The sequence below is a fragment of the Azolla caroliniana genome, unplaced genomic scaffold, assembly GCF_043228905.1.
Source record: "Azolla caroliniana isolate FFs.n. ecotype wild unplaced genomic scaffold, voAzoCaro1.0.p SCAF_2, whole genome shotgun sequence".
Lineage (NCBI taxonomy): Eukaryota > Viridiplantae > Streptophyta > Polypodiopsida > Salviniales > Salviniaceae > Azolla > Azolla caroliniana.
Window position 1 is genome coordinate 26,184,007 of NW_028230437.1, and position 142,736 is coordinate 26,326,742.

Sequence of the window (142,736 nt, forward strand, 5' to 3'; positions counted from 1 at the left end):
CTATACTTTTACATCCAGTATTGGGATCTAATTAAGGATGACATGCTGGCAGGGATGCAACACATTATGGTAGAAGGACTAATGCCCACAACAATGTGTAGAGGCATGATTTATTTAATACCCAAGGCTGGTAAAGACCTAGCAACGCTTGATAATTGGCGACCACTGACGATCCTCACCAATGCATATAAGATAATGGCCAAAGTCGTAAGTAAGAGATTGAAAATGGTACTTGGGGACATTATACATACAACGCAAACTGGTTTCTTGGAAAACCGGAGTATTGTGGACAATGTGATAACATTCTGGGAATACTCAGCATGGGCTGAGGAGCAAGAAGTGAACCTAGCAGTAATGCTACTTGACTTCGAAAAAGCATATGACAGGATTTCATGGGATTTCCTAGAAGCAGTGATGGCAGCCCTAGGTTTTGAACAACAATGGATCCGTTGAATGGGTGCCTTCTACAGAGGTGCATCCAGCCAAGTGTTAATGGCTGGAAGTATGGGGAAGAGCTTTAAGATGCTACGTTCGGTACGCCAAGGATGCCCATTAGCCCCGTATTTATACATAATTGCAGCAGAAGCTTTGCATTATCAAATTGCTGATAGATCTTGGCAAATACAAGGCCTTACCTTACCCGATGCTGAAGTTATGGTGCTTGATACGACATATGCTGATGACACAATGACCTATGTCAAAGGTGATGCACACAACTTGGGCAGATTGCAAAATGCAATTGATGAGTTTTGTAGGGGATCCGATGCTAAAATAAATTGGAATAAATCTGTGGGCATTTGGATCAGTAATAAACCCATGTTAAACTGGGTCCCCGACCCCAATTTTAGATGGTTGAGGAAAGGAGAAGCTACTAGATACTTGGGCTTCAAAATTGGTATGGACATTGATCGGGCAGAACACTACAATCTACTAGTGGATAAAATAAAAATGAAGCTAATATGGTGGAATGCAAGAAAACTATCCTTTGCGGGAAAGATTGTGATTGCAAATCAGATTCTAATGGCCACTATATGGCACACTGCTGCATGCTGGATAATCGTGCCCAAGTCAATGAAATTGATAAAAAAGATCATTAGAAATTTCTTATGGGGGGGCACAGAGGAAAAACAAGCCGTTGCAAAGATTGCTTGAACCACACTTATAAAAAGGAAAAGTGAAGGGGGGGTGGGATTGATAGATCCCGTGATGCAAACGAAGGCCTTGCTAGGCAAACTAGTGGTCCGGAGCCTACAACCTCCTGAGGCACCTTGGAAAGTTCTATGGCGGCGTAGATGGAAGATGTGGCTGCCAAGACAAGGTGGATGTTGGCCTAGCAGCCCATTTTGGGGCTTTGTGCCAGAAATGAGGCCCAAATACTGGGGAAGTATGCAGAGTCTTTGTGCTATCGGAATTATGAAAGCATGGCAAGAAATCAGAAAGGGGATCATATGTAGGTGGAGAAATGATGCATATGTGCGGATATACATGCCAATTGTGTGGAATCCATTGATTAGAGATGTGGATGGGCTGATGATAGGCCAAAAAACAGGTTTCAAATGGGCTGAGTTAATCAATGCCCAAGGGAATGCATTAGTGGAGTGGGAGAGGTTTTTGTCCAATGAGGTGGGCACTCAAAAGGCTAGAATATGGAGAATAAGCAGGGGTAAAGGCATGCTCAAGAGAATTACAGATGCCATTGCATGCTACAAGAATACATTGGAAGAGGAAGAAGTAACAACCTCTGAAATTGCGTGGACAGGTCTTATAGATGCTGAAAACTGTTTAATTGGCATTAAGGGAATGAAAGTAGAATCGAACGAGGTATGCTACTACAAACTAGAGCACGGAAGGGCAAGAGGTGAGCAACCAGTCTTTCAAAGAGAAAAGCCGATTAGGCTGATCGTAAAAACTGGCAAGAATATGATTATTGACCCTAAGCCAAGGGAGATCACACCGGCGACAGTGTGCTGGCCTATAGAAGGGCATTTGGATCAGTTATCATGGGACCCAGCCAGGTATTTTTGGAGAACTCAAGGACAAACTGATGGGGAAAAGCTGGTTCAATTTTTCAGGTATAACACGAAGATTGGGAGGCAAATTCTTCTAAAACAAAAACATGACAAGGTTGCGGCAAGGAAATTTTGGATGTAGGAGGGCATAAGTGAAAGGAGACTAGATAAATTCTGGAAAATGATATGGCATGACAAATATGACCGCAAGATAATGATGTGTTTATGGCTTATTGCACATAGAGCCTTGCCGATAGGGACGTGGGGTAAAGGCCCCAATGTAGACCCTCGATGTACTGCATGTGGACAGATAGAAAGCATCTCCCATTGTCTATGGGAATGTCGTGATGCAATGGCTGTATGGGGAAGGGCACTTCGTTTGCTTTGCCATGCCTCTAGTTCGTTCACCCTCAACTGGGGACATGCTTGTTGGATGTCTCTTGACGTTGATGTGGCGACATACGATAGCACATGCAATGTTAAGTACAGAGGGGAGAATGGCATTGTTCGGCTGATCCCTGACAACGAGGTACCTACAACTTGTGTACAGAATCAAAAACTTGAAGATCTTTGGATGTTGCTTGCCCCCATTACTATATGGCATATATGGACAACAAGGTGTACCAAGGTATTTTCCGCACACAAATGCCCTCCAGCTGAATCGATTAAGCTAATTTGGCACACACTCATAACTACACTAAGAGCTCAATATGAGCGGATTAATGGTACTAATGATGCTGCAGACCTAATGAGGCTGAATTTTCGAAAAAGATGGTGTACGACATCGATGGCCGCAACAAATGGAATGGATATACTATGGAAGTATGATGTACCCAGATGGTTGTTTCCCCCTCCCATTAGTTGAACGAGGGGCGTGAAAGACATGGCAAGTGGGATAGTGAAGGTAGGTGATGTATCTGTAAGGATGGCTTGAGTCATATGTAAAAGTGTAAGATAAATAAGTGAGATCTCTCGTATGTAGGCTAGGATAATCTTGGCACGGCCTACCTGAGAAAGGGATCGTGTTCATGTATATTTTAACTAATGGAGTATATTCTTTTTTGGAAAAATAATAAAAAAATAAAAAATAAAAAAATCATGTTACAATTGCTCCATACTTTAATGGCATTCTAATATATATCATTGTTTTCCAAAGCTCCATACTCAACTGCTCCATACACTAATGTAATTCTAATATATATCCATACACTAGTGCCAAAGACTTTCTTGTCCATAAAATAACTAGCTAACATTTTGCATTGAAGTCTACTTTATTTCATAATTACTTTTAGTAGAACAAAATTATCCAAAGTGAAATATTTTGGTTTAAAGCTTGCTTGACAAAGTGTTCGTTTGTGATGATGATCAGTCCATGAGGTAATCATTTGTTCCATGGTAGTGCTATATAATTTGGCCATGACCAAACTAACTATGATAGTGGATAGTTGGATACTAATTTTTTATCTCTTCCTTTAGGGATTGGTTTAATCCAATTCATGAGCCAATTTTCCATAAAAGCCTGGTTGATAGCTTGGTCCATGATAGTCGTTATCCAAAATACATTTTACGTGGATATTCCTTATTCTATGTAGTACATATTAGTAATCATTATATAGGTCTGATATTAATTCTATGGGATAAGTATTGTCCTATAGATGTATATAATGATCCTTATGGTTGGTTTTTGGTTGCAGATAACAATCGGCAACGTTTCGGTTTGGTTTGAGAGGGTCCAAATGGAACCGTTTAAATTTTTTGAAACCTAAACCGAACCGAACCATGAAATTGTTAAACCGAATCGTTAAATCGTAAAAACCACGGTTCGTGGTTCGGTTTCGGTTCAACTTAGTTCAAATTTTAAAATTTAAAATTTATAATATTTCATTTTTAAAATTTTTAAAATTTTAAAGACGTTCCTAAAATGTGAGAATTGTCGTGACTTGAGAATAGGAGAGAGAAAAATAAGATAACAGTTGAAGGTAGAGGGAGAGAGAGAGAGAAAGAACACTAGAAACGGAAAGAGAGTTTATATTATAAGAGAGCAAGGATTACAAAGAGTAGGCTAATGGGCTACAAACTGGTGTTGAACCGAATGAGTTGTGATAAATGAATAGACACCTATTTATAGGTCCTTATGGAGTATTCTAGAATGTTCTAGAATATTTTAGATATTTATGATATTTAATATAATCATGGAATATCCTAGAATGTTCTAGAATACTCTAGATTGTTCTGGAATACTCTAAATGTCTTGTAATAACTAATAATACATTTATTATAACTATACATCATATATGTTCGTATAATGGTTAAAGGTCCAACATATAGACCAAGACGTCTTGGGCTTGAATCCTTGTAAGGCCAAAATGTATGTCATCATGACAAGAATAAGGTCTAAAAATAAAAAGATTGTTTTAAAAAAAAATTTAAATTTTAAAAATAAATAAATAAATAACTCTTAAACCGTTTAAACCGCGGTTTTTTACTGTTGAAACCAAACCGACCCGGTTTTAAAAACCTAAACCTAAACCGAACCCTTGAAACCATTAAGCCGTGGTTTCGCGGTTCAGTTTGGTTCAAACCGAACCGTTGCCAATTGTTAGTTGCAGAATCATGCATTTTGGTGAGGTTGTTTGGCTAGTGAGCATTTATGCTCCAAACCACACTACTTAATGTATTGCATTACAAGGCTCACCACTTTGGACTCTACCTATGGGTTTCCCACTAATACATATGGGTGATTCTAACAATTGTTGATGTGTCACAATCTAATCAACAACATTCAATCATGAATGACCTTGAGCAAACTAGTAGGATTTCATTAGTTGTTTTAAGTTGGATGTATGGACTCAATTTTACTCTCCACCATAGAAAGACAAGGAGTCTGCTAGATAGAATGTATGTGATGCAAGATGATTCCTTTAACATCACTTTGTAAGATAATGTTAGGAGATGTGGGGTCATTACTCTACAAAACATTAAGATAATTCATCAAAGGTATGGGTTAACTATTTAAAACAACCTTATCAGAAGATAGATTTTTGAATGGAATTCTCACAATCGCGTTGTTACGCGCGTGCGTGTAGAACAAGGCGGGACCACCGGGGCCTTGGACCGAGAAATAACTGAGAAGGAGGAGAATGGAAAGGCAATAGATGCACTTGCACACGCACTGACACGGGAGCACACAGGAATCACAATCCAACAACACATCAAACGAGACGACTCGAAGTCCGAGTATATGATCACGTATGTATATAAATGTATGTATATATCAAGACGGTTACAACTAACAGGCCGGCAAGGCGAACACCGATGCCTGCTCACACACCCACACAAAAGAGCGAGATGGAGTCTCTGCCGGAAGCACACAGGCGTTCCGCGGAGCAGAGTCAGCCTCCCGACAGCCTGTGCAAAAATGGCTATGGAGAGTGGTAGAGAAGAAGGGCTCGGTCCCAATCCGGCAACACCTCGTCCTCTCTGACGCGCGATATCTTTTTCCATTCCTCTCCCTCTCTTTTATAGCCCAAGGAGGGAGGCCGTTATCACCCGTTACATCATATTACTTCTCTGTCCTTTCGGACAGATATACAATTCGATTCTCTCCCTATTGAATGCGTGCTACCTAGGATTTCACCTCAGCCGACTTGTACCTACCTACTTACTATACAACGAAAAGTGCGCTCGCGTGCAAGGGCCGGTTTACACATGCTAAACTCGGTTTCCGCTTAGAGACGGTTTTCTTTGCGACATCCGCCCCCACCTAACCGCGCATCCACCGGTATGCGCCAAAATTTGGCTCTTGCTGGAGAAAACCGGCCCATGCTTTACCCCTCGTCTCCCGGTTCGTCATCCTCCTCGAATCGCCCGTCGTCACCGTCCATGCTTTCCAGATCCGGCTCGCACTCGTGTCGTTTCTTAAACGCTTTGACCCTCTTCCCCGCTACTGGTATTGCCATCCTCGTACCGTCGAGCTCCGCAAGATGGTAGGTCCTGTTGTCGTTGGCGCCTGTCACCACGTAAGGCCCGAACCACCTCCTTGCAAACTTCCACATTGCCCTGTGCTGGTTGTCGAGGCTGCTGTCATACACTAGGACCCAGTCGCCTTCCTCGATCTTCTTTGGTCGCAACCGGTGCATCCGGTCGAACCGGGTCTTGTTACGCTCCCTTGCCGCCCGCAACTTTTCCTTCGCCCGTTTCACATCCTCCGGCCTCCGCTCGAGTTGCCGAATCTGTGCCGCCAGCAACTCCTCCGGGCTCATCTCGTCCTTCCAATCTACCGCCGCCCATGAAGGAACCGTCTGTTCCATCGACATAATCGGCTTCTGTAGGTACATCTGCTCTGCCGGCATGAACGTTGTCACCGAACTGTGCGTAGTTCGGTCCGCCCATAGTGCGTAAGGAAGGAGCCGTGGCCAATTCCCGACTTGCCCTCTGCATGCATGCACCAACGCCTTTACGATCGGTCCGTGTCCATGTTCTACCTTCCCGTTCGCCTCCGGGTTGTACGTCGTAGTGAGGGAGAGTTTACCCCTAGCCGGTCGAACAATTCCTCAGTTTCCTGCGCATCCAGCTCTCCCCGGTCCGCCACGATCCTCCCGACGCACCCGTACCGACACACCACCTCTTCGATCAGGAACCGGCATACCGCTGCGGTTGTCTTGTTATGCAGTGCACGGCCTTCCACCTGGTTCGTTAAGTCTTCCCGCGCAAGCACCAGGTATCACATCTGTCCTACTCCCATCAGCATCGTCACCAAGTCCACCATCCACTTGAAATTGACCGCAGGCGGGTAAGTCGGGTGTAGCTCGTCCCGATGTCGAACTACGGAGTGCATCTGATAGCTTTCGCAAGTCGTTACGAACCGATGCACGTCTTGGTACAGCCCCGGCCACCAGTACTTCTCCTTCACCTTCTCGAACGTGGCCCACGTTCCGCGGTGCCCGGCCCAGGGACTCTCGTGAAATGCCGCCAGCAGTTCCTCCTGTTCTCCTTTCTTTGCCACTACCCGAAGCGGAACGTCGTTTCTCTTCTTCGGGTGCTTCCATATGTACCCGTCCCGAAGGAAGAATCAGTACGCTTTCTTCCGGATCCGGTTGGTCTCTTCCTATGTCCACGCCGCGTCCGGTGTCATTGTTTTCAGGAGCCCGCCGATTTGGAGCCACTCCCCGTCGTACTTGCTCTCGTCAAATTCATTAAACGCCGAAGTGCTCCCCTTTCTGGTTGCCACGTATGCCGCCTCGAAGAAATCTACGCCGACTTCCTCGTCCTCCGAAACCATGCTGTCCTCGTTTCCGAACCTCGCCCTTGAGAGTATGTTGGCCATGGCATTGTCTTTTCCGGAAATATGTCGTATCTCTGGATTCAGGGACTTGATGTACGCTATCCACCTGAGCATTGCCAGGTCCGACGTCGCGCATCTGGAAACCATGCCGAGAATCGGCAGGCAGTTCGTCTCGATTATTACCTCTGTCCTGATCAAGTAGTCTTTATCGACCTTCACCGCTGAAACAATACCCCAGAATTCGCGTTTAACCTAGGCGTATCCTCGTTGTCGCTCACTGAGGACCTTCACGCCGAACCGGATGGGGAACCTCATGCCAACGTCATCCTCTTGGTTGATCACCCATTCGATCAGTCTACAGCACTCATGTCTACGGTTACATAAATCGAAGTGTCTTTGCCGTAGACCGCCTTTCGGAGCGCCGGTGCCGTGGCAAGTGCTTCCTTCATCTTTTGGACTAACTCCGTATGCTCGTCTCCCCACTCAAATTTACGCCCTTTCTTCAGCAACCCATATAGCGGCTCCGCGACGTGGGCGTAATGCGGGATCCTGATATGGTAGAACGCGCATGCTCCCAAGAATCTCCGAACCTCTGTAACCGAATTGCAATCATGCTTTATCGCGGAGATGGCTTCCACCTTGGCCGAAGAAAGTTTCCGACCGTATGGTTCGCATAGGTGCCCGACGACCATGATCTCTAATTGCCCGAAGGCTGATTTTTCCCCGAAGAAGGTGAGCCTCGCGCCTTCTAGTCTCTGCAACACCTTCTCGTAGTCATCGATGTGAGTCGCCACGAAACTCCGACATCCGTCCGGTCCGATTGGCTCGTCCCTTTCCTCCACCGGGCATCCCCTAATCGGGATGTCGTCTAAGAATGGCATGGTGATATCCGGGATACAATCCCTGAGCACCTTCTTCATCGCGTTCACCATGTGGGCCACTGAGTTCGTCCCTCCTTGTGGTAGGGTGCACATTCGCACTAGGCCGAGAGGAGTCCGCATCGTCGTAATGTCTCTGCTCTCCACGACTAGTTGGAACTGATCGTACCCCGAGTACAGATCACCGACAGAGTAAATCGACCTTCCGACGAAGGCCTCCACGAACTCGTCTATGGTCGGTCCGATTCCTGCGTTACAGATGGTCACCTTGTTGACCGATTGCAGGTCCTGAATGAAGCGCAGCGTGCCGTTCTTCTTCGGCACTATAAACCACCGATTCGAATACGGGGCACTCGACGGTTCGAGGATGCCCATCTCCACCTTTTGTTTCAGAAGCTCCATCAACTTCGGGATGTGAGCTCTTGGCACCGGAATCGGTTTGAGATTCCACGGTACATGCGGCACCGTGAAGATCACCATCGGTTCAACGATCGTCGGGTCCACGCACCCGATCTCCTCCGGTGAGAACGCGAAGGCCTTCCTATGCCTTTCGAGCATTCTCCGAAACCTGTTCTCCTCCGTCGGCAGTAGAAAGCCACCCCCACCGACCATGAGCTCCCGTACCGTTATGTCGTTGAACCCGTGCCCTATGCCAGCCGGATTGCGTAAACTTGGGTCCGACGTAACCCCGTTTATCCGCTCCTCGCTGCCCTCCGGCAAGGGTGCCACGACTGGCCTTACCTTCCGGTCCACAGTCTTTGTACTTTCTACTCGCACGGGCCGTCCGATCCGACCTGATCCTTTCCCCGAAGTCCATGATGACTTCGTACATTCCCATCGATCCTACCGGAACGGTCCGGTCTTCTCTAAGGTCTTCACCGATCACCTTTCGCAACTCGCCCAAGGTATCGTCAAAAGAGACCGCCTCCACGGCTCCGCTGATCTCTTCGTCAAGGGAGAGGACTCCACATCTCCTGAGCCGCTCCTCCGCTCGCTTCCTTTCCCAGCCGTTGACGCCGGCCATACTACAACCTCCGTTGTCGGAGAACCAAAATTTCCTACCTATGGTACAGGTCTTCTTCCGTACTATACATTTGTGGGGTTTTTCCGGGGTGTCCGGACTATCGCGGCCCCACGCCTTCATAGCCCTCTCTAAAAATCCCCTCGGGTTTCGCCACCGAGGGTCTCGCGGTTACGCTCATGGTTTGGTCGCACCGTCAGGAACTGGACCGAGTGACGCCCATCCTGGCTCTTGACTCTTGCGTAGGCCGAACCGTTGTCCAGCACCTTGGTTTCCATCCGTGCCGCCGTGATGTATGGTTCTCCTAGTATAACCGGATGTGAGGACGTCTCCTGCACGAAGAAGTGCTGGTCGATCTTGACATCGTCGATCTTCACCCGTACATTCGGGCAGGCTCCATGTAGTTCTTCCGTGGCTCGCATCGCTGCCCGTATTTTCCAGCCGTGTTTGGTGTTGATCGGCCATTTCCCCTTTTTGTAGAAGTCCATGGACATTAAGTTGATTTCTGAACCGTGGTCCACCAACGCCACCACCGACTCCTGGACATCCCCGACCTTAACAAGGGTCTCCGTGGTCGCTCTGGCCCCAGTGCGGCCTCGAATAGTGGCTCTCCACCAACTCGTCTTCCAGCGCCATGTCCTCTATGTGCGTTGTTCGCACTTCCACCAGCTTCTCTGGCTCTGGCTCTGTCGACAGCCTCTTCCTCTTCACCAACTCCTTGGCGATTCCGAGCACTTCCCTCAATGACAGCTCCACTTTAATGTCGAGGATACGTTCCTCTAGGACCTTTCACAGGTCCGTGGTCCTTTCGATTTGCATACTCAACCGGTACCCGGTCTTCTTGGCTTTATCCGGTGCGTTGGTCGCACCGGCCTCATTCTGCCTTTGACCGAATCGGGTCTCGTACCGTTGCGAGGGCCCGGCCCCTTCGGTTTTACCTACTCGCTTGTCTTCCACAAGAGCCTCGTAATTTTGGCATGCGGCTTCAACAAAGCCCGTCTTCTCTTCGACCGGGTCACTCCACCCAGTTACCTCCCGGATCTGTTTCTCTGCGCGGTGCGCTTCTTCTTTCCTTAGCCGTGCGCCGGCGAGGCCTTCCGGCATCAGCGGCAAGAATCCGGCTTCGTCCGTCTTTTGGGCCTCACCACCTCCGACCCGGATCCCAGCTGACGCCGAGTAGTGGACGGTCTCCCTGTGGCAAGCTGCTGCTTCTTCCATCAGCCGTTTCATACCCCCTCATCCGACATTCAGGTCCAGGTCCCTTCGGGTCTCGCTAGCGTGCACCCGACCGTTCCATAGGTACACCACGTTGGTTCTCATTGCCTCGGCGAAGTCCCCGCAGTCCTCCGGACCTGGCCGACCACGTTGCACCACAAACACCGGGTTCGAGCCAGAGGCCTTCGGTCACGAGCCTGTTCGCCGCCGTCCCTTCGTGCTTGTGCAATCTGGAGGTCCTTTACCATCCTAGTCAGCTCCTCTAGAGCTGCTCCTTCGGACGAGCCTTTGACCATGCTGGTCGAAGTCGATCCGGTCTCGAGCCAGTCTCGGGTCTCTTCCCTTCGCGCTGGCGGGGTTGGCTCGAGCTTCCTTGCTACTACGGAGCCCACCCCTGTTGATCCTTTATCGACCCACTCTTGCCGTTTGTCGAAACGGCCACAGACTCTCTTCACCACGGCCCAGTCGGCCGTCAGCCCGTCATCAGTCTACAGCAGGAGTCCCACTTGCTCCCAATCCCTCGCATCCACCAATTTAATGAACAGCAGGACGCAACTGGTGTCTAGTACGGTCCGGTCGAGCGCCGAAAGACGCGCGAAGCGTTCTTCAAACTCCCGGAGGAGCACCGACGCGTTTCTCCCCTTTTCGGGGGTCTCTACCCATTCCATGAAGTTCCGTTTCAAGAGCCAAAGCACGTCATCAAGCCCGTATTTTTCGAGGAGTCGACCTTCAAACTCTTCCCAGGTCCAGCTCTCAGCCCGTACCTCGAAAACCTCCGCATGGATGCCTGGCATCGCCACCCGAGGGAATCCAGTAAATCGCCTTTCTTCCAGAATGTCTCTCATTACCATCTCGGCCCGGTAGGCCTCCAAATAGCTCGTGGCATCCTTCCCACCGAACCGGCCTATCGCGCCGACGACCGCTTCAATTGCCCTGTCGAGGCGCCTGCGCCTTCGCGCGCACTCACTATCCGATCCACAGCCGAAGCCATGGCTTCCGCGAGATCCGACCCCCTCATCTTTCTATTCCTCTGCCGCCTGTTCACGTCGGGTTCACCAAATATATCGCATTGTTACGCACGTGCGTGGAGAACGAGGCAGGACCACCGGGGCCTTGGACCGAGAAATAGCTGAGAAGGAGGAGAATGGAAAGGCAATAGACGCACTTGCAAACGCACTGACACGGGAGCACACAGGAATCACAGTCCAACAACACAGCAAACGAGACGACTTAAAGTCCGAGTATATGATCACGTATGTATATAAATGTATGTATATATCAAGACGCGTTACAACTAACAGGCCGGCAAGGCGGACACCGACGCCTGCTCACACACCCACATAGAAGAGCGAGATGGAGTCTCTGCCGGAAGCACACGGGCGTTCCGCGGAGCAGAGTCAGCCTCCCGACAGCCTGTGCAAAAATGGCTATGGAGAGTGGTAGAGAAGAAGGGCTCGGTCCCATTCCGGCAGCACCTCGTCCTCTCTAACGCGCGATATCTTTTTCCATTCCTCTCCCTCTCTTTTATAGCCCAAGGAGGGAGGCCGTTATCACCCGTTACATCATATTACTTCTCTGTCCTTTCGGACAGAGATACAATTTGATTCTCTCCCTATTGAATGCGTGCTACCTAGGATTTCACCTCAACCGACTTGTACCTACCTACTTACTATACAACGAAAAGTGCGCTCGCGTGCAAGGGCCGGTTTACACATGCTAAACTCGGTTTCCGCCTAGGGACGGTTTTCTTCGCGATAACGCATTTTGGTGAGGTTGTTTGGCTAGTGAGCATTTATGCTCCAAACCACACTACTTAATGTATTGCATTACAAGGCTCACCACTTTGGATTCTACCTATGGGTTTCCCACTAATACATATGGGTGATTCTAACAATTGTTAATGCGTCACAATCTAATCAACAACATTCAATCATGAATGACCTTGAGCAAACTAGTAGGATTTCATTAGTTGTTTTAAGTTGGATGTATGGACTCAATTTTACTCTCCACCATAGAAAGACAAGGAGTCTGCTAGATAGAATGTATGTGATGCAAGATGATTCCTTTAACATCACTTTGTAAGATAATGTTAGGAGATGTGGGGTCATTACTCTACAAAACATTAAGATAATTCATCAAAGGTATGGGTTAACTATTTAAAACAACCTTATCAGAAGATAGATTTTTGAATGGAATTCTCACAAGTTGGTCAGTTGTTAAAAAGTTTCTAGTTCGGTAAATGCCTTTGACAACGGATGACTTGTTGGGACAAGCTTTGACTTGGAATTTTCTCTTATTTGATGCAAGGGGTTTTCTGCTTGGTAGCCGTCCTCAACTGAATTGGGCTTCTTTGGATGCATCAATTGCAGGTAATCTTCTATCCTGAGGATGCTATGTTATGAATCAACGGTCAACCGTTACAATCTTTGTCAATGCTTTGGGTTCGAAGAGGTGCTATTATGTGCAATGATATGCAAGTGGCATTGGGACAATTTATGGCCTCATGGTCCCCCTCTAACAATCAGATTTGGTTTGGTTATTTCTCTCCTTTAAAACTTATTTTAGGAGTTAAAGTAAATAACACTACGGGTGATGCTATATACTTTGATGTGGATGATGATGGTAGGTCGTGGCATATCTTTTCTGCATCGTGTCAGGAACTCTATTAAGGCAGAGAAGGAATTAGTACTAAAAGAAGGATTAGTACTATTGTTGGGGAATAGTACTAAGACAGAGAAGGATTAGTACTATGAGAGGTGTCGAACTTTGAGAGAAGGAATGAGTGAGTGAGAGAGAGAGAGAGAGAGAGAGAGAGAGAGAGAGAGAGAATGATGATGCGAAAGATATATGTATTATATGACGGAAGATATACAACAGTAGTTAGAAGGCTTAAGACTGGCGTTGAACCGATTTGGTTCGAACTAATGCCTTGCGCCTCCTTTTATAGTGTCTTCAGGAATACTCCTGAAGTTTCTAGAATGTTCCAGAGAAATCTGGAATATACATCAATTTCCTAATAAAACCTAAATGAAAATAATATCCTTCAAATTACAACTCATAACCTAATGGTAAAGTCTCGACCCGTGTAACAAAAGGTTATGGGTTCGAGTCTAGTTATGACACTATCCCCCCTTTAAAACGACGAGTTTCACGAGTCGTTTTGGATTGAGGACCCGGTTTCTCGGGATATCGTCGATGGAAGTCTTCTAGAAGAGCACGAGCATTGGTCACATTCTCGATCGGTTCCCAAGTACGCTCGCTGGGACTATATCCTAGCCAATCGACTAGATAGTAGAGCTTGTTGCGAACAATCTTGGAATCGAGGATGGCAGCGACCTCATACTCAGGTCCATCTTCGAGCTCGATAGGAGGTGGAGGTTGTATAGTACGTCCTGGGATAGTGCTCTCGTGATAGGGTTCGAGGAGAGAACTATGAAACACCGGGTGTATCCGAAGTTGCGGAGGTAGCTCGAGACGAAAAGCGACATCATTAATCTTCCCGATAATACGGAAAGGACCTAATCGTCGATAATCCAACTTCTCACATGGGCGAGTAGTCTTGATGTGTCGTCGTAGCAGCCACACCCGATCTCCAATGTTAAAACTGGATGGAAGTCGATGACGATCTGCGTAGTCCTTGTGTGATTGTTGAGCTTGCTGGAGTTGAGTAGATAAATCCGCTTGTATCTTGCGTAACCGCTCCAAACGATCCTCCGCGCAAGGATTTGTGGACACTTCTGGGGTTTCAAGGACACACCACCGGGGATGATATCCCGTATAAGCGTAGAATGGCGTGACTTTAGTCGATGCGTGGATAGCGTTATTATAGGCAAATTCGGCGAACGGAAGAATATCTGCCCAGTCATTCTGATGATAGTTGAGAAAGCACCGCAGATACTGCTCCAGTGTTTGATTTGTTCGTTCGGCTTGACCGTCAGTTTGTGGGTGGTAGCCGGAGGAGAGGTTACAAGTGACCTTCAGCATTTTAAAAAGGTGCTTCCAGAATTTTGACACAAACTGGGGTCCACGATCGCTGATGATATTATCAGGGAGTCCATGATGCCGACATACTTCCCGCATGACAATTTCGGCGGTGTCTTCACTAGATATTTCTTTAGTACATGGTAAGAAATGAGCCATCTTCGTATATCGATCCACCACTGTGAGAATCGCATTGAATCCCTTAGAGACTGGAAGATCTGTAATGAAGTCAAGAGCAATGGATTGCCATGGCTTGCTTGGAATTGGTAATGGTTCTAATAAACCATATGGATGATGTCTTGGCATTTTCGCTCTGCAGCATGTATCGCAAGTCCGAACAAAATCTTCGACAAATTGTCGCATACGGGGCCACCAGAATGATCGTTGTACTAAATCTAATGTTTTAGTACTACCAAAATGTCCTGCTGTATATGTGTCATGGCAGTTTTGTACTACTCGAAGGCGGCAAGAACCATTAGGAACATACAAAAGTTCTTTAAAGAAGAGTAATCCATCACAGTATTTGAATTGCCGATAATCCGTACCTGGTGATTGTGATTGTGAACATGACGCTCGAGAGGGGTCAATTGGTGCTAGTATAGCTTGGGCGAAAGCGTCAGTCTTCAAGTCCTCACGTATAGTATTGGTAATGTCGGAATCCACGGGCATGTCAAAGATCTGTGCTGCTTGCAGTCGTGCTGGACCCAAGATTACTTGCTTCTGGTTATCGAAAGCTGGCTCACCGGGACGTGGTGTTAGATACGAACGCCGTGATAATGCATCTGCCTTCCCTTGGTGCTTCCCCGGACGATATGTAATTTTGAAGTCGAAGCGTGTGAGGAAATGGGCCCACCGAGCTTGACGTCGATTCAGTACACGAGCATCTTGAAAGTAGGCAAGGTTCTTGTGGTCACTGAATACAGTGACCTGATGAGGAGATCCCTCCAGGAAATGCCTCCATTGCATAAAAGAATCAACTATTGCTAATAGCTCTTTATCATGAATTTCGTAGTTGATTTCGGCGGCGTCAAACTTACGGGAGTGGAAAGCCACAGGATGTAGCTTCTCGTCGTTACCCTGTTGTGACAGAATGCTCCCCAATGCGAAATCCGATGCATCAGCTTCGATAATGAATGGTTTTTCCGGATCCACATGACCTAAAATTGGAGCTGATGTAAACGCCTTCTTAAGACTCTCGAAAGCCATGTCCGTCTCTTTAGACCAAATGAATGATTGTCCCTTCCTGGTGAGCTGTGTGAGAGGCAGCACAATTTTTGAGTAATTTTGTATGAACTTCCGGTAGAAATTTGCAAAGCCTAGGAAGCATTGCACATCCCGCACCGAACGCGGAGTGTGCCATTCTATCACCGTTTTGACCTTGGCTGGGTCCATAGATATGCCTTCTGAGGAGATGACATAGCCGAGAAACTCCACTTGGTTGCACCCGAAACTACATTTCTCTAACTTTGCATACAGACCATGTTCTCGAAGTCGTTTTAGTACTAATAGTACATGAGAATCATGTTCTTCTTGGGTCTTTGAATAAACCAGTAGATCATCCAAATAGATGATCAAAAAATCATCCAAGAGGTCTCGAAATATATCATTCGCCATGTGCTGGAAGACTGCCGGCGCATTAGTGAGTCCGAACGGCATGACCGTATACTCGAAGTGCCCATATCTGGTGCGAAACGCGGTCTTCCATTCATCTCCTGGTCGGATCCGTACGAGGTTATAGGCTCCTCGTAAGTCGATCTTCGTGAAGAACCTGGCACCGTTGATCCGTTCTAAAAGACTTGAGATAAGGGGAAGAGCATACCTATTTCTTACTGTGACCTTATTCAAGCCACGGTAATCTACAACGAGTCGAAGCGAGCCATCTTTTTTCTTGACGAAGAAAATGGGTGCGCCGGCTGGAGATTTCGAATGCCGAATGAAACCGTTCTCCAAATTCTCCTCTATATAGGCTCGAAGGACTTCTAGCTCGGTTGGTGACAAATTGTAGATCGGCCCCCATGGCGGCTCTTTTCCCGGTTGTAAGTCGATGGCGCAGTCGTACGGCCGATGATGAGGAAGTGTGTTGGCTTGTACTTTATCGAACACATCAGCATACTGACGATACTTCTCGGGAAGTTGAACGGTGGACTCCTCTTTGGTGGTGCTGGAGGGTTGTACTGATATTGCAAAGAGAAACATTTCCTCCTTGCGCCCTTCCTCACGCAACTGACGTAGCGAAATGGTTGCAACCTTCTGGGTAGATCCTTGGGTTTGTCGCAACCGGATTTCCCTTGTCCTCCAATCTATGTCTGGGTCATGTAACTCGAACCATGGTAATCCTAAAACTATGGGATGTTCTGGAATACTAATAATATTAAATGATACTACACATGTTAAGTTATCTAGGACAATATTAACGGGTTCCGACTCTTCTATGATATTACCAAAAGCAATGGGACGACCATCAATGACTACTACTGAGGCTGGACATGGGAGCTTTCTGAGAGATATCTGATGAGCTCGGGCAAAATTCCTATCCATGAAGCAAGAATTAGCTCCGGAATCTAGAAGGGCTAAGGTATGTACTGGAGGGGTACTTTTAGTACTAACTGCTACTTGGACTACGAACACATCACTAACTTGCTTAGAGGGAATGGAACCACTAATGGGCTGCACAGATCTAGGGCTGTCCAACCAAACGGCTCCTATTTTGGCTGGACTTAGTCGTTTAACTCTTCTTCTAATTGGCTAAGGACATCAAATTTGTTTGCGAGATTCGGACTATTAGTACTATTAGGACTATTATGACTATGAGGATTATCAGAGATTCCTACTAACATAGACTCGGGTTTAGTATAGTCAAAACTAACAATGACTTGGTTTACCTGCCTTCTTGGTCTATGGGGACAGTTTATCGTGATATGCCCTGGTCCACCGCAATAAAGGCATAATCGGTTTGTTCGGCGTCGTTGCTTTTCCTCCTCCGATAGCGGCCCACGACGACGTGTAGTGTCAATTTCCATTGGAGTTGGAGTACTTACTGGAGGCGCATTATGTGACTCCCTTTGAAAAGGTTTCGCTACCATTGAGGCATAGGTAGGCTCGGATCTTGCCCTCGGCATCTGAAATTGTCGTTCCGAACGTCGCTCGAAGAGGCGGTTGTCACATCTGACCGCTCGACTGATTGCTTCTGTTAATGATTTTGGCTCTTCAGGGAAAGTCAAGAGTAAATCCTTGACATCGTTGCGTAGACCATAGCGGAACTGCTCCATCAATGCTTGATCATCCCAGGGGATATCGGCGGCGAGTAGGCGGAAATCTGCAGCATATGCGGAGGCTGGACGGTCACCTTGGCGTAATCGCCGGATTTTGTTGATTGCAGTCCTTATGCTGTCAGTATCTCCAAAACATGCTTTAAACTCACTTATGAATTCTTCAAAATTATTTAGTACTGGAGATTCCTTTTCTAGTAGCGGAGCGAACCATGCTAATGCTGAGCCATTTAACAACGTGCCTACTAAACCCACTCGTGATGCATCGGTGGGATATCGGGACGGATGCATTTGAATAACTAACCGTACCTGGTTAAGAAACCCTCTAAACTGCGATCGCGTTCCATCGAACTTCGTGGGAAGGCCAATCTTGGGTTCTTTATGAATCCCTTGTGCTCCGTGCCCTTGTTGTTGCATTGCTACGATGGTTGCTTCGAGTTGTTGCACGCGTAACGCAAGTTCCCCATGCTGTTGTTGCGTTTGCTGCTTTTCTAAGGAAATTTGCTGAAGATCCCCCAACAAGCGTTGATTTTCTTGTTCCAAAGCATGAAACTTCTCTTTCAAGCATTGAAATTCCGAGAAAACGGATTGATACTCTTCAGCGCTAACGGTGGCCATGGGATGAAGGAAAAGGGAAATAAGAGACTAGTAGGAAAGGAGAGAGACAGAAGGAAGAGGGAGACTAGTAGGGAAAATCGGTTCAAACTGTCAGGAACTCTATTAAGGCAGAGAAGGAATTAGTACTAAAAGAAGGATTAGTACTATTGTTGGGGAATAGTACTAAGACAGAGAAGGATTAGTACTATGAGAGGTGTCGAACTTTGAGAGAAGGAATGAGTGAGTGAGAGAGAGAGAGAGAGAGAGAGAGAGAGAGAGAGAATGATGATGCGAAAGATATATGTATTATATGACGGAAGATATACAACAGTAGTTAGAAGGCTTAAGACTGGCGTTGAACCGATTTGGTTCGAACTAATGCCTTGCGCCTCCTTTTATAGTGTCTTCAGGAATACTCCTGAAGTTTCTAGAATGTTCCAGAGAAATCTGGAATATACATCAATTTCCTAATAAAACCTAAATGAAAATAATATCCTTCAAATTACAACTCATAACCTAATGGTAAAGTCTCGACCCGTGTAACAAAAGGTTATGGGTTCGAGTCTAGTTATGACACATCGGATGTGTGGATGTTTGCCAATGTTTTAGCTACTCGAGTAGTTGCAAGTTCTAGAAAAAAATGGTTCTTGGATCCACCCTTCCTAGAATGCTTGTTGTGTTGCTCACTGTGGGTTTTTCAAAAAAAGCCTCTTTACAATTTGGACTGGTATCTAGCTAATTACTAATGGAAAAAGGCGAGTGTTGGTGGAAATGGTAAACATTTGGAGTTTTTTCAATATTCAGTTAAGCTAGGTAGAAATTTGTTGTTGCAATCAAAGTATAAATGCCTTGTTGCCATGAAGCATTGGATTGCAAATAATGTACATGCATTGCAACTTACCAAATTTTTGGAAATGGTTGTGGAGTATGCAATTGCCGAAAAAAGTGATTTGTTTTCGTTAGTTGTTGATGCATTATGTTCTTCCTGTTGGTGATTGGTTGAGACAAATTAGCAATATGCTTGTGGAATGCATAATTTTTGGTGCATCAATGGAATCTATTTTGCACGGTGTTCTGGTTATGTTCCAAGATCAAACAATTTTGGAGTAAGCTGTTTTTATTGCTGAGACAACATTATTCTTGTTCTATTTTCTCGTAGGGTGCAATATTATGGGGTGTCCTTCATGGAGATGTTATGAAGTATGAAAGTAGGCATGCTTCTCATCTCTTTCACTTTTCCCATGGACACCTCTATCTAACCTCGTTTCTATCTTCTATTCGACGGTTTATGTCATTGGCGTACTATTATGTCATTGGCTCTTTGGATAATATGGAAAGCGAGATTTGATGTCGTCTTTAATAATACGAACATACATCTCAACACCATGCTTATTGAATTATGGTTGTTATTTGTCCATACACTACGTGGTCAATATGATTATCGGCAGGGTTCAGCTGATGTTCTAGGGCAACGTTGTCGCAGAAATCCGCGCGTGTGTGTCGGATAGGACAGGACCACTGGGGTCTTGGACTAGGGAGTAAGAGGAGGGAGATAAGCTTGGGAGTTCAACCGAGAAGGAAGAGAAAGATTAACATTCAAGAGATTAAGATTCAAGAGAATATGATCTAAACAAGACAAGATACATTATCACCTCTGGAAACATGCCAGAGGAATTGGACAGGGGATGATACATCTCATTCCTAAAAGTGGTGGAAGTGCCAATGACATTAGTAAGTGGCGGCCCATAACTCTCCTCAATACTGTCTATAAGTTGCTCGCAAAAATCATGGCACGCCGCTTACCACCACTTCTCCCTTAGCTCATTCATCCGTCCCATATAGGTTTTGTTAGAAATTGGAGCATCCTAGACAATCAACACTCTCTAGCTTTCTCAACTCGCGACATCTAAGCCTACGTGGTCTTCGTGTGACGCATTCTTACCAAAGCCTCCTAGATATAGAATTTGCAAATGACACCGTGGTCTACTTGCAAGGCGACTGGGAAAATTTACAAAAGCTAGAAAGTGGTCTAGACGTATTTTGCAAGCGATCCAATGCCATGATCAATTGGCACAAATCCTGTGCAATATGGCTCTCTCATGATGCACATCCTGTGTGGCACCCAGATCCCGCTTTCAAGTGGATCAATAAAGGTGAGAGCACCAAATATTTGGGTTTCCAAATTGGGTTCAACATACCTCCCGAGACTATGATTACACCAATTATTCACTCCATACGACAAAAGTTAACACATTGGAGTTCGAAAAAACTCTCGATAGCGGGGCGCATCATAGTGGCCAACCAGGTATTACTCGCGACAACATGGTACAACCTATCATGTTGGACAATCTCCAAGGAAAGTATACACTAGATTTAGCGACTCGTATGCAACTACATTTGGTCTTGTAAGGAAGATCATGCAACTCGGGCCAAGGTGGTGTGGCCTATACTCACATCACCTAAGTCAAGTGGAGGATTGGGTCTTATTGATCCCCTCTAACAATCAAAAGCCCTACTCGCCAAATTTGTGGTGCGAGGACTCCAACCAGGGAATGACTGCTGGAAAATGTTCTTGCGATTACGCTTCACTTACTTTAGGCCATGAAAAGGGACCAATTGGGCCCCCCAAACTAGATGGATTCTAAACATGGATCTCAAACCTAGTTTCTCCCGCCAACTGGAGGATAGATTTAGTGCATCCATGTGGAAGGCATGGTGTGACATTAGACGAGGACTCAAGTGCGATCAACCCAATTTCGAACCTGCCTGGCTCAGTCAACGTATCCTTTGGAACCCATGTATTAGGGATGAATCTAATCAACTAATTGGATCAAGTAAGGGGTTGTGATGGGGATACATGTCGGAAGGTCTAGGAAAAAGTATAGAATGTTGGAGACGGTTTATGTCATTGCCAATGCAAGACCAAGCCAACATCCTCCATGGAATCAGGGGCGGATGGGCTATGAGATTTGAAATCATTAACGCTCTACTGATTAGGGAAGTTGCTCGTCAAAGGACGACAACGGAGAAATGGATAGGCTACAAGGAGGAGAGCTCTTTGCTCTCAAGAGGTAGGAACACCTTTGCGTTCACAAGTGGAAGCATTGCGCATTCCACTTATAGATTCCTTTTATAATCTTGCGATTTTAGACAATTTCCAAAAACTTGATACACTAGTATCACTTGTTTGAAATAGCATGTAAAATTTGCTAATTTTTTGAGATTTAACAAGTTTCAAAATGATAATTTCTAAAATTGAATAGTTTTTCAATAAATGTTTAAATGTTGATGGTTTGTAGATATGAAATGTAGTTAACTTAAAGAAAATCACAATGGTCAACTCAAGGCACAAGTTAAGATTAATGGTTTCACCATCTTGAGCAGATTAAGATTACATCTATTGTTAGACTTGAAAATGTTTTAAGTATAAAAGGTAATATTGCAATCCTTAATGTCATCATCTATAAATTAGTGCTCATTAACATCCATAAATTCACAACTCAAGAAATGTAGACAATATTCATAAACAATTTTGATACAATTTGATACAATGTATCGAATTCATGTTTAAAGTATTTTTTTTCAATTTTTTTTCAATGTTTTTCAATTTTTTTGATTTATTTTTATTTTTTATGGAAAAAATAATAATTTTAAACATGAATTTGATACATTGTATCGACTTGTGGTAAAAACTTTGGTTTTTTCATCACTTATTAAAGCACAAAAAAATATTCTAAAAAAAAACACAAAATACCAAAATAAATAGACAAAAACGCAATTTATTTTTTTAAAACCCGATAAAAAACTTTAAACATGAACTCGATACAATGTATCGAGTTCATGTCAAAAAGTTGAGTTTTCAACATGAACTCGATATATTGTATCGAGTTTGTGTTAAAAAATTGACTTTTCTACACGAACTCAATATAATGTATCGAGTTCATGTTGAAAACTCGATGCAATGTATCGAGTTCGTGTCGAAACATTTTCAACACAAACTCGATACGATGTCTCGAGTTCATGTTGAAAAAACAGAGTTTTAAACATGAACTCGATACGACGTATTGAGTTCATGTTTAAAGTTTTATTTTGGATTTTTTTTTTTTTTAATAATTACATTTTTTCTATTTTATTTTGGTATTTTGTTTATTTTTATTTTTATTTGAGCTTTAATAAGTGATGAAAAAAGCAGAGTTTTTATCACAAGTCGATACAATGTATCGAATTAATGTTTAAAATTATTATTTTTTCCATAAAAAATAAAAATAAATCAAAAAAATTGAAAAATAATAATAATAAATTGAAAAAAATAAAAAAAAATTAAACATGAACTCGATACATTGTATCGAATTGTGATGAAAATTTTGGTTTTTCTATCATCTCAAGCTTAATTTATTATTATTATTATTATTATTTAAATCCGGTAAAAAAAACTTTGAGCAAGAATTCAATACATTGTATGGAATTATGATGAAAACTCTATTTTTTACATCAACTGATACAACATATCGAGTTAATGTTTAAAATCTTATTGTTTTTCAAATAAAAGAGGTTCTTTAAACATGAACTTGAATCGTACTAAAATCTTTGTTTTTACAAGAGAAAAAGATGCATATCGATAGTGCAAACAAGTATGTTGTACAATAAGATACTTTATGGTGAATATGTGCATCATTGATTAACAAAAAACTATTAATAATTGTGTTGATGGTAATTGAACCTTGCAAATGTCATTTACACAGTCCATAAAGTGTTTGTGTGGTTCTCAATCACTACTTAATGTTGATCTTTATAGTTAGAACGAAGGATGACAACACAAGCATAACTCAGGTGACAAGGAAACTTGCAAGAAGTCAAGGTGGGGATATTAATAGCTGCACATGTAGATGGCCATGACCTAGGGTACCAATTCTGCATTGGTAAAGTTTTGGACATGATGATGCATTAAACATCTATCATTGACATTAATGAGGTGGATATCATTATGTATGACTTTACACTGACAAAAGTTGGATGTTTAAGGACAACAACAATATACATAATAAAAGAGATATTAGCAAGTCTAGAAGATATCTCAGATTGAAGGCGAAGAAGATTTATTGCACACAATTTGGAGATACCATTTGGTGAAGACAATGATTTGATTGGTACATTGGAAGATGAGGAGAAAGAGTCACAATTGTAAATTATCGAGTCATGCAAATAACTCCCAAATGTATTTGTTGTGCAACTATTGTAACAAATTTAGACAATTTTATCGAATGGAATAAAAACATTCATTGTTTTGAAATCTTCTACTTTCGATTTCTTTAAGATCTAAAAACTTATTAGTTGTCATTTTTCTTTAAAAATCCACAAAGTTACTTTTCGTATTTGACCCAAATTTGGCATTTTTCAATTTTACCAAATGGTGAAATTTTTAACTTTTTCATCAAGTTTTGGAGAACATGTGATACTAGTATCAAGATGTTTTGTGAAATGGCAAAAAAAACCCAAAATCAAATGGAATCTTCCTTATCCTTCCACTTGTGTGCGATCCTTCCACTTGTGAACGCGAATGTGTTTAAGGACACATCGGACAAGATCGAAGGCTCTGAACTGCAGGACAACGAGGCATCAACACAACGTAAGGCAATTCAAGTACTAGCATATACTGGGCATAAATGGATTGTAGATCCTGATCCGATCAAAGTACAACTAGATTGGCATATATTCTTTAAGATCTAAAAACTTATTAGTTGTCATTTTTCTTTAAAAATCCACAAAGTTACTTTTCGTATTTGACCCAAATTTGGCATTTTTCAATTTTACCAAATGGTGAAATTTTTAACTTTTTCATCAAGTTTTGGAGAACATGTGATACTAGTATCAAGATGTTTTGTGAAATGGCAAAAAAAACCCAAAATCAAATGGAATCTTCCTTATCCTTCCACTTGTGTGCGATCCTTCCACTTGTGAACGCGAATGTGTTTAAGGACACATCGGACAAGATCGAAGGCTCTGAACTGCAGGACAACGAGGCATCAACACAACGTAAGGCAATTCAAGTACTAGCATATACTGGGCATAAATGGATTGTAGATCCTGATCCGATCAAAGTACAACTAGATTGGCATATATTCTTTAAGATCTAAAAACTTATTAGTTGTCATTTTTCTTTAAAAATCCACAAAGTTACTTTTCGTATTTGACCCAAATTTGGCATTTTTCAATTTTACCAAATGGTGAAATTTTTAACTTTTTCATCAAGTTTTGGAGAACATGTGATACTAGTATCAAGATGTTTTGTGAAATGGCAAAAAAAACCCAAAATCAAATGGAATCTTCCTTATCCTTCCACTTGTGTGCGATCCTTCCACTTGTGAACGCGAATGTGTTTAAGGACACATCGGACAAGATCGAAGGCTCTGAACTGCAGGACAACGAGGCATCAACACAACGTAAGGCAATTCAAGTACTAGCATATACTGGGCATAAATGGATTGTAGATCCTGATCCGATCAAAGTACAACTAGATTGGCACATATGTACTCATGAAAACACATGGCTACGTAAGGTCAGTTGGGACCCTTTGCAATGGACATGGTGTGATCCCTACGCGGGGCAAGGAAGCAAACCTATCCCTTTCTTTCAATTCACAACTAGATTGGGTCGCCATATTATAGCCGCTCAATCTACCCAAGATCCAGCTACTGCAAAGGTCTAGAAAACATATCATGTTCCTAACACAATTATCACCAAATTTTGGCAGAAAATCTGGAAACAACAACACGTGAGGCGAATCACCACTTTCCAATGGAAAATCTGGAAACAACAACACGTGAGGCGAATCACCACTTTCCAATGGCTATTAATACATAAGTCACTACCGGTTGGTGCATGGCAGTGTGGGAACCTCGGCTCTCCTAATTGTGTAGTGTGTCCAATTGTAGTAGAATCAATATGACACGCTCTCTGGGACTACCTAGAGTCGCATCAAATATGGCAGGGGGTTGGCCGCTTATTGCAATTATGCTAGGTGCAAGGCTCAATCAAGTGGGGGAATGTATGTTGGCTATCATGGCAGGCCGCAGTTGACAGATATGAGCATCAGGAAGCGGGGGTGACTTTGGTTATAAAAGCACAAGAGTTTTTTTTCTCCATCGTCGACAATTTCCACTCAACTCCTATCAATGCCAAATCTCAAGTAGTTTTAGAATTGGTTAGCCCAATAACTCTTTGGATTCTATGGAAACAACGGTGTAGACGGCTCTTCTTCAACCAAACCGTGCAACCAATAGTGTTAATGCAAGAGATATGGAGTGAAGTGGTAGCCACTCTAAAGAGCTAATATGATGGCCTCAAGGGTGACTCTGATGGAGTTGAAAGACAACGACTACTAGCCTTCATCCAACAATGGCCGTTCTCCCCTTTTATTGAGTCGGTGGGCATCCACATAAGATGGACCTATCGTGTCCCTACAGAGATTTGTATATACTAATCTCATATGTAAAATTTTATAACTAATGGAAGGAGTTTTTTTTTGGAAAAAAGAAAAAAGAAAAAAGACAAGATACATTATGGGAAGCACCACACCAATTACAATTGTGGTTGTGTAGGCTGAATGTAAACCCTCTAGATGAAACTCTAACTGGATAGGGGAAAAGAAGAAGAAGAAGAAGAAGAAGAAGACGAATGGAACCCCTAAAACGAGATCCTAAAACCCAAAATTTCGAAACCCAAAAAGTGGAAGCCCCTCCTCACTCAAAATAGGCAACCACTTCACAAGAGACCCCTCACTCCCTTTTATAGTAGTAAGGGGTGAGGCACATTACAAAAGGAGAGGTTAAATCCCCTTCTTTCAATGGGGAATATTTGGCCTTCATCTTAAATCGGTGGGCCTTTAACTCTCTCTCCTCTCACAATCACACTCAATGCCCACTACTCCCTACACCCATTCTTCCTGTACTTTCCTCTATTCTACAAAGTGCACATCACTTTTACACCCCACACCTTACTTTTCCTTCTTACATTGTCTATTTACTCCTATGTCACAATTTTCCTAAGTATATGTGCAATGTTGCACATCTCGCTTTATTCGTTCCGCTCGGGTTTTCTCACCATGGCCGAAAATCCTCACGACAACGTTAACTGGCCTTTAAGAAATGATGGCAAGGGCTTCACTTATTTTCAGAGACAACTTCTGGCCTGAGATGGAATTATGCCATACCTTCTTTTTTGTTGCATAGCTCGTAGTTTTTGCTCCACTTATTTCTTATATGATATCATCTGTTTAATCAAATGTTGGTACTAGCCTTTGTATCACAATAGAAGTGTATCTTCTTCTTCTTTTTAAAGGATATTTGGAGATGGTTCGTTTTTTGCACTTATTTTGTTTTCGCAACATATAGTATAATATGACTTAAAGCGTTGTGAAATGAATGTAGGAGTTTTTGGTGAATGTGGAATAAGAAAGAATTGGTTGGCAGAGGTTACAACTTGGGTGAAGAGGGAGAAATGGGCTCATGGTTAGTTTTCCTGAGCAAAACAAAATTTTTCTTTGATTATTATCGCAAAAAAATGCTAGGTAATAATACATTCATATTTTCAAATTCCCCCAAGGATAGAAGTACATCTATCCTAAATAGGGATTATGAAAGGATCGTGGATATCGTGATACTAACATTGAATGTTGGATATCTTACACGTCACATTTAAGGGGTTTTAATAGGGAATGATAAGAGTAGGCCAAAACGCTTCTTAACATCCGTTGAAGTGAGAGGAATTGTGATCCTAACAAAGCTAACATTCTACCTATCCAAGATATGACACTCGTACTCAAAAGGGTATCTCGGTTTGTATCTTGTTTCAGCACAATAAAGAACCCTTGATAATGGCAAAATAATAGATTAAATAGCATTTAGAACCAAAAGTAATGTAGTTTCTACCCAACCAACCATTCTTAACATGTAGATTATTGTGAAGAACTCAACCAGATATACAGCTTTTTGTGGGTGAGAGAAACAAGGAACGAATAGTCTTGAACATAAATCTAGCCTACTCGGACAAACCTCTTAACCCCACCCCTAACTCTCAAATAGTTATCCACCAATTAAGAAAGATTCTCACAGAAGACTTGCATCACAGACAATTAATAAGTTACTCCTTAACTAGCAAAGGAAATGTGGTATTTGACTAGTGCAAAACAATGCAACTTACCAATACCCAGCAGCCACATTTCTATTTATGCACAGCTTATGGTGGCAGAAGAAATGCATTTTTCCTAAGGTTTATAAATTGATACTTGATCTTTTGTTCCTGCTATTGAATTCTTTTTTCAGTCTTCATAAGATCAATATTGATTTCGGTTAACATACATAGATAGATAGTCCGAGGAAGAAAAATACTCTATATAGCTATTGAAATTAAGTTCCATCTTCATACATCAAATATTAAATCTTTGGTTAAGAATAAGAATCTACAAAGTTGATTGACCAAGAAAGCTAATGAAATTTTCTTCCATCTTATATATACAAGTTTGCTTAACTATTTGAAAAGAAATCAAGGAAAAAGAAAGGAGAAGGGGCTCAGAAAATAAGAATTCGTTGTAAAAATGAAAAATAAAATATTATAGTATATAGTATGGAAATTTTGTGCATATATATAATAATATAATAAACATGAAAGCTATTTGAGTGTGCAATCCCTTGACACCTTGGAATGCCGAGCCCTAGAGATGCTGCACGACTATTATACCAAACACTCAATCAACTGTAGGGCAAGAACCAAACGAAAGAAAATGGTGTATCACAATGCTGTACGAGAATGATCTGATGGCATCCACCGTGTCAAATAATGCGCTTCGCCGGTGAAAACATTGCTAAATTCACCTACACGCCACGGATGACCTTCGAATCCCGATTGTCCAATCGGAATATACTCACTGCCATCTTTATGGCAAAACTCCTTTAAGCATGTGCTCACAGTGTTCACGTCGCATCTGAGTTGTGCCCAGTTGTGGTCAAGTTGCTCCCAGCTAGGTTGCACTGGCCAACCACCAACTAACAACCTTGGTCCATCACCAAAGTCATGCAAAACAGACTCCACCAAGCAAGGACCATTTAATACCTTGGTCAATTCTCCGTGTGAATCGCCCCAACCAGTCGGCTCAATGGCTGCATCCATCCTTAAGGCCATCCCTGCAAGTGAAGATAACACCGGGTCTCCCTGGCATGGTGGTGGATTGGCAAAGATGAAAGCATCTCCATCACATCCTGATGCTGGCAGTGGCTCTAAATCACCCCAGCCACTTGGCTCAATTGGCTGTCCAGCCACCACGAGCCTCCGCCCATCCACGCAATCCTCCAGCACTGCATCTACCATAAAGGGCACACTCGACGTGATAGCCAATGTTTCTTCATTCCAAACAGTACCAGGTAGCTTCTCACTCTCTCCTTCATGTGGACATATACCTATATAATTTTGCTCACTTTTCTCGTATGCTAATTTCTCCTCTTCATCAGTTAGACCTACTGGAGATCTCGGGATGTCGATAGCTTCTTCAACAACATCTTGCTCCTCCCAATCTACAGTGTTAACATAAAGATCATTCTTTAATTTTGGCACCCAACATGGCTTTCTTTCATTCTTCGCTTTTTGCCGCTGTTGAGAGGCCAAGAGTGCTTCAGCTGCACCAGAATCATTCCATTGCATAACACGATCATATAGGGCCTTGCCTATAGTATCTCGAAGGTACTCCGCATCTAGAACCTCTTCCATCCACGGCACATTCCTACCTGAATGTACAAACCATCTTCAGAGATAATAAGTTGTAAATTTAAGTCTCTCCATCTTATTTTGGATATCTCATTAAGCATAATTGAAGTCTACCACACTCTGACCATATGAGCAACATTTTCCTAAATATTTATTTGTAGAAATACGTACATATCTAGGCATATATTTATATAGATATACATATCGATGTTTAAAATTTACACAACTAACCTGCATACACACACACATATATGTGTGTGTGTGTGTGTGTGTGTGTGTGTGTGTGTGTATATATATATTTCGTACTTCAATAGATAGATGTGGAATCTAAACAAAGTATATGGTAGGACAACATTTTTACGACTTGGGTTTATTATTCTTATAGAGCACATATGATATACACTAGGGTATTTATTGTTTCCTTCCAGATGTATCCATGCTTTTCTTCTATGGTACTACTACCACAACTCAAGTACTACAAGACGTTTGGCCTAAATTTTTGCATTGATTGCAAAATAGCTCATTGATTCATTACATAATTCTACAAAATCATACATAATTCTACAAGTTCCTACCTGAAATCCTTTGTATTTCTGGTGTTTCACTAACATGCACAAAAGCTTAAAACAAGACCAAATCTACCTTCCAAAAAAGGAGATCTTAAGTCCTTAATCAAATGTAACCAACCATATGCATGATTTTACAAAGATAAAAAATAAATCAATAATGCTTTGTTGCTCAAAAGGAAAATAACATCTACCAGTACAATGTCGGGGCCTTCCAGACAAAATTTTCTCTTCTCTCCTGCAAGAACAACATTGCATGTATTATTATAAAGTTCAATTTTCAAAATTTTCACAGAAAAGGAGGCCACCAGAACGTACAGAACGGAGCATTAACATATGCATGTATATATATATACAGATAAGCATGCATATACTCAAATAAATTAACATGTGAATATGCACATTCATACATATATAGGTACCCTATACCACAGGTGTGCACGGATAAATGTACATATATGTACATACACGGAGACATTCCCCGGGCACACAGACATGCATACATATATCATGCTCACAGGCATGTCCACATATACATATACCACACATATGCATACATGTAGATATATACATATACATGTAGATATATACATATACATGTATATGCACATATAGACATATGCTCGGCTATTTATGTAACATATATACACATATCAGGCCTGTGTGTATGTACGCGCATGTAAAGAAATGCAATCTAGGATCTAATTCAGGGGGGATTTCAAAGGGAAACAAAGGAATTCTTTTCTTTATGGTGAGTTTGTGTTATACTATACATGCGCACATACATGTGTACATGAAGATATATACACATACGCTCGTCTATGTATGTAAAATCTATGCACATATCAGGCCTGTGTGTATGTACGTGCATGAAAAGAAATGAAATTTAGGTGCCAATTAAGGGAGATTCCAAGGGAAACAAAGAAATTCTCTTCTTTAATGTCTGATTTTGTTTGTGTTTTCCGTTCGCGTTTTCTTTCAGGGCCATACCTGATCGTCTGCTTCTAGCCCTGGTTCAGCTTCACAGTCCGTGAGAGAGAAGATCTAAAGCATATGCAGAGGAAGGAAGAAGGATTAATAGAAACAGAGAAGAGAGAGAGAGAGAGAGAGAGAGAGAACAGAGCAAAATTTGGTTTCACACCTGGGACGCGGTCATTAGAAATTAGAGAGCTCAAAGACTTTTTTTCAGCCCAATGCTCCATTTTCTTGGCTGAAATCTCAAATTCAATTGAGGACTCGCATTTGTTTTTCTTTACCTCTCATCTCAGCTGGCACATCTACATACACGATCCAACCAAATAATGCTACGTACGATAGCAATCCTAACCCTGAATTGGTACTTTTCTGTAATGGTGTGTGGCATATGCAATAGGGGCTGCTTTCCGGAGGGGAAATGGGAAATCTTGACCATGAACTGATACTTTTTCATAATAGTGTGCGGCATATGCAATAGGGGTTGCTTTGAAGGGAAATGGGTACTCAAAAAGGTTCATAATAACTCATCGGCTTGTAAGGATGTCACTTCCTATTGTTATGTTTGTTTGGTTCACTTCTTGCTTTGTTGGTGTGTTATTAGAACCGAGATTGTAATTCTACCACTTCGACGAATTGTAGATGTCGTGAATGCGGTGCCTTGATGTGCTCTCAAATCCCTTCAGGAAACAAGCAGATGAAACCTTTCTCTATGTACATTGACGTAGGCCCCATATGGTGTTGTTCTTGCAACAAATTGTAGGTCAAGTTTGTTGGCTTTTCAATATTGGGCTTTATGGATATGGTGGTCTATTCTTCGAGAAGTAAATTTTTGGCAACCACATTCTAATATATATTGTTTTTCTAGTTTTTCCCTTTGGATATCATACTTTATGTTTCTGAAGACATCAATGGGCATATTGTAAGCCCCACTTTTTTTAACATTTCCGAGCTCATGTGTCAATATTTTTTGTGGATTCTCCTTCCCTTCCAAGTTTCCCAGTCATAATACAATGCATAGATTCCAAAAGTATTTAACAAAGTGAGTTTATGTTTGATATAGTGAATGTGGTTATGCTTGTACGTGTTGCAAGCCATTCAAGTAGCTAAATATAGGTTTGTTGGAGACATGAAAGAGAGAGAGAGAGAGAGAGAGAGAGAGAGATGGAGATCATTTTTCTATTTCTGAGATATTGGGGATTGTGTCATAATTGGAATATGCACAACGCTTTTGTATTTGATGGTAGACATGGAGTGAAAGCATATCTACGAAATTTGAAGGGAGTACTAAGGTGGCAATTTTCTTTATTGGAACAAGTGGCTATTCTTTCCTCGGTGGCATGTTCGTCTTGCCTATTGGCAATTCAACATGTTCCACTACCCATGTAGTGTAGTTAGTGGGTGACCATAATCCATTGTCACACCCATTGTAAGTAGTGTTTTTTACACACATTTATTAATATACATAATTGTGTGTTTTCACCAAAGAGAGAGAGAGAGAGAGAGAGAGAGATTTGCTCCACGATAATTAACAAAGATTTTCCAATGATAAATAGTTCAATTTGTGTCTAATCCTACGTTTATAACCACCATCAACTCTAAGAAGGTTTGCATGCGCTATATGTGAGTTTGTATCCTATGCATGTATCTCATGTTTGCTTTCCTTGTCTTTTTTCCGCTTTCTGTTCACACAATTGTTTCTCCATTCCCTTTTTATGTTATTCATATGTTTGTGTGGGCAAGTGCATGCGCAAAAATACATCATTTTAATGCACAACTAGTTCAAAAGACATAACAAAACATATTTCGATTAAAAAGAATACCACATGTGTTACATCCTCCTCATAAACACGATGTTAACATGGCACAATAATTTTCTCTCTCATAACGATTGGTTAACAATTGTTATACTTTAGAACTGAAACATGATAGAAAAGCTAAGTCATACTTGTTCATCCATTACATATGTCCATTGTTAACTATTCTTAAAAGGGTTATGTTTGAACATCATATCTCAATATCATGTTAGGTGTCAACTGTTTTAAACACTAAAAACATTTGATAAATCTTATGTTTTGGCAAAAATACACACTTGTTTCAAACTTTGCTCTTGTGTGTGTGTGTGTGTGTGTGTGTGTGTGTGTGTGTGTGTGTGTGTGTGTGTGTTCAAGAGTTAAGACTCAAGCATCATATTGTGAGTCTTGACCCTTGACCGAGTAATAATGTGCCCATCCATATCTTACGTGCTTCCTCCAAAATACATGACTTAAAAGTCTAAGTCGATATAATTATAGTTTTAAAACCTCATTCTTCATACATTTTGGATAACGATAATTTCGCATTCACGACACTTTAAACTAAAAGATCTCCACACCTAGATCCCCAATTTTGTATTGTGATAATCTCTTTAATGAAATCTTTTCCTTTTCTATTGCTTTAAGGAATGTTTTTATGTTCAATTCAGATAGAATTTATTAGACCCATACAATTGAACACTTTTCTCTTTTGAGAAATGGGAGTAGCTTTTTAGCATCACATTAACAAGGCTAGGCTTTAATCAAGGGTTGGAATCCATCCAAAAATATGTAGATGGAAACTTAATGTCACATACATCAATCAAATGACAAAACACATATTTTATTGACAATAATTTCTTGATTGTGAACCTAACTCCCGCTCACTCAAGGAAAAAAAACCATTCTGATTCAAAGCCTGTGTATAGACAAGGTGGTGCATGTAATCAAAGATAAATAGTCACATCTCTAACGATTCCATGGAGATATTTTCACATGCTTAGTATGGGTCATCCTCATTAAAATAACTATAGGGAGGGACTAATTTGGACCATAATTGCATGGTGACAAGGTTTATTTTTATAGCTATGACTCATGAATCACAATACAACAACATAAAATAAACATTTAAGATTATTTTATTACTTGCAAGAAGAAGACAAACGAATGTTTGGTTTTCAAATGGAAGACTATTGATTGTGTGTAAAGTTTTCACAAATGTTTAAACAATATTAAGTTGACAATGACTGTGAGCATACAAAAGCATTAGCTTATGATAAGATGGAAGAGTATAACTTATTTTGTAGAATCTACAGATACTTGTAATGAAGTCAAATTGATGTATTGTAGGATCAATTCAATTGTAAAATTCACACAGTACATCAACATAATAGTGTATGCATTCACACCTCAATATTGGTGGAGTTATCACATTGTGTAATTAATAAACTACAACATCAATGCTTTAACAGTTTTTTTAAAAAGAAAAATATATAATAGACTTAGTTTAAGATTAATTTATGGCCATTGTCTCACGCTTTGTCTGAATGTTCACACTAAATGAAAATGAATAGAATCCAAGAGATAAGGATGTAAAATAAAAAAGAACTTGTATTCATTTATATGCTTATATATTTTGATCATCAGCATACTCCTTCGAGGAGTGCAAACCTTCCCTTCTTTTCTCTCATTTTGCTTTTTTCCACATAATATGTGATGCTCCAAGTTTGGCCACTAACTCTACTAACTCAACTCTTGCTTCTTCTAATCCATGTCAGCCCATTCTTTTTATTTGAAACAAGTTGGCACAAATGCTACTTGTCACAATTGAGCTCACGTGGAATTCCAAGACAGTCGCTACAAACAGTAAACTTTCTTTAGTATGGAAAATAGGCATTTGTTGAGGCCACCAATACCACACAACATGTTCCAAATTAACATAGGATGCTATATATCAAGCCAAACCACCCTCCTATTACCCATTGCTCACCAATTCTACACATAGGATCAACGAGAGAGATAGAGACAGAGAGAGTAGTACGAATGCATTTCTACACCATGCAATGACATTATATGGACATGACATGCATGGGAATTAGGGCTCCCTAAAGAGACGAAATTAATTTCCATGCATCGGTTTTTTACTCTCTCGTACATCTTTCTTTAAATTAACCGATCACTAAAAATCATCACCCTAAATATTGGATAGAGGAAATGAGAACACACGTAAAAACCAAAAAGTTGTGTGGTCAAAATATCATTAAACCAACATAGGAACGTCTGCACGAGTACCACAAAACATCATTCATTACTTGTAACTTGTAATAAACTATCATGCTACAGTTTGTATACAGTATCTTCATTTCTATGTTCAATCCTAGTGTTATACTTTCCCAAAAGGGAAGACTTCATGGCAATTGGAATCTCCTTCTCGACTTTACTACTGACAAATAAAAAAGATAACTCGTTGTTGTAAAATTGTATTTTAACATTGATGAAATAACGTTTTTTCATTTGCAAACATTTTAATCACAACAAAGGAAACTTGAACGTTACAATTTCATACTTACAAAGTGCATCAAGCATCAGGCATCAAGCAATTTTGTGAAAGCTTCCCATATAAATTTAATTCAACAAAACTGAACATGCTTTGTGTTGATCAAGCAATGTAGGTTTTGGCATTGATTTTGAGAAGTTTGCATTCATCACATGTTGGACAATGTGTTCAGATATGCATGGGTTGCACGTATTATCCAAATGGTTCCATAAACTAGGTTGCCTCATTTATTCTACCAATTCCTTCAAACTTTTCTTGCTCCCGGTAGTTAGATGTCTTATATATTAGGCCCAAATTGCAATGTCATCATTGTGAAAAGTCAAGTTGCAATCCCATGCTTTAAAGAGAAAATAATTAGTGAATTACATACACTATTGCATGGACCTTGGAAGAGGAGGTCAATTCTAAACATGTCATAAAGCTGTAGAAATCAACAGAAAGGCGCAATTCACTAGAGTTGTAGTAAGAGAAGATAAGAGAAGCCATTAACAAACATCATATGTTACAACAAGTGAGCGCATCGCATCGATATATTCGTGACCCATGAATGTAGAATTTAGAAATCCTAAATTTCTCATGTCAATATAATGGTGTAGCAAAGTCCATTTTGCAATATTAAAGTTATCGATTAAAAGACACTACATATTGTGCCCAATGGGTACCTACTACATTACTTCTCTATTCATTTTAAATGATAACCCATTGTGATTTGGTGAGTCATTCATAATATTCAAGGGTTTAAATGATGACCCCAGAAATGCTACTATGACAAAAAGAAATGTGTAGCATAATTACCAAATAAAATGTACAACAATTGGCTACAGTAAAATTACATCTCGGAACCAAAAAATGAACTGCTCAAATGTCCACTTCAACTACACATGATTAACATAACCGCAGAATACTCTGAAATGGCAAAGCTTGGGAAAGGAGCCATTCAAACACTATCAAATCTATAGAATGAACCATACGTATCATACGAGCATTCTCATTCGCGTTTGATTCAATAAAACGTGAATGGTAAATCAACTAAAAGTTAGATTGGTTTGACACGTTTGATTGGATTAACTATGGTCTATATTATGGGCTAAATTTGCAATGTAAACAAATGAAAAAAAGAAAAAAAAAGAGCACGTATTTTTCCCCTTTCTAACGTGTACGTTTTCAAACGTTTGAATGCCTCCATGAACACGAATATTACGTTCTATGATCAAATCTTAACAGCTATTCATCAAAAATGTTAAAGTGAAACACTCTAGTGCCAACCCTTCTTTTCATACATCTGCCCTCCAGACTATGCTCGTAAATTACCTTGCGGATCACTCTCTATATCTATTAACAGTTGAAAAATCTTTTGTTGCTAGGTTCTTCTCAAAGGAACCTTTTAGGGATAAACTTCATAATCTTCTGGATCTTATTACCAAATGAGGGTATGTAATTGCATTGTGATACTCATCCTTGAGAATTTACATACACAAAACATGCATCGTCGATTAGTATGTTAATTCAACATGTAAAGCATGCGTAGTTGATTAGTGTGTGCAATATGGGCCTCAGCTTGGGATTGGGTGGGGTAGACAGAAAAAATATGTTGACAAACAAAGGCCAAAAATATCATGTGAAACAAGTCCAGATTACAAACACAAAAGAATTCATTTATTTCATACTAAAACAAAAAAACTCTGAATTTGGTCTAGAATACCTTGAAATTTCTATCATTTGGGATGGGAGTAACACGAAGAAAGAAGACAAATGAAATCCAAAAGTAAAACAAAGAATTATTCTAAAAAATAGGAAGACAAAGAAACCCTAAAAACAAAGTGCAACTAAACACCAGGATAGCTTAGAAAATAAAACAAGTTAGAAGACTGGCAAGATGTCATTATCATAACCAAATTGTCTCATCTCACATGATAGGTACAGACTTTACACCATAAACCTTTTGCTCTAACTATCAAACTAGCTCAAATCATACACAATGTCTTACAAGTCTCCTCACTTAAGAAACCTACATATAATTTCGCTACAAAGAGTATGACCTAAGTCAACACATCACTGACTAAAATGCTTGCATAAATTATTCGAAGTATTACAGCAATCCTATCTATCATCGTTATGGGACATAAAAGAGTCATTGCAGCAATGTTAAAGATCACCATAGCCCGAACTGCTTAGAAACCTAGACAACAAAGTTCACTTCCTATTACCGCATCCTCTGAGGATCTTCATATAATAAACCATAAACACACCCGAACATATGTAACATATGCTAACCAGGTACAATTCAGGTTTGATAATTAGGCTCTTGTTTTACACTAATAATTATGCTAACCAGATTCATGGATAGGTATCACAACATCAGATGAAGATAACTCAAGCAACATGGTTCAATGATGGCAGAAGTATATATAATAAATAAAGACTTTAAAATTCACTGAGAATGAATGGATCAGAAGTATATCTCATCAATGATCATATAGTTTAAAAGGTAAGAGGACATAATAAATAAACACAACATTTACTCAAATCGCATCAAAACATGGACCATGTTACAATTAAAACCTAGTTTCCCACTTTTCTATGAAATGATCAACTCTGCCAAAAGCATTAAAAAAATTGGACTGAAAAAAGGAATGCCTTTTGACTCACAAGTTCAGTTCAAAACTTGATGAAAATATCACTTTTTATGCTCCAACCAGTTCAGTCTCAACCTTGACCTCAGCATCTTCTGCAGGCCTGTCTACTTTCACACCAACATCTTCGCTATAATCTCCATGTACCTAGTAAAATACACAACACTATTTTATAGCCATCATTCATTAAAGATGCCACACCTATCACAAGAAATGACTCTGAATACTTCATAGGCAGAAAAAGGAAAGAGGGAAAACGGCAAGAGAGCAATACAAGTGAGTACATATAAGAAAAGAAAACACAATTTAGAATATCCTAAAACACACTCTTGAGATTAAACTGCTTCAAATTCTACTGCAAATTTCTCCTTCAACACTCTTCACAAAGGAGAGAAAGACAAGCAAATATTTAATGACATATATGATTATTTATCTTTCTCCAAACAGATTTTTCAAGAAATTTTAAATAATATCTGCTAATTTTATAAGTATTTCTACTGATTTAAAGGCATAAACACTTAAGAATCACTAACCTCCATCAGCTTTCCTAAATCAAACTTTGGTGCTTTCAGAATCTTCACTTTCCTGATAAGGGTGTTCTGCAATGGATAAATCCCTGCAGTAGCCTTCTCGATCTCCTTTCCAATACTTTCTGGAATGAACTTTGCCACTAGCTCCTTCAAATCACAGGACTGAGACTCTTTAATCATAATTTCCGTCATTTTCTTACGAATCTGCATTTAGTAAGTGGAGAAGATTACATCAGATAAATAACAACTAGAAACTTGACACTACACAGCCTTTTGACACATTGCCTTAAATATAAACCCTCTAAATCTCAAGCACTGTTTGTCAAATATTGACTTGCACACAAGGTCTAAAGCATTTTCATCTCAAACGAAAATCTTGTGGTGAAGCACTTTGCACACATGCAATCCTCTTATTTCATGCAAAACATTAACAAACAAACATCTTACCTGGCGAATTTGACTACTTTGAGCATAACATGTTTTCTTGATCTGATTAGGCCGTTTCTTGGTAAAAGCAATGCAAAACAGCCTCAGTGTGTAATTATCAGTTGTTTTTACATCAACATGAGCCTCTATCAGTGACTGCCATTTTCGAACAAGAGATCGCAGACGATCAGTTGTGAAGTCCATGCCCTGAATGCACAAAATAGATTTATTAATTGTAAACAACTACAAATAAATAAAAACCAAACAATAACCACCAAAAACAAGTTCACTCATTGCCTACACTTCCCAAAATAACAAATCTAAATTCAGTGACAGCAACCCACAAAGCAACTTCAATCATAAAAATCAGAGGTATTTCAGGGATTTTATCTAGATCCTTAGCTGTAAATCATCACACAAGAAAGTAAATTTCATAACATATTAATGCCTACAAAGTCTCACCCAAAAATTTGTGAGCACATTCCTTCCCTGTACATCTTCAGCACGAAGCTTAATCTTGCGGGCAGCCTGATCTTCATCTTGTTGAAGATCAGCAAGTGAGCATTCAAAAACCCTTCCTTTCAAACCATCCGCAGCAATCTGGGAGAGATTTAAAATAAAGAATCAGTGATGCGTGAATACCAAGACCACACAAATGAACTGTTTGCCTCGTTCCACAGGGACTAAAAAGCACAAATATAAAAAACCTACCCTACCTCATTCTACCAAACTTCTATTAGGTCATGCCATGATAGTAATTTAATATGCCTTAACAATCCATTGTATATATCTGCCTGACCATGACAGAAGTTGGTAAATGTCGCAGTGTCATCAATTCCATGCCAACTAGAGGGAGAAATGAGTGGTATTTACAATTTCAGGTTCCGGTCTTAACAATTTAGGTGATGACATAATCCAAAGTAAACAAATGTCTATTAAAAAACTTTATAAGGCAATGTCAATCTAAGGGACTTGTTTTTGTCGGTTTCTTCTTAGTTGTTTCATAAAAATATACTATATCTACAACTCAAAATGTCCTATCTCCAATTGGATGTTTCAGCATGTTGAAAGTTGTACAGAAAAACTGGGAATTGAAAGCAAATTCATATGATTTAATTTGCAGGCAAAACGAGAAAAAACCTACTAACCTTGGTACCCTGTGTTCTGGTCACAAGAGTCTTGCCAACAGACCTCTGATTGAAAATAGAAGGTGCCTTGATATCATACCAATCCTTCTTCGAGAAAGGATCGACACTATACCAAATCATTGACCGAGACATGAGATAAAGCAAATATATTATCGGTTTTATAAATTAAGAAAGAAAATGCAGTAAATCGAACTAAACTTAGCAACGATTATGTAGTGCAATATCAGGAACTGGAAGTAATTTATTCAACAAGGAATCGAGCTCAGAATTTAGAGTATCTGATAATAGGATGTTGCAAGTATCTAATATTTACGAGCTAAAAAAGAAGAAAATGTAGGAAGTCGAACTAAAGTACAGTAGAGAGATAATAATACAATACGGAAATAAATCCTCATTACCAAAGGTAAAGTGTTAGCTTCATACGAGGTAAATGCGACAATTTAAGCTCTCGATGGAAAGGATTTCATGATTATGAAAATTCAACGAAAACGACATAAATGTAGGATTTTTAACAGCTTACGGAAGAAGAAAGAACGAAATAACGAGATAGTATTGATTTCATATAACACCGTGAAAAGATAAACGAATGCATCTATGGTCAAGTAGATATTTCAAGCAACATTCCAAAAGAACAGAACATGCAGTGAAAACATCCATGGAAATAAATAAAGTGCACAATCAACGAGCGAGCTATGAAAAGAAAATGCTTTATGAAAGAACTCTTAGGAAGCGAAAAAGAGATGTGACAAACTGCTTACATTTTTTTCTTGCCTCCTTTCTTTCCCTTCGAAATTCTCTTGTTCTTCCTGCAACAAATGGACAGCAGCCAGAAGTCATTTCAGTGGCCCAGACAAAAGAGAGTGCATGGATCAGATGATCTATTTCCAATTAAGAAGCGAATACAGGTACAAAAACAGAGAATCAGGGAACGAAAACCGGAGGAGAAACTGAATGCGCGTGTGTGTGTGAGAGAGAGAGAGAGAGAGAGAGAGTGTGTGTGTGTGTGTGTGTGTGTGGTTGAGTGCTGTGACCAGCTTGCAATGAAGGAGGAAGGCAACAAAGAGAGAGCGAGAGAGAGAGAGAGAATGAGAGTGAGATCTTACCCGACCGCCATGACTACTGTCAACGAAGAAGCAGAAGAAAAAACAGTGACGACGACGACAGCGGCGACGACGAAGATCTTCGCGAAAGGAGGTACAGAAGCTCTCCTTCTGCATATTTTAGGGCAACATCAAAACCCTAGATTTCGAGGGAAAGAGAGGCCGTTTCACACTTGGGCTCTACACTTTTGTCCGGACATAACTTTAGAGCACCCCCCCCCCCCCCCCCCCCAATGCTAATGCTATTTGTGTGTGTGTCTCTCTCTCTTCTTCTATTTTCTCTTTCAGTCTTTACCCTGGTGGTAAGTTAATACACTATTAGCATTGTGTCTTGGGTTCGAAACCTAATTATCCCGTATCTCTATTCCCTTTCTCTATACAAATGAATATGCGCTCTTCTCGTGATGAAAATGATCCCGACCAATTTGGGAAGTTACTCCTATGAATGTGCAATATTACCGAATTCTTGATTGCAAATGGTGTTTCCTTATGACCCAACACTAATGGTTTTACATGTAGAAAACACGATGGAAATAGTGTAATTGACTATGTGCTACTTTCCGAAGGTATTTTGGATCGTATACATAAGTTCTGACTTGGTGAATGGACACAGAAATTCGATTATAGGGCTTTATGTACTGACCTCAAATGTATGCATAGGTTGGATTGTAAGAATGTCATTGAAGATAATACACGGCCCCACTTAAGGATGAACCTTAAGCGAGCGCACCCATGTATTCCAAAATAGTTGAGGATATGTTACAAATGACAAAGACACAACATGGTGTCACACATATAATGCAAATGGGAAACTTTTAAGAAAGGCATTCTCTCATGCATAGATGAATGTTTTTCAACCAAGCACACATCTTGGAAATGCATCAAGAAATGTAGTTCAAAGAAAAAATGGTTTGATAAAGAATGTCGTGAAGCTTGAAAGCGCCTTATGATTTTGGATATAGTTAAGGATAACGAAAATTACCAAAAGCATTTGCAAGAGTACAAAAAGGTTTGTTCACAGAAATATAAGAATCTGAGAAGTTACTCGACAATTTCTCTAAACACGAGAGAAAGTGCATCCATGTGCTAAATTTTGGGAAAATCTAAAAGGGAAATGTGTTGAGAGTTATGGTTACTTAACTATGCGTTGTAAGAACCTATATGAGCCATGTCTTTGCCGGAAAGGTGATGTGTTATGGTACTCCTTCACATATGTCTCCCTTCTTTACAATCGAAGATATTCATAGGACTTAAGATTTTGGCCTCTCGAAAGGCAAGCGATCTTCAATGTATAAAGGCGAAAAGCCTCAAATGGACGGGAAAGGAAGCACATGTATGGATAAACGATATGTTTAATCATGCATTGCAACATGGTATGTCGTACGATTGGACTACAAATTGGATCAAACCTTTACATAAAGGTGGAGATGTAAATAATGTAAACAACTATTGAACCATCATGGTTGGCTTGCTAATGACAAAACTATTTGGATGTATAATGGAATCAAAGATAACTGTATGGGCTAGAAAAAATGGTAAGAGAGCTTATGGACAAGCTGGCTTTCGAAAACACCATAGCATTATTGATCACCTTGTCACCCTTCGAGTATTAATGGAGGAAAGTTGCCTTAGAGTTAAAGGTTTATATTGTTGCTTTGTAGACTTTAAGAAAGCTTTTGATATGGTTCCTCGTGAACATCTTTGGATGTGAATGGAAGAACTCAACATGCTAAGTGAATATATGTTTGCAATCTCTCGAATATATGAGAAGGTTATATGTTGTGTGCGTATGAGTGATACACTTTTAGTTTTTTTCAATAGCACTATTGGTGTTAAGCAATGATGCCCACTCTCACCAACACTATTTGGTCTATGCATTGATGAATTGGAAGAAATGAATGCTAAGTGTAAAGAATGAGAGTGGCATGAGTGATGTTGTGCAGCGGAAGTAAAGTGTGTGTGCGTGTGAGAGAGAGAGAAGCAAAGAGGAGAGGGAGAGAGAGCTGTTAACAAGAAGCTATATTAGTGAAAAAATAAATTACATCCAACAATATCTAGATTACAAAGAGTTGGTTTAAATACCAGCTAATCCAGGACAAGTGCCCTTTTTACTAATTACAAAACTAGCCTAGTATGATGTCCACTAGCTAGTGTGAACACTATCTCTAAGGGAAGTTGAGTTCGATTCTCAACACCAAGTTTGTAAAGGAAGAAGGTGTTGACGAAGTTACAATTGGGAATGTTGTGATTATGTTTTTGCTATATGCAGGTGATGTAGTGCTTTTTGCAAATACTCTAGGAGATGCACAAAAGCTTACGGAGGCATTGGAATTTTTTTGTATGCATACTAAATTAAGTGTCAATGGCTCTAAAACAAAGATTATGCATGTGAAGAGCCAAAAGAAGAAGAAGACATGCATTGTGTACAATAATGAGCCACTTGAATGTGTGGAGAGCTTCAAATATCTTGGCCTTGAAGTTCCTTCCAATCATGGATGGAATGAATGTGCTACACGCCGCTTAGAGGTGGGAAAGCGAGCATATTATGCATTTGAGAACGCATGTAATCGTGGAGATATTAAGTGTTGGGTCCTCAAGAAATACCTTTTCGACACTTTTGGTCACAACAGTGCTTCTCTATAGGGTGGAAGTATGGGGTTGTAGCATCCCTAAATCTACTAGAAAGAGTTTGAAAATGTCCAAAAACATTTTCTTACAAAGTTTCTACAAGTTAAGAAACAAACACCATACATCCTCCTCCTTGAGACAGGACCACTTCCCATTGAGATCATGGCCATGGAAAGGGGTGTTGAATACATGCTTAAGGTTCAAAAAAGTTCCTTGCATCGACTTCCCATAACCACATGGGAAGCAAGCAAAAAGATCTAAAAGACGCATAAAAGCAATTTTTTGTGTTCTGGTTGGATGCAATATGAAAAGGTGGTTTGGTAGATGGGATGCAACACATTTGCTTCATGATGCATCATTGGATTTCTCTGAGGCATTTTTGCAATGCTAATGTATCATGACATGGGAAAAATGTGGAGGCTCATGCTTCACAAATTATACTAGAAATTTTGCACCTAACTACAAAACCATATTCTTCGATGAACAAGGAAACCGTACACATCGATAAATGTTAGAGCCCATTTGATTGGTTTCCATTCAAACCATTGCTTCCATATGACTTAGCTCACATGCATTGCGATGTGAGACGAGGCTTTGGGGCACAAGTGATGAGAGCGGTTGACTATGCACACTTTGCCCTAAATAAGTTCAAGAGTCTGAGTATCACACTTTGATACAATGTTCCGCCTTTGATAATATTCGAGCATGCTTTCCACACGTCTTCAACCAAGCCCAATCTTTGCATGAATTTTTCTCACAAGCATAATGTGCACTTTTGATTGCAACATTGATTGGTAAAGTTCTGGAACATTGAGGGTTGCTACTCACTTTCACACGTATCACGTGAAATGTAATATTTTTGGTCTCATAGGTCATATTTGACGTCCGAAGACGATAATATAATCTATCTATCTCTCTTGTGACATGGCATTCCTCATTTATATGGTCTATTTTGTGGGCTTTTGTTTTTTCATCTCCTCCTACACATGCGTTCGCGCCATTCCACTTTCATGGGACATGATCTCTAATCTCCTTCTCATTCCATCTATTTTGGTGTTTTCGACATACTCATCGTCCCACCCAATTCTCCCCTTTGATTAGTTGTGCTTTTTGACGTTACCAATCAATGACACTTAGGTCTAAGCCAAAATAAACCCTTCAATTATGGTTTAGTTGCTTCATGGGGTTGAAACGGTTTTGCGTAGTTTGGTTTAAGTTCCAAAATTGGAATGTATTTTGTCTATAAGGTTTGACAATCAGGTTTGAACTAGGATTGGTTATAGTTTATCGAGCTCAAAACCATGGCATACACAACTTATAAAGTCATTTTTTATACTTTACATAAATATATTAATCTTATCTCCTATGTCCTCTCCCATTATATGCTAAACGGTTTAAGCATTTTATGTAGTTTAAACAATTAGGATGATATGGTATTAAATTGTTTTAAGTTTGAGGATGTTTTGACTGTTAAGTTTAGGTTCGAGGATATCTTGCATGGTTTTGGTTAAAAGTATTTTAGTTTGTTTTAGTGTCATAATAGGTTGGTTCGAACCAAAGCAAATCATACTTTATTATTGTTTTAACATATATATCTTAGCAGCAACGTTTTGTCAATACCCAAAGAAAACAACATAGATATATCTTGGCACGTCTAACATTTCATGTTGTTAGAGACGTGTGCCATAACTTGATCTTGTTTGACATTCTCACATCCTTTAGTGTTTCGTTTATTTTTGAACCAATTTTTCATATAGACTAGCCAGGGGGCAATTTGTGGTTGACTGTAAAGACCTTAATTATGTGTGGTTTGGCTTTATCATTTTGCCCATAAATATAATTATTTAGAGAAAATGAAATCAACATTCCCAATCTCTCACCATGCAGACTTTTGTTCTCTAAAGGAAACATTGACATTTCATTTCAGACGTTCTATGACTAAAGCCCATGACATCCACAATTGCAAACTTTAATGTTAGGTAGCTTTTTTCTTTGTAGAGATGACCCTACATATGATAACTTCTCATTACCAAAACTCATTGGGATCTTACCTTGAAATCCAAGGTGCCAAGAACAACTGATAAAAGCAAATCGGTAAATGCATGTATTCCTCAAATACCGTTACCACTCTTCCACACTTCAAATTTAGGGGACTTGCACTTGTGTTTTTTGTGGTTTGTATAAGAGGTATCCAATGGTGGTGGTGATTTTGATGGTTGATGTTCTACTAGGAGACGTGGAATTACTCCGATGTCTACTCTTAGTTTGAGGTACCCTTGAATGACATGCAATCTAGGTAACTATAAAATCTATCATGCAAAAAGCCACATATTACACTCCAATAGACACTTAAATTAACATTAAATCTTAAAATTTGTTACAAACCATGTCGTACTAGTAATGTCACATTGATCTGCCTTTTATAGGATTTGTTACAATATTTATCGTAGTTCATCTATATTTGTTTCTACTTGAACACCCAAGGCTTGTCTAGGAGTCAAATCTTTTAACATGTTCATGCTTGTAGATTGAAGATTATACAAGATCACAAAGTGAATTGCTAAAAACTATACTCTCGTTACTAGTTAGTGTCAATATCTTACAATCCTTTTCATGTTTGTGAATATTCCCATAAAAGTTGAACCAAAACTATACTTATTACTAAGGGACGACACAACCATCTAGAAACATGCACAACCCATTTTTTACCAAACATTGCTATAATCAAGGCATATGAAGTAAGGACCATAATCACGTTTGCAGTCTCTTAATCAGTGGTTAATCACAAAGGAGACAACAGGCGGTAGGTCACCCAATAAGGAACAGATATAGGGCAATACTTTTTTCCCTTTTTTCCTGAGCACATTAATCAGCATACAGAAATAATTAATGCCAACCAATGAAGATTTTTTGTGAACACCATTGAATGGGTGAGACGTAATGTTAAGGTGCTAGTTGCAACAGAAACAATTCACTGTTGAATGCAACTCCAGCTGAACTAGTGGGCATGAGCTCTCCATCAACCATACCACCAAATACTAACACACCATGACCAGAAGGCAACGAGCTTGCCCCATGAAACGACCTCCTACATGGCACTTGACCCCATTGTTTCAACTTCTTCCAAAACTTCCTATCCTTGTTGCCAGGAACAACATTCTTCTTGAGATTCAGCTCAATGCGGCCTGACGATATATTATTATGTCCAACAGGTATCCCTGCACTCGGATCAAGCACCCAAACATCCCCTTTCCGACCTCTTTTAGCATCTTCCCCTCCGTATATAAGCACCCTTCCACCAAAGATTAGTGTTGCCGAATGTCCTGCCCTTGGTAATGGGACCTCGTGTTTTGGATGTAGTTCACATGCCCTCAACTCAACCCATTCGCCTGTTTCTCCTTGTATCTCAAGCATCCACACATCATTGAGAACCTCAAACCTCGTTCCTCGCCCACCAAATAGAATCATCCTTTGCTCACCAATCCAATTTAAAGTATGACCCGAACGTGCAGGTGGTGAAACAGTCGTATTTATCTTATGCCATGCTGGTAAGGGTTTCTGAGAGAGATCAAGCACCCATGTGTCATCAAGCCTGATACCATCAGATCCGATACCTCCAAAAATGGCAACTTTTCCATTTCCAGCATAACTGCCAGCGTGAGCGCCACGTGCACATGGCGAAGTCTCAACTTCTAAAGGTTGCCAGGATGAGATATTTCCATTGCTTTCCTTATTGATCCAGGTATCATTTTGCCGTATGCCGTTATCATTGATGCCTCCGAAGAGCACGAGTGTGTCTTCAAAAACAGTGCAACTTTGTCCGAAACGCCCCCCGGGAATGCCCACACTGATTTGCTGCCATGAAACATTCTTGGAAACATCGATTGGTAACAGTGCAGCCCACGTATCGTCTAAGTGACGACCTGGCATGTAAATGTCGATATCAGTAAACAATTGATTGGATATATTTCAATTGATACAAGATGACATATCCAAATATTTCACTTTAACAGTATCCTATCCAACAATTAAACATGAAACATGCTACAGATTCCAATAAAATACACACAAATATAAACAAAAACTTTCTGCTTGCTCCAGAGAGCCTTGACAATCAAAAAGTATGACAAGCAATTGGCATTAAAATTGAAGATTTCCCCAAAAACAGAATTCATGAAGTGAAAAGATAAAAAAGAGTCAATAAAAAAGCAAAACTTGCTTCTCTTCGTATATGTGACATTGTCCCTTATCTATTTATGCTAAGATGTAGATGAACGCATTAAACTGAAAATGATTTCTTCTCTGAACAAATGAAAAAAAGAACAAATCAAGCAAAGATTCCACACTTGCCATCAACACCCGTTGCCTGATTTTCAAAGGTATGACATTTATCAAAAAGTTTGTTTATGTATTGGTCAACAGATGCTAGGGCCATACACCAGAGAGACAATGACTGCAGACGGCAAAGATAGCAGGGCGAAGTATAAAGGGCAATCTAGTAGCTTATCAATTTCTGATTTGAATAATGTCACGCTAATATTACATATATGCCTATTGAAGCACCCATAGCTTACATATCTTGAAAATAAATGTTATAACTCATGAGCCTACAGTATAAAGGTCGGTGTTGACTAAATCATAAAATGGAGCAAATGTGATACAGGTGTCTGATACACGTGTAAAATATGTTCAAAACAGTGCATGATCTGATACAGCGTTCACCCAAATAAAGAAAGCAAGAGTAGAGTACTATCAGTTCGGATGCCATAATCACATGAATGTGATATTCTCTATGCTTCATTACTCATGATTCACCAAACTGATTCAAGTATCACAAATGCATAAATGTGGTTCTGCCATTGTTTCATGATTCAAAACAAGCTTCAATAAACACGTAAGGATAGTCAACGTAAACGAAGCATGTTGTTCTTGCATTACCATTTACAATTCAAGCACCACAATTTATTAAATGAGTACAAGTTAATTCAAGCATCTATGGGTTATAATTTCTATTACGAATTGATTTCTATTTATGCTCAATGATTCAACAAATAAGTGAAAAGGGAAAAAAGAACAGCATAAAAAATGATGAACTCACCTCCATCCTGTCCACCTCCAAAGATCAGAAAGTTATTGGAGAGCGTAGCCATAGAGTGAGAAGCTCGGGCTGAAGGAAGAATATCACCTTGATGAAGCCGATGCCATGTGATTGATCCAAGAGCTAACATCTTCCTGTAGAGTTCTTTCCATCCGAGTCCAGTTTTAACTCCTAGGCAAGGCCAAGAATCAACAGTTTTGCTCCCCCACTCTCTCCTACAGATGAGAGACCACATGGCATCTGAATCTGCGATCCCTTGGAACCTTTTAGATGTCATGCTGAATGCAATAACCGAACGAATAGGCAAATACTCCAATATTGCAAGAATCTGATCTGAACCAAGCCCACATATTCCTTCTTTCTCTTCATGCTTATCTATATTTCCGTCCCTACCCTCATCCATTTGTATGCATATTTTTTCACAATTCTCACCTTGTTCTATGCTACTATACGATAGCCAGTCAATGGATGAACTCTTCTTTGCCTCCTTCCGATCACCTTCCATGTGTAAATCTTCGGAGTTTGCCCTATTTCCTTGTTCTGGTCTACAATAAAATGACCAATCCATGAAGGATTTCCTTCCTTAACCTGCCTTGTTGCGTGTATTCAATAATGTTTTCTGCAGTATTAGGGCTTTTCCTTTTCTTTACTCTCTTTTTTTCTCCCCTCTATTTAGAGCTTGAAAGATGTGCAGGAATTTGAGGGTTAATTTCTGCATACGGTGAGCGTAGAGACAAGAAGAAGATGGTGATGATGATAAAGAGAGGGAAAAAAAACTTCTTATCTGGAAAAATACATAGGATCAGAAGAAGAATATCTCTTCGTTGAACTTCTTCAGAGCTTGGTTATGGCGGGTTTGAAGAGTTTTGTTCTGTTTTCTTTCATCGTCTTCTTCTTCTTCTTCTTCTTCTTCTTCTTCTGCTGCTGCTGCTGCTTCTCGCTCTGTGTGGAATAATAAAAATAATAGTAAATTTAATAATAATAATAACTCAAAGAGTGAGTGGGTTTAGTAAAATTACACAACTACCCCTCCCTACCCTTTCTGGATATTTTTATGGGAAAAGTACCAAGATACTCCTGGAAGTTCGTCTATTTACCAGAATGCCCCTGAAAGTTCCAAATTTACCAAACTACCCTTATGTCCAAAAAATTACACTTTATAAAGTAATTATGTATACACTCAAATCTACAAGACCTATTTACCAAAGATGGAAGAAATGGAACCGAACTAGCCCTATTTACCAAATATTTGTGTGTATAATTACTTTATAAAGTGTAATTTTTTGGACATAGGGGTAGTTTGGTAAATTTGGAACTTCTAGGGGCATTCTAGTAAATAGACGAACTTCTAGGGGTATCCTGGTACTTTTCCCTATTTTTATCTCCAATTCATTCATTCAGACATTACCCCCACACCAAGTAAAAAGGCTCTCAAAACCTCAAAAGAGGCCTTATGTCGACCAACCAACAACTAGCACTATTTTGTGTACAAGAACCTTATGTAGTTATTCTTGAAAAACCCGATGACAAAACACAAGCTTAATTGTTCAGGGAGCATTATCTAAAACTGTCGTTCACTGGCTTATCCCTGATATACCACACATGTTCACGCACGTGATAGAATAACTTCCCGCCAAGGATAATGGTAAAAGGAAGGGTAATATTGACCCTAAGGCCTCAACGTCTACCAATGTCATTCTTGCTCGTAATCGATCAACAATGCTAGAAATTGTAATTTTCACATTTGACCAAGAATAGTTTATGCACGTATCGAAGTATTGACCTCAAGTAAGGTTCCTTCGTATAACTTGGGTAACATTAAGTGAAGGCTCTACATTTATCTCAATGAATCACTAATGATTATAACTCATCAATATAACTTTAAATCATGATTTTCATTGGTTACCCAAAAGTATTGCTTCAATTTTGAAGTGTGGATATGAATTAATTATGGTAATTAGGGGTGCAAAACATTTGCCTGTGACTTCTAGCTACATTAGATGTGGTTAATCAATTGGTTTTAAATGGTTGAGTGTGTAATCAAGTAAGATATTTTGAATTCTTGCTTATTTGAATTGTATTAAGCCCAATAATTAATTGCTTCTTTTTGTTTCGTGCTTGAACCATTGCAAATTCATGTCAACCTAGTTTGAGCCTCTGGTAAATTGATTTTAATTCCACATAATAAGTAACATTTATCCTCTTTTGCTCACTTTTGAACCATTATGAATTCTATATAAATTAGAGTAAGATTTGATATTGAAAGCTAAATATTTAATAGTGGTCATAATAATTGTCAAGCTTTTCCAATAACAATAACTCAAAATGTTCAAAAGATACACGGAGTATAGTTGATGTTATATGTCCTTCATACTTATTCCTTGGTGTAGGATTGCCCAATAGAACAATCAAATGTTCAAAAGCTATGGGAGTATAGTTGATGTCCTATGCCCTTCATCTTTAGTCCTTGGTTTGAGTAACTAAATGATTCTCAATTAGCTTTATTGAAGGTTCCATGCTTGGTAGCTTTGCCCATGAATAAACGTTTCTATGAGCTCCCCTTACATCAATGTGCCCATCAATGTCATGACCATCTAGTGCATTTGGGTAAAACTTTTTTTGATGCTACTTCTTGATCATTATGAAGGGGAGCTCTAGAATATTAACATCCTCAAAATGAATAACAATTTGATCTTCCAAAAGATCCAATGACTCACTTCCATCAAAAGGTTTGCAAGAACAATCCTTCCTAGTAGGAACACAGAGATCAATATGAAGTTTGGAAATGCCAAATATGACCCCCAATTGTGTGATAGCTTGGAGAAACGAACACTTCCATGGCTGTTCATCGATGAATACAAAATTTTGAACGCATACAGCACTTTCTCAAATCCTCATACACTCATCTCACTTAATCAGCAAGCACTTCTAATCTTCTATATGCATCAACAACCACAAACACCTTGAAAAAGTTGGCATATCAATCACGGACCCAATATCTTTGTTGGTAGTTGACTCTATAAAGTTGATTGTAAAGTAAAGCCCATCAAACTGTACAAAGAAATATTTTATTTTCAAAAACAATGTGCAAGATGTTACACCAGATTGTGTATTATTTAGTGAACTAAATCATCTAATGTAACTTGTACAAAATGACGTTGTTTTAAATGAAGACGAAAAAATATAAAAATTAGCATTTTCAAAATAATTTCAATACATGAAGACTGCCATTTCTATACATTGATAGAAGTTTTACTCGCCATTTTATGCCGTGATATATTAGTGTGTTCCTTTTGCAACGCATTCTTAACTCTATTCAAAGAGAATAGACCAAGAAAACATCAAATTGTTGTAAGCAAAAAAGAAAACACCCACATTTTTACCTTAATATATGATTTTTACCTTACATTACATACCAAATGACTACTTTTGATTCTTGAAGCTCCTATATATATGATTTTTACCTTAAGACACATCTTAGATGGATGTGATCTCTTTAAAGGAGGTACTGTGAGAATGCACATATACACTCATAGACAACAGCATCTGTACATACCATCATCAAAATTCTACTGTTCTTATGAAGTTAGCATTAGTCTCAACAAATTATCTTATGCCACAAAATTTGTTTCTAATACTCGGAGATTACATGATATCGCATCATATATTGGATGCTTTGGTCATCTATGATATTGTTGGATGTTCAGTTCAGCGTAGTTGTCTGCAAAAATAAGTGAAACATGCTACTTACTCAGGAAGAATGGTATATATAAATCAGTACAACAATACCAAATGAAATGTGTTATGCACTTCAGAATACTGCTATAAGATTTTACTTCCTGAAGCATAAAATCCATAAACAATGGTACAATGCAATGGTTGTAAAAGTGACCACAAAATATTATGAGGAACCATGATAAAAGAAAGATTTCTGTACCTTCCACAACCCATCATTGAGATAATGCAAGTTTTCGATGCCTATTCCTTTATTAATAGACTTTCTGCATAACCAAGCAAGAAAATACTGTTATACATTAGCATGCTTTTCACATGAACAAACTTCTGTAAGTTCTCTAAATAGTAGGTTATGCACTGTTTTCTGTTATGGCTGGTAAATGGCAGATCCATATTGTTGCTCATGTTCAATACACACAATGACTTTACATACATGTGCACCAAGCAGTGGTGCATCTACTGTATGTGAAATAGAGACATATAAGAAACTTCATGTTTCAAACTACGAAGTACAAAAGAATTTGATGACAAATTCTAAGATCTATTCAATACTTCTGTTATTTTCTTACATGTCCTTGGCAGAGAGTTTTGTGAACCCAATTGCCACAGCATGTTGCTTGCCTTCTGCCATGATACACTATATGCATGCAAAAAATTAGAATTAATATCTTTTTTCAGTGTAATAGAGCAATTTGGCCCATTAAAAGATATCAATATATCTTTCTTTCTAGTAAAAGGTGTTTTATGATACAAATACAAGAAGACAAGATACAGAAATAGATTGCATGGTTACACAATCACTACAAGATTCTCCATGGAAAATCAAGCAAAGAAAAAACAGTGAAATGTTATACAAGCAACAGCATGTGCCTTATGTAGCAAAACACAAGATTGCATACTACTTTCCTTGGGTGGAAGATATCTGGAAGACCATAATGATATACAAATGGCCATAGGAGAACCCCTTTCAACTTGTGTTACCTCTGTTGCGCTCTTGCCTGCACCACCTCCTCAGTTTTCCTCCACTTTTTGATTAGACAATAAGATTCTTTTTAACGTTCTTTCTTGTTGTATTGATGACCTCTCTCTCCTCCCAGTCTATGCCCTAATGCTAAACCATGTTTTTAATAAATGCACACCTAAGTTCAAATCTCACTGCTCTCACTCATTTACTAGATGGCCTTATGAAATGTAGGGGGTTGAACACATGACATTATGGTTTCCCCAATGTTGATTACTTGTAGACAAAAAAGCTAATCTTAATGGTTTAAGGGTAGGATTAGAGGGTGTGGTGACACGTGGTGATCTGGGAGCCTAATGTGTTGGTGAGGCAAAGTTCATCTCGTCCTTTGGGTCTGGGGTGGTCAGTGTGCTTAAGAACCCTTAAACCATTCTTTTCTTAATCTAAATATTCAGTGCTTACCATTAATATTTTGACTCATAATATTTGGTATCAAAGATTGATATTGATGAGCTTGTTCATTAATGATTGTTTATCAATAATTTATTTGATATTCGTTGATTATTAGTCGATTCGGTTAATCATGTGAGTCCCGTGCATTACACAGGTTTGCTGCTTCACACACATCCATTGGTGACATGGATGTCAAAACCACCAAGGTGGGTTGCTCAAGTATGTGTTATGTTGGACATGGTCAAACATGACAAGCAAGGCCAGGAAACAATGAACTTCCTTTGTTGTAAAGCCATTTATTCAAGGGGAAGAAAGAGAGAACAGAGGTAGCAATTTACAATTGGATGGATAAGTTTTGAAAAACATAAATAAGAACTTTCATTTTTTTGACCTCATTGTAAAACGAACATCTGGTTTTTTCCTAACAAAAGAGAACATTTCATATTACAGGAAACAGCTTTCGGGAACCTCTGTAAAAAGAATTGTGGTTTTTTCCTATTGAAAGAGAATATTTCATTTAGTCCAATAATTTATATTTCAAGAAACCTATTCTTAATCAATAGATGAATAAACCAGGAATTTTATACGAGGGCCTGATGTATCTTGAAGGTTTAAGAACAGATGACAAAAGCAGCAAACCATATAAGACTGACTATTAGATATAAAAGAATTAGTCATAAATGCAGCAAAATTCTACAAAATCTGAGCGATAAAACTAAGGGAAAAAAGTGAGATGGGGTTATCTGGAGTACAATCTTACCACAGGGGACTCGGCTTCTACACTTTCATCCAGTGAGCCACCAGGGGATGTCAAGCCAGGGCACATAATATTTGCTCCAGAAAGTACAAATTTGATAGCTCCTCTATCAACTCTAAATATCTTCATTATTGATGGATCTACAAAACATGAACAATCATAAATATATCAAGGGCGGGAGCTGAGGATTCTTCAGCTGATAGACTTGGATCAAAATTCTTCATTTAGACTTACATTGGTGCAAGAGTCGTAATGTTGGCATGTAGGGTCCATCTCGAATATTGAAAAACAGTGGTACATTGTTCACTACCACCAGGTTTACATGGTTCTGACTGTGCAAAAGAATGAATAAGATTTCATTTAACTCTCAAGAAAAATCGTACGCACATGCTTCAATTATGTCGAACGAACTAAAACACAAAAAACAATGGTTACTACCATTTCGCAACGATGAGTGGTGACTTCTTGGGCAGTATGTCATCAAGTATCGGTTCCAATTCTGGATACTAGCATTAAATTATTCCAGAAGTTAATATAGATCAAATACACATGAATAACAAAAACTTAAAGAAATCGACCTCGCAAAGTATCATAAGTAATCAATCCCTCGCAAAGAGGGAAAAGCAACAGGTCAAAAGGGTGAACTGCAATTGTAACCTATTAATTGCCTGGCTAGTCTTTGGAATCACCAAGAAACTAAAAACTTTTGACCTTAAAAGTATCATAAGTAATACCTAGCAATTAGTTAAGAGCAATAGGACAAAAGGATGAAGTGTAATCGTAACCTATTAATTGCCAGGCCAGTTCATGGAATCACCAAAACATTCCTATTATCATGGAAATTAACTTTCTTTATCATTTTGAAACTAGGTTTACCTGCTAAGATAATGGCTTTATTAATAGTGCACTATATGAAAGTGTAATAAAGCCCACCATTTACCACGATGCAACAAATTAGCAAATTCAAAGCAGGTTCGCGCAATGCCTGAACATAGGCTTCTGTTATTTTGCATGATACAGATTAAATATCTCTAGTAGATCAAAATATTCCTCATATCTCCAAATCAAAGACACATACTCTATTTGCAAAACATATATATATATATACCTCCCCAGCAATACTCTGACGAATTCTCCTTTGTACAGATGCCTTCACTTGATTTTGACCCGAGACTTCCTCATGACTAAACCTGTGAATGCATTATTAATATTCAAATTCCAAACCAGACTTCTGGGAGCTTTTGTGAACAACAATGAATGATGCATTCATAAAACACAAGTAGAATTGAACACATTCAAAAACCCAAAGCCACTATCATCCTCTTTATTCTAAGCAATAATAATGCCAAAGATACACGGATGTACAGGAGCCTCAAGGTTCATTTCAGATCTTTCTCTCTCTGAGACAACATAAGACAGAACATAGAGAGAGAGAGAGAGAGAGAGAGAGAGAGAGAAAGACTTACTTCTTGAACATCGTGTGCACGTGTCTGTGTGTCTTCCGCAGGGAATGAGTAGTGAGAATCAGAGATTTGGTGTAAAAAATAGGTCCTAACAAAACCCAACAAAAAGAAGAAGAAGAAAAAGGATGGAGAAGGGGAAGTGTGTCTTTATGTATGTATGTAGATGAGTAGTGAGAATTAGAGATTTGGTGTAAAAAAATAGATCTCGGACTCAGGGATCGTGAAATAATAATGCATATAGATAGCGTGATGGCCGTCAATGCTTCACACCGTAGTGTGAAACGTAAACTCGCCCTTTGACAGAGTTACAGAGGGAGGCTATGCCCAAAGTGTGCAATTGCGGAAGGCGTCTTCGATTTGTATACATACATACATACATACATACATACATACATGAGTGCCAAGAAGTAGTGTTGCATTTTTTTCAATTTTCCACTCCTTTGCCATCCTCATTCAACCTCATCTTGACCCTGAATGCATCTGCACATCATATCATCCTTGGGTAACTCGAGTAGTGTCGGCACATTCCATCTATTGGAGCATTGTGTGCATGTTGGGTGCCCACGTAGAAGTAAGGATTTTGATTTTTCTTTTTATTTGCCTTTTTACATTTTCTTGCTAAGGTCATGCACTTGGATTCTCTTTACTTTAGCCATGTTCCTATGAAGTGTGATTGAATCCTCGAGTTTTATGGGTTTCACCCGAACTTTGAGGAACATCGCCATGTATTATGTGAATGTCAATGTGAGAATAACTTTACTTAGTTTCTTGATTCATTCCATCAAGAAAGGTGTAAAATCATTCTCTAAACCTCGCCCACCCTATGTCTCTTATCCCTTAAGTTTGTTGAGATTGCAGTAAGATTTGAAAGTATGATAGCTTGCTCGCTTAGGTTTTAAAGGACTCTTTATTGGCATGTACATTGGTGTGTAATGATGTGAAGGAATTCACAAATATCGCCTTTTGTAAATGAGTGTAAATGAGGTATGGGTACACATATGGGTCATTATATTTTGTCTACCATGTATTGGTTTTCCCTAGTTGTGGACAAATAGCTTGCTCTCTTTATAGACAAACTCAACATTGCTAAGTAAATGTTGAAGATCGTTGAAACTTTGACATCTTGAACTAAAATCATAACATTGTTTGTGGGATGAGCAACATAACAAATATTTGCATGAGGTTTTACTCCAATTGTTGTTCAATTTGTGTACGTATCAAAAAATCTATTGAATGGTCTACGTATAAGCCGTCTTAAATTAGAGTTTGCCATTTAATCATACCTCATGATACCACATAAAGTTGCATTGCCATGTAGGTAATATTTCACACATATTATTAGGGTAATTATAAATGCTTAATATGACCAATCTTCACTTGCCTAATTTCCAAACGCTTCTTCCCATAAAGGGAGATGGTTTTCTTGGTTAAGCTCCATAGGAGGTTTAGGGTTTGTCACCTAAACCCATACTCTTCTTCTAGGGGGAGATGCATTTCAGCTCAAGTTGTGTGTCTCCTATTTATGAATTATGTTCTAAAGGGAGAGATGATGATGATATCACTACTAAAACCACACCACGTGGGATACATAAGACAAATCAATCAATATACAACTCTCCCCCAAGTTGTATAAGGATACAAATATATAGCAAAAGAGATGTGGATCCACCAATGACAAAAAACCTTGATTCTATGCAACACTGAATGTGATATAGCATTACATATTAAGAGTGTGCGAGGAGCTCAAGGCTAGCTAGAGCTTACACAAAATGTTCACTCAAAAGTGTTTTAGCAATATCTTTTGTCCCTCGTCATACAAAATTTGGGTTTAAATAGCTAACAATTTCGCAGATGATGAGCTCTTGGCAATCAAGGGGATATCCACTACTTTCATATAAAATTTAAACACCCAAAAGGAAAATTTTGACAAAAATATGCTACGTGTAGCATATGAACAAATTTGAATTTAGACCAATTGAATTAAGCCCATACCACTAAACTACCAATAATTGGTAGGCAACCTATGAACCAACAAAGATGATAAAAAAAACTGTGATTCAAAGGTGTAAACCTTGACACTTTTCCCTTGACCCGGTTAATATCAACCAGGTTACAATAATACACAATAACAATCTACCAATCGAACACATTTCTTTTTACTATATGTAGTTCTAAGGTTACAATTACAAATAGATTTATTTTCCTTGACCCCTTTATGTACAACCACGTTAGTGGTAAAACAATAATGTATCCTAGCATATGCAAGAGTACTTTTCTTATCTATATCATATGTTCATCTTTTACTAGTACTGCGCAATGCTTGATAATTTTGGCCAATGACAAGCCATGGATAGAGCCCACTAAGAATGCATATTTATCTCAATTATGCCTTTTTCGATAGGGTTTTTAGCATTCCCTTCGAAACTTTGTAGAACCAACCAAGATTCAGAACTGCCAAACAGGGGGGTATCGTCATTATACAACAGAATGCAGCTGACGACATTAATTTGACCTGTCATCAGAATCAAAATCAAAACCAGATACAATCAAAGATGAGCATTATGAAATTTGTCTATTTATTTCAATTGACGGTTTTTTAAAAAACGACTTGCTTTTTATCCAAAACAAAACATTTTATATGAAACATTTGATTTTATCAAACAATAGTATAATTAAGAAACTACCTAGATAGAGTTTTTTCTTTTTAGCGAAAGTTTTTATCTTCCTTTTTTCTCTAAAGAAAGCTTTTTGTTTGTTTGGTATACCTGATCATAATGGACATAAAGATGGATGAAGAAGTATATAAAGAGAACAACTCTTGCCATCTGGTTCATCCAAATTTGTTAGATAACCATTAAACTTCCGTGTAGCAATATTTGTAGCAAACTTTCGTGTAGCAAACTTCGTGTATTAGCTAGAAACAGGGAATCTAAGTGTTGTAAAAGGCCATACCATCCATCCAAAGAATAAGAAAACTCCATTGATCACATAGGAACTTGTGTCTTTCATTCCAGCAACACTCAGATACCTGCATCATTCTCATCAAAAAAAGTAAATCCTTTATTTTGTTTTTCTACCCTAAGTATTGAAAAAGCAAAATGCAAAAATAAAAACAGTAAAAAATAATTAAAAAAAGGAGCCGAACCATCTTAAGTTGACAAATGGGGTAGTAATCTCTGAGAGCAGCACCATATAAATATAGTAGTTTCCATGGCCACTATACAGAGCCACAGATAAAGACACCATAGATAGCAAATGATGTATAACCTGTGCCCAAGGTCCAATATAGAAACCGCTTTTTAGGATTTGAAGGAAAAAAATCAATTTGACTATTTGGTGAAAAAAAATTAAATTGTTCCCTTAAAACATACGTATTCATTACCACCCAATGTTGGATAGAACCATAAGATCATTGCCAAGTCAGAAATGAAGTAGCCAAAGGATATCTGGAATCAGTTCAAATAATGTGTAAAACTAATGCATACAACCTTCTTAATGCATGAACTTACATTTAAGGAAAAAATTGTGGAAGCATTGTGAAACTTTCAAAATCCACCATAATTTACCTTTAAGATTCCAAAAATTACTAGACTACCTTGTTATTATAATATATTTGCCCCCAACATCTTGTGATATTTACCAGGACACCCAACTACAGTGGAAACATTTACTGCTGAGGCATATTCTTGGAACTTTAAAATTATTTATGGGTATTGTGGTAAATATCCAAATTTTAATAAGGGCAAAGGGGTTATTCCAATAAATTTTGTAATATTTGGGATATTGTGGTTTAAATTCTAATGAAGAATAACAGTCTTACCCCTAAAACCATTTGCGATGATGTTGAGTTACGAAAGCTCACAGGACCATATGGGGCTTCGTCTTTGAAAAGTTCGCTGAAAAAGAGAAAATATATTGCAGCTGCAGAAATCATTATAGCATGCGCTGTAGAGAATCCCCTGCAGAGCATTTGGCAGATCATTTTACAATCTAACATTTATTTCCATGTGTGGCTGGTAACATGGGGAAATTTCCAAAAATGTTCTTAATTTTGGGCCTAATATGAAAAGTAGCCACAAAAGGTTTTGGAAATATAAATCTATACTCTTTGGTAAAAAAGGATGGGCATTAAACAACTTAATAGAGAGAACAGAGACCAGAAACAGTAATCCAGGTATTATCCAATTTTCCAGTCCATCTAAATATAAAAAATCAATCTTCTGTGATTTTCCGTAAGATGCAATTCGAAGTATTTATGAAGTACATCAACCAGTAATATGCCTCTATACTAATACTGCGCATACATTAACAAGGAAGGCCCCTTTCGAGATAATCGCGAGAGAGAGAGAGAGAGAGAGAGAGAGAGAGAGAGAGAGAGAGAGAGAGAGAGAGAGAGAGAGAGAGAGAGAGAGAGAGAGAGAGAGAGAGAGAGAAGAGAGTTTCATTCATTTTTCATACAAAGGATGTTTTCGGCAGACATCAATAATACCGTGCATATATCAAGCAGCAAAGCTACTTTGAGATATAAAGAGAAGAAAGTCTCTCTCATTTTCCATACAAAGAATGTTTTAGGCAGAAAAGTATAAAAAAGATGCTGCACAAGCATATACAAGGTTAACTTTACACTTAAAAAGAAACTAAACGAAAGAATGCAGTAGATTCTCAGCATTATGAGCTTCTTTGGGTACTCGTGCTCTTTGAATATCCAAGCCTAAGGAAAACAAAAGGCAAGGAAGATTTATTTTCAGAAGACACATGATGTAGCTATACTAGTTAAGATTACTTGGATACAAAATATATTCTATATGGCCTTCGTATGCCCTTTATGGTTGATGCACCAGAGGTTATGCTATTTTGAAGAACAAAATGAAGTTATAGAATCGGATGAAATTCTTGATTTGGAACAGATTTTGGCACATGAAGAAAGAAAAGTAAATTGGTGAATATACTAGATATTTACCGATTTCAATTCAATGGATGCAAAGAGGATGGAGTTAGAGCCCTTTCAATTAGCACCAAACGTCACTAAAGTAAGCTTAGTAAAGTTAACTTCATGAGCATTCGGCTATTCGGTTTTGTCCATACAATGCTATTGAGGTTGGTATTGTTTAGCTTTAGTTAAGAACACTTTGCAGACTTCTTTAAATACATGTCAGCCATCCTCATTATCGTCCAGTTCTCCAAAAACATGCAAATACTTTAGCTCAAACTAGAGATATGTTTTTGTCGATTTGTGCTTGATAACAATTCATGTAAAGAGATGAGTTAAACACTATAGTCCAATGCCATCCATTCACATGTATCGTAGATATACAATTGAGAGGTCACTTGCATCGTTTCATGAGGAAGGATATGTCACCCTGAGGTGTTATGATAGTTCTTTTATGACATTCTTTGATTAATTCCGTTTTTATTACTTGCCCCAACAAGAAGACATTGCATCATAGCTAGTGTCAAACAGTGGAGGGCCAATGGTCTCTAGAGCAGAGGAGCAAACTTGGAAGATTGGGGATCAAACATGTAGTTAGTCTAGTTAGGATTGGGTTCAATGTGTGCACCTAATAAAAACGCCTGATGCCTTCTGAGGTGACATTTAGTTAGGCCCTATGTAAAGTCCTTTAAAGGTTATACATGAGTGGTTGGGTTAAGATATGTTTTTGATAATGTGCCAATAGATGGCATGAGCAAGATTTGCCTTATTCAAACAAACTTCTTCTGATATGGAACTAGAAATTAACAAGCTTTATAATTGAAAGACATGTTAGGACCTAGATCCATGAGCTTTATAATTTTCTTTCTTTCTTTTCAATCATGCTCGGTGGAGAGTATCTTAGAGGCTTACATGTGGGTTACGGTGGCTTAAATAGGCTTACATGTGGGTTATAGGTTTTGGGCTCTACAATATTGTATCTTCTTTTATTGACCATCAAGAAAATAAAATACCAAAAGAGGCATCAATCTTTGGGGGTCAATAGGGTGTCAACTTCCTTTATTCAAGACCAGTCTAGCTTTTTGGATGTGACACTAAGTTGTATGTGTTTATCAATGATATAAGACTTCTCCAGTGCTCAAATCTTTGGATGTTCCATTGACCAGACTCACTTGCCATCAGACTTCTATACCTACATATACCCCTATCACATGATTTTCAATGGAACTCTTTTATTATAGAATATCCTTCAAAGGAAAGCTCAACTTGCAATCCACATACCACGATTTCTAGTCTGTCTCTGTCGTATCTAATATATTTCTCTCTATAGAAGTTTAAAATCCAAAATTAGACATTTGAGTTGTTATAAGTTCTATTTGTATTACATACGTAATATATACAACATATGTATGTATGCCTCCATGTATAAAGGGTGTGTCATACGTTGGAGTGTGTTTCCACTTCGTTTCCTAGGTTGGAGTGTTTTTCCTTCATGATCATTCCCTAATTTGAGGAGCAAACCTGATATGATAATTTTGAACCTTGACTAATTATGTTAAGAATGATTGAGATTCAAGGACAACACTAGTTGTAAGGAAAGTTGAATCAGAAAAAACTCTTGAATGATTGAAATATTCATCTTGTACAAAAACAGTCTTGAAAACCTGCCAAGCGTAATTCCTAAAATTTGGCTTTCATTAAGAGTGAAGAATGCATGGAAATGTTGGTTTCTCCTTCTCTTACTGGATTGTGAACAAATTGTGATGTAATTGTGTAAAGTACTGTGAATCAAGTTAGTGAAGTTACATTTTTTACGTATTACAAAGATATGAGAATTTAGGTAGTACAAAATTTTGGTCTTGGCTAAACCTTAAACAAGTTTTGGATAATAAGACCCCTTTCTGACTAGAATATTTGGCACATTTCCAAGACAGTTTACATGAATATTGAAGATGCTTTTCTACCATAGCATGGTGTCTAAGCAATTATCAGCCAATGAATTCATGGAAGCTGTGCAAAAGGATCCACAAACCAATGCCAAAAGAAGCCTAGACATGAAAGAGTATCAGGAACTCAGGATAACGAAGTAATCAAAGCACGAGGGAAGAAAAGAAACAAGAAAAGAGGGTATTAAATGGTCCGAGGAAGAATAATACATTGGATCAAGAATTTGGACTTCGACAAGTTGAGACAGCCTGGTGGATGCCAAAGCAAGCCTTGCTAAATGCTTAGTACCTCAGCTACAGAGTGCAAAAAGATGAAAAGAAAGAAGATAAAAAAAGTGAAGCAAGCACAACAGGGATTTGGTTCGACAAAGAGAAACCAGCTGAATCAATAATTCAAATTTTTACAAGCTTGGATGGTCCAGTTGATGCCACAATGAGCAAATAGGTCTTGTATCAAAATTACGGCTTCAAATTAAGTTCTTGCATTGGGTTTTGTCTTGTAATCATTCCTTATGAGATATATTTGTGTTATTTTTGAGTTCTCTTATACACACAACACCTCCATCACTTTCATGATAATGTAGTAAGGGAGAATATGCCTCAGAAAGGCGGATATCCCACATACATGGATACATATATATATATGGAAATATCACATGAATATGACTGACCTGTTGTCCCATTCGATCTTTTCAGTTTTTGAGAGCTTGATATACTGCGGAAAAAGGGGGCTGACAACTCTCATTGCCTTGTAAATCTATAATCCAAGAAGAAGCACGGAATATTAAGGAAATCAAGAGAGAACTAAGCAGAATGTAAGAAAAGAAAAGAAAAGAAACCAAACAACACGTTTAAGGAAAGCAATAGAATTTATTTATTTTTAAAGTAAGCAGAGAATGGAGGGGAATAATAATTGAAATACAAATTAGGATACATAAAAAGAATAGACCAATCGGATATACTGCTAAAAATATCAAAGAAGAAAGGTGTTTTTGCTTCTTCTTTTTTCCACTTACAGTTCTACAAGCAAGGATGCCAAGAAGAGCAGAACAGAACCAGAGCATGGGCTGAGCCCATGGAAGTTCTTCAACGAAGGAGATGAAAAGAGCCTGCAAGGTCATTCTTACGGAAAACCCTAATCTATCTAATCTTTGTTGTTGTTTTTTTTTATCTCTCTTTCTGGTGGTATCTCTTGCTCAGTCTTTCTCCTTCTAAAAAAAAAAAAGTGCTATGGGGGAGACAGATGATTGATTATAAGCTTTAATTCCAAAACTAGCTCTATAGTTTTTTAGAATAAACATGAAGGCATATAATATGTATATGTGATAGTTTTGTTGGTGTATGTCACATGGCCCTGGCCCTCCTGTTGGAACCATCTTTTGTTGTGATATATAAATAAATAAATTATATATATATATATATATATACACACACACACACATAGATAGATAGATAGGGTGGGGGCTCGAAAGGGCCCCAGGTCGTCAACTCACACACTCGTTGTTTCGTCCGTTTCACACTGGCCGGTAGGTCGCCCCCATCACAGCAATCAAAATATCTGTATCGAGCCTGTTCTTGTTGGTCCGTTGGGAGCTCCGCGTGTGCTGATTGTTCGGCCCTTTGTGATTAGCTTTTGAAAAAAAACCATGCACTCTCGATCTTCGCTCCTGTACCACTTTATGAATAAGTCGATACTTTAAAAAACAAATATCATCTGCCTCAAAGAGTGACGATTTGTGCTTTTGCATGCTTGCTTGTTTTTGCGGCTCATGTGCATGCTAATACAATACGTTTCTTGTTGTTTTGGTTAGAGATTATGTTGTGTACTACTTTGCCTAAATATAGTCATTGATTTGTTATGCGTAGTGGAAAGTAGAAATAACAAATCTCTTGAAGACATTGCCTCAATTAGTTTTTTTATGGGGTTTTCATGGCTTGTTCTATTCTTTGTGCTCAAACTTTGATGTCACGCTAAAGCATTGGATGTGAAAACAAAGAAAGTGGGACTAAAAAACATCCTTCCCACATTGATGTGGTGGCATGTATATATAAAGCACATAATTCGTGAACCTTTTTCAGTTTCTTGTATGCGGCGTTGGTAGTTCAACATTATGATGGATAGTTGAGATTGAGTACCCACATGAAAATCCATTGGACCCATGCCAAGAGATTTGACACTAAACAAACAATGAGGAAGAGTGTATAATCTAGGACAAGCATGAAACCTTTTTAGGTAGCGAACATGGTGTGCGTTTATTTCGTGAGAATGCTCGTATTACTTTTATAAACATAATTCATCTTGTAAAGAGCATTTTCAACAATGCTAGGATCGCCAATTTCCCTATTAACTACATGTGACTATTCTCCTTCTTTGACCATTCAAATGATGTGACTTTTCAAATATTTAGATATTAACTTTGTAGGATTACCGTGATTAGGGACTAATTAGGATTCCACGATAATATTTGCTCGCATATATTAACATCTGATAGTATACATTGTGATCAATTACATTTATTTTATTAGTGAGTGACATTGATGCACATCCAAAGTTGTAGTTTGTGGCAACATCAACATGGACACTATTTCATGTCATCTGAGATTTTTTCAAAAGTCACGTAGAGTCATAACAATCATGAAAGTGGAACCATGGGTTTTACCCTTGTTTCCAACTTATTGTTGACACCACATACATGCATACAGATAGTGTCTTGTAGTTTTTGGATGATCACTTATCCTAAACTACAAGATACATCCTTACATTGTTCAATGACCATGTATTTGCCAAACAACTAGCAATGCAACCTTGACTATTGTTCGCATTGGACAAATTCTTTGCCTTTCTGTCTCGTTCTACAAATCGAGGAGTATGTTAGGAGGTAAGAAACACGAGGACTCTCTCATTTTTGGAGTTTTGTGAAAACATAGGGTTATGTTTTTCATCGAACGTCCATAAATTGTACTGAATTGTAAAAAATGTAGTTTACCAAGAACTTCAACATCTAGGAGTAGTTCGAAGAACAAGGAGGGGGTGTTTTAGGAGATCGAGAATGAAAAGGGTATCCATGGGGTTTTGTGAAAATTGAGGAGGTTTGCTCTCTTCAAATGTCCCCTAAAGAAATACATAGCAAAAGGTGGGAATTGACTAACAAAAAGAGTGAGCAAAAGGCAGGTCAGGTGCCTTCTTCTTCTTCTTCTTCTTCTTCTTTTTGCTTCTCAAGAAACATCGAAGGAAGAGGGGTATATTTAGAGAATCTGAAACGTTACGGGTGTTTTCTTTCGAGATGCTTTGAGAATTGTTGGTTTGGGAGGGGGAACTCCATCCATTGATTAACACATCCAGACCCCCCCTCCCCCCCACCTCTTAAAAAAAAAAAACAAAAGAAGAAGGCTTCACATTCTTTTATTATTATTATTATCGTAATTAGCTAACTTTCTTACCTCTTCTCTATTACAATGTATATATATATATATCTTATTTCACTAGATGCCATTGTGGAATAGGGGGTTGAACCCATGACCACTTGGTCTCCATTGGGCAACCTTACCAACTGAGCTACATCCATCTAGGCAGGCTTCGCGTTCTTCTACTTACTCTCAATTGCGTCTTCTTCTGCTTCTGTTTCTTCTTCGAGTTGAGTCTCGAGAAGAGAGGAGTGGTAGGATTGAGAGTTGGGGGGGGGGGGGGGGGTATATATGAAGAATTTGGGAAAACTGACACGAGGGGCATGTTTATAAATAAGTTAAATTGCAGGGTTATCTCTGGTAAAAATATCTACACATTTTACGTCTAAATACATTCTGAAGATAGAAGAAGAAGAAGAAAATGATGATGATGCCATACACTACTGTATACAGTACACACATTTTCCTTTTCACCTGGCTTTCTTCTCTGCACACAGTTTGCTACGTTTGCAGGCTCCAGCCATGAATTCTCAGGTCCTAATCGCCCTCTCTCTGTCCCTGATCGGAGGTCTCAGTACATCTGCAGGTTGCAAGCAAACAAACAAACTAACAAATGAACGAATAAACAAACAAACAAGCATTAAATATATAAATATGTTGTTGTCTTTCTTTCTTTCATCTCTGATAGAAAATTGCATTTTCTCATCGTCTTTTGTGCAGGTGCTCTTCTTGTTGTCTTGCGGCCCTCTCCAAATCTTAGCAAGCTAGGACTTTTGCAGGTGTTAGTTACTATTGCTGCTGTTTTCTTATTATAATCATAGAAATTATGCAAACTCTCCAATTAAATTTTTAGCTATTTCCCCAAATTCCGTCTACCCGCCTACCCCCAAGAATTATATGTGCTGTTTGAGAAAAAATTCTAGTTCATATGTTGACATTTATACAACGCATGCTCAATTCATCCCCCTTTCCTGGCTTTATAGCAACCTAAATTCTATTCTTTGTGGATGCGATGTTCTCTTTTTCGTTATTTATTCTTTGCAAAGAAACAATGCGTACAGGCATATTCATAGATGGTATGTGTGGTATATGCTAATAACTAGAATCAAAAGGAGCATTGAATGTAGAGTAGCTTACGTTGTCCTCGGCACATCTGGCTGAAAGTAGATATTCCATTATGCAACTTTGCGTCCCGGTTGCCATTGGTATTCGTGTAGATGGATAGTGTGACATGATACTATCTTTTATTAAAGGAAACGGACATTGCTCAACTACAATTGTCACTCATAGTGGGAGCATTGGCCATTAATCATGCACAATCAGCCATAATTGGATGTCAGGTACAAAACCTCCTGTTAGTTGCTGTATATAGGAACCATTTCTCAATAGATATGACCATTTGGTAACAATTCATGGACTGGGCGCCAAAGTCATCACCATGGCAATCTTGGTCTAATTGTTATGGATGAATCAAGAGTAATTCATATCTCACAAGTATGTTACCATTTCAAGAGGTTGAAAATGGCTTGCCATGCACAATCGTTTTACAGCACGTTTTGTATAATGGCAGGGATGAATAAAGATATTTCAGGAGGTTAAATCTGAAGTAGGGTAGAAGTTAATTGAGATAAACTTTGCAACCCAGATTGGATTAAAGTCTTCCTATTGCTAGGGTGATAGAAATTATTTTGAAGAAATGAGCTTGGAAATAAAAATTGTTGATAAATAGCCAAGGATTGTAGATAAAGACGAACCTCAATTGGGGGAGTATATTAACAATTGAATGGGCTTTGAATTCAGAAATAACGAATTTGATTAATTGGTAAAGATTTAAAGGTCATACCTCATTCTAGCTCTACGCATTGGCTTAAAAGTCTGCTGCCTGCCTATAGGTCCCTCCTCCTCTCCACAATAGGCATAAGAATAGGAGTTAGATGTGGCAAAATAAACAATAGCAAAAAGTCAGATTAGTATATGGAGTGCTTGGCTTTTGCACTGTTCATTTGTCTAAAAGATCCAAGAATAAGAACTCCAAACTGATTCCTATGGTTCAGTGACCATTAACATAATTATTATTAAAGGTTCAATGATCATTAAAATTCCATTATTCAAAGCATACACTGAGGTTTGTTATGTAGATGCATACACACACGCATGTAAATATGTATGTTATTTGCGATTGCAACTAATTCCATGCCATTCATAGGGTTTTGCAGGTGGGCTGATGCTTTGCATTTCATTTATGGATCTTGCCCACAATGCAATAAATGCAGTCGGTTTTTACAAGGCTAACCTTTGGGTGAGCTTGTGAAAATTTTGCAAAATATTAATTCCACTGACTGCAATAGAAAGTTTGACATTGAAATGCTGCAGTTTTTTGGAGGTGTTATTGCCTTTGCCATAATTGTCACCTTCATTCCAGAACCAAATGTTGTGCCCAGTGTTACCTCCAAACAGGCTCAGGTGGCTATTTGACAATGACTAAACCTATTGATATAATAAAGAAGCTTGTTTATAATACAATCACATTATAATCTTGCTCGCAGGAAAAGAAGGATGATGACTTTTCTTCTAAAACAGATTTAACGAAAAAGAGAAGGAAAGAAGTGCTTTTTAGTGGAATTATTACAGCCATTGGTAGAATGATACTCAATATCTTTCCATTTTTTCCTTGAAGCATTGTATTGTCTTTTTGCATAATTCAGGCTTCGATCATAAATTTGGGTTTTACAGCAGGGAACTTGGTGAAACTCTTTATAAAGTAGCTCACATTCTAGCTTGCGCACAGAGTCGGGGAGACCATTTGCAAAATATAGGCTTTGTAAAGGCACTGATGGCATACTGTGATCGGTTGGAGACTTTGAGTTAATCCAAAGTCATTGCTTTAATTTCTGTCACTGTTACCTTGAACAATAGAAACGAAATCCTTGAGCAGATCATTAGAGGGATATTATACTTATTAATGGTTCATCGGATGTAAGAAGTGCTCAAAGAGCTGCCATTCAATGTCCTGATGTGTGAACTAGTTTCATAGCAACCTCGAGCTATATTGACTGTCCTTCAAAAACGTTCTGAGCTATTTGTGCACTTTATTGTCAATAACATATCATTTGTAAAACTAATTAAGGTTCATAAAGAACCTAAAATGGTTCCTAATCTATCTTCTTTGAAAGTCCCAACAAATAATTTGTGGAATGATGTCTTTTCAAATGCACTGATAATTCAATATAAACCTGGGATATTTTCTGAACATTCTAAGTTGTGCTTTTATTTCTAAATTCATGAAGAGACCCATTGAAAAACATTGTTTTAATGGAAAGTTTTGTGGAATATAGGTAGTTCTGCTGGTAGAAACATACAAAAAGAAATGAGATGACGTGCTGACCAATTTTTATTATCTATATCAATTGTAGTATGTTTAGTCTGCTGACTGTGCTCATTAATGTTGGTTATGTTTAAATGATTTCTAAATTAATATACACCTAGACTTGTAAGTGTAATTAGGTTTTAAGGAAATGCATTGTGTGATAGCATGCCAATTTCTCATTTATGCATTTAATCAATGCTTTTCCATGTCAGGTATCAGTCTACATAATTTTCCAGAGGGCATAGCTGTCTTCCTTGGGTCGTTAAAGGTAACTTTCATATTTCAAGTCTCTTGATTAATGTTATCTTTTCCTGAACATTGCGTTTCTGCAGGGTTTACATGTGGGAATCAACTTGGCATTGGCAATAGCACTTCATAATATTCCAGAGGTACAATTGTGTATGGATGCATGTGTGGAGAGAGAGAGACGAAGAAAGTTAAATTATTGTGCACTGACAAATCAAGTACAGTCATATCCCTTATACTCCATTTTCAGGCCAGTACTGCAAAATCATAAAATAGCGACTAATTATAACCAGGGGAAAGCCATAAAGAACATCATAAAACTTTGGGTTTAGGGAATTCTTCAATTGTTTGGAGGAAAACCCTCTAGCAAGTCCCTCTGAACATGATGTATAGTAGAGAGTTGGGAAGTGAGGGCATCGAGGGGTGTGATTGGATCTAGATTGTAGAGTCCACGTTGGTCATATTGACTATAAGTTTCTCTTAGTTCCAGGTAAATGGGATGATTGTGTGTAGGACAAGGTTGTTGATGATGGAGAAGGTAGTTGTGATGGCGTGTTGAGCGCAATGGTTATGGAAAGAGAAGTGTAATCAGCCTGATTGTGTGGGTATGATGGTGAATGCTTTGGTGGTTTGGTTGGCTTCCTTTGTCCGGAGGATATAATCAACTGTTCTCCCACCGCTTCCTAGTGTGAAACATGTAATGCCACTAGAATCTGGTCATGAGTTCATGCAGTTGTCGATAAGTAGGTTGTATTGAGACCCAAGCTCTAATAGATGTTTTCCATATCCCATCATGTCTGGTTCTGAGTCGGCTGTGTTCCTGCATGTTCCAGAGTCCTCCAAAATTACAGGTATCGCGTTGTATATTTGCATTTTGATGTTGAATTCTCGATGAGGAATACTTCACCTAGCCTTGAGTACTGCATAATGCTCCCCAACAAGACATTGTAGGGTGATTCAATTTCTTTGTGTCTATCAGCTCCTTGATTGTCATCGTTTACTTCTCCATATTTTGATCCCTTGGGAGGGAAGTAATATAACACAATAAATAAGACTGGTGTCTCTGAGAGCTCGAGTCAGATCCACATGTATCTATCTGGTCTCTGCATCCCTTTCCACTACCTGCGTGCATGGATGTAAGGCTCGTTGGAAGAGACTTGTGATCCTGCCTGACCCTTGTGCTGTACTTTGTGTAATGATATGTCTGTCTGCATACTCCCATTGGAAATCCTCAACTTAGGGTAGACTTCTCTCTGGTCTTTGTTGTATCTTCTTCAAATGTACTCTGTACCGACTTTGATGTTGTCAAGTTTAGGCTGCACTATGTAGGATAGAGGAAACTGGGAGAAGACCTTAAATAAAAAGGAAACAAAAAATTAGCCCTCACATATAGAGTAATATCAGTAATGCTCATTGAATTTTCAGTAGTATCAAAGTATGGCCTTGGTAAAAAAGTTTCCCATAAAGTATGTCTTGACTAAACTTAAACACTTAACGATGTTTGTTCCTCCTTGAATTCAAAGATCAATTAACAATCGCAATCAAATAGTAAGCATTCTATTCACAATAATTGTTCAGCATCCTATTTGGATTGTGAAGCAACTTATTTGGATGGGGTGTTTGGATAAAAATATTAATCAGAAATATGGTATTCAAAAGATTATCCTTATTAGATTGCCTGTTTCAATCACAATAATATTAATCATAAAGAAAAAGAAAACAATCAAATCATTGGCAGTATTATTGTATAAACGTGAGCAATTGACACCCATGGTTTATTGAAAGAAGGGTACCATCACTCATTAATTTCAACTTCTGCCACATTTTCTATCATATGCAACACAGGGTATTGCTGTAGCTTTGCCTGTCTACTATGCCACAGAAAGGTATAATCAGTAACTGTTTTGGAACATTCATACAAAGCAAAACCAAAAATAAGATTATTGATCATTTCCTTTTCCAGCAAGTGGCAAGCGTTCAAATATGCCTCTCTATCAGGTTTCGCAGAACCAGTTGGGGTGATACTAGTAGGTAAAGAAATAAGTTAAGGGTACCTATAACTATAAAATATAAAATATATTAGATGATAACACAATTATTGGTATATCAGTAAAGGATTTGTGTTTCAATTGTAAGATTGTGGTCGCAAGTCTTGTACAATTGAGTTTGATACAGTGTTCATGATAATAATTATTCACAATGGGTTTAATTTAGGATGGGCTTAAAAATAATTTGGGTTCACAACATTTACATTACCATTTTTTCCACACAACAGGAATGAAAAGTGTAGCATTGCCCTTCAAAAGGCAATGCTAGAAAATGAAGCTTAATAGTCAAAGAAATGTAGTTATCCATTAAAGAAATTAAGTTAAGCAGTGCTGGAATTTATGTTGTAACCTTTTCTGAGATCGAAATTGATGCAGAGATCTTGTTAATTCTTTGATAGCTTACTTGTTTCCAAGCAGCATAAGTACTGAGATCTTGGAAGGACTCCTAGGTGCAGGTGTGTGGGCATTCTGCTAATCTTAATCATGGGTTTGAAATTGGATTACTTTCATAACACAAATAATTTATATCCTTTCCTTTTTTGGTAGTTGGGGGAGTTATGGCTTTCTTAACTCTCCATGAAATGCTTCCATTAGCATTTGAATATGCCGGCCATCGTAAAGCTGTTGCTGCTGTCTTTGTTGGCATGGCTGTAATGTCTACCAGGTTAGTTTCATATCTCAGAGTGAACTGTTTTCTACACTATGTCATAAACATCATATTTTTGGTTCATTGGTTCATTCTTGATAGACTTTTACTTTTGCTTTTATTTTGAACTTTTTACTATGCTGCAAAGACACGCCCTACCAGTGCTACAATAGAGCATTGGGCTTTACATGGATTGGAGATACTTATTTTATTTATTCTCTTGCACTTGCATCAATTTTAAAGATCATCTTTAATTTTTTAAGTTGAAGCTCTTTTAATGAGATTACCTGTCAAAATAAGTTCAACAAATTTTAGATTTAATGTGTTCAATTTATGTTCTCATTCATCCTAACAAATAGTTTTCCTTCCACAGCCTCCATATCTTGCAAATGACAATTCCAGAGGATGTAAGTATTTAAAGTTGATTGGTCAGACTCTCAATGCGACAATTTTGTAGCTTCCATAGTGTATGTGAGTACACTTAGCTTGTATTATATACAGACATTGGTTCCAAATGTACGCTCAGTGGATGGTCCTAAAATATTTGATGTGCACATGAAGAAAGATTAAAGCTTGAAAAGTCTTATTGACTGGATGTATCAAACCTTATGTGACATTGCAAGTGCATCCCAACTAAAGTTTAGTGCATGTCTCTTGTAGATTAATAAAATAGCCCTAAGCACAAGAGGGGTTTAGCACGCCATTCTAGACCTCAATTAATCTGATGTTAATGCATTAAATACTTTATGCCATTTGATTTTAGGTGATGGTGATAATTCTTTATTTTGCTATATGGTTACTTTACAATATACATTAACTGAATGGATAGGTCGATTTGATTAGTGTTTATATGAAAACCAAGGTAACATTGTTGGGATATATTCTAATGCACTCGTGATTCATACAAATATCTCACTGCGAGACTAAGATATTACATTGTGAAGATATACCAACAAAGAAGGTTGGAATGAGCCTCGTGTATCAATTGAGGGGATAGCAACTTACATGGAAGTTCAAGCTTCTCAAATTTGCACTAGCCTTGATAGTTCAAGCTTTTTAAATTTGCACTAGGGTTAATATGCCACATATATCATTTGAAACCATAACAACGGGCATGGAAAGTTAAGCCTCTTAAATTTGTAAATAGGGTAAGAAAGGGAAAACAAGCTGCAAGGAGATTCATACTTACAAGAGTTATCAATTATGTGGATTGGTACTCTTTTGGTTCTGTGTTAGTGTTGACATCTATGTTTTTCCTTTGTGGATACAGATTTTAGATCCTACATAAAATGCAAGAACACACCACCAATACACATCATTCATATAAATGAACCATTTACATTAGCACTCCATCCATGAAAACTTTGGCTTTGTGATGGTAGTATTAGATATATTTAAAGTTGAAGCTAATTGCGTAATCCATTTGTGTGTTGTGGAGGATATGGGATAGTAAAATTCAGGAACTTGCAATTTATGAAGGTGTCATTTATTAGATACTTGATATTATGTCTAGGAAAATGGGCTATTAGATCCTTGCTTATAGATTTACTAAGTTATAAAGATGACCATCAACCATATGTTCTTAATATGGAAATTTTCTCGACAATAAGAGAAATAATTTTGATGGTCAAATTGTTGAGGGCAAATGATGCATGTCATCGGAGGATGCATTAATACATTGATCATGTGCTAAAATATTGTGATATAGAATGTAGACAAAGTTTCAACATGTTTAGCATCAATCAATCTTCGTCCTACATATAGCTCCTCTTTAAGTTCTTGAAATAAGCATCAGGGTCTCATGCCTTAGAGATGCTTTTATAATCGTAAGGTCATGATGTTCAAAAAGCCCATTAGAACTAAACATTTCAAAAATGTTAGATTAAATTAAGAGTGTATATGCCCTAGTTTTAATGGTATTGGATATATGTGCTCATAAACTATAGATTTCCAATAATGAGGCGATGCTAATCAATCTTCCAAAGAAAAGGCTTGACCAAATGTTCCTCATTCTTTGATATGCTTGAAATAATCGTATCTATTTACAAGCCCCCTATCCTTATGTCCTGGTACTCACGATTTCATTCATCGTTCATGAGAGGTGTACAATATCAAAAGGGTGGCAAACTCTTGACATCAAGGCCATTGTTGCGGAACCACGTACTTCATCATGTGTGAATGGTATGGTCCATCCTTTTAGCATGTCTCGTTGTTGCTGGTGGCTTTCCATGGTTCAAATTTTCGTACGGGTGAATTCTTTGCGGAAACTAGGGAAAGACGAAGAGGTAAGTTGAGGGGCATTGTGATGGACCCAGACCCAAGACTATGTATTTATTATAAATACATACATTGTGTATGTGTATATATCTATCTATCTATCTATCTATCTATATAGATACTATAGATAGATAGATAGATATAGCCAGGAATTTAGTGAGGAATTTAGTTTGGAGGATGAAGGGCTACATTCGTAAATTGTAAGTAAAATGAGGGACAGTATCGGATAATCTCTCTCTCTCTCTCTCTCTCTCTCTCTCTCTCTCTGTGGCAAGAAACAAACATTTCAGCCTACCAAGATTCTCTCTCTCTCTCTGCAGCACGAGGTTCTCTTTCAAGGTCAGTGATCATCAATTCTAATCTCACATGCTTGTGATTCTTCACATACATTTGTATATTTGAATTGGCAGAAAAAACGATCACCAAGCTTATATTTCGCCACATGAATATTTTTTCTTTTTGCTTCCAGGTAATTCCTTTTTGTTTTTTCTCCTTCATCTTTGCTGCTAAATCATGGGAGCGATCACGGAAGCGATGTTGAAGCGACGTTCAGAACATAACGATGGGATACTGCATGATTTGGAGGTGTGAAAGAGAGAGATTCAGAGATTGCATTGATATGTGTTTAGAAAAAAAAAGGAGAAAAAAGCAGGGGAAAAAACATTTAAAACGTACTAGCATCCTCTAAGCCCTGAAGTATACATTTGGGACAAATATACTTCCAACATCCAATACATTCCACATTTGGCCACGAAAAGAAGCTAGAAGAGTGTTAGTTTGGGCATCATACTGGACATTGCATTTGAGCACAAAAAGAAGTTCGAAAGTGTTAATTTTGTTTATCCTTTACCTTTGGGCTCAAAAGGAAGCTAGATAGAGTTAGTTTTATTTGTCCATTACCTTTAGGCACTAACAGGAGCTAGAAAGTGGTCGGTTTATTTTTCCATTACTTTTGGGCACAAACAGAAGCTAGAAAGTGTTGATCTTGCTTATACAACTGGACATGCACAACAAAGCTATAAAAGAATTAACTTGTTGGCGTGAGCAGGAACTTGTTTTGCAAGAGGAGAGTCTGGAAAGGATTGATAAGATACTTGGCATTTTGTGTCCACACTTGAAATTCTTATATATGCCAAACAACCTCATAGCACGTATTGGTAATTCCTCAACTTACATTTTCTGCCTTCAAGATTGAGATGTATAGTTTTTAATGTTTTATATATATATTTTTTCTTAAACCATTATCTTTCCAAGTGGTATTGTCTTCCCTAAAATGTGTGCATTTTGCAGTGGTTGCCTATGCTTCATATCTAGAATCTTACATAGACTAGGTTGGCCTATCCAAATATTGGTCAAATGTATCTATGAAATTTGGTATGACATTGAAAGGAAAATATTGATGCATTTGTTTGTTTTATAACTTTTTGTAGAAAATCTACACCGATTGAAAGAGCTAAAGTATTTGAACTTGGCACTCAACAACATTACGAAGGTATATAAATCGGCTAAGAATTCCAATTCTAGGTGAATCTTTGTGTGTTTACAAGCTTTAGATGTCTCTGTTGTGGAGATTTAAAATGAATTGGAGTCAAATGGTTCCGTATATTTTGTTAAAATATTTTAATCTTTGCATGTTTATAAGCTTTGGATACATCATTATCATAGGTTTCTGGATGATTTCAAGTTTATGATCTGATTTTGTTTGTCAAAGGTTTTCAGATAGAGGGATTGGAGCAATGTGAATCGCTTGAAAAGCTAGACTTGACCTTGAATTTTGTTGATCAAAGCCAATTTGTTTCTGTTTCAAAACTTTCTTGCAATGTGCACTTACGAGAATTGTAAGTGGTTATCATAGTTTTGTTATTATATTCGGCATTCTATAACACCATTTTACAAATGTTTGAGCTTATACCTCTATAACACCCCAAAGGCTATATTTTCTTTGCAAATGTCAAGTGTTGTACATGCTGATAGAGAAAATGTGTGATGAAGGTGAACATTTTAAAGTAGAAAATTCTGCTTATCAGTCCCATAAACACCAATATTTGTGCTTGTCAATATCTTCTTGTGCAATGATTTGGTGATGTGCTTTTGAATTTTCTTTCTTTCATTGTGTTGGAAGTGTGTGTCAGGCAGATTATCCATCTTATATTTTAAAATTTTCTTCTTCTAGTTTTAATTTTTCACTCTACCAACTGTGGGGTTGAGTGTCAATGTTCTTTAGGTGGGTATTATATATGCAGCTGTCATCCGTCTCTCGTCTCCTTGATGAGATGTTTGTTGAATATGTGGTATATTTCTACTAGGAGAGTTGAATTATAGATGTCCTTCCATCTGACATAAATTCAACACCAGTCAGTTCTTTGGAATCATCTCATACATGAGTTTAAGGGTTACCAACAAGTAAACCAGCTCATATTGATAGAGCTCCAATGAGTGTAGAATGAGATATTCTTTTGATCCCTGGACTCTGACAAGACATTTGAACATAAACAACTGCAACTTAAACATTCTTCATGGAGTGTTTCTAGTATCTATATAGAGGTTCTTTATGATACTCTGCATCCATACAAAAAACAGGATTATAGTAATGTGGTTTTGGGCGTGCATTTCTTAGTTGGAGTGATCTCTATGCTCGTGTTTGATTATATTTTATTGGTAATTTCGGCATCAGATTGAGTAATTTACACTGTAGAGTCTCATACATGCACCACAATGAGGTTATCTTGGTTCGTCAGGGTAACTTACAATCGTCCACTTTTCTCAACAAACTTCCAGCAGCTCCTTGGAGTGCAAACATCCTTATGTACCGAGCCCTAGAATCATGGTTACTGAAGATAGTTTAGAGTCTTCTGCTGTTGATGTTTATGTTTCACAAAGAGTATCCATATTTTGCTTGACATTTACATATGTACACATTGCCCTCTGACTTTGGTTTTTATAATTCTTGGAGATTTTTGAGATATATGTTATTTATTTGTCTCAAAGCTTTACCACACTAACACCTTGGATAAGCAAAAAGCAACCAATTCGAATTTCAAGTTAGATACTTTTATATCATTTCCTCTTTTGCTTTTGAAGATTTTTAATAGGGAATCCGTGCCAAGATGTACCTGGATATCGACTTTTTGTCATTGCGACACTCACTCAATTGAAGGTGATTATTGCGAACTATAATATATTTTTATTTATCATATATTTCGGTTATTTTAATCCTTACATGTGCATAACGATGCATTTAATTAATTAAATTATCTCTTTGAAAATGGGGGAAAGGAGTGAATGCAGACAACATGTGCCCTTTTTGTATGAATCTAGTAGAGATTGCTAAGCATTGTTTGTGGAGTTGTGACTCTGCGATGGAAATATGGAAAAGAATCGCAAAACTGTTGATACCAGTATATCCCGAGCGGTGTATACATGGGGGGCGGTATTATGGGTGGTGGTACAAGATAAACCAATGGTATATGAACAAGAAGATGTTGCAAACGTTCTTGGACATGGTCTGATGCAAAAAACATTTATACCTCTAAATCCACAAATAGAGACTGATAAACCTGAAATATGACAATTGGTATATTTGGAAGGCTAGATGTTGGAAGGTATTCCAAAATGTGACTGAAAGACCTGTCCAGATAATTTCTGGGATTTGGACAGAGATTGTGCATAATCTCAAAGGTTCTTTGGATACAGGCAGAGCTAAAATGATTGGAGTTTCATGCCATATGGAACAAAGGAATATTATATAGACAGGTTTCTGATAAGGGTGGAGTCATCCTACTCTACACTGAAGTATTTATTTAAGTCGACAATTAGAACTTAGAGAGAGGCTCATTACCTAAATGCACATATTTTATGGATAGCCTTAGGCCATTTCTTAATACTAATGTAGTATCTTTTTTGGAAGAAACTTATCTCTTTGAATCCTCTTTAAGAGGGAATAGGGTCATTATGGTACATTGAAATGTCCAAATATAAGCATAGGTAATGGTATGTCCTTTTATAGAGTTCCATAGTGTGGCTTTCTACAAACTTCCCATACCTTTAATATGCTTATGAAGGTTCAGACATGCATCTGCCATACAGATATAAGAAGGATCTAATCATATCTCTAAATCAATGTCATGAGGATGTGCTAATATCAATATGGAACCATTTGAATCACACATCATGCTTTACTTGTTCTTCATATGGGCCCATCATTCTGTCTCCTTTTATATCATGTTCATCTTTGTTTCTTCCTCCTGTTTAGAGTTTCTTGTATGTTAACATTCTCTTTACCATCTCTTCTGTTCCAGTGAGCCAAGCTAGAATTGGAACCATTACTGCCACTTTCCTGTAAATAACGGGCTATAGTAAAGTCATTAACATGTACTCCAATCAAATTGATTTTGGAACCATGGAGACACAACATATATATGATCAAACACCATTATCTGAAATCAATAAAAGATTGGTGATTGCCAGCCTTGATTGAAGCACATGGATAAAGAAATTACATTCTCAATAGACATGTGGAAAGTTCTCTGATCATTTGTATTAGCATCTATATTTGAGACTTTCCTTTCCAAATGTATTTTCTGTGCACTCTTAATCAGTTTTCCAGCCTAAATATATTGTCTTCTCGATTTATTTTGTTTCTCCAAATTACATAGCTTCTTAGCAACTGATTCTTCCACAATAGATAGATTTATTATCATCCTGGGCAATCAAATATGACCTATGGAACTAAAAGACTTTCAAATCAATTGTGAAATTGATGTGTGATTCTCTATATTCAAGAATTGTATTACTGGACATTGCAATTGGGGGTTGTACATTGTGGCTGGGACAGGAAAAACATAATGCATAGCAAAATAGGGTAAATGAAAATGGTTGAAGATGAAGATGTAAAGAAGCAAAATAGGTTGAGTAAAGTGAAGTTGTTGCAAAGATAATTGCTTGGAAAGCATCTAATATAGAGATACATTCCATGGGGCATGAATGCCACTAACTGTTAAAGGAGACATTGGCATAATTTTAAACACTTGTTATACCTGCTCTTGTCATCTTGATTTGGTAAAATACTTCCTTTAGTTGATTATGCTTCAATATGAAACCCCTCTCCTCTCATTTTGTTAGTAAACTTTTCTGTCGACATAATTTTTTTAAAGAAATGGACATTTTTTTGATTGCATCATTCATGGGAATCTCTTAGCGGCTTGATGGCATTGAAATCAAACCTTCCGAAAGAATACGAGCAAAACAAGTATACTTCCTGATTCCTCTCACATTCAGAAAATAACTGCTTAAACAATCTATGATTGCTTTTAGATTTAAAGTTCTAAGATTGTTGTTATTTTTAATTTTAGGAACTTGATGCGATTGTGATACAATTGAACACCAAGAATAATGTTATGAAGACTGAAACAACGTTGAACAAGACCACATCAGCAATGTTGGTAGTAGTAGTCTTTCAGCATTTGTTTTTAGTGGTGTTGTGTTCCTTTCAACATTTCTGATGAAATGTCAATTTACTATTTTATCTAGAAATGATAAAGGACAGATAATCAGAGAATATACTCCAGAAACTAGGCTTGCTGAACATGCTGAGTTGGAGGAGATGCGACGTGGAGAGAAAAAGCAAGAGGTCAGTGCTATTTCACACGTTGCAAGCTTGAATTTTCCCTTTATTTATGTTTTGTAGGTAAGGTAAGAACTAAATTGATTTATTTGTCAAAAATGTTAATTATTTTAGGAATTCCTTAAATATATCATTTTAGCAGTTCCTTGAACATATTTAACCTTGGATAACTTGCCCAACCTGAGAATAGCTATAATATCTTGAAGTTCTGTTTAATTTGGGTCTCAATCATTGGAATTTTTATAAGGATGCTCGATCCTATCCTAGATGATATAAAACTTAACCAACACATCTGCATTATTTTTTCCCATAAAATATTTATTGATTAAATTTTAATTATTTTAACTGTCAATTTGTTTTTCTTCACAGCAGTATTTATTTTCATTATTCTTCAGACCATTTTATTTAGTTATTTTGCTGTCTTGCCAATTATATTTATGGTCAGCAAGAACAGGAGTCCAAGAAAACATGTCGCAGGAATGGTTTTGACCCTCTACCAACTGAAGGAAGAATCTACCAAAAGAATGAAGGAGGGTATGCATGCATTATTGTACATATATTCTTTATGGAAAGACCCAAGATTTTCTTCCTAAGAAAACAAAGAAAATGAAGATGGCAATTTATGGAAATTTCCCAGAGTAATGTGTTTAGATTACGAATGCATTAAAGATTTAGTAATATGAGAGAGACGTCAGTTGTTTTATGTAAAATCTCTCATAGTTGATGGTTTACATAATTTAAGGTGGAACTTTCGGCTCATGGAAAGTGAGTGCAATACTAAAGTTATGCTCGATGTGCCTGTCGGGCGCTTTATGGATACATCATTAATTCAAATAGATATACAACCTACATTGGTGAGAATATTAGTGAAAGGAAAACTTTTGCAGCTCTTGCTTCCAGATGAGGTAACTTCTTGAGTCCAAAGGAAAAACATTTATGGGCTATTTATCTTGCCAAGATGACCAATTTCAAGGATTTAAAAAAGAATATTTCTGGCCATGATTATGATCTGGTTTCTAAAATGATTTGCCCAAACTGTAGAAAAAAAAATAAAAAAAAATACAACTAATATTTGACAAAGGCTGAAGGATTAGCCCAATTATTTTTATACTTGAACTGTCATATATCCAAAAATCTTCTTCTTCTCTCTCTCTCTCTCTCTCTCTCTCTCTCTCTCTCTCTCTCTCTCTCTCTATCGTAATTAGCTTACTCTAGTGGTAGGTAAGTAAGTTGTTTACACTACTAGCACTACATCTTGGGTTCAATACCCAATTCTCTCTCTCTCTCTCTCTCTCTCTCTCTCTCTCTCTCTCTCTCTCTCTCATAGCCTATTCTATTTCTATTTAATTTTTTACTAAGTTACAGTTTTTAGTAATTTGTTATCAAAGATGAGACAACATTTTAAGATGTAATATCTTATTTTGGTCTTATATGCCATTTTGGCCTCTTAAAAGACATTAATATATCACTCTTTTTCTCTCTTTCTCACAGGTAAATCCTGATGGAAGCATTGCACAAAGGTCCACTACAACTGGAAATCTACTCATCTCTATGCCTAAGGCAAATTCAAATGCTCGCATAAATATTTGGACTAAAGAAACAAGTTCACTCTTCTATGAACAACCACCTAAGAAACATACCAGAGAAAACCACTCTTTTTGTGATAAACAAGAAACTTCCATCCTCCAAGAAGAAGAGCACGTAACAATTCAGGTACTCAAAACTACACGTAATTCTCTCTTCTGGTTGTATTGAGCTTCACAAGTATCTCTATTGATATTCTGCTGGCATAAATAAGTCAGACGTTCTATGGTGGTTAAATAATTGTAGTTTTATGCAGAAACCATCAATAAGAGAGAAGAATCCACAAGAAAATGTCTCTACAATGGAGGCAGATTTGGAGGATTTGCCTGAATTAGAGTAAACTCAACTTTGGTTCTCAAGGAAAAACACACTGACATTCTGATGTATATTGAACTCTGAATATCATGCATTAACATGGCTCTATGGAATCATATAAATATATATCTTAAATGAGATATTTTCCCTCCAAAAGCAATTTGAACTTTTTTCTTTAAAGACCTTTTCTGTAATGGAAAACATCGAAGCACCACACAAAAATACATATATACATATTCTCGCTAATTGAACACTTCAAACAGCATGTGAAAGGGAATGTTGTTAGTGGTCTCTCTACATGGAGTAAACGTCTAAGCCGAATTATCAACTGTCAGTTTAATTGACGGTATTGAAATACAGAATCGTGATATCTTAAAAACTATTGACAATTGAAAAGATTCAACTCAACTAAAAATAATACAATATGTGAATCCCAAAACAATAGGCAACGGAAGGTAAATCTTATTCTACTAACCACCTTAGTGGACTTCTGGATTAAAATTTTTGACCTGACCATTATATTAGATTTAAACATTCCCTCCTAATAGCCTGTGAGTCAACCTATTTAAACTGATCACAATTTACAAATCTATGAATATTAGAGGAACATAATTACCATAAAAAATTCCACTCAGAGGTAGCTATATATGCACACATGCAATCAACATCTGACCATGAAACTTTAAAATGGAAAGGCATCTCTCTCACTCTCGCTCATTCAACACAATGTGTGAGAAATGAAAAGCTTTTCTTAGGCATCTGAAGATGCTGGGTAAGTTACATTGGTACAAAAACGAAAAAGGAATCATCAAAACTTGTTCAAATCAATGCCATTCTCTTTTGCTACTGTTTGCAAACCCTTCATATCAACTGTCTTGATGGCCTTTGTTGATAACCTCATCTTCACAAAGCGCTTGCCTTCTTCCCACCAAAGGCGTTTGTATTGCAAATTCACTTGTTGGAGCTTCTTTGTCCTGTGGTTGGAGAAGGAGACCTTGTACCCGTTGTTCCTTTTCTTACCAGTCATATCACAAACTCTACCTGCAATTCAAAGCACAATCTCTCTCTCTCTCTCTCTCTCTCTCTCTCTCTCACACACACACACACACACACACACACACACACACACACATTCACACATGTGTATGACTTTATGATTCGAAGTGTGAATATCCCTTCTTAGGAAGGAGACACACATCAAGAAAACTTGTGCTCTTAGGTGTCGTGGGTTTGGCCTCTCTATGGACGGAAACAAATATATAATCTCTATGTCTTATCACTCACTCAACATACACACACACGTCTCTCAATCTATTTTGCTTAAGATCTCTGTTATAACCATGAATCCATCCATTTATCTCTTGCACATAAGACAGACACATACATCTACACATCTGTACACATGCACGCATGAATACCAACCATGGGTTAGCTGCAATCTAGTTTTAATCAAGACTTAGGGCATCATGTGAAATCATGGACGGTAGCTTAACTTACAAAACCATGGGCTAGTAACAAATCTAGTGTTTAATCAAGATTTAGGGTATCATGTGAAACCTGTATCACCAGAATTAGCTACTTTTCTTTTAGCTTATATTAAGCATTTGCATTATGTTTCGGATGAAGGTTGTGACTTTGGTCATATAGGTTGTTTTCCACATTTCCCTCTGTCGCTCTCAAATTTTAGGGGGAGACTCTGAAATATCCTTGGTTTTTCTTTATGTTCCCTTGTATTCCTCAATGTAGAAGTTTCTTCTGAAAGAGAGGAATTTGGGAGGATTAGTTGCTCAGATAGAGCATATAATCAAGAAGAAAAGGATGAATCAACATAGTACCATAAGCTCAAGTGCATTTTGGGGAAAGGTTGTAACACTGGTTTGGGAGAAACATGCCCACATCATTCTTTTCTAATCTGACTTTCCACATCACATTCCATCTCTGACATCCAATTTCTCTATGAAAAATAACGAATATAAGAAAAACAAACGGAAAAAAAACACCTTACTTGCAAGAGGCTGAACAACGAGAGGTCGAACGGAGACAGCGACACGCGAGGTCTGAAGGGGATTAATTCCAAGAGAAGAAGAAGAAGCACAGAATTGAGAGTTCCGAAAGGAGAGAGAAGGTAAGGAGGTTGCCATAGCCATAGCCATACTGTAGGGAAGAAGGACCTTGGGTTGGGGGAGAGGAGAACAGAGCTCCACCACAGGCCTTTATCTCATAAGCTAATGTCATCCATCACATACATACATACATACATACATACATACATACATACATGATACATATATATAATGTATGTATATATGTATTATGTATATATATATATGTATATGTATATGTATATGTATATATATAATGTATGTATTGTTGGTTTGTTCTTTTTATTTATAAGGAGACACACATGCATGCTACATGCATACATAGAGAAGATCAAGAAAAAATGGCCGGGGTATTTTTTTCGTCCTTCGTGGTCGAGAGGGGGACAGAGCAATTGGGCGGACGGGCAATATGCACCTTGTGTGTGTGTGTGTGTAAAAGCACATGATTATATTAATTGTATGTAAAATCCGCTTGTTAGAACACTTCTTAGTCTCCTCTACCTATCAATATCTATCCTATCCTATGCCTATGTAGGGAGAGGGACATCTTGTAATCCCACTAGAAAACCTGAATATGCATTTGAGGAAATGATCCCCACATGCTCTAACATCCAAAAATTCCACGGAAGAATAGCTTTCAACTTCTCAAACATTCTTGTAATTTCTCCCAAATAAAATACATAACTTGGCGGAATGCACAACCATCGTTTGGCGTTTTCAAAATTTGACAATCTTTGAGGTTCATTATCAACCACGTCTCCCAAGTGTACAACCCCCAACGAAATAAACGATCGAATTGAGATCTCAGCTTCTCTTTTCCATACCAATACAACACTCGAGAAGAAACAAGCAATTCATTTTGTAACGAACTATAAAATTCTCGATCACTTGATGTTGCCGACTCAAATAAAGTATAATTCATCTTGCCATGATCTCTCTCTCTCTCTCTCTCTCTTGTTTTTCTTTCCTTCCCCGAGTCCCTTCGTTTTGGGCCGACTATCAACCCCACCTTATTTGAGAGTTTTTTTCCTTTTGAGGTCCATGTGTCTCACGTCTAAAGAGCAATGAATCCCAATGTCTGAAATTTGTTTTATGTGGCATTAATGTGAATCACATCTTTCCCAAATTGAATAGTGTAAGAAAACCTCTTTCATCCATGAATTTGGTGTGGCATCATGAATGCAAATGCAAATGTAATGCATCCCATCATCCAAACCATTATTGCATATCTTGCACCCCTTCAAAACTCGATATTTTGCGTTGGTTATGTTTGTGCTCTCAAATGAACAATAAACCCTCTTTCCCGCTTCAAAGCAATGAGTTGTACATCTATTCCATGTATGATTAGCTCAAATGGTCAAGGTCAAGGTATTTTAAGTTTTCCACCATTTCAAGTGGTTTCTTATTGGCATCAGTTTACTAGGCATCTAAAAGCTTACAAAATACTCATAAGAGACTTTTATGCATCTTCTAAAGTATTTGTTGAAAGCACCACATCCTTGGTGTATACCACATTAGAATGACAACTTCTTCAATTCCATCTTGTGCATAAAATTGAAAACCATTTGTCTCAAATAATCAATTTATAACCAAAAGAGGTTGGTGTGAGTGTATGTATATCCTTGCGTAGCCCTAATGTTGATGAAATATTCAAAACCTCCATCTCCCCTATGCACATGGCATATCACATTCTCTTTGATGTATTGCAAGCATGTTCATTTGCTTGGTATTTTGAGTTCTACCATATCTCCAAATATGGTTTGAGCCATCAATATATTAGAACCTTTCTTGAGGTCTACAAATCAACATGTTATTTTACCTTTTAAATGTCCGGATGAATGAGAAGGTAGCCAACGATGTTATGATTGTTTTTGAAAAAAGTATTTGTTAATGATGCGCTCTTCCTCATCTCTTTAGTCCACACTTTTTTTACTCCATATCCAAATAAAAATTTCATAACAAAGCCACCATGATTGTCCTTTAGTTTCGTACATTATTTGTATAGCCCCTTTTTATGTAAAGGTTTGATCTAACTTGCACTCCAATCCTCAAGCATGCCATGTTGTGGTGTAGAAGTAAACATATAACCTACCAAAGGATGTGTCCCCTTTTTGGTTTGTTTGATTATTTTGGGTTTGATAACTTGAAGATCATGTGCTTCATAAAGAAGAATTTTCTTAAGCAATCTATGCAGATCGTCAACAATGAAGAGGGAACATGTGTATTTTAAGAGGACCATAACTCATCATCCTTTCCAAGTATAATTGCTCGCAAATTTTCTTACAATGCAACTATAGTCATAACATGATCAATTAACAACAACAATTGAAAGGTGCGCACCAAGTTCATGAGTTGCTATTCAACAAACATCAAATAGCCTTTTTTTTCAAACATGGATGAAATATTAATTTATGTTACAATGACATGGTAGTAGTGTAGGTGCCATGTTGAGAAACATAATTCCATGACTACATGCCACATTGGGATGTCTACTTGGGATTTTGGATGTTAGTGTGTCGTTTAGAATCAAGGAAATCTACCTTGGTTACTTTGTTAGAGGTGTGGACAAATGGATGAAACCGTCTTCATCTAAAATGAACTTGCAACAAGTCACCCATGCAATATTTGTCTAGCAACAACTTATCCATATCCATTGTCTACAATTGTGATTCCTTCCTAATCAACTCTAGAAACTCATGTGTCTCTTTCTTTCTTTTTTACCACAAGACCTTGAGTTATTTACCATCTGCTTTTGTGTGCCTTTGATACCTCTACCAACAATAATCTTGCAATGAGCATTCAAGTAAATTACTTGGGGCTTCCCTCAAATGATGCCTTTGTGATCGTCATGTGTCTCATGGCTGTTGTGCCCTATTTTTGTAATGTTTTGAATATAGCGTGTTGTAAATCAATATTCTCGTGGGTGGTTTTTCATCTCACTTTGAGATTTCCTAGAAGTAATATAATGGCAATGGTAAAAAAGAAAACATCTAGAAGAAGAATCAATACCAATCTTCTCTATGACTTTCAAATGTCAAGTCTATATTACAAGCTTGTATGTTGTGTCCAAAAGCACACATCGATTCTAGGTCTTAAATCATGAGAGTTTGGTGATTAGGTGGTTTAGCTCAGCTCAGTTCAGGCTCGAGCGTCGTAAATCAGTTTGAGCTCAGTTAGGCAAGGCTGAAGCCGAACTGAACCATATTAGGCCAAACCGGATAAGGCTAAGCCGTTTGTCCAAACCGGTCCGAGACTGGTTTAGGCTTAACCATGTTAGGAACCGGCCTGGGTTCAAGTTTGAGAACTTCCAAACCGGTTAAGGCTTAACCAGTATGGTTTGGACAAAGGCCAAACTGGTTAAGTCGAAGCCAAATTGTTGGCGATTCCTATAGACTAGCCCCCATGGGCTAGCAGGGGTCATAGACACATCCCATGAATGTTATCTGCGCTAAGGCTAGCCGGCAAACACGCGAGAACATGAACATGAATATGAGATGAGGCCTCCTCACCCAACCCAACCCAACCCAACCCAACCCTTCCTTTCCTTTCCTTACAAACAAAGACGAGTTTTGTGATGATAAATAATGATGATGCTCTTCTTCACTTCAGATCCTTCCTTCCTTTACACACACATTCTTGACTTGACATGACTTGACATGACAGAAGAAGAAGAAGAAGAAGAAGAAATTGCAGAGGAAGGAAGGAAGGAAGAGGTAAAGTACCCAGGTATCTAATCTATCCTCCCCGTGCCAGACATCATACCTACCGACAGAGCCATCGCTCATGCACTGAATTGGATCTTGCAGAGCGAAAATTCAATATTCCCTCTCTGCCAAGTTGGATGTTGAAGAAGCTTCTTTTATCCTAACACAGAAAGAGAGAGGGAGATATGATGATGATGATGATGATGAGGGCTTAAGGTCCTCATCCTTTTCCACTTGGTTTGGTATGAATGCATATTCAAAGTGATGTCTTTCCTTATGCTTGGTCATCATCATGCTGGACCTCCTCATCATACTCTAGGATTATCGGAGGCCGAAAGAGAGAAGAATCTTGCAGAGCAAGAATCACGCTCCCCTCTTTTGGCGCAGAAAAATGGCATTCTTAACTTCAACCGTGGAAAGAATATTGGTAATCCTTTCAAACGTGAATATTCTAAACCATCACTTGGTGGAACACAAGGTTCTAGTTCCAGAAAAAAGTCACCGGAATCAGTTGGTGCAAATATGCAAAATTACACAAATTCTGATGGTGGGAAATTGTTTAAAGACCAAAGAATGGATCAATCATCATCAACGCCCATGAGCATTAGGAACTCCGATGTTCATATAAAAAGGGGAAAAGATGTTTCCAAAAAGCAGCAGTTAGAGAAATCTGATGGGGAAGACTGGAGAGTGCTATCGCAGACCCTATCCACAAGGCAGAAGTTTTCAGCCATATCCAATCGTGAACTAATGAGGCTAGCTGAATTGAGGTTTTCTAATGACATGCAAGAAGGAGATTCAGGGAATCAGGTGTTACTACTCCAGGTATGCATTTTTGTTTTCGACTTGAAAACTGTGGTTTTTAAGTTTCACCATCTAGAAAAGGGAAGGAAATTATTTTTCGAGAAACTAGCTTAAAAAAACTATAATGTGAGCATTACCTGTGGATACCAATTATTCACAGTCCTAAGGTATGATAAATCATATGTACTTTTTATAGCTCAGACACCTGCATGCTCACGAATTTCCTTCAACGATTTATCTTAAAACCAACAATCTTATGCATTACCAATGAACACCAAGGGGTGTCAGTTTATACATTCATGGGTGTAATATCTCATATCAGTTTATGATCTTCGTAGGAATGGTTAGTAATAATACGCAATTGACATTGTAGAAGTGTAGAGGGTCATAAGGAGATCTGTAAAAGTTCATAAATGTAAAAAATAAATAGAGGTTTTCATTTGCTAGATCATGTTTTTACTTTGGAATAAATTAACCAACTACTATTTCAATGTTTCTCATTATATTAACAAATTTGATTATTAATGATTATTTGTGTACATTGTTGTAAGCTTTCTAACTTGGGACACATTTGTGAGTTTGCAGAAAGCACTCTTTTGGCTTGGGTACTTATCAACAAAATCTGATATCACAGGGTAAGAATGGGTTCTTGTGTTTCTTATGGATCAAAAAGACTATATTACAAGTTGCATGCATTCTATATTCTTACTATGTATTGGGGAAATATATCAGCTCTTTAAAATAGGATATTGGATTGTGTTATTAACCATATCTATCTATCAGTTTAGCATGCAAACTGTGCAACAAAGTAACATTTGCTATTTATTTCTGTATTGTTCTTACTATATTGCATGATGGTTTTACAGCAGGAGCTACTTTTTGTGTTATAAGTGGTATGTCTCTACGTTAAAGGTCTCATGGGACATTTTCTCTGTAACCAATGACTCAATTCAAATTTGTTTTATACTGTAAATGGGAGAAGAGGCAATAGCATTTTGTTTAACCAATGATCTCATAGTTTTATTTTATAGCTCTTTCACAAACTGTTAGAATTATTAGATGCCACTGGCTGTTTTCTGCCGGTGATCCTCGGTCAATGGCATTGAAAAAATGAATAATGCAGATTAACTGAAGGAAATTATATAAACTGTTTTGAAACCTTCTATTTATGTATATTACTCTGGTACTAGGATTTTGATACAAGCATCAATCTAGGTACTTTGGAACAGAAACAAAGCAAGCATTATGTGAATTCCAGGACACACACGGAGTAAATCAAACTGCTATATGGAGTGCTCTTTCTAAGCAAGCATTATGGCATACAATATCTGGAGAAATTTCACACAGGGTGGTGAGTACTACCTCTATTTTTATGTCTATTTAATGGCATATATGGTCTCTTTCTCCTTGTTCATTGACCACATAATTCTGAGTCAATTGCTCTGCCAATTGCACGTTCTCTCTTGCTTAATTTATTAACACTGTATTATTCGACATTTACAGGCAGATGAGAAGATAGCCAACGCAACAGAATCTAATAGTGATAGTAGAGTGCAAGCATGGCAATTGTGGAGGCCAATGAAGTTTATAGGTACTAGGAGATTTAATGTCTATTATGGCATGCATGTAACAGCAGGCTGTTAGTGAACGTGACCTGGCTTTGCAGTGATTTTCATCTTATGATGAAGTTATCTACATGCTCAAGACCTGATCTCCAGATATCTGCGTGTATTTCTTAACTATGTGAAAATGATGTTTACTCATGTGTGTAGGTCGATTCTGAGATTGTGTTTCCAGAACAATGTGTTGATTGTGAACTAGTATGCAGAAACTTTTGAAGCTGTGGGTGAATGGAGGCTCCTGTCAGGGATAGCGTTGTTGGTTGCTGGGGTACTCTTTGGATTAATCCTTTCAAAATATGCTCGAAGTGATTCAGTCAATGGCAAGTCTATTAAACGTCGAATCATTCGGTCCAGTGCAAAACAAAATACCATTCTTCCACCTCAGCAAGATAAAATTGCTAGTACATTTTTTAATGAAGCGGCAGTTTCATCTGAAAAGCCTACACAGACAGGTAGTAAGAACAAATCTATGAAAAATATGGACATTGTTAGCCAGATAAATGATGCACGTGCTGTTGTCAATAAGGTTGTCCGTGATCCTCTACCTCAATTAAAAACTATTCCTACATCGTATACCTTCAAAAGAATTGGAAGAGAAGCATTAGGAACATCTACTCCAAAGTCTACAAAAACAGTATCTCAAGAATCTACAAAGAGACCCACAAGCTCAAAAGCAGCCTTTGACTCATCTAACATTAGCAAACAAAGTGAATCTCGGGTCAGATCTGCACAAAGCTTTGAAAAAGGCGAGCCAAAGTCCCCATCTTTACAGACACAGGATTCTATCACTTATCACAAGCAGAATAAGTCATTCAATAATTCTTCCTTGCGAGCTTCTAATGCAATAGATGTCACATCAATGAGCCAAAGGACCAGAACGGAAATGCCTAGTAAACGCCCAAATTCCAGTGTTTCAATGAATGAATGGACCAAGACTCTTGACAGAGAAGATGAGGTATATCTATTTCATTTGGTAATTTCGTTCATTTTACATTCTATTCTAGTTGTGCTTAGCTTCTTATTGTTGAAATTATGCAGCCAAGCATTAAAAGACGCATTGAGGAACTACGCAAAGCTGTTGAAGCTGCTGGACAGAATGGTCAAGCTGCTGTGAATGCACTAGAGGAAGAGAGAAAAAGAAGTATCAAACTGGAAGAAAAAATTAGTCAGCAGGTAAATGAAATAGTCTCTGTACCAAATTACCAGTACACATAACCAATGGCCATCTACCTCATAATCCTTTGCAGTAGTGCACAATAGATTTGTAGGATTCCTAGTACCTGCATAATATTGATTGACACAAATAATTTGTATTTTATTCTAGGAGCATAATGTGCATGGTAGACTATAGTTTGCATGAGTGTCATTGTAATTAGTGCATACGCAAGTAAACCCTTATTCATTGTATTTAGTGCATACTAGAGTAACCTTGAAAAGTCTATTTCAATGTATCTTACATCATCCAGCAAATATAAAGCTTGGTGCTCTCTATATTGTAGCTTGGTTGTGTGTAGTTTTTCACTGTTCTCTTCATATCTCAATTGAGAAAAAAAAATCTCAAAAAATATGTACTTTAGTTGTAATTTATGAAGAAATATTGCACTACACGAGTTTGATAAGATGTTTTTATTCTTCCATGGCTGGTCAGACATCTGTTTTCTTGGTTTGGTCACCGATATTATTTGTTTATCTTTGTTCATGGGGGACGTGGTTTGTATAGCTGGAGAGTGATGTCAATAGATATGTTTAGCAGGGAAATTTTATGTTATACTTACATATTAGATTGGTAGATTTTTATGTGATTGATTTTTTTGGTGATGTTCAACAACAGAGGGAGTGCGCAGCGGCTCTTGAGGAGGAAGTCAGAGTCTTGAAGGTATGCATGTCATAGATTGTGTTTGTCATGTCTTTGTAATAGTGGATGATGTTATGAGACGATAGTTCATACATCATCCACTTTATATATATATATATATATATATATATATATATATATATAGAGAGAGAGAGAGAGAGAGAGAGAGAGAGAGAGATGTTGAAAACTATGAATGTTTTCCGTCGCGCTACAATCTTTCATGCATACTAGTGGAAGCTATTAACTTCTCATTTGTTTTGTTAGGAATCCCATGATGTACTTTTGGAATCGGTGAGAAAGAAATTTTGATTCTTCCTCAACTAAAGGGCCCTCCTATTTGTATAAAGCATTCAATCATGATGATGGTAACAACAGTTTGGTGATGGTCCCTTGGGGAAGGCACCCCAGGAGAGATTTGTATAATGATCAAAGTGATATTATCACATGCAGACGCTTATGTATGATGAAGGGCCAACCAAATAGTTATGGAAGATTTCTTGTGCAATGTTTTGTCAGTTTTGTCAAGCATGCAATGATATATTATGTCTATGAGGGGCCAACATGGGACCAATCAATCAGTACAAAGCATAAATAAAAAAGAAAGTAAGAAGCCGAAATGAAAGATCTGAATCAAACCCTAAACCCTTGTTTCTGAATTTTGCTGTTTACATCTTCTGTGAGTTTAGTTTTATGATCAGGCAGATGAGCAAAAGAACATGCGTATTGTTGTTGGTAATGGTTCCTAACTCATTCAGAGTCCTTGAAAATTTGTACAAACTCTTAGGAATTTTGTGAAAACATGCTTGATGTCCTCATGTATGAAGCAATTCAAAGTGACATGTACATGGAGGGAACATATACCAAATATCCTCTTTTTTCTGCTCAATATTCAGCATAACCCAACTTATATTTTCAATGTGTGAGCGGGTGTGCATCAGCATGATGGCTCTCTTTGTGCATGGTGGTTCAGATGTGTCTTGGACCTTCCCCAATCACTCTCAGTAATCCCTTTCTTTTCCTCCATTGGCTTCTTCCACTTTCTAGGAGCATTGCAAAGCATGTGGTTGTGCTCATAACTCCTAAATTACTTTTTATAAACTTTGTTTGTACTTTATTTTTACATGTCAAATTCTATTGTGTGAAGAGTGAGAGAGGAGCAATTAGGGCTTTGTAGGTTGGCGAAGTGTCATGTCCATCAATTGTATTAGCCTTTATCACATTGGGCTGTGTTAGTCCATAACAATGTATCTAGAGATTGATTTTGTGGTAAGTTGATGGGATATTTAATATATTTTGTATTCCATCTATTGTAATTCAACTTTTGCAATTAATACAATACTATTTAGAGAGGGAATAGAATAGAATAAAATAGATGTTTATTGTCCATGATGAGGCCAATTGAGAGAGAGAGAGAGAGAGAGAGAGAGAGACGAGGACTAGGGTCGGGCACTTGTTTCATTTGCACCATTCCATTGGAAGATAGTACACGTAGGTTCATTAAATGTCCTATAGCGCGTACCATTTGGAAGTATTTATCTAACATTTGGCAAAGTTTAACTTGTTATTTGAGACCTCAACAATGGGTTTTTTCTTAATATGTTCAAAATGGTTTAAATGTTGAGATGGAGATATTGTTCCATTTTTTATGTTATTAGGGACTACAACACAATTGGAATATGCATAATGCTTTCAAGTTTGATAGTAGACATGGGGTGAAAACCTATATGAAGTTGTTGAAAGGTATTCTTATGTGGAATTTCTGGATGTTAGAGCATGTGGGATATGTATCTCCTTCCTAAAGTCTCTAAAAAGGGGTATTCATACATTGAAGCACAAAGTCTCTATGCTTGAATAAGGCATACACATGAGCTTAGCCTTCTAGGTAGTGTCTTTTTAAGTGTCATCATATCTTGATTGAATTGCATGAAATGTTGAGCATGTGAAGAGCAAGTGCCATCCATCCTCTACCATGCCTTCATTGCATATTTTGCATGCCTTCAAATTCATTACATTTTGATACCATGATGCAACTTCAATGCGTAACTTGTGAGATCGAGTGTAAAGTAGTGAGAGGGCTCTATAAGCATTACTACGCACATTGGTAATGAGATAAGGTTGGATATGATTGATAGGCATCCTTGCCTTATATTGAGACCACCATTCAGGGTTGACATTTGCAATGTAGTATTCTATCTTTGTCCTCTTAGCATCTTCCCACTTCATCCTTAATGATTCCACTAGCCTTTCCTTTATCATTACATAATGCATAACATCGCCTGAAAACTTTAAAAGATCATCCACACCCCATCTTCTGAACCATTTTCTTATGTCAACAACGCAACCGGATAGAGAAATTTACTCTTATGATTCTTTTGTAGCTTACATCTAACATTCCAATCAAAATGTGGTAATCGATGATTCGGCATATTCTTGATTTTTGTAATGTATCTATATAATCTTTGGAGTGCCAATATTTGTATGGGCCAAACACCTGTTTCCAAGAGCATAACTTGGTAAGAGAGAGAGAGAGAGAGAGAGAGAGAGAGAGAGAGAGAGAATCAAGGCTAAAGAAGAATGGAAAATACACAAATCTGATCGTGGGTGGTGGCAGATCTTACAACATAGTTGGCATTCTAAATTGCCACTTGTAGCAAAGGTCTTCATTTGAAGAGTTTTCATTTGAGGATTGCCTTTGGGATTAGCTCTAAAGTGTCGTGGACAAGCAATGGGTAATTGCTTTTTTTGCACTATTCAAATGGAAGATAGTACTCATCAATTTATACAACCACAATGTCTGATTGCTTGTCAAATTTGGAGTTATGTTTCTCAAATTTTATCACGGTGTTGTTTGACACCTAGACAATGGGTGTTTGCACAATTTACATAGGTTGACCCAAAATCAGAGATGGAGATCATTTTTCTATTTCTGAGATATTGGGCATTGCGTCATAATTGGAACATGCGCAATGCTTTTGTATTCAATGGTAAACATGGAGTGAATGCATATCTACGAAAGTTGAAGGGAGTACTAATGTGGCAATTTTCTTTATTGGGGCAAGTGGAAATTCTTTCCTTAGTGGAGTGTTTGTCTTGCCTATTAGCAATTCAGCATGTTCCACTACCCATGTAGTGTAGTTAGTGGGTAACCATACTCCATTGTAAGTAATGTTTTTTACACACATTTATTAATATAATTGTGTGTTTTGAGAGAGAGAGTGAGTGAGTGATTTAGTGCCCATAGAGAAGTGCAATTGAGCTATGCATTATGTATAGAAACTGTGAGATATATTAGAAGTGATATACAAAATAAAAAAGAGGTATATGGGGATATTTAGTACGACAAAGATCTAAAACACCAACGGCCTTGTGTTAGAAGCCTAGTAGTGTACCACCATAAGGTAAGCTCATTAGAATAGAAATGAGAGAAACAATGGGTACATCTAATATATGCACAATGATTATGATGCCAATGCTACATAGAAAAGGGGAAAGAAATGATGCCAAATCTAGGGAACAAGTATTTGGGTACAATGTATGTTCATTGGCATCCATGACACCCCATGAAACCTCTCATTGGGTTTCTTTGAAGGGTTAGACAAATATTTTGAGTGATGTTGATCGTTTATCCTTTGTTTCATTATCATCATCAATGCCCGTCATTGACATGAATATTTATAAATAATCTTGTTGGCAATTAAACATTTACATAATAGCATTAAGTAGAATGCCATGATATATGAATAAGATCAATTTTGTTTGGCAATCAAGTATGCATAAACCTTCATAAGATTGTTTTTCATTCTAGATTTCATTGAAAGGTGAAGGACGTATAATTCGTATTTTAGCTATATTAAATACATGAATTTCTTGTGTGTGAATGTTATCATCTAGCTTGTATAACTAATTCCCTAATTGTATTTTACATGTGCACATTCATTGATTCATGTTGATCGACAAATATGGATAACCTTTATATTCTATTCTATATTTTATCTTGTAGTTCACTCCCTAAATATTTATATGCTTTCTCTCACTTTTCAACATTTGCATTCAACTTCTATTGATCTCTTCTAATTCTCTCATGACAAAAGTGGTAAAAAAGGTTTCATTAGTATTCAATATACCTTTATACTCGCACAAAGAAAGTGAGTGTTCAAATACCTTGTAAGACCAAATGTTCAATTAATGACTATACTAAATTCCTCATACAAATTTGTTTTCTCTTTTTTTAAGGCACTAAATGGCATAACTCCAATGCAATAAAAAATATTTCATTGCACCCCAACATGCCATAGTTTCTCATCTTTATTAATGTAAAAATAACTCAAATATGGTCCTCAATTTACGAGGTTTATTGCATTTGTAGGTTAAAAAGGGGTCATTTCTGTGCCGAACATAGCAAAATGAGTTTCATGAGAAGCTTTTCCTACATGAGTTTCTTTGTACTATGGCAATAGTGGTCACTACTAATCACGATTGATTTTATGTTACAACATTGTGACTTAGTAAGAGGACATGACTTATTCTCTAAATCCTAAAACCCCGTTACATTATGTGTATGCTCATACGAGATGCCTATCCCATGATTCTCTACTAAATTCTGAAATTCTAGTAATAAGTATCTGTAGGAAAACCTCATTATATGATTTCTTTACATGTAGGCATTCACTTGAGGGAGAGTTTAACATCCCATCAATTTCCTATAACAAAGATCCTAACAAAAGTATATACAGTATAAGAGTTGTACACGTTTACCAATCAGAGGAATAGAGTCATGATTCATAAGACACTTTCATAAGTCAAGTTTATGTAGCATTTTTTATAGAACAGGTGACAAATGGCCACAAATGTTAGCCCATGTACAACAATTGAGAGAATAAATTGGTTAAGAAAACAAGATCACACCTACTAACATGAGATATGTTTCCTTTCTGTTTTGTTTTGTTTCACAATGTTCTTTTACATTTTTCCACATTATCTTACTGAGTTGCTAAGAAACTCTTCTGGCTTGCTGGCATTCCAGCAACCACACTTCCTTCAATACCACACTCATCCGTACCTCTGACAATCATAAAGTAACCATCCTGCCGAAGTTAAATCAGTCCAAACAAACAAGAATGAGCTATAGATAATGAATAACTGATTCTTACAAGAAGAAAAAGATAAAATAAAGGGCTTTCTCAGTCTTTATTTTGGATATTATATATACATACAAAATACCCACATAAAAAGGAAATGCTATGAAAGAGCTTTTCTGGTGTTACAAAAAGGACTTTTGATACATGCAATGAAAAATGAGATCTGCCGAGATAGAAAACATGTGATTGTTTTAAGTACCGAACTTATTTCTCTTTTGTCAAATTTAAAATCAATAGCAATGCGCCCAGAGTTGATCAATATGGCTGATGTAGAAAAAAACCGAGTATCGGAAAGTCATTTGAACCCAGAACCATATATTGTAGTGACTATCATAGACCTAGACTAACGTTTGTGAACCTAAAATGAACACTATATAAGCAGAGCTAAAGATCTATAAAACAAATAAAGTTTTACGAAAACATGGCTGCATCATGCATGCAAGACAGTTGGAAAGTGGGTTCTTATGCCAACTTTACCACTCCTTGGCATCATTTTAACTCCTCGTATATGCTTTAAAGCCAATAAATTATGTATATTTTTCATAAAGTGACAACACCGAACCCATTGCTCAAGACCCAAACCATAACCTTGATATTGCAGAGGTCAAACTTCATCACTTCACCATAGTGAAATTTAAAATGCTGTCAAGGTACGCTCATGAATCTAAAAGAATTAATTAGGGCATTTGAATTCTCTTATATGATGTATAAATTACTATAATATGGCTTTATTTACTAGCGGGAGAATAACTTATGGTAAGATATTGGTTGGCATTGGCCTTTCTTTCCTAAATATACTAAGAGTTTGATTCTTAGTAGTGTATATCAGATTGTTTCCAGATATTAAATATTGGTCTTTTGAATATCCTTTTTATCTCTTTATTGTCATATATGAGTTGTGTTACGCTTATACATGAAATTCTACTTTTATATAGAATTCCTCCAGCAATCTAATTTTCAAAAACAGCAAATTTCAGTTCTCATAATGGGGATTCTCCCTTTAAACCATTTGTTGTGATGGTTGGGCAAGAGTTTCATGTGTGCATTCCCTGTGAACGCCATGCTACTTCACATACAAGAAATAGTGAAGATTGATATGGAGAGAAGGCCTTACCTCCTCCCCATGTTAGCAAAATCTGTAGGAGTGATAAGTTACATTGAGTTTCATTAGTATGTCATCACTATGGGTACATTTAACTATAATTGTAACTTTGATCACTGACTTTTATCCCTTCTCACTTGAGCTCAATTCTTAGGGATTGGTGTTTCGACCATCCAGTGCCTTGCAAACATACTTGACATAGAATCGCGTTATCAATTAACTAGAATTGTAACTTTGATTCACTGATTTTTATCCCCCTCTCATCTTGAGCTCAATTCTTCGGGATTGGTGATTCAACCCTCCAGTGCATAATAAACATACATATGTACGTTATGTCATCACTATGGGTACAACAAAGCCATGTGATAATACTCATGTTATCAATTAACTATAACTGTAACCTTGATTCGCTAACTTTCATCCCCCTCTCATTTTGAGCTCAATTCTTAGGGATTGATGTTTCGACCATCCAGTGCCTTGAACACATACTTGACGTAGAATCGTGTTATCAATTAACTATAATTGTAACATTGATTCACAGACTTGCAACCCCCTCTCATCTTGAGCTCAATTCTTAGGGATTGGTGTTTCGACCATCCAGTGCCTTGCAAACATATATGACATAGAATCACATTATCAATTAACTATAATTGTAACTTTGATTAGCTGTTTTTATCCCCCTCTCAAATTGAGCTATCTTGCAAACATACTTACGACATTATGTATGATCTTCATTAGTATGTCATCACTATGGGTACAAGAACGCCCTGTGATAATACTCATGTTATCAATTAACTATGATTGTAACCTTGATTCGCCAACTTTTATCCCCCTCTCATCTTGAGGTCAATTCTTCGGGATTGGTGTTTCGACCATCCAGTGCCTTGAACACATACTTGACGTAGAATCATGTTATCAATTAACTATAATTGTAACATTGATTCACAAACTTGCAACCCCCTCTCATCTTGAGGTCAATTCTTAGAGATTGATGTTTCGACCATCCAGTGCCTTGCAAACATACATGACATAGAATCACGTTATCAATTAACTGTAATTGTAACTTTGATTAGCTGTTTTTATCCCCCTCTCAAATTGAGCTATCTTGCAAACATACTTAAGACATTATGTATGATCTTCATTAGTATGTCATCACTATGGGTACAAGAAAGCCATGTGATAATTATCATGTTATCAATTAACTATAATTGTAACCTTGATTCACTGACTTTTATCCCCTTCTCATCTTGAGCTCAACTCTTAGGGATTGGTGTTTCAACCATCCAGTGCCTTGCACACATACTTGACATAGAATCGTGTTATCAATTAGCAATAATTGTAACTTTGATTCGCAGACTTTTAACCCCCTCTCATCTTGAGATCAATTCCCAGTGCCTTGCAAACATATACTTGACATAGAAGCTGTGCCAAATTATGGAAATACAAATGGTGCCATATAGGAGTTCTCATTATGCAACTGTCTCATGTGTGCCTAGCCAACATACTTAAACATAGAATTTGTCCCAAATTATGGAAAATACAAATGGTGCCCTATAGGACTTCTCATTATGTGATAGTCTCATGTGCAATCGTTTTAGAATCAAAACCTTTGATTGATCTGTGGTTACCTAGAATGTTTCGTACATACGGGCTCATAAAGCTCATTATCATCCCATATTGAGCTTAAATGTTGTGGTCAAGTACAACGAATCCTATGAGAACCTGACAACTACTTTCTTCTTGTTGCCACTCCTACACCTTTACTTTCTATTAAATAACATCATTTGGAAAATCAAATTTGAAACAATGTACACATACACACACTCCCTTCCCTATCTTCTAATACAAACATACCAATTCTTCAGATAAAAGCATGCATTATCATAAACTAAAAATATTTGACCAAGCAGTGTAATCAGCACATTTTGACATTAACAAAAAACCATTACTGCAATGTAAACAAACAGAGAATATTATGTCTTACCTGACCCCATTGTGTGTTCCAGGAATTGGCCAATATCTATGGAAATGTTGGAATTGTAAGTAGAGCCAGCACATATAACTAAAAAGTAAAATATAAAACACCAAATTTAATTAAAAACTACTTACCCAATAATCAAGACCTTCATCTGTGCTACCCCAACCAATCAACTTAACTGCATGGCCACCAAGATAGCCCCCTTCTATATATTGATAAACTCCGGATTTGTAGTGTGCAAAGTCCTGTTTTCGCACGTAAAATATGTCATGATAAGATGTGTATCTGGGGTATGTGCATATGTTATAAGCAGTCATGGTAAATGATGTATACATTGATTATATGAAAGTATGCCTTAGTGGACATTTTCATTACGGTGGTACCCATGAATTACCTCATAAACTTGAAAAGAAACTTCAACAGGTCCATTTGTATAGATTTCTGCCATGATGTCATATGGATCAGATCCGACTCGGTATGCACTCGATGCATAATGTTTCACAGTTTGATAATCTGTATTGTCTTTACATGCTTGAATACAATCTGGTGTTGGATATAGAGGCTCACATCCAGGGTGCTGACATCCAGTTGCATCAAAATAAGGGACACACTGAAACGTACAAACATACCATGAGGCTAACATGACCAAAGAAAAATATGTTACCATCAAATTTAATGAAGTCAATAAATGCTATAAAGCTTTCTTGTAAGGAAAACTACTAGAAAGAAAAAGTAATGTTACGATCACATTCTCCAAATTACATAATTCCCCATTGCGTTTTAATAGCTTCGCATTAACATTTTAAAATTATATTATCTTCTGCATGTTTTCATAAACTTCCAGTACCTTTAACTTTCTCTAGAGAGCAAATCTCAACAACCCTAGGTTTTAATGAAAATTAAGGATGATGAGAGCATCAGAATCTCTATTGTTTGGTAACAGTGAAACATTTCTAACTAGGTCCAGTTTTCTCTTTTATATATCCTAATTTTATGGCATCTGAAACTAGAATTCAATACATTTGGTATCTGTTTTTCATAGGCCATAAAATCTTCATGTGACTTTGGATCCTGTGTCCACACCATTGCCATCCAGACTAAGGTTCCATAGCGTATATAGGCCTACTCTAGTTTTAATTAACGCCTAATATAACATAGGTGTGCATAAGTTTATTACAGCTAAGCAAGGATAATTTGAGATAAGCTTTACATACATCCGTTGTTACAACACCGTTACGAACGAAGTATTGCCACGCCTGCAGAGGAAAGCCTCCATTGCAACCAAATCCACATTCAAAGCCACAGCACGACACTACATCATTTTCTGACAATGTAACTGTCTGAATATAAAGCTTCCATTTGTTAGAAACTTTTATAACTTTATGAAAGAGATTTTATGCAAACTCAACTCACTTCATTGTAATGGATGCAAAATCGATCTGACAAAGCTTCAACTGCTCCAAATGCCCAGCAAGATCCACAATGTCCCTGTCAACAACAATGTAAATATAGCAAAAGAGGACTATCGAACATAATCGTCACTATCATGATACAAATGTAAGCCATGTGTATTCAATTTAGGCACTCTAATACCTGATCTGAATGGCAAATTGATATCCAACATCGGTATGAATTTTCCAAGAAAGCATTCAAAATCACCCAAAAAAGGAACATTGTTTTAACAAAATGGAATTTTTAATCAATGAGATCAGTTGTGATTAATTTTAATGGGAAAAATATCCCTTTAAATCTGAAATATCCCCGATTTTTTCTTCCCCTGATGCCCATAAGTTTACATTATTTCCCCAAATTCTTCTCGTCAATCCTCCAAAAGAGGAAAGGTCATGAATTGAGTGGGTAATTGCACAAATCACATATTACTGAGAAAAAACGCAACGAATTGAGCATTTATTTGCTTAAATAGAAAGGGTGTTTGGGTAAATAAGGAAAGTTAGGGGCATTTAGGGGAAGGGGGAGATTTGAGTTTTTCCCTTATTTTAAAGGATCTACCTTCAATTTCTTGATTTTAAAATGCCAAGTGAGGATGATAAAACGAAATTTTCATTGTTTGTGAGATACTGACCTAGAATCCTCTGCAAAGATGTACAATACGGCCACGCATCTCTTGCATCAAAACTTGTTGGGAGCTTTAGACCTCGAGGGTGTCTTTGTATGGGAGCATCCCCTAGCTTGACATCCGTATATGATCCCAAAAGTACTTTAAAATCACCAACCTATGGATCATTCACATGATTATATAACCTTACTTCAAAAACAATTTTTTAACTATAATAGCATAAAAATGCTTACAGTTGCATTTGCAAATCTAGGATTCAAATCAGCTTTCCAGGTTGCTTTTGGATGATTGTTGATCTTGTCAATCAGTGTTTTCTGGAGAAAGAAAAACTTAAATCTTGACGGAAATTTCTGTAACCAAAGCTGCACGATTAATCTAGCAAACGAAGTTAAGACCAAGTAAATGGAATATTGAGCTTTATGGTATGTCTTGGTTAGAACCATTGACCTATTCAACTATTTAGCATATTGTCTGAATACAGTGTCAAGTTTTGGTTGCTTCAGATTGATAGTGTTCAAAATAACCGGGTTCTGTGTAATTTTCACTTGCCAATTTTGAAAATCATGCTTGAATTGTAAAGTTCAAAAATAGAAAAACTAGCAACTTTTGACAAAAACAGACGGTTAAATTTTGGCCTCTTGACTACCTTTAAGGTTTGTGTATATGCTCTTAATGACATTCTTTAGACTTTCTAAGACACATTAGATTCTCGGTCAATTTTTTTCTTTCATGATTTATCAGAATTGTCATCATTGATATCATTAAATACAAAATATATATGCTTAGGTTTGTATGCTCAGGAAATTTCCTGGTCATTATCATCATGGTTACAAATGTTTCTTCGTTTTATGAACCCAATATAATAAACATACAAGTGATGCTTTGTTTCATGATCCAAATATAATAAATATCATCATCATCGCCATTGACATCACAAAATATGCTAATATTACAAACCCAATCTAGTAAACATCATCATGGTTACAAAATATGCTAGTTTCATCGTCACCATCACAAAAATATGCTTGGATTTATGACCCCAACCTATTCATCGATGAACTATTCCAGAATATCAAAAGAGGTTTCATGTAAAAACAAGTAGCAAAAAAACAATACCTGCAAGATGAACTCGTCATCATCCTTATTTGCATCAGACAGGGAGATCGCCTGCAAAAAAAAAGAAGTTCAAAAAGAGTAGATTCCCTCTTGTACGTAATAATACCGGTTACAGATATTGGGATCTAAACAAACAGCAGAAAACGAGAGATATTTGTAAAGAAAAAACCTGGGAGACTATGAGGGAAATTGTGATCCATTGAAACCAAGAATTCGACATGGTTAAGAGACGAAGACAGAGAAAGAGACAGACAGAGGGAGAGAGGGAGGGGGAGAAGAAGGGGAGACAGCAAATTAGTGTTGTAGAATTATTGACTAGAGATGTGTATGAATATCCATCCATCCACATGTGCATGTGTATGTGTATGTGTATGTGGATGTGCATGTGTATGTAGATATGTGCATGTGTATGTCGATGTGCATGTGCATGTCTCTCTCTTTGCACCTTCTTTGTGTTGGGTCGGGCCCCGGCAACTCTTTGTTTTCGTAGGCCCGTGTGTCCCATGTGTCCGTGCATGGTCGTGTGCCCGTGCCCCACACCCATTTCCTCTCTTTGTGTTTCTGTTTCTGTTTCTGCCTCCTTCCTTTTGCTTTCGTGTCTCAGTCAGTGTATGTGTTTCGTGTCTCCATCCACGTTTCCAATAATCATATAAAACATTTGACGCTCTTTTTACCGATCCCAGCCCACCCGCCTTGTGCTTTCCAATGTAATATAGCTCTTGACAAAACATTGTGCTTACATTAATCATGTTTGCAATTGTTTCCCTGCCATATGATACCCACATGTGATATGTATCCCATGTATTATGCAAACAATTGGTGAGCACGCATATGAGACATGTCCAATATCCTTGTGCTTTCATATGTCCATAGCAAGCATCTACAATTTCATGTCTATGACTCATTGGGGATGCATGCAAAACGATATAATCACATATTGTGGTTCGTCAATGCGTTCTTTAAATGAAGATGTACGTTTCAACTTCTTTTCGATCACGACAATCTATAGTTGACATTTTCAATGTTAAGAATAGTAGAAATGTAGTCGGTTTATTTGATACGTTACAGACTATTGATTGATTATCTCCAAAGTAACATCACGAACAACTAGAGGATGGCACATCTCCAAGCTATCCCTTCTCCATTCTTAGACCAAAACTAATAAGACCCAGTTGCATAAAGTAAACATGGAAAGAGATTCCAAATGAAACATTTGCTACAGAATTAGAAATCCATGCTTACAAACATGGAACTTATAATACAATTTCATTAGCATATATGCTTTTATGCAAATGAATGTCAAAAAGCAAAATTCACAATTATCCAAAACTAAAAATTCGAGAAGATTTGTTTGACAAAAGTATACGAAACATGAGCATGAAATACGAAACCCAAAGATGGCATTTTCTAGAAGTATATCGTTTAGGAACACAAAGCCACTAACAAATAAGACATATTTGCTTGGTAGCACATATTATATAACGTAAAACCCTTGACACAAAAGGCACATTTTCTAAAACTATGTGCATAGGGACATGAAATCACAATCAACAAATATATATTTGCTCAGTGGAAGAGTATAGCTGCAAACATGAGATACATAGGAAAAAAACATGAAATATAATATTGCCAAAACTCAAATGAGTATTTGGTGAAAACCTTTAAAAAACACAAGAGGATAAGAGTTCCTGGTAGGCTTGTGAACACGAAAGTCAAGAGTTATAGTTTACAATACTTGCTTGCCAAAAGTTCCATAACAAAGAAGATAAATTTTGTGAGATGAAAAAAATGCTAGCAATACGTAATGCAAAAGACACAGACATAGACACAAAATGAGTAATAACCCAAAAGATGCATTCGCGACAAATCCAAAAAAGCAATACAAGACAGATAACAAAACAGAGATGACAAACACTTCCTATGAGGTTATGTATGTATGCATAGTATGTAATATACTCGAATGCATCGACAAACATCCTTTTTCATACATATTCAAACGAATGCGTTTGTCATCAAAACATTCTTATCTTTTTTTACACTTTTTACCTAGCAAAAAATACCTTATAATAAATAATGAATACAAAGGTATGGTATTTACATCAATAAACATCCTCGAATGCGAATGCACGTATGGTTCATACCATGTATGTATGTGTGTCTATGTATCCGTGCATGGATGTATGTATATGATTGTATCAATATGTATGTGTGTGTATGTATGTATGTGTGTGAATTTTGTCATCAACTTGATGAACCAATTTCGTTGTACATGCATTTCCAATCGTAATGGTGTATGTATGACCATTTACAACAAGTATGCACGCATGAGGTGTGTGTGGATAGCTATTTAGAAACAAACAAACAAACAAAGATATATTAATATCTTCTAAGACCAAAATTGGCTCATGAGACAATTGGTTTACAACAAAAAATGGGGTATTTACCCATTCATCGAAAGTAAAAATAAAACAAAATAGAGCTTAAGTTAAACAGTTCTAGTAAAAAAACATGTTCCATAAGGAAAGGAATTTATATTAGGCTGAGTTTCATTTCCATCAAAGTCTCTCGAAAAGAAGTGGGAGGTCAAAGGGTTTCGATGTGGATGTGGCCAATGGTCCCAGTGTAAAAGGCACCCCGACCATAGCTTCTAGGCGGCGTAGCTCACGTTCCCTTATCTTCTTAATCGTTTCTACTCCACATTGAGGAACTTTGAAGACCAACATCCGAGGGCATTGGTTGTTCTTTGCATTTCTACGTCATCAAGAGAGAGGCAGAGTGGTGTAGGTGTGTCCACATTCATCGTCTCCCCTTGTTCCTAAATATTCACATTAGTTACATGTTGGTGAATACTAAAAGGGTTATGGTTAACACTTTGTAATTTATTCTCTCTATGTTGTTTTAGCTCTAAGATATACCTACCTAGTCAATAGTTTGGAGAGGGTGGGAGAGGATCGTAGTATGTCTTGGTATTTCGCCCTTATCTTGGTACAAGTTGGACACTTGCATGTAAAGTGATACTCATCCTCTATCTCTATGTGACATAACTTACATAGCCTTTCCTCTACGGGAACTCTATTAGCACGACCATTCTCAATCTCAAGTTGGTGAGATGATATCCCAAGTTGTCAAACGGGCACCCTTAGTGCATTTGATAAGAATGTATCTAGATATTTTGGTTGTGTAATAAAACTTAACTTAGAGAAGTCCAAGAAGTGTTCCTTATAGTACAACATTTTAGATGGGAGTAGCTCTCGTGGGGTGATCCATTTAAATCAGGTCTAAAATTGCCATATTGCTTGGCGTATATTACTTTATTATGGTCTTCATGAGAGATTAAAGTTTGATCAGTCCCATGGTTGTACTTAAAGGGGAGGTAAGTTATTAATGTCTATACCATTTGCAAGTAACGAACTCACTAGAGAGTGCTATACCAAGAGCTAGTGTCTCCGGACGCATATGATAGGGAGAAATACATACATACATACATACATACATAGTGTACATATTATGTATGTATGTATGTATGTATGTATGTATGTACGTACATATTATTATGTAGCGAGTGAGTTACCATTTGCTTCTCAAACCCTTGTGTCTTCCATCGCCATCATACGCAAGTTGCAGAGATGAAGCGAGGGGAGCAGGGTGTGATATGCCACCATCGCCATGGCCGAAGCTGTCCTGCTCCTGCTACCTTTCTAGAAGAACCCAGCATGTACCGAATCATGTGGACACGTCCCTCACCAGAGCAACACCACCAACATACCTGTCTCTCCTTCGTCTCTGCATTGAACGGAATGACTCATCCCAAGCCAAGAGAATAAACACCCATATCATCAACCACCATCCCTATCTTCTCAATGGTCTTCTTGGAGACTATTTGGTACTTACTTTGGCAAAATGTAGTGCCATCGATGAAGCTCTATTCACATCGTATTCCCTTCCTTCCCGATCGGTTTTCTCATGGACATCCATCGTCACTTCATTGGTTGATTCTGGCTATGGCTATGAAGCTCTGCGAATGTACGAATGTATGCAGCAAGATGGCATCCTACCAGATGCATTCACATTTGTGAGTCTTTTCAAAGCTTGTGGTATGGTAACGGACATTCATTGTGGCAAGAAATTTCATATAATGTCCCTTTATCAGGGATTTGTATGTGATTTGTTTGTAGTCAGTGCTATGGTGAATATGTATGGGAAATGTGGTGATTTGGAACAGGCAGAAATAGCATTTGGAAGGATTCCTTATCATAACGTGATCTCTTGGACTGCCATGCTCTCGGCTTATGTGGATAGAGCGGAAGGAATTAAAGCTTTATTGTTGTATCGACAAATGTCTGAACAAGGCGTGAAATCTGACCACTTGACTTTCATGTTAGCAATTCAAGCATGTACAATCATCGTGGAAAGTGATGAGTCTCTTAAGGAAATTGCCCTTGAAATAGGATATGCTTTACATTCAGAGGCGGTTCGGAAAAGCTTAATATTTGATCCATTTCTTAGCAATACTCTCGTGAATATGTATGGTAGATGTGGGTCAAGTATTGCTGAAGCGGAGCATGTGTTTCATACATTGTTGCATAAAGATATAGTGACATGGAATGCCATGCTTTTGGCTTATGTTGAGCAAGGTGAAGGGCAAAAAGCTTTACAATTGTATATGCATATACAAGAAAATGGTATGAGCCCTGATAAATTGACCACAATCTTTGGTCTTCAGGCATGCTCGACCATTGCCATAGAGCGAGAAGAAAGTGAACTTTTTGTAGCTCAAGAAATTGGGAAATCATTGCATAGTGATAGTTGCAAGAAGGGGTTTGAAATAGATGAGTTTTTAGCCTGTTCTCTCGTGAAAATGTATGGCAAAACCAATGCAATCACAGAAGCAGAGTCTGTGTTTGGAACATTATCACACCATGATGTTGCATCATGGAATACAATGTTATCTGTGTATGTTGAACTTATGCAGAACCAAGATTTAAGCTTAACTTTGTGTTTCGGACACAGAGCATTATGTTTATACCGGCAAATGGGGAATGACTGCACTGGTTTGGATCCATTAACATATGTTTTGGCTCTTCAAGCATGCACAATACTTGTGTTGGAGGATGGATTTATTGAGGGCCAATCCGTCAACATTTTAGCTCTCAAGATCGGAAGAGCATTACATTCTGATGCTCGTAGGAAGGGATTTTCATATCATCCCTTTGTTGGCAACATCCTTATAAGCTTTTATGGTAGACATGGGTCTATTGTAGAGGCAGAAGATGTGTTTTTATCATTATTGCAACGTGATGGTGCATCATGGACTTTGATTCTCTCATTATATGTCGAACAAGGTCTGGCCGAGAGGGGTTTGCAATTATATACTCGAATGATCAAAGATGGGGTGAGGGCAGATGGGTGGACATTTGTGGTTCTTTTTCAGGCATGTGGTGCTATTTCCAGGAAGGAACAATCATCTGTTTTACTAGATACATCTTCTCTAGAGATAGGATCATTACTACATTTAGTGGCTGATGCAAAGGGTTTCACATCAGACAGTTATGTGGGTAGTACCCTTCTGAGCATGTATGGGAAGTGTGGAGCTATTGTAGAAGCAGAGCATGTATTCAGTGACTTATCTGAACCCACAAATGTTTCATGGACTGCGATGCTCTCGGCATATCTTGAACAAGGGCATGCAAACAAGGCGCTGGATACATATAGAGCAATGGTAAAGCAAAGTATATGCTTAAACACTGTCACTCTTAATTGTGTTTTGCAAGCTTGTGGTGTAATCGGAAGCTTAGAGACATGTAAAGAGATTCATTTTCACCTTGTTTCTTTGGGATGTGAGCACATTTCAATGGTCGCTGCGACCCTAATCCATGCCTATGGAAGTTGTGCAAGCATGGTCGATGGGCAAGATTTCTTTGAGAAGCTTTTTGAGCCTGATATCGTTTCATGGAATGCTTGCATTTCTGGCCATATAGCTGAAGGTAGTTTTTTGAAGAGCATAGACATATTCGAGAAATTAAAAATTGTGAGTGTCCAACCCGATGAAGTAACGTTTACTGTGATTCTCTCCGCTTGTAGTCATATTGGGCTTGCTAATAGAGGTATGGAGTATTTCAACTCTATGAGCAATGAGTATGGTCTTATGCCAAACATAAAGCACTATTGTAGTATGGTGGATCTACTTGGGCGCGTAGGAGACTTAGAAGGACTTCGAACCTTACTAGAACGCATGCCAATACAGGCTGACCTGCATGTTTGGATGTGTACATTGGGTTCTTGTTGTACGCATGGAAACTTGGAGCTTGCAAAGTATGCATTCGATCATGCAACAAGTGTTCAAGGACACAGTGAAGTTGTCCATATGCTTTGACCTTGGAGATGCATACATTTACGGTGTTCATATACAAGAATAACCAGGATTGATGTATCTTTACTATATAGAAAACTTTCACCATGATTCATATGCGTGTTTATCCTGGAATGTTTTTAGACAAAGGCTTGAGCATAATGAGAAGCATACATATCATTTTCATGAATTTATCTGAGTTACATTCTATTGATGTGCGAACCTCAAACATCATAGCGATATGCATATTCTCGTCGCTAAGTCATATAAAATGTGGAGCAATCTCTTGACTGCCCAAACATATATTGTAGGTGGTTCTCAAATAAACAAAGGCTTGATTATGTACATTTCTAGGAAGCCACAAGGATCTTGAGGTTGCCTTCCTTAACACTAAAGGAATTGCATTTTGTTGGGGTCAATGGTTTGAGATCATACATAATGACATGCTTATCAACGAAAAACATGATCATCCACAAGAGGAATGGAATACCAATATGGATTTCAATATATGTACTGCTTGATTCGAATTGCGGCCAAGATGACTTGCATGCATATATAGGTTTACTTCTTGCGACACTACTAGGAAGGTACATGAGTTCATTTCACTCGAGCTCTCTCCATGCGATCCTTCAAAATCTATGGATCACTTGTTTTACATGCATCGGATACTACATACTAGTTCATAATGATCTTTATTAGATTTGTCTACTACATACTAGTTCATTCTTTCCATGACCCGATCCAACCAACCATATGTATACATGCATACATACATACATACATGCATACATACATACATACATGCATGCATACATATGTACATATATGGCCCATTCTTATTCTTAAATTTTAATATACATACATACATGTTTTTATATAGTTTCCCACCAGCCCAAAACAAGTCTTTCAAATAAAAGAAGCGCCAAAAACTTCCGAAACTTCCTTCTTTCTCTCTTCCCCCCATAGCCTGACAGGTCGCACACCTGTAACCCTAACCCTAACCCTAACCCTACCGCATCCCATTCTTCCCTCCTTTTCCTTTTCCTTTGCGCCAGACCGTGTCGTGTCCATTCTAACTTTGTCCCATCTCTTTCTGCCATGCCTTCCTTCGTCGCCAAGCCTGAACCGATTCTGATGGAGAACCCTCACAGGTTCTGTGTGTTTCCTGTCATGTATCCCGAGGTCTGGGAAATGTACAAGAAAGCAGAGGCGAGCTTCTGGACAGGTTAGTCTCTGTCCGTCCATTCGTTCACACATCCTTTGTCTTTTTCACCAAATTTCTTAGTTTTTATTGCTTCATTTGTTTCTTCACCCACATCCAGATTGTTGCGTTTATTCCTTATCTTGCTCTTTGCATTGATCTCTTTCCTGATCATCCATCACTACCTCCTTTGGTTATTACAACTGTATTTGCTTTTCTTGATTATGGATTCAATTCTTCCTTTGTTTCTATCTTTCTATCTTTCGTCTTGGATTTCATTTTTCATCAGCATTTTTTCTCTATGTTTGATTTGATCTTTTTTCTTCTATCTTTGATTTGACTCGATCGTTTTCTTTGATATTCTTCGTCAAGCCTGATCCTTTCCTTCTTCTGTTCTTTCTTCATAGTTAAAGTTTCTTTCTTTCTTTCTCTCTTTGCAGCAGAAGAAGTGGATCTTTCTTGCGACCAGTCTCACTGGGAGACCCTGCAAGAGGATGAGAAGCATTTCATTAGTCATGTGCTTGCTTTCTTTGCTGCCTCTGATGGCATTGTCCTTGAGAATCTGGCAGTCAGGTTTATGAAGGAGATTCAAATCCCTGAGATATTCACGATTTGTGTTTTGTGAGGAAGAACAACTAGGATAAACTAACAATGACCTTAGAGGAGAATTAATAAGGTCAAGGAGGAAGGTGAAGGCTAAGGTTCTTGAAGGACGTCCAAATCCTTGAGTTAGAGGTAGGAAGAGCCTTAAGAATTAGAAAGAAGTAAGAAGAGGATTTAGAATTCAGAGTGAAAAGAAGCGAAAAAGTATGGATACGATTAAGTAGGAAGAATATTGTGCAGTAGGAAATACAAAGAAGACATTGGAATATTGTGTAGGAAGAAGGAAGAAGATGCATACATTTATACATGTGTGTATATTACTCAAACACACATACTCTCAGTCGTATCTCTAATGTTCATCTGTGGATCTGCTACAGGCCCGAGCATTCTATGGGTTTCAGATTGCCATTGACAACATTCACTCAGGTAATAGACTCTCCAAATCCAGCTGTTTACGAGTAGTTCTTCTGCTTCATATCTCTCTCTCTCTCTCTCTCTCATCATAAAGGCCCTTGTGATATCAGAGATGTACAGTTTGCTCTTGGAGACGTATATTAAGGATCCAAATGAGAAGCTCCGACTGTTCAATGCCATGGAAACAGTTCCCTGTGTGACAAAAAAGGCAGATTGGGCTCTGCGTTGGATAGGCAGGTACAGAAGATAGAAGTTTGTTTCTGAAATTAGCAGAATCCAGGTAGTTGTTAAAGTAAGATGAAAGCTTAGTTAGGATATATGGTGAAAGCTTTATTTAAGATCTTGTTCAAAACCTTATGGAAGCTTCCTTTAGACCGTATTTAAGTAATTATTAAACTAATTCCAAATATTGCCAGAGATGTAACGAAAGATTATTAAGCTTCTCATTTAAGATCTAATAAATGCTTAATTTTTTTTTAAATCATGCTGTTTTATCATTTGTTTTGCTTGTGGTTCTTCTGTTGAAAGAGACATTGATTTCATCAAATCTTATTTAAGATCTGATAAAAGTGTATTAAAAGATAGTGCTTGAGATATATATAATGAATGCTAAAAAATCATAATTTGAATCTTTTAAATTTTTGATCCACCATTTTTCTGCATTTATGACTCTTCTGCTGAAAGAGATTGATTCATCAAATCTGATTGAAGATCTGATAAAAGTGTATCAGAAGATACTGCTTGAGATATAATTAATGTTAAAAAATCTTGATTTGGATCTTTTAAATTTCTGATCCACTAATTTTCTGCAGTGATAACTCTTTCGCTAAAAGAATCATTGCTTTTGCCTGTGTGGAAGGCATCTTCTTCTCTGGAAGGTATGTGTGTACGTATGTTTTGCTAAAATTTCTCTCCCTTTTTCTGCCCTTCTATATCTGTATTTGACCACATTTCACTTGGCTACGTTGAAGCTTTTGTGCCATTTTTTGGCTGAAGAAGAGAGGCCTGATGCCTGGTCTCACATTCTCAAATGAATTGATTTCAAGGGATGAAGGTCTTCACTGTGATTTTGCTTGTTTACTCTACAAGTAAGGACATCATACACCTTATTTTTGCTCAAATTGTTTTTGAGAACCTAATTTGAAAATTTGTATGCCAAGTCTTTGTTAAAGCTAGGAAAACAACTAGATCTTTCATTTCACAATATTCTATTTTCCTCCTATACTGATCGTATTTTTGTACTTTTTGAGATCTATAAAGTAGTGCTAGTTCTTTTTATTCTGCTAATTCTCTCTTCTCTTTAATGGCTTCATCTCATCTCTTTAATGGCGTCATCATCGCTTTATTTCCACCACATTATACTTTCCATATTGTGTCTTGCTATAAGTGAAAGCTTATTGCCGGATTTTAGTGTTATATTTCTAATGCCAATACATCACATTGTCCTTTCCATGCTGATTGTTAAGTTCTCTTTTTGCTATTTTTTTTCTCTCCAATGGTAAACTGATGCAAGTTCCATTGCTCTATTATTTTCAGTCTGCTGGAGAACAAGGTTTCAGACTCAAGAGTGAGGGAGATTATTAGCAATGCTGTTGAGATTGAGAGGGAATTTGTTTGTGAAGCTTTGAGTTGTGATCTTGTTGGGATGAACTCCAAACTAATGAGCACATATATTGAGTTTGTAGCAGATAGGCTTATGGTAAGCAACTTGATTAAGAGTGGTTTTTATGATTGATTGCATTTGATCTATGGAAATATGATTGAATTTTAGCATGTCTGCCATTCATTTGTTATAGGTGGCCTTGGGGTAAGGAAAAATATACAATGTCCAAAATCCCTTTGACTAGATGGAACTTATATCTCTACAGTAAGTCTTTGACCTTCCTGTTCTCTAAGATGAATGCATGTGATTAGGATTTAAAAGAAGCTTCAACTGTGAAATATGAATTGATTCATTGCGTATGATTTCATAAGTTTAAATTGATGCATTGTATATGATTTGAGTGGACACAAAAATGAGTACGAAATTAAAATTTATGCAAGATACCCTATTTGGTTTTTGCAAGAGTAGAGATATGTATTGATAATTGATGTTTGGATTTGAATATGCTAAGAATGGATACGAGATTTGAATTAATATGCAATAATGGACTTACAATAAATTTGAATTGATGCAAGAATGTTAATAGATTTGGATTAATGGAAGAGTGAACATAGGATCTGGGTTGATGCAAGGATGGGTATGAAATTTAGGTTAGTCAACTGTACGTGAAATTTGAGGCGATTTTTTTTCTTATTTCAGGCTTCTGTGATGGCTGGCTTGGGGAATATCGAGAATCAACATGTGTTCCGATTGGATGAAGACTTCTAAAAGAACTGACATTGTCTTCTAAGCCTGAAACATTTGTCATTCTGCCATGACTATTTGTTTCATTCTGTTACATATGTAATCTCACATGGAGTCTAGGTTCTTTCCTGGGTTTAAATTTGCATGATACATCCTAAATGTTTTATTGAGCCCAATCTTAGGTTTGTTCCGGACTCTTCTTCACTACCCCATTGTGTTGTTTATCAATTAGCACACCATTGATAATAACGAAATTTGTCCCATTTCTCAAACAAGTTTAGAAGGGATTTGTCTCATTTCGTCCAGTTTATTTGCAATCAAATTAAAGTGAAAAGCAATATGTTATGGTGTTGCAAGCTAATAAAGTACAAACTTGTATTTCTATGCTGTTTAGGCTTATTGGATGTCAATGTGTATAGCTGTAATAAGTAGGCCTTGAGAGTATTTTATACTTGTAATCTTAAAACTATGATGTGCATATTACTCTGTGATGGACATTAAAAATTAAATTAGCGTTTGTGAACCTAATTCTTATGTAACTACAAGAGTAGGTCTGCATCTGCCTCAACTATACGAGTACAATGTCAAAATTTTATTTTTTGAGAATATCACATTGTGAATGTTTCCATGTGCAGATCAAGATATGAACAATCTCAGAACACTTGCTCGTGCAACTGTGTGTGAAACTATATCATACATTATATGGTACAAGGTAGTAATGATGCATGCACTCACACTTCATGCCTGGATTTGTACCTCTAAATTTTGTGCTATCTTAACATTAAGTTCCAACAAAACCATGTGACATGCTGATTTGTATTGCATCATCATCATAATCAATAGCATCATATTTCTTCATTTCCTTTGCCCATTCCTCGGAAACAACTCATCCTCAACCTTCGACCTAGTGTGTCAAATCTCGACTTTCTTCGAGGAGTTACTACATTACAATCTTGAACTTTCAAATTTTCATCAGCATTCAATGAATTCGTATCCTTGACTGATGCAGTGATGGCTCTTAGAATCATGTTCTGCAATACATAAAAACGAGGTAGCATAGCACAATGTGATGTGTTTGAATTACATGGAAAACTTTACAATAATGAAAAAGAAAATGTCTACCATTTAGAGAAAATAAAAGTAACAACCTTTTCTTCTTTGACATCAAGTGGAGTTTCAGCAGAGTTGTTTCCAAGACATACATCAACTGAGGCTTCACTAATCCCATGAGAAGAGCATCTGCCCCAACCTTCGGTAGAATCACCATTTGAGCTAGGATAGGAACAACAATCTCCAACCTGTTCTCTACCTCGAGACTGTAGCACATGCACATGTAATTCATATTACACGTGTCACTATGTACATTGCAGCAAAAAACTTGGAACAGCATAAAAATATGTTTTTAACAACATTTTGAATCACAACACAACAATATGTTCTGAAATCACAACAAACACTATAATAAATAAGTTCTGATGACATTTTTGAATCATGACAATATGTTTTGACATCATACACAACAATATTGTGATAACATTAAGTTGTGCAAATATATACAAGCAATATGTTTTGGTATCATATTTTACATCACAAAATGTATAAGGAAAAACGGTGGTAAATTTCACATATAATGACAATTTTGTTACCTCCAATGATTGGTCAAAAGATGGCAGGTCTGCATTGTCATAATTGTGCTTCATTCTTCTAAGAAACTCAATAACCTTGGCAGGATGTTCCAACCTGGTTTTCAATGACTGTACTTTATCAAAAGGATATGTCTTAGTTTACATTGATAACATATCATCACATTGTTAAAAATCAACGAGTCTTGAAATAAAAAGTGTATATTTGTTAGTTCATTACATTACTTTCACCAAGCTTATTGATTGCTGTTTCTTGCTGAGATATGCTCTCCTTTCCTGATGCAAAATTAGAAAACAGAATCATGAAAGAAAATGCTAATAAATGAAGCAAAATCTCAAAGAACCCCATATAAATGTCAAAAAAATACATCAATATTTATTGTAATCATATGTAAGTATCTAGGGGCCTATACATAAGTAACTGGGGCCATAAAGTTTTCGGATACTAAAGTTTGGGTATTAGAGTTTTTAATCCAAATAAATAAATGCACTTCCTCTTTTCTTTTTCTCCTAGATGAAGAGTACTGAACAAACATGAATAGAAATACATGCCTTCTGCACTTTCTGAATTCTGTATTCTGAGAACTGGATCGCCTAAAGCTCCAGATACCGAGTGCTGCAGACAACAGCCATAATATTTTAGCCCTGATTACATAAGAAATACCATACATGTACTAACACTGAAAAATGCAAGTATATAGTCTACCATTATGTCTACATTCCTCATATTTCACGTTCATAAATTTAGACTGAATTAATCCATTCATTTAACAAAGGGGGTGCAGGAGCTGACAAGAAAATATATTAAAAACTATAAATTATGCAAAATAAACCACAAACAAATAGATAATAATAAAAATCTATTATACTAAAATAGACAAGAAGTTATACTACAATATAAGGTATACAATATATACTAAAGAGGTGTGTTGCATATAAATACTCTTCCATTTGTACCATAAAAATATTAGATATAAATGGATAGTGGCAATATACATGTTGATGTAACTAATACATCAGTGTTGAAGAGAAATCTAATTTTACTAGCAGATAACACATAATAATGATCTTCAAATTTCTAATATACATAAATATATCCCTGTAAGAGAGAGAGAGAGAGAGAGAAAGGTATACATAAAGTACCTCAACTAGCCCGTGAAGAGATGGCAAATCATTTAGACCAAATGCTAAGAACTTGCATGTCTCCTCTGCAAGTAGATGTGATGGTGGGCTCAAAGTATTATGAAAGAATATTGTCACAGAGTCATAATAAAACTGTGGCCTTGGTGAGTTATGGTTTCCTTCAAACTTAATTATATTTTTGTCGCCCTGAAAAAGAAAACAAAAGAAAAAAAGGAATAAGAAGAATCATCGTTATGAGAAAATGATATGAAATAAACAGAGTATAACCAAAGGATAGAAGAATTTGTTTTGTCACAAAAGCTATTGAAGGACGTACAGAATACACGCTGTGAATGTGATCAGAGTGGTGGGGAGGTATAAATAAATCCCCTCTTGCATGTCCAAACAGTGCTGGAACAAAGGTTTTTGACGCATACTGAAATGAAATTAAAAGGGAAAAAAAACAGTTAGTCAAAAAGCGCTATCTTCTTCTTTTCTGCTTGATGAACAAATGAACAAATTTTATAAACAAAAATATCCATAATATGACACTTCAAAAACATTCTGAAAAATAAAGTATATGCAAGATGTATGCTCTTATCAATAAAGCAGATTTCTCCTTAGAAACAGAAATGATATGATGAACAAGACAATTTTCCTTTTGCATTCATAGAAAAAATATGGTGTCAGACCTCTAGGTACTACCTGTTTAACATTCATATCCATGATGTCAAACTGTGCTCGTTTCTGGATGATTCTTCGCATTAACTGTAATGCAACTCTGATCTGCACAAACAAGTTATATATATAAAGCTAAAACTATGGCATAGCAAACAGGTTATTCCTTGCATATTTCATTCAATTGATTATGTATATATCATACATATACTAATCATATCACATGCCACAGCAAAATATTCCTTCATATAAAATCTTCATGTTCAATAGAAGAGACCCATATTTTTTTGTCTCATCAACTCTCTAGCTTGGATAATATTGATTCTCTGCAGATAGACTACTTAGAAAATAGTTCTAGGAGAAAGTCAATTAATTCCAAACGACTACGATTTAGTTTTTAGTCAAGTTGAATGTAGATAGAGCTTGGATAATATTGACTCTTTGCAGAATAGTTCTAGAAAAGAGTTCTAGGAGATGGTCAACTAATTCCAAAATGTTAAGATTATCTATCTATCACACTTACAGTGAACTTGGGTAGACGAATTTTGTATACATCAGCCAACTCCATCATTAGGTTGAAGAGATTTGAAAATGGGCTATCAAGTACCATCCCTGCAATAGATGGATCAGTACTCAGCACCATACAATATGCTGCATAAAAAGAGTGTGAGAGAATTGATATTGAGTCACATTTTATATATATAATAAATAGAAAATGATATATATTTCATGGAATATAGATTATATATAAATATACATACATATATATAATAATGCTCCACACACATATAAACCCTTCCAAACGGTCATATCACTTGATCTTTTGATATTCAGTGTCAGAACGCTATAGCATACAATGTTGATATTCCTAAAATACCTAACAATCCAGTACTATTTGAACATTACCTGGTTACAGCACCCATAGAGCGTCCCCAAAGTCCAATGCAAGAAATTTGTTTTAATGAACGCAAGTACTGAACAGCTGCTTTTAGATCATCTTTCTGGAGAAAGCAGCAGCTAAATCATGAGTGTTAACACACATCCAACTAAAAGAATATTGATGTATGTCACCCAAGGAACTAATGTGAAAAAAACTCACTTCATTCCAACCAAGGCTAACAAAATCACCATGAGATAGACCAGACCCTGAGAAGTCGAGAGTGAATACAGTAATGTTTGAGGGAAGAAGTACAATTGCTGCCTCATTGCCTTCAGCTCGGCACCCACTAATAAACACAAGAGAGAATTATGAAATCAATACTTAACACTCTGACAATTGACAATCCCTGGAAAATCAAAAGTCGATGATCACACACATAAACAAACAAAGAACACCATTTCTACACAAATAAAAAGAAAATGAAGTGCTAATCTCACAATCTACCTTAGTATAAGATGGATTTTCTAGCATAAGATTAGTTTCTCATTATTATGTTGGAATTTGAGATAGAAACCAGGCTATTGTGTCCTCTCAATCATTGATGCTCAAGAGTCATAAGACAATCGCTGCAAGTAAGTATACCATTCATATTCAAATATGTAGAAAAAATACTTTTTCCGAAACAGAATGAAAATCCTTCTCTTTCTCCAGATAACTTTTGGTTTTGCCTTGAGAAGACATGAATTTACCTATCATATAGGCCACAACTTATGTTTCTTATTCATCGATTAATTATGGTATTTTCAACATCAAACTCTGTTTATTTTCCTTTCCTAATTTTGCTCGGTTTCAAAATGTATGAATTTATAATTCTCCTTAAAATAGTTGACCCTGCACCAATGAACTGTATACTCCTATAAATATAACAATCAGAGGAGATAATTTTTGAATGTACGAAAATTCATAAGCATGTGTATTAGATTTGTCATTAAGAAGCTAGATAAAAAGGGTACTAAAGATAACCTGAAGAAAAGAAGTGGTGAGCTTTTACCTGTTTCCATGGCAATATATAACACAGGGAAGCTTTGCATCTTCAGGAAGATCTAAAGGTACATAATGACTGCATTGCAGCAAGTGGCCTCTACTGTTTGTAATCTGAACAACAGCAGGCCTTATTATATGTAAAACAATTTTGCTATGGAATAATGGATTGGTATTTTCATCACATGTTTTAGTAATACAGTGCCAAATCTGGTCTCACATACATTTATTTAGCAATAGAGTGTAACAATATGAGCCTATATGCATTCACTCCACAATTCAGAAATATGAGTAGATTATACCCGATCTTCTTCATGTTGTTTCATGAGAGATTGTAAAACTATAGCCTTACGTAAACTATCCTCTTCACATTTTCTCATGATAAGAGTATGTAAACATGGCATGATATATGTTTTTTTTTCACACTAATTAGTGATAGAATGTAGATTTATGGCCTTATTTTATTTGTTTTAAGCTTTAATTGTAGAGCGTAAAATATGGTGTCCATAATGTTTTCTTCAAACTATTATGAGATAGAATATCATATATCCAGTTTTATATACGGTTTCCTTCAATGCTATTTATTAATAGAGGTCATAATTTTATGCAGTCTATTAGAAAATATTGTGAATGAAACGAGATGTAAAACAGGTTTGTTGAACTATTTAGATATAGAGTATCAAAAATCTATTGTTATGTGGTTTTTCTTCACCATATTTAATAGTGTAGTGCAACAGAATATGGCGTTTTTATATATACTTTTTTATTCACAATATTTTGTGATAGGGTGTAAAGACTTGGGCTTGCAGCAAAACTTTCTTCAAGCTATTTAGCAATATATGTTTGTGGATTTATAATAAAATTTCCAAAGAAAATCACATTGCTTCACAGTAGATGCAGACAATTTTCCATAAAAACTCTAAAGGAAGTCATATTTCTTCAAATTATTTAATAATAGACAAATTTCCAAAGAAAATCAGGAGGAAATCCCATGCCAACCTCTATAAAAAATCTCCGCATTATTTATGATAAATGTGTACAATTTTAAAACAAAATTTCCAAAGAAAATCATATTTCAACAAAGATTCCTAAGGAAACACATTTCTTTGCATTATATACACACGTACAGACTTAGATAAAAAAAATTAAGAAAATCAAGAGAATTTTACACTAACCTCTAAGTCTTTCCTCTGATAAGTTCGACCCTTAATGGAGAACTCAGCCTCGAGCAGATCCTCCACAGTATAATCAGCCCTGGAAAATGGTACCAGTGAAGACATGAGAGAAGAATTCATGTAAGAAATATGGATTCAAATACATTGTGCATAAATAGAGAGAGAGAGAGAGAGAGAGAGAGAGAGAGAGAGAGAATACCTGGGAGGTCGAATTACGAGGTTAATGAAAGGTTCCATGGAAATTCAAATTTAAGACGGTCAGCTGAAGGGTTTCTTCTTTCTCCTTCTCTTTCTCGCTACATCTCTACTATTGAATTCTGGATGAGATCTCGCAGATCTCTCTTTAGAATTACTATACTTCTTCTGTTCCGGAAAATCCTCTATTTCCCAACCTTCTTTTCCTTCCTCGATCTTCTTCTTCTTCTTCCCAATTGCTCTGTTTCTTTATCTATTTTTGATCCTCTAATTTTCTCCTTCCTGAGTATTCCTCTTCTTTCTTTTAAGAATTCTCCGGTTCTGCTTTCTTTCTTTCCAAAAATCCTCTGTTTCTTCTTCTTCTTCTTCTTCTTCTTCTTCTTCGTCTCCCACCTCCCCACTCTCTAGCTCTCCTTAATTTTTCCAATGTCCTCTCTGTTTCTGTCTTTTTCCTCTGTCTCTTTCTCTGTCTTGGGGGGCTTCCTCTACTTTTTAAACCAAATGAAGTCAAATGATACATACATACATTCATTCATTCATTCATATGCTCTCTCTCTCTCTCTCTCTCTCTCTCACACACACACACACACTCTCTCTCTCACACATACACATGCATACACACACACACTCTCTCTCTCTCTCTCTCTCTCTCTCTCTCTATCTCACACACACACACACACTCTCTCTCTCTACACAAACACACACACACACACCATGTGTGTGTGGCAACCACAGCCTCAGCCTATCTCTCTCTCTCTCTCTCTCTCTCTCTCTCTCTCTCTCTCTCTCTCTCTCTCTCTCTCTCGCCCATTTCTGCCCTGTCTCCAAAAGACGGCCAAATGTCCCCACGTTTTGGCCGATAAAACTCTCGCTTGTGGGGTAACACCCACCTCACTTTCTTTACACACAAGCCCAATACCTCTCCAATCTTCTTCTTCTTCTTCTTCTTCTTCTTCTTCTTCTTCTTCTTTTGTCTTAGTTAAATCACTCACAATAAAAGGCGAAGTGTTTAGGGAAATCGTTAGAAGATGAGAGAACTCGTCGGGGTTTTGCATGTTTCGGGCCTATTTCTGATTTAATACTACTATACCACCGCATGCATACCCTTTGGTTGCACCCATAACAAAGGCACGCAAGCAGGGCATCAATTATACACCTTGCCAAACTCATCAACAGATGAACGCTTTATATTCTCACCGGAACAATAAGCCCTCCTCCGCATCCCAGTGTGTTTTTACTGAACACACTCATATTCTTCAATGGTGTATGAATATGTAAGTAAAATGAGTAGAATTCCCGATGCAATAAAAGCGCAAAGTTTCTAGCATTACTTTTGTGAATCCATTAGAAGTCATATGTGTACATCGAAATGTATAAATGTGATGGTTGCCACCGTAAATCTTATGAGGTGTGGGTTTAACTTTAAGCGCGATGGGTCTAACGTAGCATTCACTGTAAAAGCATCGTTCGTGTTTCTCTATGTGCATTTAAATTTAAATACTTTGCTCTTAGATTTGGCTTACCACAACTCCCCATGGGTAAAAAAAAACAAAAGCATTCATATTTTGTTTGTTTGTGACCATGTACAATAACGCTTTGCTTTAAAAAATAGCTTTTAGTTTTATGACCCGAGGCCCAAAACAAAAATATATATAGTGTCCCACCATCGTGGCATTTGTTGTCTTCCATGTGCTTGTATCCTCCACTTCACTTTCCTTCGTTATCCTTGATTTCATATATTAAATCACCGCTCTCGATTTCCAACCAACCTATTAAATCTTACTATACATGGATAACTTCCGATCGATGTGAACTCCATTTTTTAGCTTTATTGGAACGCGTCCCATATGTTTGGCACTTAAGTCACACTCTAAATGCATGAAAATTGAGCAATTATTGGATTCCAATGTCTTGGAGTGCCAAATTTATATTTTCTTGAACAACAAACTCTTTAACGTTTTATAGCTTTAGAACAAAAAATGATCCAATTATTTCGTTCCCTATCAATTACGCGAAATAAAATAATGGAAAATATAATAATAATCTTGACAATACTTGCAATGCGAAACCACTTCGATTCGTACAATAATAAGCAAGAATGTAAACCCACATGTTTTTGTTGTTTGCATACCCCTTTGTAGCGTCCTTATAATAATTCATGCATAATGGAACCTATTATGTATTTGTTTGTTTAACGTTTCTTACCTAACATGCTCTTTTACTAGACCTTCAAATAGATGCTCATTAAAATATGTGGCACATTTTACAACCCAGATATTCATGGGGTGTGATAATGTAAATTGGAAAATGTGTTTGCATCCACACATAAGGGGAAATGGGTAACTTCTCTTGCATGTTTTGATTTAAGTTTTTTTACTAGTATTATCCATCAGAGAGTACATATGTTGACAAGTTTGCTTTAAGCAAAGCCAAAGCATTTACTTATCAATGTATGATCCATGTTAGCGCATGTTTATTGGCCAACTTGCCACATCATATTTATGGTTGAACAAAAGTCGTGGGAAAAGTTTTTACTATCACAAGCATTTTATATCAAGGCAAATATTTGGTGGAAGCTACACCATCTTTCTACTAGAAAATTCTCTAAGATATTCCATACAACTCTACTAGGATACAATGCAAGGTGATTTTAGTTACATACATGGACAAGCATCCATCTTACGTAGAGTACTGCTTCATGTTAGGAACATGCCAAAATCATCATTTGACAACCAATTAAGAAGAAAAATAAAGGATACTTTCTTGAGTTATGATGTTTTACATGATGGACGATTAGGGTTGATCCCCCTAGAAGATGAATGTCTCGTTGAGGCTACATTAAAACCCATTATAATTCTAGCCAAGGTAGATAAGATTTGGATCCTAGACCCTGATACTAATGTTGTTCATCCATGGTGGGATCTATGGGTAGTGGGCAAAAAACCATTATGTGAATTGGAATGGGATCCAGGGGAATGGAAGTGGTTACCCACATCATATTCAGGGGAGGATGTTAGGCCGATTCCGTTTTTTCAATATTTAGTTCGATTGGGATGGGAGATGTTACGACGTAGGATACCTCATTGGCTGACAACAGCTACAACATGGTTGAGTTATAATGTGGATTCTACTCATACGACAACATTTTGGAAATGGCTATGGGCTATACAAATCCAAAGAAGATTATTCTATTTAGATGGTTGATTGTTCATTATGCGGTTCCTGTTAGGGTTTGGATGCATTGTAAGGATATGGATAACATGTGTGATTTTTGTGGATTAGAGATGGAACTATCTCTTCATCACCTATTCTGGTCATGTACGACTGATAAATTGGTTTGGAAAAGGATATTACGTCTATTGCATGAGGTATATGGCTCTAGAGTATATAAATGGGGGACAATGTTGTGGGCTGCTATTAAGGGTGAGGTACAAGATTATGAACAAGAAAACGTTACCTTTGCATTACATACAAGAGGTAGATATATTGAGGAAGTGTCGTTGTATATGCCTATTAATTCCGTACAGAATGGGGTGGTTTGGGAGACTATTAGTTCCATAACATTATGGTTTTTGTGGACTAGTAGATGTCGAAGGGTAGTTCAACAAATTCAATGGAATGTTGTGGATGTAGTCAAGGAGATTTGGTTGACCTTGGTGCATATATTAAAATGGGAATATGACGCTATCAAGGGTGATTAAGATTTAGTCTTTCGAAAGAAAAAGGTTTTAAAGAAGAGATGGGAAAGGATGAATGTATTCTACATGGTTAATTGTTGTATACGTTGGAGGTATCAACCACCTCTTTGAGTATTTCCTCCACCGATATGAGGCATGTGGCTATGTTTAACTGTGCTTGGTACTGTCTTGGGAGTTATGTATATCAATGGCAGTCTATGAGCAGTTGAAAAGAAAGAAATAACTGAGATTCTGTGCAATCTCAAGGCTTGGGCCAAGAAGAAAGACCTTTGAGAATAAGCCCATTGTGGGTCCACGAGAATAAGCCCATTGACAAACTTTTGTGGGATCCCAATGAATGGAAATGGCAAAGCATATTACCACAATGAATGCTAGGCAAGCAAATCCCATTTTTTCAGTACTCGGTAAAAATGGGTAGAGAATTGCTAAAGAGGCATGTGGTTGTTACGCCAGCACCATGTAAAATTTGGAACTTGGGTAATGTACGACACTCTTGGTTAAATGCTTATTGGAAATGGCTATGGGCCAAAAGTTGTCTTGTTTAGATGGTTGTTAGTACATTATGGCACCCCTATGAAGTCATGGATGAAGGGGCATTGCCATGATTTAAAATGTGACAATTGTGGTTTTCCCAATGAAATGGTGCACCATGTTTTATGGGTATGTCCTATAGCTAGAGCAGTATGGAAAAGAGTGTTGAGAATTTTGTATCCTATTTATGGTAAACAGGCGTACACATGGGGTTTTGTGAGATGGGGAAGGTTGGCTGAAGAAATACAAAATTATGAAAAGGACTGTGTTGATTTTCTTCTCCTCGCTGATGGAAGACATGTGTTGGAGGCCTCTTATACTACACCAATCCATTGTTTGGAAGAAGAAAAGGTTTGGTCTATTGTATCTTCTTTAGTAGTTTGGATGTTATGGAAGGCAATATGTAAGTGTGTATTTCAGAATGTCAAACCGAATGCGGTTAAGATAGTCAAGGAGATATGGTTGATGCTCCTGCATACTCTAAGAGGTCAATATGAGGCAATACATGGTGAGCTTGACGTTGTGTTTCGCAAGCAACAACAATTTCAAGAAATTTGGAAAAAGGTAGAGATCTTCACCTATTTTGGGGACAGAATAAAATGGAGATACGCTCCACCAAGATGGCTTTTTCGGCTCCCTGTCATGAAAAGACCATGCATGAGGGTTTCCGCTACTAGACATGTCCATTCATGTGGGAAGGAGGATTGTAATAGGTTGTATGGATACTTTGTAGCCTTTGGGCATCTTTTCATTAATACCACGGTGAATCTTGACTTTAAAAAAAAAAACCAACCTTTCAGACTTATTTTTTGGTTTGTTGAAAGCATGTGGCCACATGGGAGATATATAGAAAGGGAACAAGTTTTTCTGTTTCATCAGAATGGATGAGCTCATTAAAAGTTGAAAATGATAATATTTTTACACATGTCTTTCAAATGTGGTGTTTTGGACCTCACTCATTAGAGGATATGTAGAGAATGGCCAAGGTGGACATGCACCTGTTGCTAGCAAAGGTCAAGGAATGGATGTGGTGATAACAAAGTAAGTATTACTTGGAAGTAATGTGATTGTTGGAACTGTCTTGATGAATATGAATATGAAATGTGACTTTCTTGCGGAGACACTCAAGACCGAATTGATTTCAAGATAGGTTGAAAACAGGTGTATCAGAATCCATATAAACTATTCGATGGGTTGAGATCCCTCAAGGTGGGTGCCGATCATCGGGCTTTACATGAAGGCATGCTCATACATGTTGAAATCATGTCTTACACAAGACAGGTTGGGGAAGGATAGTCACTTCCTTTCCATCTATTTTGTATTTCGTAGCTGATATGTTTTTTAAAACTAATAGAAGGATATGTTTTTTGGGAATTAAGAAGAAAAATAAATGAATATCGAATAAAAACTGAGCCATACATCTACGAGTATTTCGGCTTGAAGTTAAAAACTAAACAAGCCCAAATATTCATGCCCCTCCCAAATAATTACCCTCAAAATGTGTTCCTTGAGGACATCTTATTTTTGCTTTCTACTTGGCCAACGATGATAAATTGATATATTGTATTCATTTGCATACTCATTGATTGAAGATTTACTTTAACATTGATCCATGAGGGCTCATATCACCTGAATTTTGTAAATACAAAGGTAACGAGGGGAGGTGGTTCATGGAGATGAATTTGGAGAACTGAAAAAGTGGGGGTGGAAGAAAACGTGATGCCACAACATAATCTCTCATGGACATGCAACAAGAACCTCTAGGAAACAACGAGGTGACATAAGAGTGGATGTGGGAAAAAGAAAGGTCTCAAAAAATTAACCACATGAAATACCTATTTGTATGCTTCAATTATTAGGGTAAAAGAATGATGACCTAAAGGGAGATATACCTACAGACTAAAGTTATAACAAGTTAAAATGCATCAATGATGAAGCAATATATGATGTATGTTTCGAGACAATCTAAGAAGCTTTGTCATTAAATTATTATGAGGGCTCGACCCAATGGGATCGAGTTTGTGTGTGGAAATACACCAAGTGGCAACTCCAAATATTCAAAAGAACCCACAATATTTTTGCATGCAAATTTGGGCCAAATATAATTTCAAGTAAGTGACATCTAGTACCTACCTGGTGAAAATGTTAAGGAAATCAATGATCTAATGATGGGTGAGTGAGTAAAGCTAGAATGAGCACGAAATTTCTTTTTAGTTTTGACATGCAAAAAGGCACACTGAATTAAGTGGTCTCTTAAAGAAAGAATAAAGAAGACTTGTGCGAAGTGACAATTTAATTCAAAGTAGAAAAGTTCTTTACTTAGAATTCACATGGCAATTTGATGAGAGCTTTGTAGTAAACTAGTTGCTAACCTCAATGAGATTGTCTGGGGAAAAACTAAATTACCAAGCTCCATGTACAATATCAGTTGTGATCATTGTTAAGTTACTACTAATCAAGTTAACTTTAAGAAAAGAACTTAATTACTCTTAAAATGTTACACATATTTTATAGCAGTTAAATAAATAGAAATACAAAGAATTGGTAATCATGCTTTCAATTAATTTAGAGAGAGCTCTAACATAAATTTTAAAATGAAGAAGTTGAAAAAATCTAAAATTGGAATGTATACCTCTTTTACAAAGTTGAGCGGTTGACCTTAGCCCCTTTCAAACTTGGGTGAACATAAAGTCTTTCCCCTCAATTCCTAAGCACTAGGCATTGCTCTTATCTTTGACATTGTATCCTTGAACTTGTACCACCACTTCCTTATGAGAGATTCAACGAATACTTCACACATGTACATCACCTGGGTGAAGTATGAGTCTCCACATTTGTCACACATGGTTATACTCAAATATACTACATTAGTGTTAGGAAAAAGCCTCATCCACAAAAGTACCCATTGAAGAATCATGAAATGGTCTAGGCAACTTGTTTGAGGGAAAAAAAAGGCATAGGGAAGGGAGTGTCACAATGCCTCATCCACAAAAGTACCCATTGAGGAATCATGAAATGGTCTAGGCAACTTGTTTGAGGGAAAAAAAAGACATAGGGAAGGGAGTGTCACAATGCCTCATCTCAAATATATGAAAACATGAGCTAAGTGAGATGCAAGTGATGGTTCACACTTTGGCCAAGCAATGATCGTCCATTTAAAGAAGAAGGTGGTAAAGTATTTTGGTGTAATATATACCTACTTTAAACGAGTGTGATGCAAAGCTCTAATGCATCCCATCTTTTTAAAATATTCATGACAGTTAACCTTTCGAAATTCAAAGTTTCCCTTGCATGTCTTCTAAAATTTTGTATGCAAGTACCCTAGGGCCTATAACATGCACGCAATAACCCTTTCTATAGCCACAACATTTTAAACCCTTAAAACAATTTGAACCTCAAGAAGCATGTCTCAATAATGACCTCAACAAGAAGTTGTCCAAACTCAGGAAGTAATAACACATATGACATTAACTCTCAAGGGATGTTCAACCCTATAGAGCAATATTCTCAAAATTGGTATTTTGTAGGAACTCAAACTTTAGTTTCTCATCTATTGTATTTTGTTCTCAAATGCATAATAAACTTAGTTTCCCACTGTGAAAGTAAATATTACCCTCCATCCATGGGAGATGTATCACTATTTTTACAAAAAAAATTACAAGTTGAATACAAGAGAAAACAATCAATTCATACACAATTTCACTTCCATTATAAAATACCAATTAAACACTCACGAGCAATTCCTTATACACCTCATGAGCACTCGAGAACACGTTTATGTCTCTTCTTGCTATTCCACCACAAAGAAGGAATGTCAATTTATAGGCCTTTAACAAACATAACATCAAAACACATGATACTCATCTAGCATGCAATAGTCCACACCATCATTAAAAGACATTTGGCTTCATTCCTATCATGAGCATTAACCCTAATAGTCTAATAGAAAAGAGAAAGAAAGAAAGAAATATTAATGTCTTTGAAGAGGCCAAAATGGCCTATAAGACCTGTAAAGAATCAATGGTGATTCTTGTGTAGCGGAAGAGATGTGTGTTATGTGTATGTGTAAGAGGAAAAAGGAGAGGAGAGAAACTCAAGATGGATAAGAGACAAAATGAAGTACTCAAGAAGAAGGAGATGTATATTAACAAGGAGAATATGATAAATGAAAATGTAGCATTACAAAGAGTCACAACCGACTTAGTATGAAGTATGAGGAGGGTGCTTTATATAGAGTCACCCTCTCTCTTCATTAACTTACAACAACCACTCTCCCTCTTGGGGAATGTGAAGACTCATAGTCATGGGAATATGTAACTCATTAGTTATGTGTCATAGAATATTATTCTATGACACATAATTAATGTGTAGAGAGTAGTGGTGTGACTCTTGACCTTTGAGTAATCATGGATTCTCAAAAGGTGTGTTCACACGTTGCACTATGTTAAGCTTGATTCTCAACAAGACCATACAAGTGATTACATCTTAAGTGTTGTCTTGTCTTTGAGAACAACAAATCAAAATAAAATAAATATTACTTCGTAAATATAAAAGTATATAAGATAAAAAGAGACAAGGGAAATTGGTTTTCGTCACATGTGAGATTCTCAAGTTAGATGTGTTATAACTTTTTTCTTTGAAAGATCTCTAGCATAGGTTAATCCAGAATGGAAAGGTCTCTGAAGCGAGGGAAGCGCCTACGATGGCAGGAGATAATGGCTTTTATCTGTCGATGACAAGGGTGTTGAGGTCATGGGCCATGGGGCGGGGGCCTACATGCACGACAAATTTTTATGCCCCGATCAATTGTAACCCCTTTGTTATGTCTTGGTCGAGAGCCCATTTGTGTATCCCTTGATTGACTTGTAGCATTAGTAGGAGTGATGGGGCTAAAGAAAGTTGTGATTGTTCTTTGTGGATGAGCTTGGGTGACTGTATTCTTCAACAACTTTTCCCAATGTCTCTTTAGCTCTAGCAAGAAAAGTCTTAGGCACCGTTGGTCCTCATATTCTATTACCTTGCGTAGCAGGCCAAAGCCTTGTTTAAAGAGGAAATTATCTCCCTCTGATTTCATAAAAGACACTACAATGACAAACATAGTGTTCTTCGGATTCCATTCCTTGATGACACAATTGGCAAATTCTTTCTTATAGAGATATTTGTGTATATCTACCTATCTCAATCTGTAATCGATGTATGAAGTTCGCAACTGCCCTATCACATTGCGCAACGCATAGGATAGATGTATGTCCATATAAGGTGGCCTGATGATGAATCCATCCTTCGATGTGTGTAAGAAATGTGTCTTATAGTGGGCCATCTTCGTACCAAGTGATATTTTGGGGTTGATCCATGTTATCTTGTTTTCCAAGTTAATAATATTAGTTTGGATCACTCTATTCTTTTCCACTTTGGTCATATTTAGATGGGGACAACCCAAGCTATATTGGAACGAGGGTAGTGCATCTATACTCATGCCATGTGACTCAAACCATTGCTACATTTCAGCATACCAACAATGAATGTCTCCATTTTCAGCTAGTTGTCTTGATGACATAAGTGCCAACCTTGGGTATCTTCGTTTAGGGATAAATTATTAAACGGTTCCAACAGAGGGGAAGGAGCTCCTCATCCTAAACTTGAATTAAGGTTGAGGCTTTGTCTCATCAAAAAAGTTCCATACAAGTTTGTCTATTTATAATATAGTGCTTTACATGTGTAGCTAACTGAGTGGAACTTCCACAATATCTTTCCCACAAACGCATAATTTCCTACTCTAGCACTAACAATGGCAATGTTAGTGCTTTAGAACCAAGTAGATTGGATTTCATTCTCCAGATTTGTCTAACTTTCTCTAATTAGATTTATGGATTAGGTAAAAAAATATGCCGACATACATATTGACCTACTCCTTTGGACGAATGGAGACCAACAAAGATGACGGCAGGTTGTGTATTGGAGTCCTTATAACCTTCAAAGTGAGAACACGATGTGATTGAGACATGAGAAGAAAGTATAACCAAGGTCCTACCAACTAATCATTTCTTTATATTCTCAATGACAACAAAATAAAACATTCTTTTGCACTAAGGATTGCAAAAACTTCTTAGAAAGGAAGTGAAGACTTTTAAGAAGTTTTATACGACCACCAATCACTCAGTCTACCAAAAGAAGAAGCAAAGGAGCTATATATTTGAAAACTCGTCCTTCCGTCTGCATTTCGATGTTAGAAGTGCCAAAAGTTTCCAATTTGGAAATTCCAAGTTGCAAGTTGCAAGTTGCAAGCTGCAAGAAAACATGTCAGAAATTAGATAAGAACCATGCATTTAGGAGATAATGTGATGTTTAAAGGAAAAGTAGCATGGTTGGTCCAATGGTTAGGGTTTAGGTTACAAATCTTTGCCCATAAACCAGACATAGGTTAAAAATTTGACTCATGCCACCGACATTAGGAGTGAAATTTGAGAGCCTCCAAGATTTACTAAATATAAATATTTGGCTGAATTTACATACTTAAAACACCTTAAAAAATTAAGCAAATTGAGCAAAGTTTTCACAATATTTATCTTATTTTTGTCAAATATTTCTGATAATTTCTTGTTGTGTTGTAAAATTGGGTAAATATTTCAAAATGATTTGTCGTAAATGTGGGCAAAGTACAAGGTGCTATATGAACAATGTGTAGGAGCACCATTCTCTTTATTCTCAAGATCTATGACAATCAAAAGGCAGGCACTGAGTTAGAATAAACGATAAGGATGCACGAGTATCAATGCCTAGCAATGGGCTCGGTTCGGTTCGGTTTCTTAGCCTTGAAATGAAACCAAACAATTTATTCATAATAAAAACCACCAAACTGTTTAAAATTTATGAAGCCATTTAAACGGAACCGTTTAGAGCCGAACCGTTTAAAGAATAGGAGAAACCAAACCGTTTACGAAAAATTTAGAACCAAACCAAACCGGTTTATCATAAATAAAAACCAAACCATTTTTTATTGATATTGATCATTATACTTAATATAAATTTGTGGGAGAAAATCATCATAAATTTGTTTATCATATTTATCATAAATTTTGTCATCATACTTATTATATTTGATCATAAAAAATGAAAAGGAGACTCTACATATAATCCAGATAAAATTTAATAAGTTAACACTAGTGTTTAAAATTAAAAGTTGAAAGTTTGAACCTTAGGGAAAATTTATGAGTATTTTTTAACCTATAAACCTTTAAACCGAACCACATAAATAGAAACCGATAAGCTGTAAACTACTAAACCATGAAATTCAAAACCAAACTGAACCGAAACCAAATCGATTTGTAACATTTGAAACCAAACCAAACCGTTTATTTATCTTCGAATCTATAAACCGTTAAGCCACGGTTCGGTTCGGTTTGAGTCGAAACCGGGCCCATTGTTATTAGTGCCTGCAATTCTAAAGAGAAACAACAAAGGTGGATTGACAACTGACATTACGTGACTCACAGGATCAAGCATTTAAACTACGAGAGGGAAAGAGGCCGCATTAGATAATCACATAAATTACAAGATGTCAATGCTTGGAGAACCTATGTAAAGGTAAACAATGGGAAAGGAGAAGAGCCAAAGAGAGGCCAAATGCACAGTGAATTACAGAGAAACCTTCATAGCTTAGTATGTAAAGGTTGTTACTAATTCTCCGGCGCATCATGCACAACTACCTAATGAGAAGCACACTCAATAATAATCAGTCATAGGGATACCCTTTGCTCTAGTGGAAGATTAGACCTCCATGTATTCATGTTTGTTTTTCCACGAAGGCAAAGCTCCATACACACATTTATGCATATCATCACTTTCAAATATTAGAACAATCTACACAAGAGGTATCAACCATTGTACATTATCATACAACTAAGATAGAGAATCCATTTGTAACACCATGAATCAATGAACTAAGAAAAGTAATAGATAACATTACTTCTCTTGAAAATTGCACCTTACCAATTGTTATGTATTATCTACAAGCACAATTAGTTTCATTACTTAGAGCATAAGATTCACTCAAGTTTTACTTGTACCACTAGTACTAAAGTAAACTTGTGTTACTTGACTTCAATATGATGGTTACACAAGTTTTACTTAAATAGTAGATGCTCAAAGATCCGAATATGTTTTGCCCATAAATTTGCATGTCTTAAAACTTTGACATCATTTAATTGTGGAGTATCACTTTGGATCATTTGTATCATAGACTCTTGTGACTTGTATGGTTGTATCATAGAACAATATGGTTGCATAAATAAAATATTTTGCATTATTTGTTAAAACATATACAATTTTGCAATACCTTAAGTTAATGCATGGGGTGTCCTTCATGGAGATGTTATGGAGTATGAAAGTATGCATGCTTCTCATGTCTTTCACTTTTTCCATGGGTACATCTATCTCACTTCATTTCCATCTTTTATTCCACGGTTTAGAACTAAAATTTTGGTTATTTGGCTCTTTGGACAATATGGAAAATGAAATGTGAGGATGTTTTTAATAATGCTCACATACATCTCAAAACCATGCTTATTGAATTCTGGCTGTTATTTGTCCATACCATACGTGGGCAATATGATGATCAACAGGGTTCAGCTGATGCTCTACGGCAATGTGAAGTGGACTTTAAGAAACAGTGGCAAGGGCTTCACTTATTTTCAAATACAACTTCTGGTATGAGGTGGAATTATGCCATACCTTCTTTTTTATTGCATAGCTTGTATCTTGTGCTACTCTCATTTCTTATATGATATCATCTATTTGATCAAATGTTGGTATTAACTTTTGTATTACAATAGAGGTGAGATGAAATGTCTCCTTCTGTTTTCTATATGTAAATTTCTCAAGTAATATACTAAGGTGTATCTTTCTTGCAAAAAAAAAAAAAAACCCTTAAGTTAATGCATGCATGCAACAACCTTCTCTTGGCATGGAAAGACTAAACCATCAAGTTCAACTCCATTATTGGTGTGAACAAGTGCCAACTATCCCCTCAACCATGGTCAACAAAGAGAGTGATTTGGTTAATGTAGTAGATGGGCTATTCATTAGTTCTTCTTTCTTTGCCACCATTTTGTATCTCTATATGCTCGCTTAATAGCACATGAGATATGACTCCTCTAGTATTCTTCAATACATTGCTCATTATCATAATATATAAGCTTTTTCTTGTTTACTTTCCACCTTAGTTAATATAGTGCTATAATCACAAAGATTCTCCAATTGTTCTCCAAAATGTGACATCATCTATTATAGGAGGAGATTCTAGAAGAGGGCATCATCTATTAAACAGGGTTTATGAGTACTAGCTCATGTGACATAGACAACATCAAGTAGTGGTGATTAGAAAGCAATGTAATTGGAGTTCAATCTTGATGGGATGACCTACACATTGTGGAAGCTGAAATTGACAGGACTTCATAGGATTCATTGATTTGAAGAATTTGACAACCATGATACCTACAACCACTACAAATGTGCTGATGTAGAGAGGGCAAACTGTGAATGAAAAATTATCAATGCAGAATATGGTTCAACAAAGATCAAAGCCATTTAATGCTTGTAGAACTTTTTATTTACCATTATTTCCCTATGTTACAATAGTTACAAACGACAAGATATAGTGAGTAAACCATGACGATATATCATCATTGTTCCAATTCATATAGAACTAATAAAAATAGAATGTATGACATTTACACCTTCCATCCTCGGGTAAGTCTCTTGTTAAAAAAGTCTGGATAAGTAAAATCACATAAGAAGTTTGAAATTGCATGTGCAAAATGTCCAGCTACAACATGTCAATTGACATTTCAGTTGATTAATAACAAACTTTTTTTGATCATGCTCTGTTTATAAGGAACTAATAGAAAAGATTCACAAAACTCAAGATTCCATGATGCCCATCATTTAAAAAAGAAATCCATTCTATTTGTGTTTTCCAATCATCATTAAAATGTCAATCACAAACTCTTTTGGTATACATGACATTTTTTGTAGCTTGATTGACATCATAACGGTTTAAGCTTACATGCTAAATTTGCTTTTCACACTTCATAATGATTTAAATTTCTCACATTTCCAGAATACATGCAAAATGAGAGTTCAAGTTTCAACTACCTGGTGAGAGAATGTAAACTGATTAATTGATGCATAATGGTAATGCTGTGCTTTAATCCTAGCCTCTTATTTCCATTATTCCAAAAGATTATGCATTACACTAATTCAGAAATTTCTGACCATTTCATCATATAGTCTCTCATATAGTGATTAAGATAGTATAAAACAATAGTCTTTTTACCACTTTCTGTTTCGAAATTACATACATATACAAGATTTGTCGTTGAACTTTGGTTAGTCCATTACAATCATATTGTACAATTACAAATTTCAGTGGTTTTAGAAATCACTTGCCTAGTAGAAATACAGATGCTATGTAGTCTCTTGAGAAAATATACGTGAGACAAGTGCTTATGCTTATACACAATACCACCCATGACGCATAATTTACACTGCACACTACAATTTCATGTTTTTACTGCAACTTCTTTAAGAAAAATAAAAATAAAAAACCTAAAATCATATATACTAAGCAGACCTGCGAAGTGGGGAAAAAACAGTCATGATTATTTTCACTATTATGACTTTGGGTCTTTACAAATATTTCAAACGTTACTACAAAAGAATCAGACCCTCATGAATGATTTGTATACAACAAAAAACTGAGCTGAAAATTTGCAACCATACATACCTTAAAACTCAAAATCTAAACACAGTTGATTTAAGATGGCTTCAAAAAATTTGGTAGGAGACTCCGTTGCATGTCATCTGCTGATATTCTCATAATAGCTTTTCCTTGGAACTGTAGACTCTCCCAAATAAAGCATGTGAACCGAACTGTCATAACAACTCATGCATGTGTGTTAAAAGTGTCACACACAATAGAGCACATGTAAAGACACTCAACATGTATATATGGATACTGAATATGTAGATCCAAAATCCAATTTTGAAAATCAATAGCTGCAATAAAAACTTCAATATACAAGATCAACCACAATCATTGTCGTAGATCCTCTGCTTTAATACCTGGTTATGCCAACAAATTATTAGAACCACTCCATCTTCAATAATGATAATATAAACATGAAAACATGAGGGGTAATGATTACCTTTATGACACCTCGGGACAAAATCAAGTTCATATTTGCTTGAATTAACCTCTATATGAGGTTTGATGCTGGCTTTATATATCATACAATAATTATGTATCTCGGTAAATAAAACATTATGTACCCAACATTTGCTGTAGCTGGTTGAGTAGCGAAGGATGCAGTCTGGAAAGAGAGGAATTAAGAGCTGCCTCACCATGGAGTGAAGAACACACTTGAATCTTTTCTTTCAATAATGGTACAACAGAAATGTTGTTTATAGGATCTGCTGCCATCATCTACTAAACCAAAAACTAAGCAATAAGCATTTCTGACAAATTAACCACTAAACATTTCTGACAATTAACTAATAAACATTAATGTGAAACTAAACAATAAGCGTTCATGAGAAATTAATCAATAAGCATCTTGGAACTTTACACAAGTCACAACATCATACCTTGCGTTTTCTTCTCTCTTCACTTTCACTGGAGCCCGTCGATGCATCCACTTCATGTTGAGAATCCGATGAATAGTAATCATACCTGAAAACTCTACATGAATAAGCTTCCCAAAATGATTCCTGATCAATTTTCATGGACCTTCAAGAATAGCACTCATTGCATAAATTACCTCATTTTTTGAAATCCTCAAAATAATCTACAATTTCTCTCATTCTCTCCCCCCTTATGAAGAAGAAATCAAATCCAGCCAAATTTGGAGCAGAAAACAATAGAAGAGCATGCAAGATGTTTAATGAGAGGAAACCTAAGACAGAAAATCATTCTACAATAGCCTAGGAAGTCTCCTTCCCCACTGACACAGGTTAAAACATGCACTCAATCAATTAATTTTTGGGAAGGCACAATATCGTTATGAATTAGTAGGTGAGCAATTTATCTCTTCCTGTTGCACCTTGCACAACGTACCACTGTACTGATCTTCAAGAGTGCAGATCCCAGTAGCTAAGTGCCTATGCAAAGGGAAATGAACGTGGTTTTTTACTTTGGATCACATAATGACTGTTTGAGCCTTTATACAGGAAAGAAGAGCCCATAATAAGAATATTTACTATTGCTTTCCAAAAGGCCTTTGACACTGTCCATGTGCCCACGTATTCTAGAGACCTAGGAGGTTCCGGTAGATATGCAATGGGGAATCAGTGCCAGGACAATAGGTTGATGCCATTGTGGCTGTCTAGATTCTTTAAAGATACTTTGTACAGACAAAGACTTGTCAGTGGTGTTTAATATTGCTTCAGCATGGGTAACAAGAGCACTAACAGAGGAAAGGGTGGCATACAAATGATTCTACACATACCTAGAACTAACAAGATCACTACCCAGGAAAAGGGCCTGTGTACTCCCTTGGGGAAGCTTCCTATGGATGACTTTCTTGTAAATAAGTAGCTCTTGGTGGTCTACTGTCATGATACACTGCCATGATAGAGAGCAACGCATCAGTCACCATGATATAATCCAGGATGAGATAGACGCAGCAGAAAATTGTGACCAAGACATTACTAAGATCAGTGAATTGTATCCAACAGATTTGGGAGTATCCAAAGCACAGGTGCCAAGATAAGCACTTATGTCGTGAAAACAGAAGGAATTCCTCGCTGTTGGTATGCTAAATGCAAGAATGGTTCCTTCCAACCACATGGCATAAATTACATAATTCCAACCAGACTACCTCTGCTCTAATGTATCTTGGATTGTCCATACTTGGACATGAGCAAAGTGGAAATGAAAAAGGTAATCTGAATTATTATCATTAAATTACATAGCAATAGAATTAGGTATAGTGAGTAAAGATCAATTATTGGGGGGGGGGGGGGGGGATTTGAAAAGAATAGAGAACTTTGAGAATTTCTAAAAATGATGGGCATTTTAAGAAAAAAATGAGGTTCACGTAATTCTTGTTAAATTATAGTTTTTACCCTTGCATGCTGACTCCATTCTGTTCCTCATCTATTTGATGTATTATGCTTGTGCAGACACTACAGGAAAGTCAACCATATAAGGAAAAGTTTAACAAACAATTTATTTGACAACAGTATCTTCTTCCCACACCTGAGGATTTGCTCTAGTCTTTCAAGGACCTGGGGTTCTTTTATGGTCAGCAAGACACACAATGCCAAAGCACAAATTTTCTTTCGTGTAAATGTGGTGAGGGAATCCGCCTGCAAAGTTATTGTGAACAAAGCATTACCAGATTATCACATAAAATATCCAAAAACATATCAGAATAAATCAGAGTACCTTCTCTAGCCATGCATCAAAAAACATGAGTAACAGGCTTTTACTACTGTCAGAACTCATCTGTCCGAGTACCAAATACAATGAGGGCTGTGATATCCATTGTGCAAAAAACGATGTATTTTGCACCAATACTCTTGCAAGAATTGCACCAGCACTAGCCCGCACAATATCTGCCTCATCATTCCCCGCTATAACAATTCTTAAAAGCTTCTGAGATCAATTTAGTTTAGTGGTGTTAGAAAATTTAGTTAATCTTACAATTAATCTGGAAATTATACCAAGTATGATTCTAGATTTGACACCTAGAGAAAGCATTTTTATCTCCAGAGAAAGCAAATATTTAAGAAAAAAAAGTCCAAATAATGAGAATTAATTCATTACATTATCTGGAGATAAATCTCCAAATAAATACTTAAGAAAATAAATCTTCAATTAATTCATTACATTATCTCTTACTGTTTTTAAAGAGAATTTTACCTGTAATGTTCCTTCAAGAAGAGTAGGGGCATCCTGTGGAAAACACTGAAAGGAAACAAATTTCCTGTTAGAAAGATTAAAATATCCTTCCAGGTACTCTTGCAAAATGTTTGATGCAACATATCAAAAGGTAGTCATTTTCAGCTAGGAATCCTAGGGTTGACACATTGATTCTCTCTGATATAAGGACGCATTGCTAAAAGTTTACAATGGCCTACTACACCACAAAAGGAATTATTATTAGCCTGAACAAATTTGCCTACCACAGCTAATCACACATACAACCATATGGATTATGTGATTTTAAAAATAATAAAATGAATATGAGCATCTTTTCAGATAGTTGTCTAGTTGTAGAAATATCATGATTCATGACCAGAAGCATTGAAATTGAATCTCCTTATCTTTCTTTCTTTGTAAGGTGACTAAAACTTGACTATCATAGATCTCAATATGTTTGGTATGGCCATGAAAGATCAGATGTTTAACCATTGTTATGGCACTCTATAGCTACTGCCATATTCTAGAAAACAAATCATAATAATATAGAAACCTGAAGAATTTGAGTTACTCGCAGAAGCTAGATGGTATGAAAAATAGCTACAAATACAGTACAATACAAAATGCTACAGTTTCTTCCTAAGCCCATATTTGAAATAATACAAAAAAGGAAACAATTAGCCTTTGTGATACTGTATAGCTCCATCCATTTGAGTGAACTGTATCCAATTTGAAGGGTTATTTAACGGTCACATTTTGAATTTGACTGTATCTTTTAGTGATAGCTCATCTACATGAGTAATAATACGAAATAATGTAAATTTTCTTACTAAAAATCTTGTGTGGGATCCTGAATGTATAAGATTTAGAGAATCCTGAATCAAGAATATTTTTCTCAAGTTGCCTGAAGAATGTCTTTTTGTTTCCTTGGATGGGGTGCAAAGAATATGTGTGTCTGCTTGTGCTTGCGCATGGATGTGCATGTGTGTGTGCCCGAAGAATGTCCTTTTGTTTCATTGGATGAGGTGCTAAGAATGTGTGTGTGCGTGTGCATGCGTATGTGTGCATGTGTGTCAGACTGATGATGTGGTGTGGCTCTCAAAGCTAGGGCTCAATAGTGGATATTGAACATGATGGGCAGTCTAGATGAAACTGAGGGATCCTGCAGCCTAAAGACATTAATGATATCCAAATGTAGAGAATCAAATATATATATATTAAACACATGATTGGTTCAAGAATAAGGAAAATAATCAAAGCTGACTTGCTAAAAAGGCATAACGAAAGTAATCATATGTAATTGGCAAAACAAATATAAGAAAAGCAATCAGGCATGGTTGGTATAATGAAAGTAATCGCATTTCATCAATATGGAGAAGATACACACCTGAATCAGCATGTCTATTACTGGAAGAGTGCACATCATTCCCTTTTCTTTAACATTCCCAACAATGTTATTCAGTATATGTGCAACTGCTGTTGAATGTACTTGCAAGAAACCAACTCCAGCAAGCAAGACATAGCTTTCAATAATATTCATACATATCTGGAAATATACAGCAACAATATGAATATCATAAACAGAACGAATGACAGACAGATTATATAGAGTAAAGTGTTAATATGTGCAGGTAAAAGAACATCTAATTGGAATGAATGCACAGTTGAGAGAGAGAGAGAGAGAAAGTTGCTAGTCATTCCAAGGATGTAGGAACCAATGGAATAATTTGTGTTCTTTTACCTGAAGATGATCAGAATTCCTTTCCATGACAGAATCAAGATGTGGAAACAATGACAAAAGTTGGGAAGTCATAGCTGGTGCATTTTTCAAAGTTATGTGCCAGAGCTAACCAAAAAAATATAATTCCTCATCAGTTTCAAAGAAACAATGCTAGCTAGTAACCATTCAGACCATATGCAGTTATAAGGTAGTGCACATTTAAAATTAACTTGCATACAGAAACAAGTTAAATTAGAATCATACTTGACAGTTATTGCCACGGCATATTTCAAAGTTTATATCCCACCACTATTAAAATAAGTTTAAAAAGACAAAACAGCAACTGACACAAACCTGCTTTAGCTAATGTTCATTTCAGAATAAGTGCTTAAATTTCACTACAAAGCATGGTTTCATTTCTACAAGGATAACTTATTGAATGTTTTAACTGGTATAATTATAGTTGCATTCATGGTTTATGAAGCCACTTCATCTAAAACAAATACAGTGCAATGTAAATAATGAGTAAGGTACGCTAGTAGCATACTATGAAGGACTCTTTAAGTTTGAACGCTGAATCATGATTAAGAGAAAGGACATAGATTTTCTATCTGGGGATGTTTCGATAGTACCTGCAACCCATCTTCTAGCATATTGAGCTCATCAGGTTGGTTGATATTGGTACTGTAATCTAGAATTGGGAAGAGAAACTCATAGCATACTGGAGATTGCGGTCCTAAAGCACAAATAAGCCGTTGTAAAGCCACCATGACTTGTATGCGCAAAAGACTTTGGCCCTCAGATTCCTTCCACACCTATATTTTCAGGTATACACATAATACTATTCTTAACTAAATGCAATACCAGAATTCAAATGAAGATAATTTAATTGCCTTGCCTGGGGTAGAAATGAGATCAGACTTTTTGTGCATGGGAGAATGCTCTCTCCAAGGCGATCAATAACCAAAGAAACCAGATTAAAGATCTGCAACTGAAATTCAATATACAAGAATATTTTAATTTTCCATAGCCTGTAAAGTACTTCCATCATAGATTCAACTTTGTAACATAGTTTGATTAGCAAAGTAGCTACATAGATCATTTAAGCATTAGAAATATACCTTTGAGTCAAACTCTTGTGCATGATTCATGAATTGAAACAAGCGCTCCAAACACACAGGAACAAAGGCTATAAAATCTTTCTCATAGAAGTGTACATCATCTATAAGATGGTGCAAGGAGCGGCATGCTGCCAGCTGCCACAAAGTATGGATTGGTGAAATTAATTATGGTATTCTAACCCAATACATCAACCACAAACCTTTATATCCACAAGCTAAGTACAGAATACAATTGTGAAAAAGAAAGAAAAATATTCATACCTGAACTGCAAGATCACCATCACCAAGAAGTTCGATTAAAGACGTATAAACTGGTTGCCTGATATCCCCTGCTATCTGTTGCAAAACGTGTTGTTCATTTTACTCAAACAGATCAAAACTTT

The 142,736-nt window shown here is 37.3% G+C and overlaps 12 protein-coding genes, 1 long non-coding RNA gene and 2 pseudogenes across 21 annotated transcripts in view; 5 read left to right on the plus strand and 10 right to left on the minus strand.

Annotated features, from left to right (window-relative positions):
• Positions 1-27,652: 27,652 nt before the first annotated feature.
• On the minus strand, positions 27,653-30,588 carry LOC147867875 (uncharacterized). The gene is made up of 3 exons (XM_087315775.1): positions 30,566-30,588; positions 29,770-29,813; positions 27,653-29,029 (listed from the first exon to the last, which is right to left on the minus strand). The coding sequence occupies exon 3, from the start codon at positions 29,010-29,012 to the stop codon at positions 28,041-28,043; it is 972 nt and encodes a 323-aa protein (XP_087171901.1). The 5' UTR covers positions 29,013-29,029; positions 29,770-29,813; positions 30,566-30,588; the 3' UTR covers positions 27,653-28,040.
• Positions 30,589-37,401: 6,813 nt separating this feature from the next.
• LOC147867876 (small ribosomal subunit protein eS1y-like) lies at positions 37,402-40,880 on the minus strand. Its single transcript, XM_087315776.1, has 7 exons — positions 40,738-40,880; positions 40,393-40,440; positions 39,635-39,740; positions 38,949-39,086; positions 38,508-38,693; positions 38,064-38,264; positions 37,402-37,677 (listed from the first exon to the last, which is right to left on the minus strand). The coding sequence occupies exons 1-7, from the start codon at positions 40,746-40,748 to the stop codon at positions 37,582-37,584; spliced, it is 786 nt and encodes a 261-aa protein (XP_087171902.1). The 5' UTR covers positions 40,749-40,880; the 3' UTR covers positions 37,402-37,581.
• Positions 40,881-46,097: 5,217 nt separating this feature from the next.
• Positions 46,098-49,401, minus strand: LOC147867877 (Kelch repeat-containing F-box family protein). Its single transcript, XM_087315777.1, has 2 exons — positions 48,461-49,401; positions 46,098-47,285 (listed from the first exon to the last, which is right to left on the minus strand). Exons 1-2 carry the CDS (start codon positions 49,026-49,028, stop codon positions 46,306-46,308), a joined length of 1,548 nt encoding a protein of 515 aa, XP_087171903.1. The 5' UTR covers positions 49,029-49,401; the 3' UTR covers positions 46,098-46,305.
• A 2,419-nt stretch (positions 49,402-51,820) lies between these two features.
• On the minus strand, positions 51,821-55,928 carry LOC147867878 (pseudouridine synthase and archaeosine transglycosylase (PUA) domain-containing protein). 3 transcript variants are annotated; one of them, XM_087315781.1, is made up of 8 exons: positions 55,833-55,928; positions 55,475-55,556; positions 54,805-54,872; positions 54,601-54,698; positions 54,370-54,506; positions 52,765-52,832; positions 52,398-52,461; positions 51,821-52,181 (listed from the first exon to the last, which is right to left on the minus strand). In XM_087315781.1, exons 1-8 carry the CDS (start codon positions 55,841-55,843, stop codon positions 52,164-52,166), a joined length of 546 nt encoding a protein of 181 aa, XP_087171907.1. In that variant the 5' UTR covers positions 55,844-55,928; the 3' UTR covers positions 51,821-52,163. The 3 variants fall into 3 exon arrangements, with proteins under 3 accessions (XP_087171907.1, XP_087171905.1, XP_087171906.1); XM_087315779.1 differs by having other exon boundaries at positions 51,821-52,166; positions 52,384-52,461; XM_087315780.1 differs by having other exon boundaries at positions 51,821-52,166; positions 52,384-52,461; positions 55,475-55,550; positions 55,833-55,858.
• A 2,035-nt stretch (positions 55,929-57,963) lies between these two features.
• Positions 57,964-63,895, minus strand: LOC147867879 (uncharacterized). Of its 2 annotated transcripts, none has more exons than XM_087315783.1 (8): positions 63,722-63,895; positions 63,377-63,462; positions 59,650-59,725; positions 59,201-59,275; positions 58,975-59,096; positions 58,782-58,857; positions 58,595-58,654; positions 57,964-58,341 (listed from the first exon to the last, which is right to left on the minus strand). In XM_087315783.1, exons 1-8 carry the CDS (start codon positions 63,824-63,826, stop codon positions 58,213-58,215), a joined length of 729 nt encoding a protein of 242 aa, XP_087171909.1. In that variant the 5' UTR covers positions 63,827-63,895; the 3' UTR covers positions 57,964-58,212. The 2 variants fall into 2 exon arrangements, with proteins under 2 accessions (XP_087171909.1, XP_087171908.1); XM_087315782.1 differs by having other exon boundaries at positions 59,650-59,788.
• Positions 63,896-66,553: 2,658 nt separating this feature from the next.
• Positions 66,554-73,169, plus strand: LOC147867880 (ZIP metal ion transporter family). Of its 2 annotated transcripts, none has more exons than XM_087315784.1 (12): positions 66,554-66,696; positions 66,831-66,889; positions 68,317-68,409; positions 68,484-68,573; positions 68,657-68,747; positions 69,690-69,745; positions 69,810-69,866; positions 71,569-71,609; positions 71,687-71,754; positions 72,170-72,226; positions 72,318-72,435; positions 72,791-73,169. In XM_087315784.1, exons 1-12 carry the CDS (start codon positions 66,633-66,635, stop codon positions 72,834-72,836), a joined length of 840 nt encoding a protein of 279 aa, XP_087171910.1. In that variant the 5' UTR covers positions 66,554-66,632; the 3' UTR covers positions 72,837-73,169. The 2 variants fall into 2 exon arrangements, with proteins under 2 accessions (XP_087171910.1, XP_087171911.1); XM_087315785.1 differs by having other exon boundaries at positions 66,616-66,696; positions 68,327-68,409.
• A 1,788-nt stretch (positions 73,170-74,957) lies between these two features.
• On the plus strand, positions 74,958-82,473 carry LOC147867881 (uncharacterized). 2 transcript variants are annotated; one of them, XM_087315786.1, is made up of 13 exons: positions 74,958-75,033; positions 75,164-75,279; positions 75,743-75,851; positions 76,125-76,186; positions 76,414-76,532; positions 77,776-77,851; positions 79,892-79,942; positions 80,046-80,131; positions 80,224-80,323; positions 80,763-80,851; positions 81,060-81,222; positions 81,809-82,030; positions 82,158-82,473. In XM_087315786.1, exons 2-13 carry the CDS (start codon positions 75,208-75,210, stop codon positions 82,239-82,241), a joined length of 1,233 nt encoding a protein of 410 aa, XP_087171912.1. In that variant the 5' UTR covers positions 74,958-75,033; positions 75,164-75,207; the 3' UTR covers positions 82,242-82,473. The 2 variants fall into 2 exon arrangements, with proteins under 2 accessions (XP_087171912.1, XP_087171913.1); XM_087315787.1 differs by having other exon boundaries at positions 80,772-80,851.
• A 474-nt stretch (positions 82,474-82,947) lies between these two features.
• Positions 82,948-84,438, minus strand: PRPL28 (Ribosomal L28 family). The gene is made up of 2 exons (XM_087315788.1): positions 84,222-84,438; positions 82,948-83,257 (listed from the first exon to the last, which is right to left on the minus strand). Exons 1-2 carry the CDS (start codon positions 84,367-84,369, stop codon positions 83,025-83,027), a joined length of 381 nt encoding a protein of 126 aa, XP_087171914.1. The 5' UTR covers positions 84,370-84,438; the 3' UTR covers positions 82,948-83,024.
• A 3,645-nt stretch (positions 84,439-88,083) lies between these two features.
• On the plus strand, positions 88,084-92,808 carry LOC147867883 (uncharacterized). Its single transcript, XM_087315789.1, has 8 exons — positions 88,084-88,847; positions 89,412-89,461; positions 90,042-90,177; positions 90,330-90,417; positions 90,655-91,403; positions 91,487-91,621; positions 92,280-92,324; positions 92,568-92,808. Exons 1-8 carry the CDS (start codon positions 88,287-88,289, stop codon positions 92,610-92,612), a joined length of 1,809 nt encoding a protein of 602 aa, XP_087171915.1. The 5' UTR covers positions 88,084-88,286; the 3' UTR covers positions 92,613-92,808.
• Positions 92,809-97,063: 4,255 nt separating this feature from the next.
• LOC147867884 (cathepsin B-like protease 3) lies at positions 97,064-104,035 on the minus strand. Its single transcript, XM_087315790.1, has 11 exons — positions 103,884-104,035; positions 103,715-103,765; positions 102,832-102,912; positions 102,605-102,755; positions 102,115-102,119; positions 101,935-102,009; positions 101,736-101,861; positions 100,916-101,131; positions 100,653-100,766; positions 100,528-100,563; positions 97,064-97,387 (listed from the first exon to the last, which is right to left on the minus strand). Exons 1-11 carry the CDS (start codon positions 103,932-103,934, stop codon positions 97,283-97,285), a joined length of 1,011 nt encoding a protein of 336 aa, XP_087171916.1. The 5' UTR covers positions 103,935-104,035; the 3' UTR covers positions 97,064-97,282.
• Positions 104,036-107,343: 3,308 nt separating this feature from the next.
• LOC147867885 (pentatricopeptide repeat-containing protein At1g06140, mitochondrial-like) lies at positions 107,344-110,182 on the plus strand. The gene has a single exon (XM_087315791.1). It carries the CDS (start codon positions 107,367-107,369, stop codon positions 110,085-110,087), a length of 2,721 nt encoding a protein of 906 aa, XP_087171917.1. The 5' UTR covers positions 107,344-107,366; the 3' UTR covers positions 110,088-110,182.
• A 792-nt stretch (positions 110,183-110,974) lies between these two features.
• Positions 110,975-114,929, plus strand: LOC147867886 (ribonucleoside-diphosphate reductase small chain-like; annotated as a pseudogene). The gene is made up of 10 exons (XR_015529385.1): positions 110,975-111,288; positions 111,705-111,880; positions 112,245-112,293; positions 112,392-112,518; positions 113,094-113,159; positions 113,253-113,369; positions 113,818-113,980; positions 114,078-114,148; positions 114,488-114,521; positions 114,584-114,929. The product of XR_015529385.1 is annotated as a ribonucleoside-diphosphate reductase small chain-like (transcript).
• A 273-nt stretch (positions 114,930-115,202) lies between these two features.
• Positions 115,203-121,807, minus strand: LOC147867887 (uncharacterized; annotated as a pseudogene). Its single transcript, XR_015529387.1, has 14 exons — positions 121,367-121,807; positions 121,168-121,246; positions 120,003-120,106; positions 119,171-119,297; positions 118,978-119,072; positions 118,595-118,722; positions 118,099-118,179; positions 117,731-117,829; positions 117,415-117,600; positions 116,824-116,887; positions 116,492-116,547; positions 116,275-116,382; positions 115,777-115,944; positions 115,203-115,659 (listed from the first exon to the last, which is right to left on the minus strand). The product of XR_015529387.1 is annotated as an uncharacterized LOC147867887 (transcript).
• Positions 121,808-130,185: 8,378 nt separating this feature from the next.
• Positions 130,186-131,172, minus strand: LOC147867888 (uncharacterized). Its single transcript, XR_015532408.1, has 2 exons — positions 130,765-131,172; positions 130,186-130,653 (listed from the first exon to the last, which is right to left on the minus strand). It is a non-coding gene; the product is annotated as an uncharacterized LOC147867888 (long non-coding RNA).
• A 5,059-nt stretch (positions 131,173-136,231) lies between these two features.
• The window catches only part of LOC147867889 (uncharacterized), a 16,152-nt gene continuing 9,647 nt past the window's right edge, over positions 136,232-142,736 (minus strand). Inside the window, exons 12-24 of one of the 2 annotated variants that reach the window (XM_087315792.1) lie at positions 142,615-142,689; positions 142,354-142,488; positions 142,131-142,223; positions 141,865-142,047; positions 141,254-141,358; positions 140,900-141,058; positions 139,513-139,557; positions 139,036-139,245; positions 138,847-138,956; positions 138,714-138,773; positions 137,235-137,328; positions 136,796-137,073; positions 136,232-136,712 (exon numbers count right to left, since the gene is read on the minus strand). In XM_087315792.1, the coding sequence (XP_087171918.1) occupies positions 136,912-137,073; positions 137,235-137,328; positions 138,714-138,773; positions 138,847-138,956; positions 139,036-139,245; positions 139,513-139,557; positions 140,900-141,058; positions 141,254-141,358; positions 141,865-142,047; positions 142,131-142,223; positions 142,354-142,488; positions 142,615-142,689 (1,431 nt within the window). In that variant the 3' untranslated portion in view covers positions 136,232-136,712; positions 136,796-136,911. The remainder of the gene's footprint in view (positions 136,713-136,795; positions 137,074-137,234; positions 137,329-138,713; positions 138,774-138,846; positions 138,957-139,035; positions 139,246-139,512; positions 139,558-140,899; positions 141,059-141,253; positions 141,359-141,864; positions 142,048-142,130; positions 142,224-142,353; positions 142,489-142,614; positions 142,690-142,736) is intronic. The other variant, XM_087315793.1, reaches the window with a different exon arrangement.

What these genes read in the sequence shown, in the direction of transcription:
- LOC147867879 (XM_087315782.1), bottom strand. Translation starts at nt 63,826, where the DNA reads ATGACCTTGCAGGCTCTTTTCATCTCCTTCGTTGAAGAACTTCCATGG. An exon ending in GCATCCTTGCTTGTAGAACT is followed by an intron (nt 63,463 to 63,721) that starts GTAAGTGGAAAA and finishes CTTGGATTATAG; the next exon opens with ATTTACAAGGCAATGAGAGT. An exon ending in CCATTTGTCAACTTAAGATG is followed by an intron (nt 58,858 to 58,974) that starts GTTCGGCTCCTT and finishes AGAATGATGCAG; the next exon opens with GTATCTGAGTGTTGCTGGAA.
- LOC147867885 (XM_087315791.1), top strand. Translation starts at nt 107,367, where the DNA reads ATGCCACCATCGCCATGGCCGAAGCTGTCCTGCTCCTGCTACCTTTCT.
- LOC147867884 (XM_087315790.1), bottom strand. Translation starts at nt 103,934, where the DNA reads ATGTCGAATTCTTGGTTTCAATGGATCACAATTTCCCTCATAGTCTCC. An exon ending in ATGAAGGTCTTGATTATTGG is followed by an intron (nt 100,564 to 100,652) that starts GTAAGTAGTTTT and finishes ACATTTCCATAG; the next exon opens with ATATTGGCCAATTCCTGGAA. An exon ending in GGAACACACAATGGGGTCAG is followed by an intron (nt 97,388 to 100,527) that starts GTAAGACATAAT and finishes TAACTTCGGCAG; the next exon opens with GATGGTTACTTTATGATTGT.
- LOC147867878 (XM_087315779.1), bottom strand. An exon ending in CCACTCATCGTTGCGAAATG is followed by an intron (nt 54,699 to 54,804) that starts GTAGTAACCATT and finishes TCTTTTGCACAG; the next exon opens with TCAGAACCATGTAAACCTGG. An exon ending in TAGAAGCCGAGTCCCCTGTG is followed by an intron (nt 52,833 to 54,369) that starts GTAAGATTGTAC and finishes GCATGCATATAG; the next exon opens with TGTATCATGGCAGAAGGCAA.
- LOC147867875 (XM_087315775.1), bottom strand. Translation starts at nt 29,012, where the DNA reads ATGGAAGAGGTTCTAGATGCGGAGTACCTTCGAGATACTATAGGCAAG.
- LOC147867877 (XM_087315777.1), bottom strand. Translation starts at nt 49,028, where the DNA reads ATGGATTGGTCATTTTATTGTAGACCAGAACAAGGAAATAGGGCAAAC. An exon ending in TGGAGGTGGACAGGATGGAG is followed by an intron (nt 47,286 to 48,460) that starts GTGAGTTCATCA and finishes TTTACATGCCAG; the next exon opens with GTCGTCACTTAGACGATACG.
- PRPL28 (XM_087315788.1), bottom strand. Translation starts at nt 84,369, where the DNA reads ATGGCTATGGCTATGGCAACCTCCTTACCTTCTCTCTCCTTTCGGAAC. An exon ending in CGTTGTTCAGCCTCTTGCAA is followed by an intron (nt 83,258 to 84,221) that starts GTAAGGTGTTTT and finishes TTTGAATTGCAG; the next exon opens with GTAGAGTTTGTGATATGACT.
- LOC147867880 (XM_087315784.1), top strand. Translation starts at nt 66,633, where the DNA reads ATGAATTCTCAGGTCCTAATCGCCCTCTCTCTGTCCCTGATCGGAGGT. An exon ending in CACTTCATAATATTCCAGAG is followed by an intron (nt 69,867 to 71,568) that starts GTACAATTGTGT and finishes TATGCAACACAG; the next exon opens with GGTATTGCTGTAGCTTTGCC. An exon ending in AGTTGGGGTGATACTAGTAG is followed by an intron (nt 71,755 to 72,169) that starts GTAAAGAAATAA and finishes ATTCTTTGATAG; the next exon opens with CTTACTTGTTTCCAAGCAGC.
- LOC147867881 (XM_087315786.1), top strand. Translation starts at nt 75,208, where the DNA reads ATGGGAGCGATCACGGAAGCGATGTTGAAGCGACGTTCAGAACATAAC. An exon ending in CAACCTCATAGCACGTATTG is followed by an intron (nt 75,852 to 76,124) that starts GTAATTCCTCAA and finishes AACTTTTTGTAG; the next exon opens with AAAATCTACACCGATTGAAA. An exon ending in AAGAGCACGTAACAATTCAG is followed by an intron (nt 82,031 to 82,157) that starts GTACTCAAAACT and finishes AGTTTTATGCAG; the next exon opens with AAACCATCAATAAGAGAGAA.
- LOC147867876 (XM_087315776.1), bottom strand. An exon ending in ATGTGCTCACAAATTTTTGG is followed by an intron (nt 38,694 to 38,948) that starts GTGAGACTTTGT and finishes TTGTGCATTCAG; the next exon opens with GGCATGGACTTCACAACTGA. An exon ending in ATTTAGGAAAGCTGATGGAG is followed by an intron (nt 37,678 to 38,063) that starts GTTAGTGATTCT and finishes GTATTTTACTAG; the next exon opens with GTACATGGAGATTATAGCGA.
- LOC147867883 (XM_087315789.1), top strand. Translation starts at nt 88,287, where the DNA reads ATGTCTTTCCTTATGCTTGGTCATCATCATGCTGGACCTCCTCATCAT. An exon ending in GAGAAATTTCACACAGGGTG is followed by an intron (nt 90,178 to 90,329) that starts GTGAGTACTACC and finishes CGACATTTACAG; the next exon opens with GCAGATGAGAAGATAGCCAA. An exon ending in CTCTTGACAGAGAAGATGAG is followed by an intron (nt 91,404 to 91,486) that starts GTATATCTATTT and finishes GAAATTATGCAG; the next exon opens with CCAAGCATTAAAAGACGCAT.